The sequence below is a fragment of the Hemitrygon akajei genome, chromosome 12, assembly GCF_048418815.1.
Source record: "Hemitrygon akajei chromosome 12, sHemAka1.3, whole genome shotgun sequence".
Classification (NCBI taxonomy): domain Eukaryota; kingdom Metazoa; phylum Chordata; class Chondrichthyes; order Myliobatiformes; family Dasyatidae; genus Hemitrygon; species Hemitrygon akajei.
In genome coordinates, this window is record NC_133135.1 from 105350567 (window position 1) to 105493882 (window position 143316).

At 48.2% G+C, this 143316-nt stretch overlaps 1 protein-coding gene across 1 annotated transcript; it reads right to left on the minus strand.

The window, feature by feature from the left end:
• Positions 1 to 4244: 4244 nt before the first annotated feature.
• ppp1r14ab (protein phosphatase 1, regulatory (inhibitor) subunit 14Ab) lies at positions 4245 to 106619 on the minus strand. Its single transcript, XM_073063780.1, has 4 exons — positions 106383 to 106619; positions 30708 to 30788; positions 30559 to 30591; positions 4245 to 5685 (listed from the first exon to the last, which is right to left on the minus strand). The coding sequence occupies exons 1-4, from the start codon at positions 106551 to 106553 to the stop codon at positions 5596 to 5598; spliced, it is 375 nt and encodes a 124-aa protein (XP_072919881.1). The 5' UTR covers positions 106554 to 106619; the 3' UTR covers positions 4245 to 5595.
• Positions 106620 to 143316: the final 36697 nt, after the last annotated feature.

Sequence of the window (143316 nt, forward strand, 5' to 3'; positions counted from 1 at the left end):
TTTGTTTTTGGAATACATCAATCCTGCACCTTCCTCATTTCCTCCCAGAAACTCACTCCACTACTGCTCTGCTGTATCCCTGCCAGCATTCCTTTCAATTACTTCGGCCAACTTCTCTCTCATGCCAGAGTAATTTCCTCCACTCCACTGAAAGACCTCTACATCAGGCTTACTTTCTCCCTATCAAATTTCAAGTTGAACTCAAGTCATATTCTGACCACCGGCACCTAAGGGTTCTCTCACCTTAAGCTCCCCAATCACCTCCGTTTCATATACCCAATCCAGTATAGCTGATCCCCTAGTAGGCTCAACGACAAACTGCTCTAAAAAGCCATCTTGTAGGCATTCAACAAACTCACTCCCTTGAGATCTGTTTCCAACCTTACTTTCCCAATCAACCTGCATGTTGAAACTCCCATGACTATCGTAAAATTGCCCTTTTGCCACGCCTTTTCTATTTCCTGTTGTAATCTGTGGTCCACATCCCAACTACCATTGGGAGGCCTGTATATAACTGCCATCAGGATCCTTTTACCCTTTTACCCTGACGAAGGGTCTCGGCCCGAAACGTCGACAGTGCTTCTCCCTATAGATGCTGCCTGGCCTACTGTGTTCCACCAGCATTTTGTGTGTGTTGCTTGAGTTTCCAGCATCTGCAGATTTCCCCGTGTTTGCTCCTTTTACCCTTGTAGTGCCTTAACTCAACCCACAAGGATTCGACACCTTTCGATTTTACATCGCATCTTTCTGATTTGATGCCATTCTTTGCCAGCTGAGCCACATCACCCCCTCTGCCTACTTTCCCATCCCTCTGATACAAAATGTAAGCTTGGACATTCAGCTTCCAGCCATAACTATCCTTTAGCCGCGATTCAGTGATGGGCACAACATCATACCTGACAATCTGTAATAGTGCAACAAGATTATCCACCTTATTTCTTACACTCCGTGCATTGAGATCTAACACTTTGAGTGCTGGATTTGCTACTTTTTTTTTGATTCTGCACCCCTAATGCACTGCCACTCACCGTGCTGGCTTCAATTACGTCCTATCACCTGCCTGGCCTTCCTGGCAGTCCGACTGCACGCTATCTTTGCTTTTTCACCATCTGTCCTTCCTTATAAGTACCGTCCTTCCCTGAGTTAGCCGGACAGGGCGAGAGCCTGCTTCAAGCAGCTGGTTTATTTGCACTGCCGGCTGTGTATGTAATGCTGTTAGTTTCTTCAGCCAATAGGCGAGGATCATGTCAGGCCCTGGTGATGTCCAGTTCTCTATACCCGCTGCCCGTTGCTGGACATCTACGGCTGTGATGGTGACTGGCTCTTCCTCTGGGAGATTGCAGAGGCTTGCTTGGGGGTCTTTCAGCCACTGGTGTTACGTGATGCTTCTTTCTGCCCTATACTCTTCCAGTACTCCTCAGTTGCTGTTTTGGTTGGTCCAGGCACTGGAGCTGTGCAAATACTTTTCCTGGTCCTTAGGAGAAGAGTGCACCTATTAGCTTAGCCTCTGCGTCCTCAGTGTATCGCTGTGGTCTGGTAGCCGGAGCTGTTAACCGTTGCTTGGCCGTTTCCAAGGCTTCTGCTATTTCTGCTACGCACATACCTCCGTACTTCCTTAGTAGCCGAGATGAGTCCTTGGTCTTCCCGCCTGCCTGCAGCTCAGTTAGAGCTCCACCCTTGGCTTCCAATTGTCGTCTCGGTGGGGTGGGGGTAGAACAGTACTCTCCACTGGAGCTCATTCTGTAGCCCAGCATTTCTAAACGCTGCTGCCGATGCCTATGTCGGGTAATTGGTCTCAGTTATGTTGGAGCACAGCTTCAATGGCTGCTTCCGGCATGCGGTCTGATGGAATCTTATCACCCAGTCTGGGGAGCCTAGTTCGTCGATTGCCAGTTCGGCTGCGATCTTCTCACTGATAGCAGGAGCCGGCGTCGATATGCCCCGAGGTGAGGTTTGAACTTCCGTTTCCGGTGTACAACACGATGCTGTTTCCTTTGCACTGTCTGTGAGTTGTGGGGGTGGGGTTTGAGCTCGTGTTTCCTGACCAGCTGGGTTCTGAGCTGCTGTTGCTGTGGTGCATCGCGATTGCCCGAATTCCAGTTCAATATATGGTAGTGATGCACCATCAATAACTCACTCTGAGGTAGCAATCCTCTGCTGGCAACGTTTGATGGCTGGGTAACCAGTTGTTTATCCGTGAATGTGAATGACAGTGTTCACTGTTGTCAGAGCCCCCGCATACACTTGATTTCTCCTCGGGCTGTTGTTAAAGCAGCATTCCATTAATCCCACGTCATCCAGCCTTGCCATTTATTGCTTGTTCCGAAAGCCAGTTTCTCGCCAGATGGTCCCAGTTCCCCAATCGTTGGCCCGGACCTTGTTAATCCGGGAGATGTCCAAGCCGGCGTGACTCTCCTTGTTGTGGTCACTCTCATCCGGATGTTTTTGTGGCAGATGCAGTGTAAGCATGAGGGGTCCAGCCCAAGACTCCTACCAGTCCACCACTGGGACCTAAACCCCAGACCCCTGCACCGCGGAGACTGAATGTTTCCCAGCATCAGCCTCCGACGTTTCTGGTTTTGCACTACTTCAGTTAACGACTAAGAAGAACAATACAGCACAGTACAGGCCATTCGGCCCACAATGTTGTGCCAACCCTTAAACCCTGCTTCCCATATAACCCTCCACCTTAAATTCCTCCATATACCTGTCTAGTAGTCTCTTAAACTTCACTAGTGTATCTGCCTCCACCACTGACTCAGGCAGTGCATTCCACGCACCAACTACTCACTGAGTGAAAAACCTTCCTCTAATATCCCCCTTGAACTTCCCTCCCCTTACCTTAAAGCCATGTCCTCTTGTACTGAGCAGTGGTGCCCTGGGGAAGAGGCGCTGGCTGTCCACTCTGTCTATTCCTCTTAATATCTTGTACACCTCTAACATGTCTCCCCTCATCCTCCTTCTCTCCAAAGAGTAAAGCCCTAGCTCCCTTAATCTCTGATCATAATGCATACTCTCTAAACCGGGCAGCATCCTGGTAAATCTCCTCTGTACCCTTTCCAATGCTTCCACATCATAATATATATAGATTGTAATTCAGTTTTTTCCCCCCCTTTTATTATGTACTGCATTGTACTGACACCCTAAAGACAACAAATTCCACGACATATGCTGGTGATTCAGATTCCAAAACTTTATTTCAGTCATTGAAGCAGAATTAGGCCATTCAGCCCATTGAGTCTGTTGTGCTATTCCATCATGGCTGATTTATTATCCGTCTCAACCTCAATCTGCTGCCTTCTCCCCGTAACCTTTCACGCCCTGACCAATCAAGAACCTGTCAACCTCTAACTTAATTACAGCCCAATGAATCGGCCTCCACAGCTGCCTGTGACAATGAATTCCACAGATTCTCCACTCTCTGGCTAAAGAAATTCCTCCTCATCTCCGTTCTGACTGTACAGAACTCTAATTAGGCCACATCTGGAGTATTGCACACAGTTCTGGTCACCCCACTGTAGGAAGGATGTTGAGGCTTTGGAGAGGGTGCAGAAGAGGTTCACCAGGGTGCTGCCTGGTTCAGAGGGTAAGTGCTGTCATGAGAGGCCGGATAAACTTGGGTTGTTTTCTCTGGAGCGGCAGAGGCTGAGGGGAGATCTGAGATTATGAAAGGCACAGATAGAGAGTATCTTTTCTCCCAGGGTTGAAATGTCTAATACCAGAGGGCATACATTGAAGGTGGGGGGGGGGAGGTTCAAGGGGGATGTGAGGGGTAAGTTTTTTACTCAGAGGGTGCAATGCACTGCCTGCTATGGTTGTAGAGGCTTTTAAGAGACTCTTGGATAGGCACATGGATGTGAGGAAGGTGGAGGGATGTGGACATGATGTAGGTAGAAGGAATTAGGGATGTTTTTGATGGTTTGGTACAACATAGTGAGCTGAATGGCCTGTTCCGGCCGTGTACTGTCTATGTTCTATGTCACTGGACATCCCTCTATTCTGAGGCTGTGCCCTCTGGTCTTAGACTCTCCCACAATAGGCAACAACCTCTTCACATCCACTCGATCTAGGTCTTTCAATATTCGACAGGTTCCGATGAGATTCCCTCTAATCTCCTGCGAGTGCTGGTCCGAATGGTCTGAACACTCCAGACAGTCACAACCGACCTGGGAGTCACACAGAGCCCAGACTGGATGAGGTCCGCAGATTTACTGCCCCAAAGAATGCCAGTAAACAAAAGCAGATGTGTTTAGGCAGTTTATTCATTACTGTTAAGACTTCAAAATTCTAGATTTATTTAATTACAGGAGTTTACATTTTACAGCTGGCATGGGCGGGATTTGAACTCTTGCCTCGGATTGGTGGCCCAGGGCCTTAACTGCTTCACCGCCATTGGCTCCTTGGTGACTGATGAATGGAACCCACCACCGCTGGCGGCAGTGCGTGAACCGCACAGAGCAGGAACGAGGCCGATTCATGCTTTGTAGCCCTCCGACCTCCCCGCCCACCGGCCACGTAACAGAGTTAGTGAATGGCCCCCCCAGACACAAATTGGCTATTAGTCCTGAATCAGGGAGGGGTGATTTTTTCGTCTGTTCCCGTTTCAATTCGTCCGACAGGTTCGGACAAACATCTGCTCTGATTGTCGCTGAAATGTGTGTTTTCATTCGAGAACTGCAGGGCGACGGGCACGGGAGCAAAGGGACAAACTGGACGCAAGGTTTAGTGGAAGGCTGGGAACTGAAATGCTTTCAAGCTCCTGGGTGTCAGTATCTGTGAGGATCTAACCTGGGCCCAGTATATTGATGCAGCTGCAGAGAAGGCACATCAGCAGCTACATTTATTAGGAGTTTGAGCAGATTTGGTGTGTCACCAAATGCACTTGCAAATTTCTCCAGATGTACCGTGGAGAGCATTCTAATGGGCTGCATCACCCTCTGGTATGGGGGAGCCGGGAGGGGTGGTGCCACTCTAAACTTAGCCCCATCATGGGCACTAGCCTCCCTAGCGTCCCGGGCATCTTCAAGGAGCCATGGCTCTTAAGGGACTAAGAACCCCCGTCACCCAGGCCATGCCCTCTTCTCATTGTTACCATCAGGGAGGAGGTACAGGACCCTGAAGACAAACACTCAGCGATTCAGGAACATTCAATTTCTGAACAGACACTGAATCCAAGAACACTACCTCACTACTTTTGTTCCCCTCTTTTTTGCACTACTTATTTAATTTAACTTTTTTAATATATATACTTACTGTAATTTACAACTATTATTACTACATATCGCAATGTACTGCTGATGCATAACAAGAAACTTCACGTCACATGCCGACAACACTAAACTCAGTTCTGATTCTGAACCTGTCTGGCTGAATCAGCAGTACATTGTACAAACACAAGCTGGGACCATGTAAAACATAGTCACAGAGTTATCGTAAACTTTAATCCGAATATTAAAACAGCATCAAACAAAACGTGATATATTTGGCAAGGTAATTTCCTTTAAAAGCTTATTCTGCACCGGTGGGAGTTGTCGGGATCCGAGGGCAGTCTTGGGGTGACTGACTCGGGGAGAAGTCCGGACGTGGGTGGACGTCTCAATGGTGTTTGCCTTCCTCTTGCCCCCCTCGCTGCACCTGCACCTTGTGGAGTCCCTGGAGTTTCGCCACGAGCTCCCTGATGAATTCCTGGAAGGGAACAACAGAACACAGCCGTCAGTCAGCAGACGAGGTGCTTTACTCCCTGAAACTTGGAAGATTGAGAGGAGGTTTGATAGAGGTGTACAGAATTACAAGGGGGTACAGACGGGCTTTCACCAGAGGGTGAAAGGAGAGAAGTTTAAGGGGAACATGATTCTACCATGTGTATGTTCACAAGGAAAAGACTCCTCAGGCTTGTACATGGTTACATATACAGATGTACTTTGAATATAAAATTTACTTTGAATGTTGAACATCCTTTAAAAGTCAAACTGCGCAGAATGAAATGTGTGTACACTGAGCAAACTGCTCAGATGAGGGATAACACAAGTTCCAGATAAAAATTAACCGATGAGATCACCAGATCTCAGCGGCATGGCACCTGCTACTGAAAACTAAGAGGCTTCCAGAAAAAAATCCGTAATTACTGGAAAAATACAAGCACTGTGGGGCGGGGGGAAGAGTACTGTTTAGAGCTGGGGAGCTGAAGACACAGCACTGTGGGACGGGGGGAAGAGTACTGTTTAGAGCTGGGGAGCCAAAGACACAGCACTGTGGGGCGGGGGGAAGAGTACTGTTTAGAGCTGGGGAGCCGAAGACACAGCACTGTGGGGCGGGGGGAAGAATACTGTTTAGAGCTGGGGAGCTGAAGACACAGCACTGTGGTAATTTCATGTATCGCACTGTACTGCTGCCACAAAGAAAACTGTTTCATGACGTATGTGAGGGATGATAAACCTGATTCTGATATGGGTCTCTATGGTGGACTGAGAGAGGGGAATCATGGTTGGGGCAAAGAAGGGAGCCGGAAGCACCAGAGAGACATTCTGTGATGATCAATAAACCAATTGTTTGGAATGAAATGGCCTCGCCTGGTGTCTCAGGGCTGGGTGTCTGTAGCCACCCCCCCCACCCCCACCCCCCAGCATCCTTTGCTCCCACTCGCTTTCTGCTCCACATTGACACATACAGCACTGTGAGAAAATCTCAGGCACCCTAGCTACATGTATGTGCCTGAGTCTTTTGGACAGTACTGTAGGTGTATATATATGTCTGTTTGTTTATTTATTGCTTGATTGATTGATTAAGATACAGTGTGGAACAGCCCCTGCTGGTCCTTTGAGCCGTGCCACCCAGTACCCCCCCCACCGCCCCCAGATTTAACCCTATCCTAATTACAGAACAATTTACAACGTCCAATTAACTTACCAACTGCTAAGCCTTTGGACTGTGGGAGGAAACCGAGCAGTCGGACACAGGAAGGAAGTACAATCTCCTTGCAAGCAGCTGTGTGAATTGAACCCGGGTCGCTTGTACTGCAAAGTGTTGTGCTAGCTACTACACCACCACCACGCATATGACTATTGCACAGGATCGTAGGCGATTAGCCCACTGCCGGATCCCGATGAAGCGCGATCCCAAGGTTACTTGGGAGCCAGGATTGAGGCGTCAAACTTATTGCCAAGCAATTTTATTAAGTGTTACAAGAACGAAGAGAGAGGAGCTGAGAGAATATAAAAGCGAGAGTAGCTGTGCTTGGAGATAACACAAATTCCAGTGATAACAATGAACATATCAGGTGGACAGATTTCAGCGGGTTGGCAGGCACCTGCTACACAATACCAGGAAGCTTCCAGAGAAAATACAGAAGCAGCTGTACTGTAATTACTGGAAAATTAATTGAACAATTAATATATACGGTTAGGCTACACCTGCAGTATTGCTTACAGATCTGGTCGCCCCACTATAGGAAGGATGTTGAGGCTTTGGAGAGGGTGCAGAAGAGGTTGACCAGGATGAGGGCTTAGAGGGTATGTGCTGTCCCGAGAGGCTGGATAAACTTGGGCTGTTTTCTCTGGAGCGGCAGAGGCTGAGGGAAAATCTGACAGAGGTTTATAAGATTATGAGAGGCATAGATAGAGTGGACAGGGAGTATCTGTTTCCCAGGGTGAAATGTCTAATACCAGAGGGCACCCTTTGAAGGTGAGAGGGGGTAGGTTCTAGGGGGATGTGAGGGGTAAGTTTTTTACTCGGAGAGTGGTGGATGCCTGGAATGGTGGTAGAGGCAAATATATTAGAGGCTTTTAAGAGACATTTGGATAGGCACACAGATGTGAGGAAGATGGAAGGATATGGACATGGTGTAGGGAGGAGGGATTAACGTTGGGGTGTTTTTGATTTGCTCTTTACCTGGTTCAGCACAACATTGTGGGCTGAATGGAGTTGTCCCATTAAATCTCCCCAGATTCTTTCCCTCACTGATATACCAGCGGTAATTTACAGTGAACAATTAAGTCAAGTTTATTGTCACTTAACTATATACATGGATATGGTCAAACGAGACAACATTTCTCTGGATCAGGGTGTAAAGCACAGTGGCAATTATAACACACAATAACTTAGGAAAGGAAGGATGAAATCTACAGTTAGATAAACACAGCAAAGTGCATAAACTAAATATTGTCAGGTACAGTTTAACCGGTGACACTTAGTGATGCAGCAGGCAGTTCAGAAGCCAAACTATTTCCCACCCTGGCCACCAGCCTGCACGTCTTTGAGACGCCCACACAGAATCGTGTCACAGTTCAACCTGACCAGCTGCAGGGCAGAGGCTACGGGCTGTCCCCGACGTCAGCTCAGTGAAACACATCAAGATGTCCATGGAAGAATGCGACCCTGGGCGCAGCTCAGCACATCACAGGATCCGGCCGCCCCTCGATAGGCTCTGTCTACACCTCTCACTGCCTCAGTAAAGCAGCCGGTGCAATCGAAGCCCCCGCCCATCCTGGACGTTCTCCCTTCTGGCAGAAGATACAAAAGCCTGAAAGCACGTCCCACCAGGCTCGAGGACAGGTCCCATTAAATCCCCCCACTGTTTAGACTTGGGTCGTTTTCACTGGAGCAGAGGAGACTGATGGGGAGATCTGAAAGAGGTTCAGAAGATTACAAATGGGTCGTTAAGAAAGCTTATGGAATGCTTGCTTTTATTTGTTGAGGCAGTGAGTTCAAAAGCCAAGAAGTTACGCTGGAACTTCATAAAACTCTGGTTAGGTCACATCTGGAGAACTGTGTAAACAAGGGAAAATCTGCAGATGCTGTAGGTCTAAAGCAACACACACGAAATGCCGGAGGAACTCAGCAGGCCAGACAGTGTCCATGGTGAACAGTCAACATCTTGGGCCTGGATCCTTCATCAGGACTGGAAATAAAAGATGAGAAGTCAGAGCAAGAAGGAGGGGGGAGGGAGGAAGAGGTACAAGGTGGCAGGTGAAATCCAGACAGGGCAAGGGTGAGAGCTGGGAAGTTGGCTGGTGGCTGGAGAAGGGGGAATCTGATAGGAGAGGGTAGAGGACCATGGAGGAAAGGGAAGGGGGAGGAGCACCAGAGGGAGGAGATAGTGAGAGAGGGAAAGGGGAAGGGGTGGGGGTAATTACCGGAAGTTCAAGAAGTCAATGTCCATGCCATCAAGATCGAGCTGCCTAGACGGAATATAAGGTGTTGCTCCTCCAACCAGAGTGTGGCCTCATCGTGGCAGCAGAATGGGAATGGGAATGGGAATGGGAATGGGAATGGGAATGGGAAGGGGAACTAAAATGGGAGGCCATTGGGAGATCCTGCTTTTTGTACCGGACAGAGTGTAGGTGTTCGGTGAAACGGTCTCCCAATCTACGTCAAGTCTCACTGATCTACAGGAGGTCACACCGGGAGCACAGGACACAGTAGGTGACCCCAACAGACTCACAGGTGAAGATCGCCTCACCTGGAAGGACTGTTTGAGGCCCTGAACGGTAGTGAGGGAGGAGGTGTAGCACTTGTTCCACTTGCAAGGATAACTATCAGGAGGGAGATCAATGGGGAGGGATGAAAGGACAAGGGAGTCGCGTAGGGAGCGATCCCTTCGGAAAACAGAAATGGGGAGAGGCGTCCAATGGAATCCCACTGCCAAGCTCACCAATCAGCTGACTGGCCGTCATCACGGAAACTCAGTTGTGACGTAGGGAGGGGGTCTTGTTGCTGATGGGTTGAGTGGCAAACTTTGTACGTGGTCAGGAATTTTGCCTGCATTGGCCTACAAATGGGATTGAAGCTTACACGTCTCTTTAGAGAACTGCTAGCGGAAAACCGCACTTCTCTTGCGTGCTGCGGTTTGCCTGTGCCGCGACTTTCACTGACGCCCGGTCGAATCCGTGCCCCTCTCGATCTTCGTGGCGTTCGGAGGACACACCACAAGTGAACAGCGCACCGATGATGTCTCCTCGTATGGTGATGAAACGCTTGCAAATGGATTGCCAAGGTCAGAGGACAACTCAACCCAACCATTCTGATGTACGTGTGACAGATAAAGGTAATCTTGATCGTATCCCGTTGGTGAACGGTTCCGTGATGTGGCCTGGGGCACTCTCCATGGAGGTAGCTCCCTCCCTGCCTCTGTGCTTTAGCTCTCTCAGCATCTTGGCGAGTGTGCCAGCCTTCTCTGAAGAACAGGAGCGCGGCTTTGACGTCGGCCCTGCCTTGCGGTCGCAGCCTCCTCGCCATCTGTTCTCTCCACATTCCAGTCCCTCGCTGTTTACAAGCCAAGCATCAATCAGCCTCAGGCATAAACACACTCAGACTACACGAGTTCTGGTCACCTCAATACAGGAAGGATGAGTACGTTTCAGAGAGGAGATTTACTAGAGGGCATGCCTTATGAGGACAGGTTGAGTGAGCAAGGACTTTTCTCTCTGGAGCGAAGGAGGATGAGAGGTGACTTGATAGAGCGTACAAAATGATAAGAGACATAGATGGAGTGGACAGCCAGAGGCATTATTCCCTGGGCTAATATGAGGGGGCATAATTCACTGGAATTTAGAAGGATGAGAGGGGATCTGATTGAAACATGTAAGATTATTAAGGGATTGGACACGCTGGAGGCAGGAAGCATGTTCCTGCTGATGGGCGAGTCCAGAACTAGAGGCCACAGTTTAAGAATAAGGGGTAGGCCATTTAAAACAGAGATGCGGAAAAACGTTTTCACCCAGAGAGTGGTGGATATGTGGAATGCTCTGCCCCAGAAGGCAGTGGAGGCCAAGTCTCTGGATGCATTCAAGAGAGAGTTAGATAGAGCTCTTATAGATAGCGGGGTCAAGGGATATAGGGAGAGGGCAGGAAGGGGGTACTGATTGTGGATGATCAGCCATGATCACAGTGAGTGGTGGTGCTGGCTAGAAGGGCCGAATGGCCTACTCCTGCACCTACTGTCTATTGTCTTTAATTTAAAGGTGATGGAGGGGAAAGTAAAGGTGGGGGGAATGTAGGATAGTTTTTTTTACACAGAGTGTGGTCGATGTGTGGAACATGTTGCCAGAAGCAGATACACCAGCGGCAGATAAGAGATTGGCTCCCGGATGACAGGAAAATGGAGGGTTACATAGATGGGAAGGGATGGGTTGATTTTAGATTAGGTTGAGAGGTCAGCACGACATTGTGGGCTGAAGGGCCTGTATTGTCCTGCAGTGTTCTATGTTCTGCACACCGTTAGCCAACCATTCCCTGCCCACTGTGAAGATTTCCAAAGACTGGTGAACAAAGATGAAGTTTCCCATCCTATCCCACCTGGCGGTGACCTTGCCCCAAGGCCGTGCCCCCCTCACTTCCAAACGCCCCGGTGCAGGGAGACAGTCAGTCCCCCTCACAACCGTATCTGCCCCTGCTCTCCTCTGTGGCACCGTCTTCGTCAAAGAGACCAGCCCAGTGATTCCACGCAGTATCAACACCAAGCCTAACCTACAGGAGGTGCTGCAGCAAGGGTAGCGTAGTGATCAGCGCGGCACTATTACAGCTCAGGGGTGCCGGATTCCGGAGTTCAGTTCCGGCGTCCTCTGTTAGGAAGTTTGAATGTTTCTCCCCGTGACCGCGTTGGTTTCCTCCCACAGCGCAAAGGCGTACCGTTAGAAGGTTAATTGGTCATTGTCAATTGTCCCATGATTTGGCTGGGGTGAGAGAATGGGCCACTACTTTCTGTAGGATTTTCCATTCAAGGGCATTGGTGTTTCCATACCAGGCTGTGGCCAGGCAGCCAGTCAGTATACTCTCCACCACACATCTAGAATTGAAATGAACTGGCTTTATTTCTTCACATACATGAGGAGTAAACATCTTTACGTTACGTCTCCATCTAAATGTGCAATCATAGTGGTGGTGGCATCCGTCGGTCTCGAGAGACCGTGGATCTGCGCCTGGAGTTTCCAGGGCGCAGGCCTGGGCAGGGTTGTATGGGTTGTATGTGTAGTTGCCCAAGCTGCAGGCCTTCCCCTCTCCACGCCACCGATGTTGTCCAAGGGAAGGGCACTAGGACCCATACAGCTTGGCACCGGTGTCGTCGCAGAGCAATGTGTTGTTAAGTGCCTTGCTCAAGGACACAAACACGCTGCCTCAGCTGAGGCTCGAACCAGTGACCTTCAGGTTACTAGTCTGATGCCTTGCCCACTAGGCCACGCGCCAACACAATCATAGTAATTTATGATAATTTATAATAAATAGAACAGTCAATGTAATATGGAGTACACTCAAGTCAGCGTGAGTTCATCAGTCTGATGGCCTGGTGGAAGAAGCTGTCCCGGAGCCTGTTGTTTCTGCCTTTTATGCTGCGGTACCACTTCCCGGATGGTAACAGCTGGAATACTTTGTGGATGGGGGACTCGGGTCCCCAGTGATCCTTCAGACCCTTTTTTCACACCTGTCTTTGTAAATGTCCTGGATCATGGGAAGTTCACGACAGATGCATTGGGCTGTCCGCACCACTCTCTGCAGAGTCCTGCGATTGAGGGAGGTACTTCCCAAACCAGGCAGTGATGCAGCCAGTCAGGATGCTCTCAATTGTGCCCCTGTAGAAAGTCTTTAGGATTTGGGGGCCCACACCAAACTTCCTCAACCGTCTGAGGTGAAAGAGGCGTTGTTATGCCTTTTTCACCACACAGCCGGTGTGTATAGATCACTTGAGGTCCTCGGTGATGTGAATCCCGAGGAACTTAAAGCTGTTTACCCTTTAAACCACAGATCCATTGATATCAATTGGGGTTAGCCCGTCTCCATTCCTCCTGTAATCCACAACCAGCTCCTTTGTTTTTGTGACATTGAGGTTGTTTTCTTGACACCACTGTGTCAGAGAGATGACTTTGTTATTGTTCGAGATTAGGCCAATCAATATAGTGTCGTTGGCAAATTTAATTAGCAGATTAGAGCTGAGGGTGGTGATACAGGGAGTAACGGAGGGACTAAGTACACAGTCCTGAGGAGCTCCCACATTGAGAGTCAGAGGGGTGGAGGTGAGGGAACCCACTCTCACCCCCTGCCGGTGATCTGACAGGAAGTCCGGGATCCAGCTGCACAAGGCAGGGTGAAGGCCGAGGTCTCTGAGCTTCCTGTCAGGCCTGGATGGAATTATGATGTTGAATGCTGAACTGTAATCTAAGAACAGCATTCTCACATGAGCATCCTTCTTGTGTAAAGATGGTATGCAGAACAGTGGTTATTGTGTCATCTGTCGATCGGTTGTGTTGGGTAGGCGAACTGTATTGGGTCCGGTGTGGGTGGTAGCAAGCTACAGATGTAATCCTTGACCAGCCTCTCAAAGCATTTGCTTATTATTGAGGTGAGTGCGACAGGACGTCAGTCATTCAGACATGTTACCTTGGTCTTTTTGGTACAGGGACAATGGTGGATGTTTTGAAGCGAGGGCACTCTACACTGGGAGAGGGAGAGATTAAAAATGTCCGTAAACACACCTGCCAGTTGTGCTGTGCACATCCTGAGTACCCGCCCTGGGAAGCCGTCCGGTCCCGCGGCCTTGCGACTGTCCACTTGCGGCGGCTTTCCTCGGAGGCTCAGAGTCAGCGACATCGAACCGAGCGTAAAAGCGATTGAGCTCGTCTGGGAGAGAGGCCGTGATGTTGGCAGCACCACTGTGTTTGACTTTGAAGTCTGCGATGGTATGCAGCCCTCGCTGTGCTATTCGTTGTGAATCTTGATTTAATCTTGTCCCTGTATTGTTGTTTCGTAGCCTCGATAGCTTTGCGTAGATCATAGCAGCCTTTCTTGAGCTCCTGCTGATTGCCGGCAGTGTAAGCTCGATGTCGTGCTGTAAGTGCTGCTCGCACAGAGCTATTGATCCAGGGTTTCTGGTTTGGGGAGACCCCGACCGACTTCTGGGGGACAACATCGTCGATGCACTTCGGGCCGAAGCACGTGACTGCATCAGTGAACTCGGAGACATCCTCATCGTGGAAGATGTCATCGAGTCAGTCCTGCATCATGGAGGCTGACTGGTCGGACGGTTTTAACTATGGCCGCCCCTTGCTGCAGCTTCTGCCTGTACGTTGGCAAAAGCAGGATGGAAGAGTGATCTGATTCTCCAAAAGCTGGGCGAAGGAGAGCTTTGTAAGTGTTGCGGAGGGGGTGTAGCAGTGGGCAACTGCGTTACCTCCATGAGGGCTCACAAACTTTGGAGAGACTTCCGTCAGCAACGCTCGATTAAAGTCACCGGTGAAGATGAAGACAGCCTCTGGGCTGTGCAGTCTCCAGTGTGTTGATCCACAGAAGTCTGTCAAAGTTTCAGATCCATGCCGAATTTCGACAAACTCCTAAGGACGTAGAGGCGGTGCTGTGCTTTACGTGCTGGGCCCGGGACAGGTCTTCTGAAATAACTGAAGTTGCCGATTGCCTCCACCTCTAATTCTCGGACGAGGACCGCCTCATGGTTCTCTGGGTTCTTCCTCCCAAAGCGAGACCAAGACCCAAGCTTCACTTACACAAGGTCCCTTCAAGAGTCTGACAAGAGAGGGACAGAAGCTGCTCTATGTAAGCTTTTCATTGTATCTACATGCATTTGTGCATGACTTGACTTTGACCATAATACCGTAAGAGGTAGGAACAGAATTAGGCCATTCAGCCCATCGAGTCTGCTCTGCCATTCCGTCATGGCTGATTTATTATCCCTCTCCTGCTTTACAGTCATAGAGTCATAGAAAGGTACAGCACAGAAACAGGCCCTTCGGCCCTTCTGGTCCATGTCAAGCCATTTAAACTACCTGTTCCCATTGACCTCCACGGGGACCATTCCCACAGGCTGCATCACTGTCTGATATGGGGGGGGGGGGGAAGGCTACTGTATAGGCCCTAAAGAAGCTGCAGGGGGTTGTAAATTTATTCGGCTCCATCTTGGGCACTAGCCTACAAAGTACCCAGGACATCTTCAGAGAGCGGTGTCTCAGAAAGGCAGCGTCCATTATTAAGGACCCCCAGCACCCAGGGCATGCCCTTTTCTCACTGTTACCATCAGGTAGGAGATACAGAAGCCTGAAGGCACACACTCAGCGATTCAGGAACAGCTTCTTCCCCTCTGCTGTCCAATTCCTAAATGGACATTGAACCCTTGAACACAACCTCACTTTTTAAATATATATTATTTCTGTTTTTCTGCATGATATTAATCTATTCAATATATATATATTGGAATTGATTTACTTATTTATTCATTATTGTTATTATTATTATTATTTTTTCTTCTTCTATATTATGTGTTGCATTGAACTGCTGCTGCTAAGTTAACAAATTTCACGACACAGGCCGGTGATAATAAACCTGATTCTGATTCTGAAGTGTTTGTGCTCCAACCTTCCTGCAATAAAATGCTCCTTCAGAGTACGGCAGTCACCAGACACAGTCCCGAGTGGGAAGGGTGAAAGACTTCCCCGTTTCCATGGGTAACCATCTGAGCTGGTCAAAATGCCCCTTGTGTTGCGTCCAAGCATACAGAATGGTATCCAGGCAAAGATACAAATCCAGTCCAAATCTCCATATAAAGGAATGTGTCACTATGAAAGGTCATATGTGAAACAGTTCAATTGGAATATTCCTCAAGCATTCATATCATCATTCTTGGCTGGACGAGTACCAACATGACAGTTCCAGAGATGGGCAACATTTTAGACAATAGACAAAATACAGTAGGTGCAGGAGTAGGCCATTTGGCCCTTCTAGCCAGCACCACCATTCACCGTGATCATCAGTACCCCGTTCCTGCCCTCTCTCCATATCCCTTGACCCCGCTATCTATAAGAGCTCTATCTAACTCTCTCTTGAATGCATCCAGAGACTTGGCCTCCACTGCCTTCTGGGGCAGAGCATTCCACATATCCACCACTCTCTGGGTGAAAAAGTTTTTCCGCATCTCTGTTCTAAATGGCCTACCCCTTATTGTTAAACTGTGGCCTCTAGTTCTGGACTCACCCATCAGCGGGAACATGCTTCCTGCCTCCAGCGTGTCCAATCCCTTAATAATCTTATATGTCTCAATCAGATCCCCTCTCATCCTTCTAAATTCCAGTGTATACAAGCCCAGTCGCTCCAATCTTTCAACATATGACAGTCCCGCCATTCCGGGAATTAACCTTGTGAACCTACGCTGCACTCCCTCAATAGCAAGAATGTCCTTCCTCAAATTTGGAGACCAAAACTGCACACAATACTCCAGGTGGGGTCTCACCAGGGCCCTGTACAGCTGCAGAAGGACCTCTTTACTCCTATTCTCAATTCCCCTTGTTATGAAGAACATGCCATTAGCTTTCTTCACTGCCTGCTGTACCTGCATGCTTGCTTTCATTGACTGACGTACAAGAACACCTAGATCTCGTTGTACTTCCCCTTTTCCTAACTTGACACCATTCAGATAGTAATCTGCCTTCCTATTCTTGCCACCAAAGTGGATAACCTCACATTTATCCACATTAAACTGCATCTGCCATACATTTGCCCACTCACCCAACCTGTCCAAGTCACCCTGCATTCTCATAACATCCTCCTGACATTTCACACTGCCACCCAGCTTTGTGTCATCAGCAAATTTGCTAATGTTACTTTTAATCCCTTCATCTAAATCATTAATGTATATTTTAAACAGCTGCGGTCCCAGCACCGAACCTTGCGGTACCCCACTGGTCACAGCCTGCCATTCCGAAAGGGACCCGTTAATCGCTACTCTTTGTTTCCTGTCAGCCAGCCAATTTTCAATCCATGTCAGTACTCTGCCCCCAATACCATGTGCCCTAATTTTGCCCACTAATCTCCTATGTGGGACTTTATCAAAAGCTTTCTGGAAGTCCAGGTACACTACATCCACTGGCTCTCCCTTGTCCATTTTCATAGTTACACCATTTTGCACCTATCTCTCAAGGGAATAAAATATTCCCGTCCTTATTGCTTAAGGGTACTGAAACGTCAACAGAAGCTCCAAAGTTCAACGTACATTTGTTCTCAAAATATGTATAAATTATCCAAATTTGAGATTTGCCTCCTTACAGGCAGCCGCAAAACAAGAAACCTGAAATAACCGGTTAAAAAAAAAGACCAATAGGCAGAGGAAAAAAAGACACAGGTTGAGCAAGCAACCGCACTCAGAACGGAAGTGAGTCCGCGGGCAGGAAGCCAGGTCAGCTGGCGCAGGCCCACAGCCCCAGCCTCAGTTCATCACACGGGGGGCAAATCATCGGGGAGCTCGGACCAGCCTCGGCCTTGGTGCAGCGTAGAGCGGAGTAAGTGCTGCGGGAGCAGTGAGCGGAACTGGCCCTCGACCCTGGGAGGGGAAGGAAGACTGGCCCAGGACAGAGGACAGAGAGCTACTGTCAGCAGCCTATGCCCCAGTAGGGGCGGCGGACTTGAGGGTGAGCTCTGTGGGCACGATTGCAGTAACGAATGATGCTTTGAGCTATTTAGTGATCTCAGTTCCGGCAGAACAGAGACTCCAGAGCAGAGTCTGGCACCTCCAAGCATCACAGAGGCCTCCATCTTGGCAGGGAATGCGGCCGCTGGTCGAACGTGAGTTGGGGTTGAGATCCCTCCTGCTAGTGGACGCATAATTGTTGCAAAACAAGACTCATCTATGCTTCAGGAAAGCAGCCAATGTAATTCCTGCCGCTGTCAGGAAGGAGTTTGCACATTCTCCCTGTGACTGCGTGTGTTTCCTCTGAGTGCTTCGGGTCCAAAGACTGGTAGGTTGATTGGTCATTTTAAATTGTCCTGTGATTCAGCCAGGGTTAAATCGGGGGGTTGCTGGGCAGCACGGCTCGAAGGTCCGATTCTGTGCTGTATCCCAATCAATCAACAAATAATGAAAGACCTGGCTGATCCTGGACATTCCCTCTTCTCCTCTCTTCCGTCGGGCAGAAGACACAAAGGCCTGAGAGCACGTAACACCAGACTTGAAGACAGCTTCTATCGCACTGCTGTCAGACTCTTGAATGGACATCTCAGACAGTAAGGATGAACTCATTTTCCCAATCTACCTCATTGTGGCCGTTTCATTTCCCTTGTCCACCTGCACTGCAACCATAATCGAACACTTTCCATTCCGTGTTCCTTTTGTACCACCGCAGTGTACAGATATTGAGAGAAAAAGGCTTCTCAATTCAAGTCAAGTCGCTTTTTATTGTCATTTCAAGCATAACTGCTGGTACAGTACACAGTAAAAATGAGACAACGTTCCTCCAGGACCCTGGTGCTACGTGAAACAACACAAAACTACACTAGACTATGCGAGACAGCACAAAAGTACATTAGACTTCAGACCTACACGGGACTACATAAAGTGCACAAAACAGTGCAAGACAGTATAATAATTAATAAACAAGACGATAGGCACAGTAAAGGGCAAATTACGATATAATAAAAAATGATGTAAATGTTTTAGCAGGAATTGAGAAAGAAATGAGCAAAAATTGCAAAGGGAGTGGGGGCAGGGAGGAGAGAGAGAGAGAGAGAGAGATTTTGTGTGTGTGTGTGTGTGTGTGTGTGTGTGTGTGTGTGTGTGTGTGTGTGTGTGTGTGTGTGTGTGTGTGTGTGTGTGTGTGTGTGTGTGTGTGTGTGTGTGTGTGATTTTGTGTGTGTGTGTGTGTGTGTGTGAGTGTGTGTGTGTATAAAAGTCAGTGTCAGACTAGACTCTGGGAATTGAGGAGTCTAATTGCTTGGGGAAAGAAACTGTTACACTTTGGCCGTGAGAGCCCGAATGCTTCGGTGCCTTTTGCCAGATGGCAGGAGGGAGAAGAGTTTGTGTGAGGGGTGCGAAGGGTCCTTCCTAATGCTGTTTGCTTTGCGGATGCAGAGTGTGACTGTGTCTCTCAGTCTATGTGACAATATTAAAACAATACCTCCCCAGCTAGTCTGACACAACCTTCCCTTAATAATACCTGCTCTTTCCCTCACAGCCTGCTATGGAAACAGCAATGTCCATGAACAGAAAAGCATACAAAAGGTAGTGGATATGACCCAGTCCATCACATGTAAAGCCCTCCCCACCACTGAGCACATCTACATGAAACACTGTCACAGGAAAGCAGCTTCCATCATCAGGGACCCCCACCACCCAGGCCACGCTCTCTTCTCACTACTGCCATCAGGATTGAGTTACAGCAGCCTCAGGACTCGCACCACCAGGTTCAAGAACAGTTATTACCCCTGAACCATCAGGCTCCTGAACCAGTGTGGATAACTTCACTCACCACAATGAGCCTCAGGTCCCACACCACCAGGTTCAGGAACAGTTATTACCCCTCAACCATCAGGCTCCTGAACCGGTGTGGATAACTTCATTCATCACAATGAGCCTCAGGTCCCACACCACCAGGTTCAGGAACAGTTATTACCCCACAACCATCAGGCTCCTGAACCAGTGTGGATAACTTCACTCACCACAATGAGCCTCAGGTCCCACACCACCAGGTTCAGGAACAGTTATTACCCCACAACCATCAGGCTCCTGAACCACTGGGGATAACTTCAGTCACCACAATGAGCCTCAGGTCCCACACCACCAGGTTCAGGAACAGTTATTACCCCTCAACCATCAGGCTCCTGAACCAGTGTGGATAACTTCACTCACCACAATGAGCCTCAGGTCCCACACCACCAGGTTCAGGAACAGTTATTACCCCTCAACCATCAGGCTCCTGAACCAGTGTGGATAACCTCACTCACCACAATGAGCCTCTGGTCCCACACCACCAGGTTCAGGAACAGTTATTACCCCACAACCATCAGGCTCCTGAACCAGTGTGGATAACTTCACTCACCACAATGAGCCTCAGGTCCCACACCACCAGGTTCAGGAACAGTTATTACCGCACAACCATCAGGCTCCTGAACCAGTGTGGATAACTTCACTCACCACAATGAGCCTCAGGTCCCACACCACCAGGTTCAGGAACAGTTATTACCCCACAACCATCAGGCTCCTGAACCAGTGTGGATAACTTCACTCAGCACAATGAGCCTCAGGTCCCACACCACCAGGTTCAGGAACAGTTATTACCCCACAACCATCAGGCTCCTGAACCAGTGTGGATAACTTCACTCACCACAATGAGCCTCAGGTCCCACACCACCAGGTTCAGGAACAGTTATTACCCCACAACCATCAGGCTCCTGAACCAGTGTGGATAACTTCACTCACCACAATGAGCCTCAGGACCCACACCTACTGTGAATGCCTGCAAGAAAATGAATCTCTGGTGCTGACGTATATCTAGTTTGACAATAAATTTACTTTGAACTCTGACTAATCCTTACCTTCCCAATGGATGTCTATTCTGGCCCTCAGATTTAATTCTGATCATTCGAGATTCAAGGTTGTGTACAACATACTGTGGAACGTGTCGTCTTCATAAACAACCAACACAACCTAACGATGTGCTGGGGGCAGCCCACAAGTGATGCCACACATTCCGGTGCCAACAGAGCACGGCCACGCTGCCCGGCAGAGCGACACAGGACGCAACAACGACAGCAACACAAGCCCTGTCCCTCCCTCCCGCCAACGCGCATAATCCCACTGTCATCTGTTTAAATAATTCATTACCGGTTATACATATAAATACGTCAATTGCCTACTTCATCGGGCTACCGGGTGATATGCGCACGCTTCGCCTAAACCGGCTTTCCCGGATTCTCGCGTTTCCCTTGAATTAATTTAATGTTTTGAAGTTACAAAACTCAACACCCCAGGACAGGCCTCGTGCCTCCAGCAGACAGGGGCGGCCTCACGGAGAATCGCAGGCTTAGCCGTGGCCAACAACTTGGCCATCAAGTATTAAATCAACTCGCCCTTAATCATGAGGAAGTCTGCAGATACTGGAACTCCAAGCACCACACACACAAATTGCTGGGGGAGCTCGGCAAGTCAGGCAGCAGCTATGGAAAAGAGCGAACGGTCGACGTTTCGGGCCAAGACCCGTCAGCAGGACTGGAAAATAAAAGGTTAAGTCAGAGCCAGAAGGTGGGAGGAGAGGAGGAAGAAGTGCAAAGTGATGGGTGATTGGTGAAACCAGGAGGGGGGGGCGGGGTGAAGTGGGAGCTGGGAAGGTGATTGGTGAAAGAGGTAAAGGGCTGGAGGAAGGAATCTGATTGGACAGGAGAGAAGACCGTGGAAGGGGAGGAGCACCAGAGGAAGGTGATGGGCAGGGAAGGAGAGAAGGTGAGAGAGGGAATGGGAAATGGAGAAGGATAGGGTTCGAGATAACAATGTTCGTGCCATCAGGTTGGAGGCTACTGAGATGGAATGTGCTCCTCCAACACCTTTAGATGCTCCTTAATGTTGTCAAAACTGGGGGGGGGGGGGTGGCGGGCGTGGTGGTAATGGGGACAAACTCCCATTACCTATTAAATGTTCCCAATGGTGTGCACCTCAAATAGCCTCTGATGACCAATTCCAACCCCTGGCCTTCACGTGTGGCTCAGCTACCAAGCCCGGCGGAACCGTTTCTACTGACAGGAGAAGGGGCAAAGGCGGGTTACTGGAACCTTAAAACCAGTCGCTTCGGGCAGATGGGGCTCATCAGCCGTGGTTGTCACCTCATCTAGGAGAAGGAAATCTCTGATCTTAAACCTCCGCTGCCTTGAGTCTAGGACCCGAGGGCACAGAACAGAGGGACGGCCACTTAGAACAGAGATGGGGAGGGATTTCTTCAGTCAGAGAGTGGTAAATCTGTGGAATTCATTGCCATAGGTAGTTGTAGAGGCCAAGTCATTGGGTGTATTTAAAGTGAAGGTTGATTAATCAGTGTGTCATAGATTATGGGGAGAAGGCAGGAGAATGGGGTTGAAAAGGACAATTAATCAGCCACGATGGGATGGTGGAACAGACTCGATGGGCTGAATGGTCTAATTCTGCTCCAGATTCCTATGGTCAATATTAAATCAAACAATATTCCAAGCCTACAGCAGTCATCAATCAGCCAGGACCACAAACGTTACAAACTGGGGGAACTTTTCTCATATGTCCATTTCTTCATTTCCTCTTTCAATTCCTCCAACAGGTTCGGACAAACATCTGCTCTGATTGTCGCTGAAATGTGTGTTTTCATTCGAGAACTGCAGGGCGACGGGCACGGGAGCAAAGGGACAAACTGGACGCAAAGTTTAGTGAACGGTTGGGGAACGCGATTGCTTTTAAAATCCTGGGTGTCAGTATCTGTGAGGATCTAACCTGGACCTAACGTATCGACGCACGACAGTGGCTATATTTCATTGGGAGTTTGAGGAGATTTGGTGTGACTTCAAAAACACTCAAAAATATATACAATATACTGTGAAGAGCATTCTAACTGGCTGCATCACCGTACGGTATGGGGGGACGGGGGGACGGCACAGGATCGAAATAAGCTACAGAGTTGTAAACTCAGTCAGCTCCATCATGGGCACCATCCTCCATAGTACGCAGGACACCCTCAAGGAGTGATGCCTCAAAAAAGCAGTGTCCATATTAAGGGACCCTCATCACCCAGGTCGTGCCTTGTTCTCATTGCTTCCATCAGGGAGGGGGTACAGGAGCCCGAAGACACACACTCAACGATTCAGGAACAGCTTCTTCCCCTCTGCCATCAGGGAGGAGGTACAGGAGCCTGAAGGCACACACTCAGCGATTCAGGAACGGCTTCTTCCCCTCTGCCATCAGGGAGGAGGTACAGGAGCCTGAAGACACACACTCAGTGATTCAGGAACGGCTTCTTCCCCTCTGCCATCAGGGAGGAGGTACAGGAGCCTGAAGACACACACTCAGCAATTCAGGAACAGCTTCTTCCCCTCTGCCATCAGGGAGGAGGTACAGGAGTCTGAAGACACACACTCAACGATTCAGGAACAGCTTCTTCCCCTCTGCCATCCGATTCCTGAATGGACATTGAACCCATGAACTACCTCACTATGTTTTATTTCTATTTTTGCACTTCTTATTTAATTTAACTATTGTGTGTGTGTATATATATGTATTTCTATATACACTGGCTGTAATTCAAATTTGGTTTATTATTATGCATTGCAATGTACTGCGGTTGCAAAGACAACAGATTTCACAAGAGATGCCCCCGGTTCTGATTCTCCGTCAGGGAGAGTAATGGAACCAGTTGTGGGCGGCACAGTAGCGTAGCAGTTAGTGAAATTGATCACCGATTGGGGTTCGATTCCTGCTGCTGACCGAAAGGAGTTTGTACGTTCTCTCCGAGACCGTGCGGGTTTCTTGCTGGTGCATGAGAGTGATTCCGTGAATGGAAGGGTTAACGTACGAGGAGTGTTTGATGGCTGTGGGCCTGTACTCACTGGAGTTTGGAAGAATGAGAGGGAGGTTCTCTTTGAAACCTATCGAATATGGAAAGATCTAGATAGAGTGGATGTGCAGAGGATGTTTCCTATTGCGGGCCCTATATTTCAAAAGGGTCAGCATGGACTAGATGGGCCAAAAGGCTTTCCTGCATGTACCTTTCTATCATTCTATTCCAACAACATGGGAGCACAAGAATTCAGGTGTAGATGATGATAAGGGGTACAGATCGAGCATGGATAGCCACTTACTTCCAGGGCTGAAATGGCTAAGACTGGGGGCATAATTTTAAGGTGATTGGAGGAAAGTATAGGGGGGGGGGGATGTGTCAGAGGTAGATATTTTACACAGAGAATGATGGGGGTTATGGAACACACTGCCAGGTGTGGTGGTCCACTTGGTGTGATTAGCTTATTATTTAATTATTTATGGTTTTATATTGCTATATTTCTACACTATTCTTGGTTGGTGCGGCTGTAACAAAACCCAATTTCCCTCGGGATCAATAAAGTACGTCTGTCTGTCTGTACAAGCAGATACATTGGGGGACACTGAAGAAACCACTAGATACGTAGACACATGGATGTGGGAGGGAAGGATAAGATCAATCTTAGAGAAGGTTAACAGGTTGATGCGCCATTATAGACTGAATGGCCTGCAGTAGGGTTAGGGAGGGTTAAATAGGTCAGTTGCACTGTTCTGTGGTCTAAGATGTACAGGTTCGGGTTAGTCAATTGCGAACGAGCTCTGTTGGAACTGCACGCTCGGACTGCGTTGGTCGATGACACATCTCACCGTGTGTGTCAATGCCGGTTGCAGTGTTTGCGATGGAGCTGGAGTGAAGGGATCTGTGAGAATGTGGTGTTGGCTCTCACGCCCAGCCCGATATAGAGCTGTCGCTCTGCTGTGCTGTGATTAGTGTGTGTGATCACGGTTGGAGCAGGAGTCAAGGATGGAGTCATTTCTGCTTGGCCCTGTCATCCTGATGAGACACAGCCGTAAACACAGTCATCGCTGACTGTCCAATTCAGACTTTTAATCACAAGCTGAACAAGGCCTACAACGAGTGGCAGGACAACTCAGATAAGCTGTCAGTCCGTGGTTCCCGGGTGACACGGCTCAGCGGGGCAAAGCTATATCTCTAAATAAGTAGGAACTGCAGCCCAAGACTTGCAGCTCCTTTCCAGAGGTAGATCAAGAACGCTGTACAGGGCCGTACGGGCTGTAGTCGTATGGGCTCTCTTCTGCACCGCTGAGACCCGCCATAAGTTGGGGGACTGCTTCATCACACTCCCCCCCCGCACCATCCGCTACAAGCAGGATTTCTCGGTCGCCAGGCATTTTCTGATTCCCATTCCGAGGTCGATCCATGGCCAAGTTGAGGCCATGGTCAGGGTTGAGGAGCAACGCCTTATATCCCATCCAACATCAATTTCTCCTTCCGGTAAACGAATCTCCACGCTCCCCCTCCTCTATTGCCCACTCTGACCTTTCACTGCTTCTCACCTGTCTATTACTTCCCCCTGGGTCCCCTCCACTTCCCGTGCTTCTCTCCCATCCACTCTCATCTCCTATCTTGCTTCTTCCCCCCCCCCTTGACCTTCCCCCACCCCACATCTGGCTTCACCTATCGCCTTCCAACTAACCTCTTCCCCCTCCTCCTCCTTCTCCTAATTCTTGCCCGTTGATCATGAAAACCACCATGACGTACAACTATGCAACCTTGAGATCTGTCTGCTTACAGGCCACAAAGCAAGAAACCCAAAAGAAACCCAATTAAAAATAAAGACCGGCACCCAATCTACAAGAGAAAGGATAAACAAACACAAATCATGCAAGTACCAGAAGACAGCAACAACGTTCTGAACCGAATTCAGTCCTTAGGTCCGCACCCCAGAGTAGGCCAAAAGTCTCACTTATCTGCTCATCATAGTAGCGGGCAGCGTGGGAGAGTGAGCGAAGTCGGCTCTCGCCTCAGATACTGACGCCCTGTCTTTTCCGGGTTGTAAGTCGTCTACACATAGTCCTACGTGATACAATTAGTCTGAGATTATATTTGTGCTCAGCTTCTAGCAGTCTATCATAAACAAAAAGAAAATTTGGAGGAAGCAATGCTTACGGGAAAAAAAACAGTTGTCCAGTGTATCCTGCCCTGCCCCTAATCGCCTCATTTCTTCTCCTCATTCCTCTACCCTCCAAAGAGTAGACATCTATTTTTTTTGAGTCATTTGTTAACGGAGAACAAGCCTTTCTAGGAATTATCCCTTAATCCCTTCTGGACGGCTTCCAATTTTATTGTAAAATAGGGAATCTACATTATACGTGGCTAAATAAGGAGACCAGAACACTTAAGTCTCTGAGGGCACCAATAACAATGTTCATCACCATACTTCCTCTAAGGTGGCAAAAGTGCTGTCACAGGAAAGCGGCGTCCATCATCAGAGATCCCCACCACCCAGGCCGCGCTCTCTTCTCACTGCCGACATCAGGTAGAAGGTACAAGAACCTCAGGACCCACACCACCAGGTTCAAGAGCAGTTACTACCCCTCAACCATCAGGCTCTTGAACAAAATAGTTCAGTGGTTCCAGTTAATATCAGGGAACGTATACAATATACAACCTGAAATTCTTACTCTCTGCAGCAGAATCAGAAGAAACCCCAAAGAATGAATGACAGAAAAAATGTAAGAGCCCCAATAACCTGGCCCCCTCCCATGCACAAACAGCATCAACCCTGCCCCACCCCCCTCCCCCAACTTATCCCAGTATAAACCGTCAGCATTCCCACTTCCCGCCCTGCGAACCACAGCAAAGCCCCCAAAGAGAGACCATGGTCTACAGCCCATCAAAAACTAACTGTTCACTCCACCGTTTCAACGTCAGCGACAAGGGAGAGACAGGTATCGCTCCTTCCACAGCGACAGGGGAGAGACAGGTATCGCTCCTTCCACAGCGACAGGGGAGACGGCGATCATTCTGGAGCGTCGAGTCGGCACCAAACTCTCACTCACCATCGAGAGAGACAGCGATGGATCACTGAGTGCAGACCCTTCTGCCAGCCACTCTCGCTGTCTTCCATGTTCCGGCTCCCGCCACGCTTCAGTTCGCGACACTGGCAAGAATCCACGTCCACAGGACCACGCAAGGTCCCGAAGGCACCAAGAGGGGATAACTACACTCACTCGCCCCATCACTGAAATGTTCCCACAACCAGTGATCTCACTTTAATGATTCTTTATCTCATTATCTTACGTTCCCGTTATTTACATTTGAACTTGCACAGTTTGCTGTCTTCTGCACTCTGGTTGATCTTTCACTGATCCTGTTATTGTCACTATTTTATAAATTTGCTACGTATGCCCAGAGGTAAATGGATCTCAGGGTTGTATGTGGGGACATATATATATAAAGGTACCCTGAAAATAAAATTTACTGACAAACTTTGCTCTTGAACTTTTTTTGATATCTCCAGGGCGTCATCACATCAAGCCCAGCTCCAGTCACCAAAGAGATCAAGTCATGCTCAACTGATACAGGGCATGATTGGGTGGTTAAGAAGGCGTGTGGTGTGTTGTCCTTCATTAGTTGGGGAATTGAGCCGCAAGGTAACGTTACCAGTCTATGAAACCCCGGTTAGGCCACACTTGGAGTATTGTGCACAGTTCTGGTCACCTCACTATAGGAAGGATGCTGGGGCTTTGGAGAGAGTGCACAGAAGATTTACCAGGATGCTGCCTGGATTACAGAGCGTGTCTTATGACAATGGGTTGAGCAAACTAAGGCAACACAACATCATGGTCTGGAAGGCTCGTCCTTCGTCATACGCCACATCGTATTGACTTGGGCGATCGTGCTCTTTCCAGGACCAGGACTGTTCTTGGCAAATTTTTCCACAGAAATGGTTTGCCGTTGCCTTCTTCTGGGCAGTGTCATTGTCAATACTTTGCAGATCTCACAAATCCTGGTTATACGCACCAGCTGACCCTGACTGTGGGGCTAAGCAGGTGCTACATATTATCCAGGGGTGACCTGCAGGCTAGTGGAGGGAAGGAGTGCCTTACACCTCATTTGGTAGAGACGTATCTCCACTCCGCCACCCTGTAAGGGCTGTACTGTGCTGTAACGTTCTAATATTCTGAGTCTCTGACAGGAGGAGAGAGAGAATAGGGGTGGTTTGAGGTGGGAAGTCCAGAACTTGGGACCCAGGCACTGGAGAGATTAAATTCAGGGAAAGTCAAGAGGTTGGAACTGGAACTGCACAGAGATTTCGGGAGATTCCTTAAGCAATAGGACCAGCAGTAAGCCTGGCCTCAAACTGCCTCACCAGTGAATCCATCGTAAAGGTCAAAGCTCAAAACAGTCCTGTGCATATAACAGTCTTAGGTGCATATATAGAGCTGGGGGGGGGAGTGAGCTTGTAAATTTGGCGGGAGCAAAGGATGTTGGGAATGGCAAGAATAGTGCGTTGTGGGAGGGGCGTGGGACAGGTGACAAGAAGGAGTGTTAGGGGTGGGGAGGGGGGGTGGCGTGGGTGCAGACACACCCAGCCCTGAGACACCAGGCAAAATCATTTGAATCCAAACAACAGGTTTATTGATCATTACAGAATGTCTCTCTGGTGCTTCCCGCTCCCTCTCCTCCCCCTTCCCACTCTCAGTCCACAATAGAGGCTTCCTCACTAAATATATTTAAGAAACATTTAGATAGGTTTTTACATAGTGAGGGAATTAAGGGTTATGGGGAAAAGGCAGGCAGATGGAGCTGAGTTTATGGACAGATCAGCCATGATCTTATTGAATGGCGGGGCAGGCTCGATGGGCCGGATGGCCTACTCCTGCTCCTATTTCTTATGTTTATGTTCTTATCACTCATATCATGAAATTTGCTTTTCCTTTATGGCAGCAGTACAGTGCAATACACAAAATTACTACAGTACTGTGCAAAAGTCTTTGGCGCCCCAGGTGTGTGTGTGTGTGTGTGTGTGTGTGTGTGTGTGTGTGTGTGTGTGTGTGTGTGTGTGTGTGTGTGTGTGTGACAGAGTGTGTGTGTGTGTGTGTGTGAGTGTGTGTGTGTGTGTGTGACAGAGTGTGTGTGTGTGTGTGTGAGTGTGTGAGAGTGTGTGTGTGTGTGTGTGTGTGTGTGACAGAGTGTTTGTGTGTGTGTGTGTGAGTGTGTGAGTGTGTGTGTGTGTGTGTGTGTGTGTGTGTGTGTGTGACAGAGTGTGTGTGTGTGTGTGTGAGTGTGTGTGTGTGTGTGTGTGTGTGTAAGACCTTTGCACAAGAGGTCACTGAATGTTACCATACACTACCTCGAGGTTCATGTTCTTGCAGCCATTTACCGGAGAAAAGAAATACAATTCAAATTTACAAAAGCAGACAAAAACTGTCAAACAACCAATGTGCAAAAAAAAGAGAAACTGCACAAATAAAAAATAAATAATACTGAGAACATGAGTTATTAGGAGCTCTTGAAAGCGAGTCTGTGGGTCACAGAATCAGTTCAGAGTTGAGGTGAGTGAGGTTATCTATGCTGTTTTGAGAGCCTGGTGGTCAAAGTTGGAGTAAAATGTATTACCCAAGTACATATTTGTTATCACATACTGCCTTGAGATTCACGTTCTTGAAGGCAGTTACAGGAAGATAAAGAAATTTAATAGAGTTTATGAAAATCTACAAATAAGGCCCATGATTGACTCCATTTCTTGCCGATGTCATTGACTAAAGCGCAGAGGAAGATTGACATCACTGAGGCGAGTGTGGAAGGCAAGCGAGTGTTCAACACCGTCTACCAGCTCCGCGGAGACGGTGCTGCTGCTGCCAGAGGACGGTGTCTACATGTGACAGTCTCTCTCTCGCTCACTGCTCCCAAAGGAAGGTCCCAGCGTTCGAATGGCCTCTCTCTCCCTTGACGGTGCTGGAGCAGGGTTTACTGCTGCGGTTTGTGGATTGGACTGTAGTTCACATTATGGTGTGTCAATTCTTTATCTTTTGCTATTTTTTGTGCAACGTCTGGATTGGGGCGGCCTGCAGATAACGAACAATTGAGCTGAGCTGATAACGGGTTCTTTCAACTTGGCGTTTTTATATTCGCCGCTTTCGCTCCTCATTTTGTTGCCATTTTGCACGATTCGTTTCTTTGCGAGGGTGGGGGTGGATGTTTTTCTTTCAACGTATTCCGTGGCTTTGCTTGTTTTGCAGCTGTCTGTGGGGACGACAACTCCCAGGGAAGTATACTGCGTAGGTACTGTGAATCCTTGAAGAGTGACAAGCGACAAATGTGAAAAAGACAAACCGTGCAAATAAAAAGAACAAAAGGAACTGATGGTAGACTTCTGGAGAGGGAAGTCGGAGGTCCACAAGCCAGTAATCATTCCAGGATCAGAGATGGAGAGGGCCAGCAACTTTAAGTTCCTGGGTGTAACTATTCAGAGGACCTGTCCTGGACCTCTCTACTTCCTTAGGAGTTCGAGAAGATTTGGTACATTGACTAGCTGCATCACAGCTTGGTATGGAAACATCAATACCCTTCAATGGAAAATCCTAAAAAAGTAGCAGATTCAACCCAGTACATTCACGGGTAAAGGCCTCCCCACCATCTACCTGAAACACTGTCGTAGGAAAGCAGCATCCATTGTCAGAGATCCCCACCACCCAGGCTGTTCCCTTTTCTTACTGCTGCCATCAGGTAAAAGGTACAAGTGCCTCAGGACTTGTAACACAGGTTCAAGAACAGCTACTACCCCTCACCACCAGGATCTTGAGCAAAAGGGGATAAGTTCACTCACTTGTCCCTCTATTGAGATGTTCCCACAACCAATGATCTCACTTTAAGGACTCTTCATCTCATGCTCTCATTATTTATTGCTATTTATTTATATTTGCACTTGCAGAGTTTGTTGCTTTCTGCACTCTGGTTGATCTTTCATTGATCCTGTTGTAGTTACTGTTCTATAGATTTGCTGAGCATTCCCGCAGGAAAATGAATCTCGGGGTTGCTTGTGGGGACATATAAGGACTTCGATAATAAATTAGCTTTGAACTTTAAGTACTGAGAATACAGAATTGTAAAGAGGTCAGAGCTGATGCAGTTTCACCAGAGCTGCCTCAAAACTTTGCCAATTTTAAACTTCATGCCCTTTACACCAGAGAACAATGTTCCAGGGTTGTAGTGCTGACAGAAGTGACAGTAGAGGGATTGCAGCGTTGCTAAGAAACAGGTTTATTGTCGGAATACTTACATCTGTGTTTTGGCCGCAGGAGGTAAACATAATCTGTAAAATAAAGTGTGATACTTAGAAATTCAATTACTGAGTGGTCAGTCCTCGGAACTAAACCAGCCCCCAACCCACCACCCTGCCTGCCGAGAGTGACGGACTGAGTGCCTGACCTGCAGATAATTTCCTCGCTCCTCATCACTCTGTAGTTCCAACAGATCATCGATGTTCACCTCCTCTGGCATCTTGTCTGCCTGCAGAGAGAAAAATTCAACTTAGCCTTGTTCTGTTTGCCCCCCCCCACCCCCCAGCTTCCCACAATCCCTGAGAATTCACCTCAGGGTCACCCAGACCAGAACCCCCAAAGATTTTGCAACAAATCACATTGGACAACAAAGATTTTGCTTCCTGAATACTTTTGCGTGTATCTTATGGATTTTGAACTGCTGATCATGAAAACCACAATGAAATTTCCTGATCACACACTATTTTTTTAATCACCAATAATTGCTATTTCAATTCGTAATTCAAGGCAGAATAACTGATGCCAGGATTAAGGAAGGAATTTTAGTTGGTCCACAGATCAAACAGGTCATCAGTGACAGGCAATTTGAAGGACTTCTGGTGGGACCAGAGAAAATCACATGGAAGGCATTCAAGATGTTGTTCTGGCAACTACGGAGCATCAAACTACGTGCAGATGGTTGGCAACATGCTTCAGGCATACAAAACCATGAAACACAACATGTCACTGAAGATTTATTTTCTGCATTCCCATTTAGACTTCTTCCCTGCCAATCTTGGTGCTGTCAGTGACGAGCACGGTGAAAGGTTTCACTAGGACATTGCCGTCATGGAGAAACAGTATCAGGGCAACTGGAATCCATCAATACTGGCCGACTATTGTTGGACACTTAAGCGAGAAGCTTCAGACACTAACTACAAATGAAAATCATCAACAAAACATCTTTAGCTCAGTTAAAATATTGCAAAGCTTCAGCACTGTTATGCAATTAAATGCATTATCTATATACTACTAAAACTCTCACACTCTGCCTGTCTGTGACCTCCAATTAGCGCAAACGGTGCATTACAGTGGCATTTTTTTTGGCTACATCGACTTAAAATGCGCTAACTTACAGAATGCAGGAAAAGTTCAGGGTTATATACTTGTATAAAATTGCTCACTCGCCAAAATCAACAGCCTCGCTTTCACCCAAGAGCCGATGTCTGCCATGATGGAAACGGCGATGCCACGCCACGACGCACGCACACGGCCCGCCTCACCAGCGCCTCACGATGCTCACAGAGCCGATTCTACCTTCCATGGAAACCGTGACGCCACACCACGACGCACACACACGGCCAGTCTCAGCAGCGCCTCACAATGCTCACAGCAGCAACACCAACCGCAGCAAAAGGACAGGGCTATCACGTCCATTTAGGAGAGCGCCAACCACATCACCAAGAATAATCAGAATCCTGGAGGCTTTGGTGTTACTGCTTCGTATCTTCTATCCAGCATCAGGGTGAAAAAAATATGGACAGCCTAATTATGCCGCGTGGAAAGAGAAGGGGGACATTATGGTCAAGAGATGACACCAAACGTTGTCGGGAAGCGGCAAAGAGAGGGAGAGAACAGGAATCGGATGAGGCCAGGGCTGCACGACTCCAGGATCAAAGAGTCAGGACAAAAAAGATGAGAAAAAGAAGAGACAGAGGAGAAGAAGCATGCATGTCTCCAGAATGACAAAAACAGACAGAGGAAGGGGAGAGAGGAAGAGACAGAGGAGAAAAGATCAACTTGAGAATATGCACCAAAGAGTAATTATTGTGAGAGTTGCTGAAGATGACAGTGGCCGCTTTCAATGACAATACATCCACAGAGAAAGGGCAAGGCAAAGTGCATGATTCATGGAGAGGAGAACTATCAATCATCCTAATATCATGATTGATGACAGGCATCTGTATTTCCAAGAGAAACTTCAGAACTTGGGCAAAACACTTGAAGAATATAACCTGCCAACACCAAAAAACGGTACAATTACTCAAAGTGCTGGCAATCTGTAATTATTGCAGGAACTACAATACAACAGAGATGAACAGCAGGAATTTGTTTCACAGGAGCAGTCCCTATTCAATTATGATCAAAGAGAAGTATATGAATATGTGTGCAACTGCTTGGAAAGGAATCTCTCTTCAATGATTTTCATTGATGATCCTCGCCAAAGTTAGGGGAGATGGAGGTGTTGCTATTGTTGTAGCATCGTCAGGTATTGCAGCAACATTGATGCCTTGTGGTAGGACAGCGCATTCAGGATTCAAAATACCCCTCAAAGTCAATGAAGATGCCCTTTGTAACATCAATTAAAAAAACCAATAATGCAAATTTACTCCAAAGTAAGGCTTTTTGTCTGGGATGTCTGGGCTTATTGTCTGGGATGAGTGCCCCATGATTAGGAAGGAGAGCTCTGAAGGCCGTGGACTGGACTCTTGTGATGTATGTGGCAAGAATGAGGCCTTCAGGGGTACTTTAACCATTTGCTGTGGCGATTTCCATCAGCTTCTAGCAGTTGTGAAATGTGCAAATGATGCTGATGTGGAGAATTCATGCATAAAAAATCCTACTTATGGAGAAGCTTCATCAAGTTTCAATTGAAGAGAAACATGCAATTGAGTGAGGGAGAAGGGCGATATTCTGTGTTCTTATTGGATGTTGGAGAAGACAAGATTGAGAAAAATGAAAACGATGAAATCGAATTACCTGAAGATATGATTCTGCCAGCAAAAACTATGGAAGAATGCATTGATTTCATCTACCCGACATTCGACAATCCTGCAGAACTGTTCTCGAGGAACTCTATCTTAGTTCCTCTCAATGAAATGATGCGAAAAATAAACTTCACATGCATTAGACACTTCCCTGGAATCATGAAAGAATACTGTTCTTTCAATGCCGTAAGTGAAGGAGCTAACACCACTCATTTTCCAACAGAATTCCTTGATTCAGTCGAACTCTCTGGATTGCTTCCACATAAACTGGAATTGAAGACGGGATCTCCCATCATTTCAATGAGGAACTTGGATCCACCAAGGCTTTGCAAAGGAACGCGAATGATGGTGGAAGAACTGCATGACAATCTCATCGTAGCAAAGATAAACATTGGTGCATTCAAAAATGACATTGTCATGATCCCAATAATTACTCTCAATTTATCAGAAGGGGAAGATGTCCCTCTTCAGCAGAGCCAGTTCCCGATACAGTCATGCTTTGCTATGACTATACATAAGGCGCAAGGACAAACCATTGAAGATGTGTTGAGCAAACACGAGGAAATCTGCAGATGCTGGAAATTCAAACAACACCACACACAAGATGCTGGTGGAACACAGCAGTCCAGGCAGCATCTATAGGGAGAAGCGCTGTCGACGTTTCGGGCCGAAACCCTTCGTCAGGACTAACCGAAAGGAAAGAGACTTTCAAATTTATTTAGCGCTTCTCCCTATAGATGCTGCCTGGCCTGCTGTGTTCCACCAGCATCTTGTGTGTGAGGATGTGTTGATTTATCTGGAGAAACTGGAATTCCAGCACGGTCAGCTGTATGTGGCTTTAAGCCAGGGAAAAAGAAATGAAAACATTAGAATATTCTTGAAGGGTTACAGATCAACCAGAAATGTTGTCATCAAAAGTGTCCTTTGTTAAACGAGGAGGAGCTATATTTCTCTTGCTACGAGTCTTTCTTCTTTAATAAACAGTTTTTCTTCTTTATATTCAATAGAAGTTAATTGCTTGTTTCTCCAAATTCCGACATGATTCAAGTGGTCTGAAAGTATATTTGTTTTCAGCTTCAAGCAGTCTACCAGAAACAGAAAAATCTGAGAAAGCAACACCTGAGAAAAAATTGTTGTCTAGTGCTATCTGGAGTCTTTAAGCTTCTAGCGGGTTACCCAGACCCACATCACTCTCCCTCTGCACAAATACAATGTTACACATCTGTGTGCAAAGTAATTTTTATTATCAAAGTACATACACGTCACCATTTACAACCCTGTCATTCATTTTCCTGTGGGCAAACTCAACAAATCTACAGAATAGTGACTCTAACTGGATCAATGAAAGGCCAACCAGAGGGCAGAAGACAACAAACTGTGCAAATGCAAATATAAATAAATAGCAATAAATAACGAGAACATGAGATAATGGGATAAAGAGTCTTTAAAGTGAGATCATTGGTTGTGGGAACATCTCAATGGATTGGCAAATGAATATAGTTGTTCCCTTTTATTCAAGAGCCTGATGGTAAAATGCAGCCACACTCTGGTTAAACCAGGGGAGGGTAACCAGTGGCCTCAGAGCCCGGTGAGATAGGGACATGCCTGTCCCAGCATGCAAAGTCAGCTCCGGCAGACTGGGTGGATGAGATCTACGGTGAGATCCAACGGCCAGGAAGGCCGTCCTGCAACGCTCCGCGGAGAGCGAAGGGCCTGACGAGGCTCAGAAGATGTCACGGCCGTCCACAGAAACCAGGGAAGACCCCAGTTTGTGACGCTTTCGTACCACTGGACCTGATTCCGAGGTCGAGAGAGTGGAACCGTCCCAAGCCCGGCTGGAGGAGGAGGAGGAGGAGGTTTGGGCATGGGGCTAGCAACCCCACCCCGTAAAAACCCAGTGCTACAGACTGGCAAAGAATACAGCACAATACAGATCAGTTTCAGGATATGGGCTGAGAAATGGCAGATGGAGCTTAACCCAGATAAATGTGAGATGCTGCTCCTCGGTAGGGAAAATGCAAGGGAACAGTACACTGTCGCTGGGCAGACAGACCTTGGGGTCCAAGTTCATGGCCCCTTGAGATTGGCTGCACAGGTTTGATGAGGTGGTTAAGAAGGCTTATGGAATGCTTGCTTTTGTTTGTTGAGTGAGTTCAAAAGTCGCACGATTATGTTGCAACTTTATGAAACTCTGGTTTGGCTCCATCTGGAGTATTGTGCACAGTTCTGGTCGCCCCACTATAGGAAGGATGCTGAGGCTTTGGAGAGGGTGCAGAAGAGGTTTACCAGGATGCTGCCTGGTTTAGAGGGCATGAGAGGCCGGATAAACTTGGGTTGTTTGGTCTGAAGGCTGAGGGGAGATCTGATAGAGGTTTACAACATTATGAGAGGCATGGATAGAGTGGACAGAGAGTATGTTCCCCAGGGTAGAAATGTCTAATACTAGAAGGCGTACATTGAACGTGAGGGGGGGTACCAGGGGGATGTGAGGGGTGAGTTTTTTACTCAGAGAGTGGTGGATGTCTGGAATGTGCTGCCTGGTATGGTGGTAGAGGCAAATACATTAGAGGCTTCTAAAAGACACTTGGATAGGCGCATGGATGTGAGGAAGATGGAGTGATATGGACATGGTGTAGGGAGGAGAGATTAGTGTTTGGGTGTTTTTGATTTGCTTTTTAGCTTCTGTGTTCCACAGAGAAACTAATAGAAGCTGCAAAGACTTCATTCCCTGGGAGAGAACTTTCGATGGGCTACACCTGGAGACAACGTGAAAGGCTGGCCCAAGGTTGAGGACTCTGACGAGCTGCCATCGGTAGCCGATGCCGCAGTAGAAGCGATGGGGCTTCACTAAGTAAGGAATTCACTTCTGACACAAACAATCAAACACGAAGCAGGCATGAGAACTTTTAGAGGCATGGTTCTGACAACTCACTAAACAAGCATATCGAAATATGAACCCCTAAGAGCCAAAGAAATGCGAGCCAATAGAATTCAAAGGTCAACTGAAGGGGTAGCCAATCAGGACAGGCTGTGAGGAGGTCAACTGAAGGGGTGGCCAATCAGGACAGGCTGTGAGGAGGTCAACTGAAGGGGTGGCCAATCAGGACAGGCTGTGAGGAGGTCAACTGAAGGGGTGGCCAATCAGGACAGGCTGTGAGGAGGTCAACTGAAGGGGTGGCCAATCAGGACAGGCTGTGAGGAGGTCATGGCTCTATTTGCTGCACCATTGTGATGTTTTGTATTATTTTACAACACTGAACAGAACAGGACAGGACGTTGTGCTGACCTATTAACTCATTAATATCAATCTAACTCTTCTCTCCTACATAGCCCTTTATCTTTCTTTCTAAGATTCTCCCTAACGTACCTGCCACCACCAGCACCGGGCAGCGTGTTCCAAGCACTCAACACTCTGTGTGGAGAAAAACTTAACTCTGACACCCCCATATACTTTCCACCAATCACCTTAAAATTATGCTCCCTGGTATTGGCCATTTCTACCCTGGGAAAAAGTCTCTGGCTATCCTCTCGATCTGTGGCTCGTATCATCTTGGACACCTCTAATAAGTCACCTCTCATCCTCCTTTTCTCCAAAGAGGAAAGCCCGAACTCACTCAGGCTATCCTCTCCAGATAGGCTCTGCAGTCCGGGTGGTGTCCAGAATCAGGGTTACACTCATCGGCAGAGGCTGAGAAATTTGTTGTCTTGCAGCAGCAGTACGATGCAATACATAAAAATATATTATAGATTACAATAAGAAAAAAATATATACAAAATAAATTGCATGGTGCAAAAAGAGTCTAAATATAGTGAGTTAACGCTCGTGGGTTCATTGTCCATTCAGAAATCTGACGGCAGAGGGGAAGAAGCTGTTGCTAAAATGTTGAATGTGTCTCTTCAGGCTCCTGTTCCTCTTCTCTGATGATCGCAATGAGAAGAGGGCATGTGCTAGGTGACGGGAGTCCTTAATGATGGATTCTGAAGAGTCACCTTTTGAAGTTGCCCGCGATACTGCGGAGCCCGCGATGGAGCTGGCTGAGATGACAACTCCCTGCAGCTTTGCCTGATCCTGTGCAGACCAGATAGTGATGTAGCAGTCGGAAAGCTCACCGCAGTACATCTGGAGAAATGTGCCAGAGCCAAGCGGAGTGAATTCTGCACGTAGAGCCCCAGGACTCGCACCACCAAGTTCAGTGACAGTTATCACCCCTCAGCCGTCCGGCTTTTAAACCAAGGAGTGTAACTTCACTCATCCACACTTTCAAAGACTTTTCATCCCATGTTTTCAATATTTATTGCTTATTTATTTACTATTATTATTTTTTCTTTTCATGTTCTATTTGCACAGTTTGTCGTCTTTTGCACACTAGCTGTTTATCTGTCTCTGTCACGTGGGGTCTTTCATTGATTCTATTATGGTTAGTATTCTATCATGGATTTGTTGAGAATGCCCACAAGAAGATCAAACTCCAGGTTGTACAATGCTGTGCAAAAGTCTTAGGTATATATATGTGTGTTTCTTTGTATTTACCGTGAATGCCTGCAAGAGAGTGAATCTCTCTGGTGACACATCTGTACTTTGATAATAAATTTACTTTGAACTTTGAATTCTCCTCTGCACATCCCCCCGCCCCAAGCATTTTAATGGATAACTCCCATGGTTAACTGTCTCTTTCTTAACCAGGTTCATTGGCCGCGTGGGTGATGATTTCGATGATGGAAACTATTAAACATCTCCCTCACCCCCCCACCACCCGCCACCCCGCCAAGCAGACTGTGTTGTGACACCAGCAGTAGAGTTTAATAGAGAACAGATGGGATTTCTGGCTTAACTCACTTCTAGTTTGAGTACACACTTCCAGCCTAACAACAATTAAATCAAGATGTTTTAAACAAATGAAGTAAATCGCCATTAATCAAAAGAAACACTGTGTCTCATTGTGTAATTCAAGACAATGGTAATATTCATAAAACGCTCGGACACCCTGTACGGGTATTTGTGCGTGTGATTACCAGAGGTTTCATCCTGAGCCTCATGCAGGTGGGTGCCCACGTTCAACTTGTTCAAATCGTTCAATTTAATATCAGAGAATGTGATAAGGTATACAATCTGAAATTCTTACTCTGCACAGACATCCACGAAACAAGAAACTCCATACAGTGAATGGTAGAAACATCAGTAACCCAAAACACCCCCTCCAACCCCTCCTTCCCCACCACGCAAACAACAGCAAAGCCCCAAAGAGACGCTGAGCTGGAGGTCATCAAAAATTACAGTCCATCCCAACACTTCAGTATCTCAAACAGGCTCTCTCTCTCTCTCTCTCTCTCCAGCGGGGGAGAGAGGTGTCGCTCCCGCGAGAGCTTGCTGTTCCGACGTTACAATCTTCTGTGCCACTTGTCCGAGCCCACAGCTTGAGGCGTGACGGGTTCTCACTCTCCGTCAAGGAGAGAGAGCGAGACAATGCTGGAGTACAGCGGCCTTCTTCCCACAGCAGCACACACCGCTCGCTGGTCTGATGTCTCCATGGCACTTCAGTCGGTGAAATTGGCGAGGAATCGGGCCATCTATGGGGTTGCTAATGGACATATCAACTTGGAGCAGGAGTCGGCCATCGGAATCACCGACCCACATGCCTTATAGACTGAATGACATAGGAACCGAATTAGGCCACTCGCCCCATCGAGTCTGCTCTGTCATTTTATCATGGCTGATTTATTAGTCCTCTCAACCCTATTCTCCTGCCTTCTCCCTGTAACATTTGACACTCTTACCAATCTATCAACCTCCTCTTTAAATGTACCCAATAACTTGGCCTTCAAGTTATCCAGTCTGCTCCGCCATTTCATCATGGCTGATCCATTTTCCTTCTCAGCCCCAATCTCCTTCCTTCTCCCTGTATGCTTTCATACCTTGACTAATCAAGAATCTGTCAAACTCTGCTTTCAATATACCCTATGACTTGGCCTCACCACAGCTGCCTCTGGCAATGAATTTCACAGATTCACCACCCTCTGGCTAAAGAAAGTCCTCCTCATGTCAGTTCTAAAAGGATGTCCCTCTATTCTGAGGCTGTGCCCTCTGGTCCTAGAGTCACCCACTGTAGGAAACATCCTCTCCATATCCCCTTTATCTAGGACTTCCAATGTTTGATAGGTTTCAATGATATCCCTCCTTAATCTTCTAAACTCTAGCGAGGACCAGGTGAGAGCCATCAAATGCTCCTCATACATTAACCCGGAACCATTCTTATCATCCTCCTCTGGACCCTCTCCAATGCTACCACATCACTTCTTACTGCTCACAAGTGTTTTATAAAGCCTCAGAACCCTTAATTCCCCTAACAATGCAAAAATCTGTGTTTTTGATATATTTCATGAGTTAGCCTCTACTTCTTCTGAGCAGAGAGTTCCACAAATTCACTAGTCTCCTCATCACCGTCCTAAGAAAACAGCGCCCAACGTGGGGCCCAAATCCATGACCCTGAGATTGAGTCTCATGCTTTAGAGTTGGAACTGACTAAATCCCCACTCCTGATTAAAGAGAATTACTGAACTGGTAAAACTTTACGGCTTGTATTTATTACTGGCACATATGCCAGGATGTGTTTCTGGCTTCCGGTCGCTCCCTGTTGCTGCTATTTTGTGAGATTTTTGATCGTGATGGCCTAGCTGGGCAGCCAGAAGGTCATGAACGACACAGTGCTAGATTGAACCGAAACAAATACGCCTGGTCTGTTACAATGACTTTGTGGTTTGATGTTTTATATTCTGTGTTCATTGCTCATTTTTTTTCTGCCGTTTGTGCGATTTGTTCCATTTTTGTGCATTGGGGGTTTGATGTTTTTCCTTGAACGGGTTCCATGGTGTTTCTTTGTTTTGTGGCTGATGATGAATCTCAGGGTTGTATACTGCATACATACTTTGATAAGAAATATACTTTGAATAAAATGAAAAGCTTGTCCATACAGATCAGATCATTACACACAGTGCATTGAGGTAGTACATTATCATCATTATGTGCCATGTCTTATGACATCATCATTATGCACCGTGTTGTATGACATCATCACTATGTATCATGGTCGTAAGACGTGGGCGATCATGGTCTTATGACCATGATTATTCTTGGTAACATTTTTCTACAGGAGTGGTTTGCCATTGCCTTCTTCTGGGCAGTGTCTTTACAAGACGGGTGACCCCAGTCATTATCAATACTCTTCAGAGATTGTCTGTCTGGTGTCAATGTTCAATGTTCAATAGACAATAGACAATAGGTGCAGAAGTAGACCATTCGGCCCTTCGAGCCTGCACCGCCCTTTTGAGATCATGGCTGATCATCTACTATCAATACCCGGTTCCTGCCTTGTCCCCATATCCCTTGATTCCTCGATCCATAAGATACCTATCTAGCTCCTTCCTGAAAGCATCCAGAGAATTGGCCTCCACTACCTTCCGAAGCAGTGCATTCCAGACCCCCACAACTCTCTGGGAGAAGAAGTTTTTCCTTAACTCTGTCCTAAATGACCTACCCCTTATTCTCAAACCATGCCCTCTGGTACTGGACTCTCCCAGCATCTGGAACATATTTCCTGCCTCTATCTTGTCCAATCCCTTAATAATCTTATATGTTTCAATCAGATCCCCTTTTAATCTCCTTAATTCCAGCGTGTACAAGCCCAGTCTCTCTAACCTCTCTGCGTAAGACAGTCCAGACATCCCAGGAATTAACCTCGTGAATCTACGCTGCACTTCCTCTATAGCCAGGATGTCCTTCCTTAACCCTGGAGACCAAAACTGTACACAATACTCCAGGTGTGGTCTCACCAGGGCTCTGTACAAATGCAAGAGGATTTCCTTGCTCTTGTACTCAATTCCCTTTGTAATAAAGGCCAACATTCCATTAGCCTTCTTCACTGCCTGCTGCACTTGCTCATTCACCTTCAGTGACTGATGAACAAGCACTCCGAGATCTCTTTGTATTTCTCCCTTACCTAACTCTACACCGCTCAGATAATAATGTGCCTTCCTGTTCTTACTCCCAAAGTGGATAACCTCACACTTATTCACATTAAACGTCATCTGCCAAGTATCTGTCCACTCACCCAGCCTATCCAAGTCACCCTGAATTCTCCTAACATCCTCATCACATGTCACACTGCCACCCAGCTTGGTATCATCAGCAAATTTGCTGATGTTATTCTCAATGCCTTCATCTAAATCGTTGACGTAAATTGTAAACAGCTGTGGTCCCAAAACCAAGCCCTGTGGCACCCCACTAGTCACCACCTGCCATTCTGAGAAACACCCATTCACCACTACCGTTTGCTTTCTATCTGCCAACCAGTTTTCTATCCATGTCAATGTCTTCCCCCCGATGCCCTGAGCTTTGATTTTACCCACCAATCTCCTATGTGGGACCTTATCAAATGCCTTCTGAAAATCGAGGTACACTACATCCACTGGATCTCCCTTGTCTAACTTCCTAGTTACATCCTCGAAAAACTCCAACAGATTAGTCAAGCACGATTTACCCTTGGTAAATCCATGCTGGCTTGGCCCAATCTTATCACTGCTATCTAGATATGCCACTATTTCATCCTTAATAATGGACTCTAGCATCTTCCCCACCACCGATGTCAGGCTGACAGGTCGATAGTTCTCTGTTTTCTCCCTCCCTCCTTTCTTAAAAAGTGGGATAACATTAGCCATTCTCCAATCCTCAGGAACTGATCCTGAATCTAAGGAACATTGGAAAATGATTGCCAATGCATCCGCAATTTCCAGGGCCACCTCCTTTAGTACCCTAGGATGCAGACCATCTGGACCTGGGGATTTGTCAGCCTTCAGTCCCATCAGTCTACTCATCACCGTTTCCTTCCTAATGTCAATCTGTTTCATTTCCTCTGTTACCCTATGTCCTTGGCCCATCCATACATCTGGGAGATTGCTTGTGTCTTCCTTAGTGAAAACAGATCTAAAGTACTCATTAAATTCCTCTGTCATTTCTCTGTTTCCCATAACAATTTCACCCAATTCATTCTTCAAGGGCCCAACATTGTTCTTAACTATCTTCTTTCTCTTCACATACCTAAAAAAGCTTTTGCTATCTTCCTTTATATTCCTGGCTAGCTTGCGTTCGTACCTCATTTTTTCTCCCCATATTGCCTTTTTAGTTAAGTTCTGTTGTTCCTGAAAAACTTCCCAATCATCTGTCCTCCCACTCACCTTAGCTCTGTCATACTTCCTTTTTTAATGCTATGCAATCTCTGACTTCCTTTGTCAATCACTGTGGCCCCTTTCCCCCCTTTGAATCCTTCCTTCTCCGGGGGATGAACTGATTTTGCACCTTGTGCATTATTCCCAAGAATACCTGCCATTGCTGTTCCACTGTCTTTTCTGCTAGGATATCCATCCAGTTAACTTTGGCCAGCTCCTCCCTCATGGCTCCATAGTTTCCCCTGTTCAACTGCAACACTGACACCTCCGAGCTGCCCTTATCCTTCTCAAATTGCAGATAAAAACTTATCATATTAAGATCACTACCTCCTAATGGCTCCTTTACTGCAAGATCACTTATCAAATCCTGTTCATTACATAACACTAAATCCAGAATAGCCTTGTCCCTGGTCAGCTCTCGTACAAGCTGTTCCAAGAATGCATCCCGAAGACACTCTACAAACTCCCTATCCTGTGGTCCAGCACCAACCTGATTCTCCCAGTTCACCTGCATGTTGAAATCCCCCATAACTACTGCCATAGCCAGGACTTGTGATATGCACCGGCTGCTCGTACAACCATCCACCACCTGCTCCCCTGGCTTCATGGGACCCTGACTGGGGGGTGGATAGGGGCTAAGCAGGTGCTACACCTTGCTCAAGGGTGACCTGCAGGATAGCAGAGGGAAGGAGTGTCATACACCTCCTTCAGTAGAGACGCATCTCCACCCCACCACCCAGAATTAGTACAAGGACGCAGAATAAAGTATTACAGTTGGAGAGAAAGTACAGTGTTGGTCGACAATAAGGTCAGTCTAGTGTCACAAACAACAGAGATGTGGCAGATGTTGCAAATCTTGAGCGACACACACAAAACACCGGAGGATCTCAGCAGGTCAGGCAGCATTGATGGAAATGATAAGCAGGCTGAGTGCAGAGCAGGTGAACGATAAAAGTGCAAGATCATAATGAGGCAGATTGTGAGGCCAAGAGTCAGTATTATTGTACAAAAGGTCCATTCAGGAGTCTGATACCAGCAGGATAGAAACTGTTCCTGAGCCTGGAGACAATCAAGGCCATTTGAGCAAGACCCTTAACAGTGTTGCTGAGCAGAGAGATCTTGGGGTCCAAGCTCACAGCTCCCTGAATATGGCTGCATGGCTCGAAATGGTTAAGGCGGCTCACGGAATGCTTGCTCTTATTAGTCAAGACATTGAGTTCAAAAGTCAGGAGGTTATGTTGCAACTTTATAAAGCTCTGCTCAGGCCACATCTGGAGTACTGTGTACAGTTCTGGTCGCCCCACTAGAGGAAGGATGTTGAGGCTTTGGAGAGGGAGCAGAAGAGGTTCACCAGGATGCTGCCTGGTTCAGAGGGAATGTACTATCATGAGAGGCTGGACAAACTGTGGGGAGCTTTCTTTGGAGCGGCTGGGCTGACAGAAGATCTGATAGAGATTTATAAGATTATGAGGGGCATAGAGTGGACAGGGAGTATCTGTTTTCCAGGGTTGAAATGTCTAATACCAGAGGGCGTACATTGAAGGTGAGAGGGGTAGGTTCAAGGGGGATGTGAGGGGTACGTTTTTACTCAGAGATAATGGATGCCTGGAATGCACTGCCTGATATGGTGGTAGAGGTAAATATATCAGAGGCTTTCAAGAGATGTTTGGATTGGTACATGGATGTGAGGAAGATGGAGTGATATGGACATGGTGTAGGGAGGAGGGATTAGTGTTTGGGGATTTTTGATTTGCTTTTTAGCTGCTTCAGCACAACACTGTGGGGTTAATGGCCTTTTCCTGTGCTGTAATGTTCTATATTCTGTGTGGGGGCAATGGATTTGCCCAGCCCAATCACCCCCTACCAGCACTAGGTCCTTGGCCCTGCACCTCACGGCCCTTCCAGTTCCATCCAAAGTCAAAGTCAATCAATTATTAACGTACATGGGCGCTAGCATGTACCACCCGGAGATTCAATTCTTTCTGCAGGCATCTACAGAAAAATAAAGCACAGCAGTTAGCTCAATGCTACGACAGCTCCAGTGACCCGGGTTCAATTCCCGCCGCAGCTGCCAAAGGATTCTTTACATTCTCCCCGTGGGTTTCCTCCCACAGTCCAGAGACATACGGGTTAGTTGGTGAATTGGTCACGAGTATAATTGGGCAGCCACTGTGCTGTATTTTGAAGTAAAGTGAGAGTATTTATGAATATTGTGCAAATAAAATATAAATAATACTGAGAACAAGAGTTGTAGAGTCCTTGATAGTGAGCCAGGATGCTGTGGAATCAGTTCAGAGTTGTGTTGAGTGAAGTTATCCACACGGGTTCAGGAGTCTGATGGTTGTGGGGTAATAACTGTTCCTGAACCTGGTGGTGTGGGACCTGAGGCTCATTGTGGTGAGTGAAGTTATCCACACGGGTTCAGGAGTCTGATGGTTGTGGGGTAATAACTGTTCCTGAACCTGGTGGTGTGGGACCTGAGGCTCATTGTGGTGAGTGAAGTTATCCACACTGGTTCAGGAGCCTGATGGTTGTGGGGTAATAACTGTTCCTGAACCTGGTGGTGTGGGACCTGAGGCTCATTGTGGTGAGTGAAGTTATCCACACCGGTTCAGGAGCCTGATGGTTGTGGGGTAATAACTGTTCCTGAACCTGGTGGTGTGGGACCTGAGGCTCATTGTGGTGAGTGAAGTTATCCACACTGGTTCAGGAGCCTGATGGTTGTGGGGTAATAACTGTTCCTGAACCTGGTGATGTGGGACCTGAGGCTCATTGTGGTGAGTGAAGTTACCCATACCGGTTCAGGAGCCTGATGGTTGAGGGGTAATAACTGTACCTGGAGTTGTGGGACCTGAGGCTCATTGTGGTGAGTGAAGTTATCCCCTCTGGTTCAGGAGCCTGATGGTTGCGGGGTAATAACTGTTCCTGAACCTGGTGGTGTGGGACCGGAGGCTCATTGTGGTGAGTGAAGTTATCCACACTGGTTCAGGAGTCTGATGGTTGTGGGGTAATAACTGTTCCTGAACCTGGTGGTGTGGGACCTGAGGCTCATTGTGGTGAGTGAAGTTACCCACACTGGTTCAGGAGCCTGATGGTTGTGGGGTAATAACTGTTCCTGAACCTGGTGGTGTGGGACCTGAGGCTCATTGTGGTGAGTGAAGTTACCCACACTGGTTCAGGAGCCTGATGGTTGTGGGGTAATAACTGTTCCTGAACCTGGTGGTGTGGGACCCACGCCTGATGGCAGCAGTGAGAAGAGAGCATGGCCTGTATGGTGGGGCCTCTGATGATGGATGCTGCTTTCTTATAGATATGTTCAATAGTTATCGCTTTTGCCACGGTTTCAGACAAATCCTGCACCTTCTAACCAACTGTGGGACAAAACATTGTCACCTCCTCCTCTTGACTGCACCAATTACTTTAAACCTGGGTGGCACCTAATGGGGTTTCACGACTGGCCGTTATTCGGCACGCCAAGGGCATGGCCTAAGAGCCTCGCTCGACTTTGGAGGCCAGAGATTTCATGACTCTGTAGACGGAGGTGTCAAAGGTCAGTGTCTGGCAGTGACTGGGCAGGAGATCGGTGTGTTGTGGGAGGGGGAAGATTTAAGGCTGTGTGCCTGGAGACCTGAGATCTTTGGGCACATAGCTCGGAATTAGCGACATAATGGACTTTTAACATTGTAAACCAGTGTTGGGTATGTTGTTTGCTTTGTCTCCCCTCTCGTGGTGAAACGGAGACACACCTTTCTCCCTTATTAGGGAAACATAGAGAGCCTGTGGCATGTCGAATACCGGGTGAACGAGTAGTCTTTGGGGTAACTGCAAGTCTGTGTTTTTGTTGGTGGGGGGAGAGGGGATCGTTGCTTTGCTGCCGCTTGTGTGCAGAAGGGAGGGGAGCTGCGGGGGGGGGGACTTTGGGGTTCTAACGGTCATTCATTCTTGTGGGGGCACTCCTCTGTTTCTTGTGGATGGTTGCAAAGAAAAGCATTTCAGGGGGTATATTGTATACATTTCTCTGACGTTAAATGTACCTTTGAAACCTTGAATGATGACCATCTTGAAAGGGGTGTCTTGAGCAGGAGAGGGGTGGGACTGAAGTGGGGCAGAGTGGTGGATCGCAAACTGACGGACGAGACCTTCGACTTGGGTTGAATCACAGTTAGAATGGGGAGAGGGACTCTGTAAAGAATCTTGCCCACTATCTGCGTCCTCAAGCTCACTTATGCCAACACAACAGATCTGGCTGGAGGGCAACTTGGGCCACAGTGCAATCTACACAACGAAAGACATTTCCAGAAAAACATCAGTGCAGAATTAAGCAACTACGTGTGAGGGCTTCATCGATCACTTCTGTCAATCACAGAGACACCTGGCATAGAAACAGGCCTTTTGTGAAGGCCGTGAGTTCGAGCCCCAGCCCAGGCAGCGTGTTGTGTCCTTGAGCAAGGCACTTAACCACACACTGCTCCAGTCCACCCGGGTACCGGCAAAACGCTGGGGGTTAGCCTCGCGATCGACCGGGGGGTTGTCTCGTACTCTCAGTCGCTTCGTGCCACGGAAACCGACACAAGCACTGGCCTGATGAGCCTATAAGACTCGGGACAGACTTTAACCCACATGGTCCCTGCTGATCGAAATTCCCATTTAACTCCATAAGACCTAGGAGCAGGATTAGGCCATTCGGCCCATCGAGTCTGCTCCGCCATTCCATCATGGTTGATTTACTATCCCTCTCAACCCCATTCTCCTGCCTTCTCCCTGTAACCTTTGAAACCCTGATTAATCAAGAACCTGTCAACCTCCGCTTTAAATACACCCAATAACTTGGCCTGTGGCAATGAATTCCACAGATTCGTCAATCTCTGGCTAAAGAAATTCCTCCTCATCTCCGTTCTAAAGGGACGCCCTTCCCCACTTGTGTGTGAAGGATGTCCAGCTTTAGACATTATTAGACAATCTGGCCCATCTGCATGAGAATCCTCCTGTTTTTTTCACAGTTTGCAGAATCACACAGCGCAAAGTCAGGCCCTTTGGCCCACTGAATCTGTGCTGACTATCAGCCAACTCATTTAAACTACATTAATCCCATCTAACTCTGCCCACGTTCCCCTCGACTCCCCAGATCCAACTCCTTACCCACACACTGCCTACCAACTCTCACGTCTTCAGGGCGTGTGGGGAAACGCACGTGCTCATGGAGAAATACGGCACTCCCTCGGTCCTGCCTCTGGAGTGGGATTTGAACCCTCAACTTTCTGTGCAACCCCCACAGAGCTACAGTCAACACTAACAGAAATCTGGTCCAGATCCATTTGCAAATGCAAGAGAGTTTGCCACTGCAACCTAGAGCAACATACACACAAAGTACAAGAGGAACGCAGCGGGCCAGGCAGGTAAGTGGTCAATATTTTGGGCCGATGACTTTCAAGAGGACTGGAATGGAACTGGGATCTGACTCCTCGTGACTCCCTTGTCCACACGTTCCAGCCCCACTTCTCTCCCTCCTGGCACTCATCCCTGCAAGTGGGGCAAGTGTTAAACCTACCCCTACACCTCTTCGCTCACCACCATTCAGGCCTTCAAACAGTCCTTCCAGGTGAGGAGGCACTTCACCTGTGAGTCTGTCTGGGTTGTGTAGATTGGGGGAAATCGCTTTACCAGCACCTTTTCTCTGTCCAACACACCAGGCAGAATTTCCTGATGGTCATTTCATTCCCCATTCCCATTGTGACACATCAGTCCACCAACTTCTCTACTGTCACAATGAGGCCACACTCAGGTTGGAGGAGTAATACCCCATAATCTGAGTGGGCTCCAATTTGATGGCATGAACATCGATTTTTCCAACCTTTCTCCCTTCTCTTCTTTCCCATTCCAGCTCCACTCTCGCCTCTTCTCTTCCCACCTGCCCATCCACCACTCCGTCTGGCGCCACGCCTCCTTCCCTTTCTCCCATGTCGACTGTCCTCTCCTGTCGGCCCTTTACTTTTTCCACTTGCAGCTTCTCACTTCACCCTCCCTCCCTCCCCACTCACCTTGCTTCACCTATCACCTGCTAGCTTGTTCTCCTTCCCTCTCCCTAACAAATTATTCTGGTGTCTTCCCCCTTCCTTTCCAGCCCTGCTGAAGGGACTTGGCCTAAAACGTCTAGAATTTATTCCCCTCCATAGATACTGCCTGAGTTCCTCCAGCATATTGTGTATGTTACTGTGGAATTCCAGCCTCTGCAGAATCTCCTCCAACCTAGCTAGACTTCCATCCCCCTCCCCAGCCATTTTACTCTGGCACCTTCCCCTTTACTTGCCCTGATGGAGAGTCTCGGCCTGAAATGTTGATTGTCTATTCATTTCCATAGATGCTGCCTGGCCTGCTGAGTCTCTCCTGCATGTTGTGCGTGTTCTCTGGTCTGAGATCCCCCTGCATGTTGTGCGTGTTCTCTGGTCTGAGCTCCCCCTGCATCTTGTGCGTGTTCCCTGGTCTGAGATCCCCCTGCATCTAGTGCGTGTTCTCTGGTCTGAGCTCCCCCTGCATGTTGTGCGTGTTCTCTGGTCTGAGATCCCCCTGCATGTTGTGCGTGTTCTCTGGTCTGAGCTCCCCCTGCATCTTGTGCGTGTTCCCTGGTCTGAGATCCCCCTGCATCTAGTGCGTGTTCTCTGGTCTGAGCTCCCCCTGCATGTTGTGCGTGTTCTCTGGTCTGAGCTCCCCCTGCATGTTGTGCGTGTTCTCTGGTCTGAGCTCCCCCTGCATGTTGTGCGTGTTCTCTGGTCTGAGCTCCCCCTGCATGTTGTGCGTGTTCTCTGGTCTGAGATCCCCCTGCATGTTGTGCGTGTTCTCTGGTCTGAGATCCCCCTGCATGTTGTGCGTGTTCTCTGGTCTGAGCTCCCCCTGCATCTTGTGCGTGTTTTGTGGTCTATACATACTTGCTTGCAGCAAAATAATAAATCCTACATCATCTCCTGTAAGCCTGTGATTACAAATCTGATTCCGTAGCAACAGATGAAGAGGTAATGATTCTCACTAAACAACGAGGGCTACTGTGCTCTCGGTGGCAACCGGAGAGCTATACAAATACACAGTGGGCTATTGTCACAGATGGCTGTTACGGTACCCTTTGTTACAGAGCTAGTCAGACCTAAAAAACCAAGAGGTTCCTGGGACCCTCGCTGGACGGTACTGGAGGAGATTTTCTATGCCAGTCGGAAATTTCTACAGATGTAACGTGAACGCATTCTAACGGCTGGTGTGGAGGGGGAGGGGTTTACTGCACAGGATCAAACCAAGCTGCAGGGAGCTGTGAGCAAGCCAGCTCCATCATGGGCACTAGCCTCCGTAGTTTGCAGGGCATCTTCAAGGAGCGACGTTCCTCTATTATGCACTGCTGCCACAAAGACACCAACTTCCACGACATATCCCGGCGACGTTAAACGCAGTTCTGATTATAGTTAGGCAACGCTTTCAAAGGAAAGAGATGAGGCAGATGGGGAGAGAACTCCAGATGCCTTTCCTTATTGGGAGAGGCCACATGATGGTTGCAGTCCTCATACTAGTACATGTGGAGACCATTCAGGCCGTCTGACTTATCCTAAGCCTTAAACACCATTCACCTGCCTTTGACAAAATTAGCCCTAACATTAAGACAGACTCCACCCGTGTCAGGGTCACCCCTTACGCCCGCCTCTCACCTCCCTGTCTCCACACTCTGATGCACTGACTGCTTCCTCCCAGCACCCCTCAATAGCCTTGGTTTGATCTCAAGTTCTTCGCCCTTCAAGATTAGGGTGGTGGAGTGGAGAAACATCACTACCCAAGGAGGTGTGAGGTGCTCCTTCCCTTCGCTAGCCTGCAGGTCACCCTTGGGCGAGGTGTAGCCCCTCCCCACCCCTGATCAGGGTCATGTGAAGCCACAGGAGCAGGTGGTGGATGGTTGTACGAGCAGCCGGTGCAGATCACAAATCCTTCAGGCAGACAATCTCTGAAGAGTATTGATAATGGCTGGGCTCACCCGTCTTGTAACGACACTGCCCAGAAGGTGGCAATGGCAAACCACTTCTGTAGAAAAACTTGCCAAGAACAATCATGCCCATGGGTAAGACTATGTTCGCCCATGTGACACAATGATCAAACTTCAAGATTAGTTTTATTTGTCCCATGTACATTAAAAAAAAAGTGAAATGCATCATTTTGCAACGCTGACCAACACAGTCTGAGAATGTGCCGGGGCAACCCACAAGTGTCGCCACGTTTTCGGTGTCAAAGCAGGCCCACCACTGACTAGGCCTAACCTGCACGTCTTTAGAATGTGGGAGCACACCGGAGCACATGTAGGATATTCAGACTCCTCTCAAACAGTGGCAGGAATGGCAACAGTTGTTACCCTACAACAGGGCGAGCAAATATTGGGATACAACGCTTATCCGGCCCGCAAGCAATTTTTCCTTATTCTGAGTGTTTCACGCGACCACACTGACGGACGTTGTTACACTGGCCCCAGGTCCTGTTTTGTTCCAAACCAAACACTGGTATATACAAATGACGGGAAGGCAGACTACCTTATTGATAGATAGATAGATACTTTATTCATCCCCATGGGGAAATTCAACTTTTTTTCCAATGTCCCATACACTTGTTGTAGCAAAACTAATTACATACAATACTTAACTCAGTAAAAAATATGATATGCATCTAAATCACTATCTCAAAAAGCATTAATAATAGCTTTTAAAAAGTTCTTAAGTCCTGGCGGTAGAATTGTAAAGCCTAATGGCATTGGGGAGTATTGACCTCTTCATCCTGTCTGAGGAGCATTGCATCGATAGTAACCTGTCGCTGAAACTGCTTCTCTGTCTCTGGATGGTGCTATCTATGTATTAAATACTCTCCGTGCACGCGCAGGTTTTCAGATGGGTTCATTCAAGTTTGTAAACAGAAACAGCGTCACTGTGTCTTAGCAAGAAATCCACGCTAAGTATCCAGGTACTTACCTCGTGTTTCAAAATAAAATTGAAGAAAAAAATTCCGATGGCAATGAATGCAAACCGCAGGAAGGTAGACACTGAGAGCAAATATTTCCAAGACACTTGGGCACTAGATTACTTCTTCATCGAGCAAGCTGAGAAACCAGTTTGTCTCATTTGCCTAGAAAATGTTGCTGTGAAGAAGGTGGCAAATATCAGGCGACATTACGAGACCCGCCATAGCGGGAATGTTAACAAGTTTACTGGGCAAGCAAAGGAAAGATGAAGTTGAGCGATGAAGGCTAGTTTCGGAAAACAAACATCATTTTTTGCCAAGAAAAGCAGTGAAAATGAAGGAAATACCCGTGCCTGCTACGAAGTCTCAAAACGTACTGCAGAAAAGATGAAACCTTTTACAGATGGAGGGTTTGTCGAGGAATGTTTACTAGCAGTGGTGGATATTGTTTGTCCTGGAAAGAAATCTTTATTTGCATCTATTAGCCTGTCAGCAAGAACAATCAATCACACAGCGAGTTGAAGAAATGTCAACAGATGTTGAAAATTGTGGGAGTACCAGCTTCAAAAAGGAAATTGTGCACGTTTTCCCATTTTTCAAAAAAAGTAAAGCACAAGATCCAGGCATTTTCGTGAATAGGGTCCAAGAATTGAGAAAAGAGTTTGCATCTCGTTTTGCTGATTTTCGCTTGCACGCAAATGAGTTCAGGCTGTTTGCTGCTCCGTTTGATGTGGAAGTGGACACTGCATCAGGAAGTTTCCAAATGGAATTGATTGAGATGCAGAGTGACGGCACACTGAGATCAAAATTTCATTCTGATGATGCGTCAGTGCGTGACTTCTATGGAAAATATATTCATTCAAGCGGGAAGTATCCTAACTTAGTGGACCATCCAAATGAGATGGCATCATTGTTTGGCGGCACTTACCTGTGTGAGCAATTATTTTCAAAAACGAAGCACACAAAGAACCATTCGAGAACAGGATTGACTGATGCCCATCTGGATAATGTCTTGCTCTTGGCATCAACACGTCTGACACCCAATATTGAGAAGCTTTCAAGCAACAAACAGCATCAAGTTTCACATTGATCTATCGACCATTTGCATTAATATTTTCTTTTTTATTAGATAGATAGATAGATAGATAGATACTTTATTCATCCCCATGGGGAAATTCAACTTTTTTTCCAATGTCCCATACACTTGTTGTAGCAAAACTAATTACATACAATACTTAACTCAGTAAAAAATATGATATGCATCTAAATCACTATCTCAAAAAGCATTAATAATAGCTTTTAAAAAGTTCTTAAGTCCTGGCGGTAGAATTGTAAAGCCTAATGGCATTGGGGAGTATTGACTTCTTCATCCTGTCTGAGGAGCATTGCATCGATAGTAACCTGTCGCTGAAACTGCTTCTCTGTCTCTGGATGGTGCTATGTAGAGGATGTTCAGAGTTATCCATAATTGACCGTAGCCTACTCAGCGCCCTTCGCTCAGCTACCGATGTTAAACTCTCCAGTACTTTGCCCACGACAGAGCCCGCCTTCCTTACCAGCTTATTAAGACGTGAGGCGTCCCTCTTCTTAATGCTTCCTCCCCAACACGCCACCACAAAGAAGAGGGCGCTCTCCACAACTGACCTATAGAACATCTTCAGCATCTCACTACAGACATTGAATGACGCCAACCTTCTTAGGAAGTACAGTCGACTCTGTGCCTTCCTGCACAAGGCATCTGTGTTGGCAGTCCAGTCTAGCTTCTCGTCTAACTGTACTCCCAGATACTTGTAGGTCTTAACCTGCTCCACACATTCTCCATTAATGATCACTGGCTCCATATGAGGCCTAGATCTCCTAAAGTCCACCACCATCTCCTTGGTCTTGGTGATATTGAGACGCAGGTAGTTTGAGTTGCACCATATCACAAAGTCCTGTATCAGTTTCCTATACTCCTCCTCCTGTCCATTCCTGACACACCCCACTATGGCCGTGTCATCAGCGAACTTCTGCACATGGCAGGACTCCGAGTTATATTGGAAGTCTGATGTGTACAGGGTGAACAGGACCGGAGAGAGTACGGTTCCCTGCGGCGCCCCTGTGCTGCTGACCACCGTGTCAGACCTACAGTCTCCCAACCGCACATACTGAGGTCTGTCAAATAGTCCACTATCCAATCCACCATGTGAGAGTCTACTCCCATCTCCGTTAGTTTGTGCCTTAAGATCTTGGGCTGGATGGTGTTAAAGGCACTAGAGAAGTCAAGAAATGTAATCCTCACAGCACAACTGACCCCCTCTATTATACTGATTTACCACCGTTCAATGCATCATGTTCATATGTTTCATGTTTAAAGATTCTTCGTGTCCTTCTAATAGATTCCAGAGATGCCTTGATTGAAATAAATTGCAACTAAACTGAGTTCTTTGATTACTAATTGGCATCCTTGGTTAAGCATGAATGATTTTCTAGCATGCGTTATTCATTAGTTTGAGGCAAAACACAGCTAGATGTATTTAAATGATAATTTCCATATTTCAAATTTTTTTATGGCATTTATCTGGCCCACAGAGGCAAGAAGGTTGCCGACCCCTGCCCATCAGGCTCTGGCGGTACACAGGACATGGATTATGGGGAAACTCAGGCAAATGACCCCTGGCTCATAGAGAGTTACACTCACGCCACTCCATTATGGTACCTCTGTCACTGCTCAGCCCCGGGGAAAGCTTCCTGCCCGTCCGTTTAATCACAGTAATCTTTCAATTGCTTCTGGTAAAATCGCACGAGTGACTGCCCGACATCTTACAGAACTACAGGATACTCTTCTTCCTCGAGGTATATTTCTGAGCTGAGATTGATTACAGCCTGTGATTTCCCTTTGAAGAGCATATTTTTGGCCAACGGAACGATCTGACGCTTCTGTGATCTCCCGGGGGGATTCGGCGGGGAGTGTAGCTCTGGTCTTTGCTGGGGGTGCATGCCGTGTTGATTCCTAATGGCAGAATACGAGCCTGTGGTGGGTCCGTTGTTCCCCGCCAATTAAAGTGTTGAGCAAGGTTAAAACCGACGAGGACGAGAGCAGGAAATGAACGTGTTTGACCGGTCTCCCGCTCGTGGCTGCCGGCGGAAGGTACGGGAGTCTTGGGCCTCACACTGCAAGGTTTGAGCGGCTCACAGGCGATGGACTTGCTTTCATCTCTGGTTTCACGTTTTATGTGCTCAGTGAGGAACGTGCTTTACTATTTGCGCAATTTGACCAAGGCGCTTCAGCTCGAAACTGGACCCACGGCTGCGGTCTGAAGCCATGGACGCAGTGTGAACTGACTGACATTATACCCGCCTCAGCGGCTCACGGCTTTGGACTTATGCTTGGGGAAGTTCGCGGTTTAATGTTTTGTGTCCTATTCATTTGCCTTTGCTGTGCGCGCCATTCGTTCTTTTAAAATCACTCGTCTGATGAACTTGTTAGAACCATAGAACATTACAGCACAGAAACAGGCCTTTTGGCCCTTCTTGGCTGTGCTGAACCATTTTTTCTACCTAGTCCCACTGACCTGCACCTGGGCCATATCCCTCCAAACCCCTCTCATCCATGTACCTGTCCAAGTGTTAAAAGTGAGCCTGCATTTACCACTTCATCTGGCAGCTCATTCCACACTCCCACCACTCTCTGTGTGAAGAAGCCCCCCCCCCAATGTTCCCTTTAAACTTTTCCCCCTTCACCCTTAACCCATGTCCTCTTTTTTTTTCTCCCCTAGCCTCAGTGGAAAAAGCCTGCTTGCATTCAGTCTATCTATACCCATCATAATTTTATATACCTCTATCAAGTCTCCCCTCATTCTTCTACGCTCCAGGGAATAAAGTCCTAACCTATTCAACCTTTCTCTGTAACTCAGTTTCTCAAGTCCCGGTAGCATCCTTGTAAACCTTCTCTGCACTCTTTCAACCTTATTAATATCCTTCCTGTAATTCGGTGACCAAAACTTCACACAATACTCCAAATTCGGCCTCACCAATGCCTCGTACAAGACATACATGTTGTGTGGGGTTTCTTTGTTTTGTGGCTGTCTGCAGGAAGACAAATCTCAAGTCTGTTTATATATTCACACGCACACTTTGATAATAAATGTATTTTTAACTCTATGACGCAATTTGGAATCCTCAATTTGTTTAACAGCCCTGTCGTTATGCCTTACACCATAATAATGAACGGACCGCTGCTTCCTTAGTAGGCTAACAATACTTTTCATGTCCCCGATAATCCATCACGGGTAAAGCCCGTAGCATCTACACGGAGAGCTGTGACAGGAAAGCAGCATCCATTACAATCAGGTTTATTATCACCGGCATGTGTCGTGAAATTTGTTAACTTAGCAGCAGCAGCTCAATGCAATACAAAATAGAGAAGAAAAAAGTAAAATAAAATAATTAAATCAATTACAGCATATGCATATTGAATAGAATAAAAATCGTGCAAAGACAGAAATGATACATATTAAAAAATGTGAGGTAGTGTTCTGGGGATCAATGTCCATTTAGGAATCGGATGGCAGAGGGGAAGAAGCTGTTCCTGAATCGTTTAGGGTGTGCCTTCAGGCTCCTGTACCTCCTCCCTGATGGCAGAGGGGAAGAAGCTGTTCCTGAATCACTGAGTGTGTGTCTTCAGGCTCCTGTACCTCCTCCCTGATGGCGGAGGGGAAGAAGCTGTTCCTGAATCACTGAGTGTGTATCTTCAGGCTCCTGTACCTCTTTCCTGATGGCAGAGGGGAAGAAGCTGTTCCTGAATCACTGAGTGTGTGTCTTCAGGCTCCTGTACCTCCTCCCTGATGGCAGAGGGGAAGAAGCTGTCCCTGAATCACTGAGTGTGTGTCTTCAGGCTCCTGTACCTCCTCCCTGATGGCAGAGGGGAAGAAGCTGTTCCTGAATCACTGAGTGTGTGTCTTCAGGCTCCTGTACCTCCTCCCTGATGGCAGAGGGGAAGAAGCTGTTCCTGAATCGCTGAGTGTGTGCCTTCAGGCTCCTGTACCTCCTCCCTGATGGTAACAGTGAGAAAAGGGCATGCCCTGGGTGCTGGAGGTCCTTAATAATGGACGCTGCCTTTCTGAGACACCACTCCTTGACGGTGTCCTGGGTACTTTGTAGGCTAGTACCCAAAATGGTGCCGAATAAATTTACAACCCTCTGCAGCTTCTTTCAGTCCTGTGCAGTAGCCTCTCCATACCAGACAGTGATGCAGCCTGTCAGAATAATCTCCACTGGACATCTACAGATGCTTCTGAGTGTTTTTGTTGACATGCCAAAGCTCTTCAAACTCCTAATGAAGTATAGTCACTGTCTTGCCTTCTGTATAACTGCATCAATGTGTTGGGACCAGGTTAGGTCCTCAGAGACATTGACACCCAGGAACTTGAAACTGCTCACTCTCTCCTCTTCTGATCCCTCTATGAGGGATCCCACCCCTAGGCCATAATCTCTTCTCGCTGCTGTCATTGAGCAGGAGGTACAGGAGCCTCAGGTCCCACACCACCAGGTTCAGGAACAGTTATTACCCCACAACCATCAGGCTCCTGAACCGGTGTGGGTAACTTCACTCACCACAATGAGCCTCAGGTCCCACACCACCAGGTTCAGGAACAGTTATTACCCCACAACCATCAGGCTCCTGAACCAGTGTGGGTAACTTCACTCACCACAATGAGCCTCAGGTCCCACACCACCAGGTTCAGGAACAGTTATTACCCCACAACCATCAGGCTCCTGAACCAGTGTGGATAACTTCACTCACCACAATGAGCCTCAGGACCCACACCACCAGGTTCAGGAACAGTTATTACCCCACAACCATCAGGCTCCTGAACCGGTGTGGGTAACTTCACTCACCACAATGAGCCTCAGGTCCCACACCACCAGGTTCAGGAACAGTTATTACCCCACAACCATCAGGCTCCTGAACCAGTGTGGATAACTTCACTCACCACAATGAGCCTCAGGTCCCACACCACCAGGTTCAGGAACAGTTATTACCCCACAACCATCAGGCTCTTGAACCAGTGTGGATAACTTCACTCACCACAATGAGCCTCAGGTCCCACACCACCAGGTTCAGGAACAGTTATTACCCCACAACCATCAGGCCCCTGAACCGGTGTGGATAACTTCATTCACTTTAACTCTGAACTGATTCCACAAACTAAGAGGACTCCTTTCTGAGAACTCAAGTCGGATATTTGAAATTTATTACGTATTTATTTATAGTATTTGCACAGTTGGTCGTCTTTTTTTATAGTGGTTGATTGTCTGCCTTTGTTATGGGTGGATTTTCAGATTCAGAATCACCGGTATATGTCGTGAAATTTGTTATTTGGCAGTGGTACAATGCAATACATAACAGTAGTGTTACGCCTGTGCCCCCCCCCCCCTTTTTGAGAATCACAAGATCGCTATTAAGTCAGGGCAGGAGACCCAGGAAATGAGAGAGAGACGTTTGGAATGTCCTGGCCCCGGCGATACAAAGCCACGGAACAGGTCATTGTCTTTTGGAGATGGAATTGTGTATTGAGTACTGTACTTCATGGAAAGCCCTCAGGCAACGTGGGTTGGTTGGGGGGATGGCATCATTCCACCCTGATTGACATCTGAGACCCTGTGAGTCAGGATAAAAGAGGGACTGGGGAACAGCCCTTCACACACACACCAAGAGAAATGCTAGAAGTTCCGTGACAGTGTTTAATAGCAACAGCCGGTGGAGGGCCCACGTGTGTCCTTTCCCGTTGCCCCGGGATTGAGGCCTTACCACGGAAGGCGGCTTAGCTAAGGAAGAGATCACCACTGATGCCATTTCGAAGGATCGGCATCATGAAACGGAAAACGGGCAAGTTCTAAAAACCTCGTCTCTCTCTCCAACCAAAAGCTGCAGCCTGAATGAACTTGAGTGACTTTTATATTTCCATCGGACAATACATTATCCCCTAGACAACGATAGAGCTATTTCTTATTGATTACTATTAGACCCGCGCTTTTAGATTTAGTATTGACGACGTATATTATCTGTATGTTTGCATTGATATTATTTTTGTGTATTTTATCAATAAATACTGTTAAAAATAGTACCATCAGACTTCAACGGACCTCTCTATCTTTGCTGGTAAGTGACCCAGTTACGGGGTACGTAACAGTAGAAAAAACTGAATTACAGTAAATATTTATATATTGAATCGTTAAATTAAATAAATGGTGCAAAAATAGAAATAAAATACCATTGATTCAATTGTGTTCCTTTGTATTTACTGTGAATGCCCACAACAAAGTAAATCTCAGGGTGTATGGTGACATAAATGTACTTTAATAATAAACTTACTTTGTCTTTGACTTCGATCCTGCCACCCGAGCAACCTTTGACGAGCGCGGTGAAGGCACCCCTGACGGTGCAGCATTCCCTCGGGGGCATCAGTGTTAACCTTTCACCTCTGGCGTGGTGAAGCCGTGACCCATGACACACAGAGGTTCAGCTCTCCTGCCACTCTTTGCTCCTTGGTGTGGGAGCCATTTTGCGAATGAAATCGCATTTTGTATTGGGCGTTTATTCTGGGCAGTTAGTCATGTGGGTTGAGGCGGGGTAGATGTGAGGGAGCACAGTTGCACGTTCTCGCTTTGCCTCAGTCAGTTCAGTTTAGCCTAGTTAGAGCCTGGGGCGAGCCGGAGTTAATTAAAGCAAAGATGTATTCTTGAGGCTTTATAAAGCATTAATGAGGCCTAGCTTGGGAGTATCATGAGCAGTTTCGGGCCCTTTTCTAATAATTCCAGGATTAAACTGCTTGTCTTATGAGGAGCATTTGGTGGCTCTGGGCCTGTACTCACTGGAATTCAGAAGAACGAGGGGAGACTTGATTGAAACCTCACTGAATGTTGAAAGGCCTGGTTGAGTGGATGTGGAGAGGATGTTTCCTATGGTGAGGGAATTTAAGGTCAGACGACACAGCCTCAGAATAGAGTGGCATCATTTTAGAATGGAGATGAGGAGGAATTTCTTTAAGCAGGGAGCGGTGAATCTGGAATTCGTTGCCACAGGCTGCTGTGGAGGCCAAGTCATTGGGTATATTTAAGGCAGAGGTTGAGAGATTCTTGATTAGTCAGGGCCTGAAGAGATACGGGGAGAAGGCAGGTAATGGGACTTTCAGGGAGGATGCTGTTGTGGACATGGACAAATTGGCCTGTGCGCTATGTTACTCTGGGACTCCTGTCTACATGCATCCATTCCTGACCTGTACACCAAATACCGAACCCCGACAACAGTGCCCTCCCCACACTGGACAGTGTGCTCCTGCACCAGGAGTTACCCATTCACAGTCTGACTCAGCTGACACTAGACATAAACTGTCCCGGCAGGCCAAGAGTTCAGATTGAGCTCACATCACCCCCTCCCTCAGCTGCATCGCCATTGGTCAAGAGTAGCGTCCACTTTCATTTCAACTTTCTGCTGAAAATCATCGCAGTGAATCAGGAGAGAGAATACATGATTAATCAGGGGCGAGGCAAAGACGGAGAGAGACACAGAGACGGACACACAAAGTTCAGTGCAGATTAGCAACCACAGGGGAAGGTACACCTCACTGGCATTGAGGACAGAATAGTCTGAAAGTCTGATTCGGAGGTTACACAGTGGACAGACTGACCGTAATTTCCAGCGCTGGGATCCAGGGGGAGCAGGTGGCCTGACATCTGGTGATTAGTGATTCAGGCTCCACGTTGCGTGTGGGGATTAGACACTAGAATGGCCAAAGGGATCACAGAGCAGGCAGAGATGCCGCCTCACGGACTCAGAGACCCGGTTCAATCCTGACCTCTGCTGTTATCTGTGTGGAGTTTGCAAGATCTCCCGGTCATCAAGTGGGTTTCTTACAGCCCACCAGTTTCCCCCCACACCCCAAAGATGTGGGGGTTCAGCCTCTGTCACTTTACAACAGGGATGAGGAGGAATTTCTTTGGCTAGAGCAGGGGTCCCCAACCTGGGGTGCGAGATGGAATTTCAGGGGGTGCGACAAAGAGTGGCTTGTGTCCTTGAGTGACGAGTCACGAGTCATCACTCAGCCAGCTGCCAGTGTGCCTCGAGAAGTGGTAGTAACGTTTGTCCCAAGCACGCTCCAGTCTCCTGCTGCCCGAGTCGAGAGAGACGTAAACTCACTCCAGTCTCCCGCTGCCCGAGTCGAGAGAGACGTAAACTCACTCCGAGTCAGCGTTGAGGATTCTCATCGGTGTTACCTGAGAGTTACACCTCAGAGTTAAAAATCAACTCATAATGTCAAAATCTTTATACATCCCGAATCAACCATCGAGTAACGACTTCGCATTAAAACCAAACCCGCAGACAGTAGGTAAATTACTCAATTATAAAATTTTTAAAAGCAGCATTTTGATAAAAAGCAGCTGAAGTCAGTCATTCGTATTTGTCTCAATGCATTAAAGAAGTTTTTGAATTTCACAGGTTTTTTTTCTCTTAAAAGGTTTTTCTCTTGAGTCGTTGATAATTTTGAATTGTGTTAGTTGAGGAGGTATCATGGTTAGCACCGAGGACTTTGAATCGAGTGATGGGAGCTCATTTCTCCAGTAATCATGGGAAATAGGTGTGTAAAATCAGTAGAGAGTAGCCTAATAAGTCACGTCGCATTCCTGTAGAATTTCCACCTGACGATTTATCTTGGAGTAACCGCAGATAATATCGTAATATAATATTCGAAAGCGTATTTCTCACGATACTTTGCTATAGGAGTGTCTGGTTGAGTAAAGCGGTCATCCCTGACTTAGTCAGATAGTTTTTCTCATATTAGCTCATATTTTTCTCTTTACCCTTAATCCTTCATCATGTCAAAAAGAAGGAAATGGAATGATGACTATGTGTGCTTTGGTTTCACTTACACAACGGGAAATGATGGCTTGCAAAAACCCCAGTGCATTCTTTGTAGCGTTGTGTTTTCCAACTCAAATCTGAAGCCATCCAAGCTTCAAGAGCACTTCAAGAACAAGTATGGCGGAGCTGATGTTGAAGGACACGATGTTGGGTCATCGAAAATCAAAAGCACTCGTTTTGATTCACAAGGAACTCTTCCAAAATTAGGTTTTGTTTCTGTTGAAAAAGCACTACTTCTTGCTTCATACCAAGTGGCGTATAAAGTGGCCAAATCCAAGAAGCCCCATACAATTGCGGAAGATCTCATCAAGCCATGTGCATTGGAAATGGCAACAATTATCCTGGGCAAAAAAAGCAAGAAAATAATTTGAACAGGTGCCCCTTGTCGTGGTTTTTCATGCCTCACAAATGAGCAAGAGACGCAGAAGATTCTTCAAGAAGGGTTAAACTTTAATTTGCAAATCAAAGCTGAGACAGTCATTGAGCTAGTCGCTGATTGCTGCCCACCTCCGGACACCTAGCTTTTATAGCAATCTCCTGGTCCAGTTGCATTAGCATATGTAATCGATCTATAGTTGCATATTACACGTACTGCACGTACATCATGTCCCTTTTGTTCCTATCAATTGGCTTAATCATGTTCTAATCTACATCTCTTAGCTACCTCTCATTAACACATCATTGTCTTCTACATGTTTAGGATATATGCATAGCAAATAGCAAGCTCTTTCCATTATCATCTTAAGACTTCAGTCTCCTACCAAATTGGGTACATGCATAGCAAATAGGAAGCTCAGAACTGACTTCATAGTTTTGGTAAATTTATACTTTTATACTCCAATACCCTATCAAATAATGTCATTCACAACTGAATCAGTGATTTGAGTGAAGATATTTTGGACCAAGTCATCTCAGATGTCAGAGCTAGTCCTCTTAAAATCTCTATTCAGTTGGATGAGTCAACTGATGTCTCCAGTTGTAGTCAACTCATCACATTAGTGAGGTATGTCAATGACAGTGCTGTGAAGGAAGATTTCCTGGTTTGATAAAGATCTGAAAACAAACACAACTGCAAAGAATGTGATGCAGCTGGTGAAAGACTTCTTTGCCAAACATGATTTAGATATCAAAGTCATTGGTTCTGTGTGCACTGACAGGGCACCTGCAATGCTTGGAAATAAATCTGGCATTGATGAAAAAGGAGATTCCAGACTTGCAAGTTACCCATTGTTTTCTTCATTGGCATCAAAAATATTGCCTCCAAATTTGAAGAAAGTCCTTGATACTTGTGTGAAGATCATCAACTGGATCAGGGGGCGTGCTTTGAACCATCGCATCTTCAAATCATTTTGTGAGGATCTGGGAATTGAGCATTCAATTTTGGTTTTCCACACAGGTTGTCAAGAGGACAAGCTTTAACCCACTTCTTTGAACTGCGGGAAGAAATCAAAGTTTTTCTGGAGGAGCGTGAATGTGATCTGGTTGGGGCAATGGAATCACAGGAATTCGCCCAAATGCTGGCTTACTTAGCTGATATTTTCACTCGTATGAATGACCTGAGTGTTTCTCTTTAAGGAAAAAGGATAAACATATTGAAAGCTTGTGAAATGTTGAATGCCTTCAAAGAAAGGTTACATCTTTGACGTCGAAGGATGGAAAGAGGCAGTCTCTCAAATTTTCCTTCACTAGAAGAGATGGTTGATGATGCTGGATCCATAACTCCTACTGTGCGTGAAGAAATTGTGGCTCATTTGGAAATGTTGTCAGAATCGTTTGATGGATATTTTGCTGCCGGAGACCTGAAGATTTCAGAAGAATGGATCATGAATCCATATTCCTACAATTTGGAGGAAATGTCAGATGATGACGAACTGAAGGAAGATCTTATTGATTTGCGGACAAATCGAGCTCTTGAAATGCAATTTGAAAGCAAGACTTTGGAGGAGTTTTGGTGTGCAGCACTGGATATGTTCCCAAAACTTGGTGGAAAAGCACTCCGTGTCCTCATTCCATTTGCAACAACATACTTGTGTGAATCTATACAGTTCTCTTTTGTCAATCAAGGCAAAATCTAGGAGTCGCCTGAATCAACAGGCAGACCTACGGATCGCAGTCAGCAAGAAAGTTCCACGTTTTGACAAAATCATGAATGAGAAGCAGGAGTAAAGAAGTCACTGAATTTTATGTTCACAATTGGGATTGTTTTACTGTTTACAATTTTTTCTGAATAAATTAGAATCTAATTGCTCAATTTATATTTGCATTTTATGCACTGAGTTAAAAGCTTATTTTTAAGTTCAATTTGTTCACCCGCAGTATTGTATGTGGTTCAAAAATTAGAAATTAGATTTCTTCATCTTCAGATGTGATATTACTTTTGTAGGGGGTGCGAACATTAATCAAACATTTCCTAGGGGTGCGGGGCATAGAAAAGGTTGGGAACCACTGGGCTGAGTGTGTCTGTTCTTGGCACTCCTTCTCTGCCACCTGTCCCACACCCCTCCCACGGCACTCCGCCCTCACCATTCCCATCATCCTTTGCTCCCGGCAGGTATACAAACTCGCGCTCAACGCCACGCTGACAAATACAGTGCTGTGCAGGAGCCTCAGGTACCCTGGCTGTACACAGGACCCTGAAACTTCTGCACAGTACTGTATGCATTGTGGGTCAATCAGTCACTGCTGCCCCGGGTGAGTGGGTGAAGGGGGCGAATTGATGGGAACGTGGGGAGAGCAGAATGGGTTTGTTGGGGGACAGGTGCAAGTGAAACAGGAAATACATTACCCTGTGACACCAAAGTCATTTAAAAAAAAAGCTTTCTACAGATACAGTGGCAGTGGTGCAATCACTCAGGCTGGATCTGACGTCCCCCTGAGGGGTTGGGTGTTGAGGTAACCGTAGGGGCTAATCCAGTGTCTACGTCGTCCGGGATGACGAATCGGTTCCCTGCATGGACAATGCCTGTGCGTGACCGTTTAACGTGCGGAGGCTGATGCACACGGTCCAGTGGCCTGGAGTGCCAGATGACTGAGGACCCTTCGCAGCTGCAGGCTTCCTCTGCCTTCACGGCCATTGTGATGTGTCATCTTCTGCCAGCTCCACCACCGAGGCTTTGGTTGGATTGCTCTTTATCTTGACCCTTCCAGACGGTCAAACTCCAGACGGCTTCACTCTCAGTGCAATAGCAACGCACCAGCCTCTCCAGCGGAGCAAGGTGGTGATCTGCGAAGAACGCTACAATCCGGCTCCTCCCTCCAAGGAGTCCGTACGTGCAAGTTCCCTGCTGCGGTCCAGAGACGTACTGGTCAGCAGGTTGATCGGTCCCCGCGATTAGGCTGGCATTAAATCGGGGAATTACTGGGCGGCGCTGCTCGGGGAGGCTGGAAGGGCCTAATCTATGCTGCATCTCAATAAGTAAACGAGTCGTTGTACGGTGGGAAACCTCCTGACTGCTCCATCACCGTCTGACATGGAGGGACCACTGCACAGGATCAGAAATCGCTTCAGAAAGTTCTAAATTTGGCCAGCTCATCACGGGCACTGGGCTTCTCAGCATCGAGGATATTTTCAAAAGATGATCCTCAAGAAGAGGCATGTCATTAGGGACCCCCATCACCCCGGCCATGCCCTCTTCTCACTGCTACCAGCAGGGAGGAGGTGCAGGAGCCTGAAGACACTGTTACGAACCCCGTAACTGGGTCACTTACCAGCAAAGATAGAGAGGTCCGTTGAAGTCTGATGGTACTATTTTTAACAGTATTTATTGATAAAAATACACAAAAATAATATCAATGCAAACATACAGATAATATACGTCGTCAATACTAAATCTAAAAGCGCGGGTCTAATAGTAATCAATAAGAAATAGCTCTATCGTTGTCTAGGGGATAATGTATTGTCCGATGGAAATATAAAAGTCACTCAGTTCATTCAAGCTGCAGCTTTTGGGTTGGAGAGAAAGACGGGTTAAAACTTGCCCATTCCTTTTATGATGTCAATCCTTCGAGAGTCGTTGGGAGTTGATTTCCCCGTTGTTAGCTAAAAACTGTTCTTCCGTGGTAAAGGGCCCACCGATTCCGGAGCAAATGGAAAAGGACGCACGTGGCCTTCCCACCAGCTTTCGCTAATACGGGATCGCTAGCGTTTCTTCTGGTGCGTCTGAGGGGCTGTTCCCCAGACCCTCTTTTATCCTGACTCACAGGGTCCCAGATGTCAATCAGGGTGGGATGATGCAATCCCTCCACCAACCTCCCCCCCCCCCCCCACCCCCGGTTCATTGCCTGGGGCTTCGAGGCATCGTACAGGATGCAATACACAATTCCATCTCCAAGAGACAATAGCCGTTATCAATGGTTCCGCCTTTCGGAGGCCAGGACACATTCCAAACTCTTTGTGGATTCTGCATGTCTTTCTCTCATTTCCTGGGTCTGCTGACTCAAATCAATAGCGATCCTGCCATTCTCAAAAAGGAGGGGGCCACGGGCGTAACAACACACACTCAGTGACTCAGGAACAGCTTCTTCAGATTCAGTTTATTGTCATTTAGAAACCACAAATGCAATGCAGTTAAAAAATGAGACAACGTTCCTCCAGAATGACATCACAAAAGCATATGACAAAACAGACTACACCAGAAAATCCACATAACGTTTGGCAATCCCCAAATCCAGTGTCCAGAGAGGCTGCTGCGTATTAATATCGCGCTACCATCTGCCATTGGATTTCTGAATGGTCCAGGAACACAAACCTCACTATTTTGCTCTCTCTTTGCACTGCTTATTTTTTTAAGTACTTATTATTGTTCATTGTGTACCATGTCCTATGACATCATCATGTGCAAAGTCATATGACATCATTGTTATGCGCCATGTCCTATGACGTGGGCGATCATGATCTTTCCATGACCGTGATTGTTCTTGGCAAACTTTTCTACAGAAGTAGTTTGCCATTGCCTTCTCTGGGCATTAACTTTACCAGACGGGTGATCCCCAGCCATCATCAGAGATCGTCTCCCCCAAGAGGGCCACAACGTTGTCGTAGGGTGTGGAGGCTTGTGTGCCTCAATGACCCGGAGAGTGATGTTGGCTGGAGTCGGGGCTTTGTGCTTTGGCTCTTGGCAGGGTCACCCATGCCAAACAGGTCAAAGGGCAGAGGCCAGACTGAGAGTGGCCCACTGGACTTCCAAGTTCGGGGGTTCAGCTCAGGGCCAACAACCCTGATGGTAAAACAAAACTGTTATGGAAACAGCAATGGAGAATGTTTCTGCATCTGAGTGCAGCGGTCTCCACCCAGGACTTGCATGGCTGACAGTAGTGAAAACTGAGAGGAAGCTACTGACATAATGAACACCGTCGGAGATGGAGGATGTGGAAGCTATGGAGAGGGTACAGAGGAGATTTACCAGGATGTTGCCTGGTTTGGAGAACAAGTCATATGAAGCAAGGTTAGCAGAGCTGGGACTTTTCTCTTTGGAGCGTAGAAGAATGAGAGCGGACTTGATAGAGGTCTACAAGATTATGAGAGACATAGATAGGGTGGATAGTCAGTACCTGTTTCCCAGGGCACCAATAGCAAACACCAGAAGGCTTATGTACAAAATTAACGGAGGGAAGTTTAGGGGAGACATCGGGGTAAGTTGTTTTTTTAAAAAAAAACAGAGGGTTGTGAGTGCCTGGAATGACTTGCCAGCGATGGTGGAGGCTAAAACATTAGGGGTATTTAAGAGCCTCTTGGACAGGCACATGGATGAAAGAAAAATGGAGGGTTATGGGGTAGTGTGGGTTTAGTACTTTTTTTAAGGATTATATGGGTCAGCACAACATGGAGGGCTGAAGGGCCTGTACTGTGCTGTAGTGTTCTATGGTTCTATAGAATAAACGTTGTTGCCCTAAACGCCAGCGGAGTAACGTACAGCAAGTAATTCACAGATTGTCTGCCTGGTGTCAGTGGTCACGTAGCTGGGACTTGCGATATGCACCACCTGCAGTGCCTTACACCTCCTTTGGTAGAGACGCATCTCCATTCTGACACCTGATAGTAACTTTCTGCCTTGCACTGCAGTGCTGCCACAAAACAACAAATTTCACAACAAGCTGAATGTTTCAGAACAGACTGAGGTCATCAATATCCTGTGCATGTGTCACCCCCACTGGTTAAAGATGCAATCAGTGAAAACCTCCGCCAGCTGGGGCCCAGTCCAGCGGCTCACCCAGGGGAGAAGCTCAACGCTCCACAGTTCTGCAAGCAATGTATAAACTGGATGGCGCTCAAAACTGATGTGTCCAAAGAGCCCTGTTAAAGCAAGCCTTTAACTGCCCTCCCAAAGCTGCCGCAACTTTTCCATCAATGTCCTGTAGTCCGCATTAGGGAGGAGATACAGAAGCTTCACACACGGGGAACATCACGGCCAGAGCAACACACGCAAAACGCTGGAGGAGCTCAGCAGGTCAGGCAGCACCGATGGAAATGCATCAACAGTCAACGTTTCGGGCCGAGACCCTTCATCAGGACTGGAAAAGAAGGGGGGGGGGGGGGAGATACCAGAATAAAAAGGAAGGGTGAGGGGAAAGGAGAGCTAGAAGGTGATTGGGAAAGGTCAACAGCTGTAGAGGAAGGAATGATAGGAGAGGAGTGTGGACCGTAGGAGAAAGGGAAGGGGAGGGGGACCCAGTGGAGGTGATAGGCAGATGAGAAGAGGTAAGAGACTAGAGTGGGGAATAGAAGAGGAGGGGAGGGGGATTTTTTCATGCCATCAAGGATGGAGGCTACTCAGATGGAATTTAATGTGTTGCTCCTCCACTCCAAGGGTGGCTTCATCACGGCACAAGAGGCCATGGACCGACATGAAGAGGGGACGGAGTGTAGCGTAGCAAAATTTGCTGATGACACTAAACTGAGTGGAAAAGCAAATTGTACAGAGGGGATGTGGAGAGTCTGCAGAGGGATATAGATAGGTTAAGTGAGTGGGCCTGATGTTTAGCTGGAGCTAGTGGGGTGGGGGGGGGGGGGAAGAGTTGATGTTTTGTTGTTGTTTGTGAGGGGGAGGGACGGGGGCCTTGTGGTTCTAACGTTTTTCTGTCAGTCATTCTTTGGGGTTTAGCATCTTGTTTCATGGATGTCCATGAAGAGTAAGAATTTCAGGTTGTATACATTCTCTGATAACAAACTGAACCATTGAATTGATATTGGCGAGGCTTAATTTGGAGGAATGTGTACAGGTTCAGCCGCCTTACCCACAGGACGTGTGTAAATGAGGTTGAAAGAGCACAGGGAAAATTTACAAGGATGTTGCCGGGTCTGGAGGTCCTGGGTTAAAGGAAAGATTGACTAGGTTAGGACTCTATTCCTTGTAATGTAGAAAATTGTGGGGAGATATCATACAGATATACAAAATTATGAGGGGTATAGATGGGGTGAATGCAAGCAGGCTTTTTCCACTGAGATTGGGTGGGGCTACAAAGGGTTTAAGGTGAGTGTTGTGAGAGAGTGGAATGAGCTGCCAGCGCAAGTAGTGGATGTGAGCTCGATTTCAATGTGTAAGAGAAGTTTGGATAGGTACACGGATGGTAGGGGTATGGAGGGCTACGGTCCTGGTTCAGGTCCATGCGACTAGGCAGTTTAAATGGTTCAGCATGGACTGGATGGGCCAAAGGGCCTGTTTCTGTGCTGTACTTTCCTATGACTCGTTACAAACAGATGTCACAAGAAAGACTAGCCGCTGGACACTGGATGTTCACACCATCCACCATTCTAAAGCAACACCATGTTCTGAGGTTAGAAGACTCATGTTTTGCTGGATTCACTGAAACAGTCACACAGCATCCCTTCTGCCCCTCGAGCCTCTGCTAGTTATTAAGCTCCACTGACATGAACCCTATAGTAATCGAAGCCTATTCCACTGCTCTGACCCAAATTCAGCACGTTGCTACACACAGGGAAAATCCACAGTGGACAATCATCCTGCAACTCGTTGAGATTTGCGAGCATTTCAAATCAAGTCACTTTTATTGTCATTTCCACCATAACTGCTGGTACAGTACATAGTCAAAATGAGACAATGTTTTTCAGGACCATGGTGTTACATGACACAGTACAAAAAACTAGACTGAACTACGTAACAAAAACAACACAGAGAAAGCTATACTAGACTACAGACCTACACAGGACTGCATAAAGTGCACAAAAACAGTGCAGACATTACAATAAATAATAAACAGGACAATAGGGCAAGGTGTCAGTCCAGGCTTCGGGTATTGAGGAGTCTGATAGCTTGGGGGGAAGAAACTGTTACATAGTCTGGTCATGAGACCATAGTTGTGACCCAGGGTGAACATGCAAACTCCGCACAGATAGCACCCAAGGTTGTGATCGGACCTGGCTCACCAGAAGCAACGGCCACCTCCCCAGCCTACGCTGCAGCCTCACTCCAGGCTAGGGAGACACACTGGGGCAATCTACAGCAGGCATGGAACCTAAATGGTCCTAGGGCAAACTTGCAGACCCCTCATTACCCCTACCCTCTTTCCTCAGTCCCTCTCCCTCCGCCAGTGACTGAGCCTGCAGGTGTTTGAGATCCAAGCTTCTCTGTCACACACCCTGGCCCAAGTATCTTTGTGTTCTTCACCTTGGAGCTAGAGGGGGTGACAGAGCGAGAGGGAGGGGGTGTGGGGAGCCAGAGGGGCATGATGTGGTGGGAAGGGGGACTGGCAGAGTGAGGGAAGGGAGTGGGGGCTGGAGGGGAGGGTGACAGAGAGAGGGAGGGGTGCGGCTGCCAGAGGGGAGCGTGACAGATGAGGAGGGGGCGAGGGCTGGAGGACAGGGTGACAGAGAAAGATGGGTGCTGGGGCCAAAAGGGTGCGGGGTCCAGAGGGAATATTAAACTGGGGGGGGGTGGGATTAGCAGAAAGCGGGAGGGGTGTGGGGCTGGGAGGGGAATGCGGGAAGATCACGAAAGGCTGGAAGGGAGTCAAAGGGGGAGCATTTGCAGGGGCCAGAGGGGAAATATAGAGGGAGAGGGTCACAGAGAGGAGGGGGGGATGCAGGAGTGGGTATCTATGAGGGGTGGGGTCACAGAGAAAAAAGGGGTGGGTGTCAAAGTAGAGGAGAGGGTCTCAGAGAGGAGGGGGGATGCAGGAGTGGGTATCTATGAGGGGTGGGGTCACAGAGAAAGGAGGAGAGGGGATGGGGTCTGAGGCCCAGAGGGGAGGGCGATAAAGAGAGGGAGGACCGAAGACAGAGGGCGGGGATGCTGGAGGGCAGATTTGTCCCGGGGACACAGACCTAGCACACAAAACCTCAAGTTCAAAATTCTCAACGATTCTGTACCTCACTGCCCCATCTCGCTTTGCATTCTGTGTACCGCACCCCCCTGCCCCCTACCTCGCTGTGCATCTCCTCTCCAACGCGAGGCACCCAGAGACAGAATCTGCCCTCCGGTATCACAGGGGTGCGGAGACCATTTACAGATGAGTTACAGCGTTGGGGAGGGGGATTTGGAACTCGAGCTCCACGTGTCTGCGGAACAGATGAGTGATTACTGTGTGAGAGCCGAGCACCCGTCCACGTGGCTGTCGTCCAGCTGCCCTGGAGCCCGAGCGTGCATCGGTCAGCGAGGGGGAGCTGGGCATCGCTGCCGGAGAGATACAGACAGCAGGGTTTCCAGACTGACAGAGAAGGGAATGAAATGCACTGTTGTTTCTAGGCCTGCACTGCTATGTTTGGATATTGTGGACACTAACGGCGTTGTCACAGGCAAAACTATTTAAGGGCAAACTACTGGAAAAGTGGATTTCCCTTCTATGGTGAAGAAAGGATCAGCAGGGACTGGGCTGCAGGAGCCTCGCGCCAAGTGTATATACTGTACATCGCAAGCAGCCCTGAAACTCAGTGAGGGAGCCACCACAAATAAACTTGCTATTCAAGCACAAGGTCAAACAAACTCAAATTAAAGATGGTTTAATATCAGCTCCAGCACACAAAGTGTGAAGGAAAATGAAATAACTGATATTCCAGGTCTGATGCAGCACAAAGGAAAACACAATAATAATGAAAAAAAACTAAATATAAATGCAAAGGATAGCTTATATACATAGATAAGACCGTACGTCCATGAAGTGATGCTAGGCACAGGAGTGTCTGTAAGCAAGGTGACTGACGGGAAATGATAAAACACTGGGGGTGTGGAGGGGTGGGGTAGTAGGCGCAGGTGTCGATCAGCCTTACTGCCTGGGGGAAAAGGAACTGTTTTTGAGCCTGGAGATCCTGACGTAGCCTCCTCCCTGATGGGGGTGCATTATTATTCTAAGGATTATTCACCATCATTCTGCGCCGTGTTGTGTGACGTGGGCCATCATCGTCTTTCCATGACTGTGATTATTCTTGGCAGATTTTTCCACAGAAGTGGTTTGCCATTGCCTGCTTCTGGGCAGTGTCTTTACAAGACGGGTGACCCCCCCAGCCATTATCAATACTCTTCGGAGATTGTCTGCCTGGTGTCACTGGTCACATAACCAGGACTTGAGATCTGCACCGGCTGCTCGTACGACCGTCCGCCACCTGCTCCCCTGGCTTCATGTGACCCTAATTGGGGTGGGGGCAGAGGAGGGGGCTAAGTAGGTGCTACACCTTGTCCAAGGGTGACCTGCAGGCTGGCTTGTTTGTTTCTCACAGAGCCCATTGTATTTGCCCGTTCTACTGTGAATGCCCGCCAGAAAATAAATCTCAGGGTAGTGTGCAATGACACATATGCTCTGTGATGAATTTAGTTTGAATTTTGAACCTTGGCTTCAAGAGGTAGGGCAGACTTACATTTCCAAAGCAAACCTGTTCATCTATTTGTAAGCCTTTTATTGTCCACCCCCCGCCCGCCCCCACCAACCCAAAGTGCTTCGTAACGAATACTCGGCAAGCTGCAATGCAAACTGAAGTATTCACAGCCAGGTGAGACACCTCAGTCAACCGCTGAGCCAGGCAGGGGTAGCTAAGATTCCCCCCCCCCCCCCCCCCCAACCCACCGAGAAGCACTGTCAGTATTCCACTGACAGCAAATAGCTGCTTGGGCTTCTGGTCTGGGACAAAACCCTCTCACCCTGAAGTCCGTGGGATCTGGCCAAGAACAAGTCTATTGCAACACACTCTTGTGTAGTTAAGGGGCTGGAAACACTTCAAGAATGTGGCCCGGCCAGGCCAGGCCAGCCATGTGTTGCAGTTCAAATCTCACTGGGGAAACTGGGAAATCCAAGTAATTCAAAAAAAATCTGGAATAAAGAGATTGTGGAAGTTCCAGAACGTTGTGTACTCGCTCATTAGTGCTGTTCTTCAGAGACGGAACCCATCATAATGGACCCTCACCATTTGGGTCTTGCCTTATTCTCATTGCTGCCCTCAGAGAGGAGGTACGGGAGCCTGAAGGCACACACTCAACGACTCAGGAACAGCTTCTTCCCCTCTGCCCTCAGAGAGGAGGTACAGAGGCCTGAAGGCACACACTCAGCGACTCAGGAACAGCTTCTTCCCCTCTGCCCTCAGAGAGGAGGTACAGAAGCATGAAGGCACACACTCAACGATTCAGGAACAGCTTCTTCCCCTCTGCCATCGGATTTCTGAATTGACAATGAACCCACATACAGGACACTCATCATTACGTGCCGTGTCATATGATCATAGTGACCACGATTGTTCTTGGCAAATTTTTCCACAGAAGTGGTTGGTCATTGCCTTCTTCTGGGCAGTGTCTTTACAAGACGGGTGACCCCAGCCATTATCAATACTCTTCAGAGATTGTCTGCCTGGCGTCAGTGGTCACATAACCAGGCCTTGTGATCTGCACCGGCTGCTCATATGACCACCCACCACCTGGTCCCCTGGCTTCATGTGACCCTGATTAGGAGGGGGGGTGCAGGTGCTACACCTTGCCCAAAGATGACATGTAGGCTAGTGGAGGGAAGGAGTGCCATACACCTGCTTTGGTAGAGACGCGTTTCTTTTCTTTCTTTCTCAATCTTTTTATTAAGTTTCAAATTAATAAATATAGCAATAATGATAATGACACAATGAGATCGGGATTACAGTAACGGTCAACATGTACAAGCACAGATTCCAAGTAACAAATGCAGTTTAGCCTCCCAATCTCTTGGTAACGAATCATGAAAAAGATATTTTATAAAGAGAGAAAAAAAACTCTAAACTAAAAATAAAATAAAGATTGGGCTGCCATATTTCATCGGCTAAAATTATAATTTGTCGTCAACTCCGTTCCTCTATACATGAGCAAAAAATTACTAAAAAAGGATTCAGAAAGAGTCAACTTACATCATATGAAAATATTGAATAAATGGCCTCCAAGTTTCTTCAAATTTAACCTCAGAGTCCATAGTACCGCTCCTAATTTTTTCCGTTTAAACATGCAATCGTTTGGGAAAACCACTGAAATGTGGTAGGGGGATTGGAATCTTTCCATTTAAGTAATATGGATCTTCTGGCTATTAATGTAACAAATGCAATTAGATGACCAGCTGATAAGGATAAATGACAGGAGTCTATTTCTGGTAGTCCAAAAATTGCAGTAATTGGATGAGGTTGTAAATCAACACACAGAACTACTGAAATATCTTTTTTTCCTAAAAGAGGGCAAGACCAGAACATGTGTGTCAAGGAAGCTACTTCAGAATTACATCTGTCACGAACAGGATTTATATGGCAGTAAAAACGAGCCAACTTATCCTTGGACACATGAGCCTACGAACCAGCTTAAATTGAAACAGCAACACACACAAAATGCTGGTGGAACGCAGCAGGCCAGGCAGCATCTACAGGGAGAGGCACTGTCGACGTTTCGGGCCGAGACCCTTCAAAGCGTGTCTGGCACACATTGAAGAAGTATTAACTAGTTGAAGAATTTTCTCCCATTTCTCTGTAGATAAAGACATTTGAAGATCTCTTTCCCACTCATTCTTAATTTCATCAGAAGTACCTAAGCATATTTTCATAATTAAATCATAAATAAATGCTACTAAACTCTTCTGATATGGATTTAAACTTAAAATTTTTTTCAGAAACTTCAATGTGATGCGATACCGGAAAGGTAGGTAAGATAGCATTCAGAAAGTTTGCAATCTGTAAATATCTGGAAAAAAGAAGTGTGATCTAGGCAAATTATATTAGACAACTGTTCGAAAGGCATAAAACAATCATCCATGAATAAATCACGAAAACATGTTATTGTTTTCCATAAAGGAGATGCATTTCCACCCCAACACACCTCACCATCTTGGTTCTTTTATACTACACCTCTCTCGCCCTCTCTCCTTCCATCTTTGCATATTATTATTTACAGTACATTTACCATATACTGTAGTATATTTCTCTCACACATTGAGATGCAGGCAGCTCGTTCCACATTCTCACCTTCCTTTGAGTAAAGGTGCAACGTGTTAACAGGCCCTTCTGGCCTAATGAACCCACGTCACCCGATCACATCCATGTGACCGACTAACCCGCGTGTCTTTGGACTGCGGGAGCAGCCGGAGGAAACGCATGCGGTCACGGGGAGAAGGTTCAAACTCCAGTGGCAGGGATTGAATCTGGGTCCCAGGGGCTGTCAGTTTGCTGTAACCTGCAGTGTACATGTTGGTGGAGGGGTTCCCTGAAGGCACAACAGCAGCTATATTTCATTATGAGTCTGAGATATGGTTTGTCACCAAAGGCACTCTCAAATTTCTACAAATGTAGCTTGGAGAGCATTCTAAATGGCTGCATCACCGTCTGGTAATGGGGGGGGGGGGGGTAGGACTACTGCTCAGGATCAGAAGCGCCTTGTACACTCAGTCAGCCGCCATAGTTTTCCAGGACATCTTCAAAGAGTGATACCTCAAGTCAAGTCTATCGTCATTGAACTATATACACGTACACCGTCAAACGAGAGAACGTTTCTCCGAACCGGGGTAGAAAGCACAGTGGTACACAGAATACACACCACGCAATAACTTAGGAAAGAAAGAATTAAATCTGCAAATTAATTATTCATAAATAAACAAACTAAAGTGCATACATTAAATATTGTCAGGTTAATCAGAACAGGCTAACCAGTGACACTTTGAACCTGATGCGACAGGGAGTTCAGAAGCCTATTGGCCAGAGGGAAAAAGCTGTTTCCCATCCTGACTGTTCTTGTCTTTGTGCATCGGAGTCTCCTGCCTGATGGTAGAAAGTCAGAGGATGCTGGATGGACGGGTGGGATCCTGGATAATACTAAGGGCCCTGTGTTCGCAGCACTCCAGATAAATGTCCCCTGTGGGTAGTAGTGAGACCCAGTGATCCTCTCTGCCATTCTCACAGTCCTTTGTAGGTACATCCGGTCCCTACAATGGCAGCAACCATCATTAAGGGCCCCCATCACCCAGGACATGCCCTATTCTCATTGCTACCATCAGGGAGGAGGTACAGGAGCCTGAAGGCACACACTCAGTGATTCAGGAACAGCTTCTTCCCCTCTGCCATCCGATTTCTGAACGGACATTGAACCCATGAACACTACCCCATCACTTTTTTTTTATTTCTATTTTTGCTCTTCTTATTTAACTAATATATACACATTTACTGTAATTCTCATTTTTTGCCATTACGTATTGCAATGTACTGCTGCCAGAAAGTTAACAGATTTCACAATATATGCCAGTGATATGAAACCCGATTCCCTGTATCGCAACACCGAACACACTCCAGGTATCCACCTCGCTGCAAGTTTAACGGGCACTCACGTCGAACGGGAGCCGGAGCCCACGCTGGCCCAGGCACCAGTTTCCAGCTCATCTCTTTCCCTCTGGAGACTTCTGGAAACAATACTTGACTGTCGGCAGCGCAGCACCAAAATCTCAGCAAGCCCAAATCGCAAAGCAACCTCAAGAGCCAAGACCATTCCAGAGCTCTTGCTCCATCCCTGGAACTCAGCAGCCATTGTGTCTGGCCCCTCCCTCAGCCAACGCAGGTCACAGACACAGGCAGGTCATGGGCTGGTGTTTGTCCGTTTGAGCGACGGGAACTGAGAGGTGGTTTGAAGTGACTCTGAACGTGACGAAGCCAATGGAGGAACTCGGCGGAAGAGGAAAATTGACGATTTGGGTCAGACTGGAACTGCCAGACGAGACAACGGGACACAGCCCGGCTGTCCAGACGGAGGGTCTTGGCCTGAAACGCCGACTGTCCGAGTTCCTGCGGCGGATCGGGCGTCCGACCCGGAGTTCCTGCGGCGGATCGGGCGTCCGACCCGGAGTTCCTGCGGCGGATCGGGCGTCCGACCCGGAGTTCCTGCGGCGGATCGGGCGTCCGACCCGGAGTTCCTGCGGCGGATCGGGCGTCCGACCCGGAGTTCCTGCGGCGGATCGGGCGTCCGACCCGGAGTTCCTGCGGCGGATCGGGCGTCCGACCCGGAGTTCCTGCGGCGGATCGGGCGTCCGACCCGGAGTTCCTGCGGCGGATCGGGCGTCCGACCCGGAGTTCCTGCGGCGGATCGGGCGTCCGACCCGGAGTTCCTGCGGCGGATCGGGCGTCCGACCCGGAGTTCCTGCGGCGGATCGGGCGTCCGACCCGGAGTTCCTGCGGCGGATCGGGCGTCCGACCCGGAGTTTCTGCGGCAGATCGGGTGCTGCTCCAGATTCCAGCATCAGCAACATCTGGCATCTCAGTTCTGAAGGCAAATTTGTCTCTCTGGTTCTGAATTCCTTTATTCTCACAATCTCTGGGCTAGAACATCAAACATAGAACAACACAGCATCACACAGGCCCTTGGGCCCTCGAGCAATTTAACCCTATGCTCTCTCTCTCTCAGATAGCCCTCCATTTTTCTCTTAGACGTGTGCTTACCCAAGAGCCTCTTAAATATCCCTAATGTATCTGCCTGTTCCCACCTTCACCCCTGGGCCTCCACCTTCACCCCTGGGCCTCCACCTTCACCCCTGGTAGGGTGTTCCACACATCCACCACTCTGTTAAAAAAAACTAACATCCACCTGATACTTTCCTCCAATCACCTTAAAAATTAAGTCTCTTATATTAGAAACGTAAACACGAGGAAATCTGCAGATGCTGGAAATTCAAGCAACACACACAAGATGCTGGTGGAACGCAGCAGGCCAGGCAGCATCTATAGGAAGCTTCGTCAGGACTGACGAAGGGTCTCGGCCCGAAACGTCGACAGTGCTTCTTCCTATAGATGCTGCCTGGCCTGCTGCGTTCCACCAGCGTTTTGGGTGTGTCCCTTATATTAAATATTTCTGCCCTGGGAGAAAACGTCTCTGGCTCTCCACTCGATTTAGCCTCTTAGCATCTATCAAGTCGCCTCTCGTCCTTCTTCTTTGCAACAAGCCCTATCTCACTCAACCTATCCTCATGTGCCATTATTGCTCCAACACACAGTCAATTCCAAATACATGTAGATGTACCTTATCTATTTATTTACTGAGATACAGCACACAACAGGCCCTTCGAGCTGTGGCACCCAGCAATCCCCCGATTTAATCCTAGCCTAGTCACAGGACAATTTACACTGACCATTTAACCTAGTAACCGGTATGTCTTTGGACTGTGGGAGGAAACCGGAGCACTCTGAGGAAACCCACCCACGGTCACAGGGCGAACGTACAAACTCCTTAGAGCCAGCAGCAGGAATTGAACCCAGGTCACTGGTACAGTAAAGTGTCGTGCTAACTGCTACGTTATTTTTGCTACGCTACTGCCTAATAAAGTTGATCCGTGATAAGACATGCTCTCTGATCCAGGCAGCATGCTGGTAAATCTCCTCTGCACCCTCTCCAAAGCTTCCACATCCTTCCTGTAATGAGGTGACCAGAACAGAACACATATGGGAGACCAAGATGCTGAGGTTCTTAAGTCTCAGTGTCTAATGTCACCTGCGGGCTCCTTCTCCTCATCTGAGCTCTTGGGGTCATGACAGAACACAAAAACAGGGCCTCCATCCCACAATGTCCAGGATGACCCACCAAGCACCCACCTACCTGCCTCATGGTAATGGTCCTCACTGTGTGTAACCTCACCCCTCCATGATCGGTGCTCTCCCAATTCGCCCCACCCGACACGTCAGCTCTGCCGCTGTTGCCCGTGCCTTCGACTGTCCAGACTCCGAGCCCAGGAGCCCACATCCAGATCTAGTCATCACGTGTACATGGAGCCACACCGTGAAATGTCTCATTTGCGTCAACAACCAGCACAGCCCAAAAGTGCGCTGGGGCAGCCCGCGAGTCTCGTCACCCGTGGGACCTTCACAACGTTCAGCACGACACAGGGAACAGCAGCAGAACATGGCACTTTCCCGTCTCCCCACACACACAGGCAGGCCTCCAACCTCAGGAGCATTTGGGATGGATTGAGGGCATCGTGCCCATGCATCAGCAGCCGCGGGAGTCACGGCAGAGTAGCGGTTGGTGTAACACTATTACGACGGCGGTTCAATTCCGGCCACTGCCCGCAAGAAGTTTGTACGTTCTCCCCGTGACCATGTGGGTTTCCTCCGGGTGCTCCGGTTTCCTCCCACGGTCCAAAAGCATACGGGTGAGGGTTAGTGAGTTGTGGGCATGCTATGCTGGTACCAGAAGCGTGACGACACTGGCGGCTGCCCCCAGCACAATTCTTGCTGATACGACGCCAAGAATGCACATCATTATGTGCCGTGTCGTATGACGTGGGAGATCACGGTCCCGGCTCTTGGCACATCTTTCCCACGGAAGTGATTTACCATTGCCTTAGAGATACAGTGAGAAACCAGTCTTTCCAGCCCAACAAGCTGTCACTTGGCAACCCACCTATTTAACCCTAGCCTAATCACAGGACTATTTACAATGACCAATTCATCTCCTAAGGTAAGGACATGTTTGGCACAGATTTGTGGGCCGAAGGGCCTGTATTGTGCTGTAGGTTGTGTAAGTTTCTATGTTTCATGGGGAGAGTGTACAAGCTCCTTACAGACGGCGCCAGAACTGAACTCCAAATTCCGAAGATCAGCACCCCGGGGCTGTAATGGCATCGCACTGACCGCCAGCTCAGAGCCCAGGGTCCCGCAGAGGAAGCAGGTGGCCCCTCTCCCCGAGCATCTGCCTCAGGAACCAGAACAGGTTTAATATCACCGGTGTACGTCGGAAAATTTGTTGTTACGCAAGGTAATGTTGATGGGTTCAATGTCCATTCAGAAATTGGATGGCAGAGGGGAAGAAGCTGTTCCTGAATGGCTGATTGTGTCTTCAGGCTCCTGAACCTCCCTCCTGATGGTAGTAACGAGAACAAGGCATGACCCGGGCGACGGGGGTCACTGATAATGGACGCTGCCTTCTTGAGGCATCGCTCTTTGAAGATGTCTTGGACCACTACGGAGGCTAGTGCCCATGATGGAGCTAGCTGACAGCATTTAGAACTCTCTGCAGCTCATTTCGATCGTGTGCAGTAGCTTCCCTCACCCATGCCCCCCCAGCAGACGGTTCTGTCGCCAGTTAGACTGCTCTCTACAGTACATCAGCAGGAGGAGATCGGAGGCCATTCCCCTGACGGCTTTCAATTCCAACAGTTCCGAAGGGGACAGACACGGAATCGATACACCAAGTGTTCTGGGGGGTGGGGGGTGGGGGGTCGTCAAAGGTCCGTTCCCTGCAGGCAGCATTCCTATCATTTGCAACTATCCCTCCATCACTTTGCTGAATTCAGCTCACAGCTGTGGCAACATCAATTCCCACACAGACACCAGAAAGCGGAAGGAACATTAATTACAGATAATGGCCAGGGAGTTTCCTTCCGGAATCAATAATGTCTGCGCTGCTCACTGACGCTGTAGATATCCTCCTCTGGCTTCCCATGGGATATTGACGATCGAGGAACATCAGGGAGGGGGATGGACGTCCATATGGCACCTCGGGCACGCACTATTGTTCAATAAAATTCACGACCCCTCTGATCCCGGTCCCTGCTCGCCCTCCACGCCTGTTCCTGTTAACCCCTCGACGCCCAGGCCGTTCAGAACCATCCTGCCTACGCCTTGCTCTCCTTCGCGTGATTCCACGTCTCCGAGTTAATGAGCTCCGACGATTCCATACCGCGGCAGCACGGTAGCGGGGAGGGTTGCGCAATCACTTTACAGCGCCAACAATCACCAATTAGGGTTCGACCCCCGCTGCTGTCTGTAGGGAGACTGTACTTCCTCCCCGCGACTGCGTGGGTTTCCTTTGCTGTCCTTTCACATTCTAAAGACGCATGGGCGAGTGCTAGTGAGCTGTGGGTCTGCTATGTTGGTGGCAAAACGTGGCGGGCTACCCCCAGCACAAATCCTCGCTGACGTGGTCTGACACAAATGGCACATTTCACTGTAGGCTTCCATCTTCATGTGACCAATAAAACTAATTCGCCTTTCATCATCATCGTGTACCGTGTCGGATGACATCATCATTATGTGCCATGTTGTATGATGTGAGCGATCATGGTCTTTCCGTGACCACGATTGCTCTTGGCAAACTCTTCTACAGAACTCTTCTGGGTCGTGTCTTTACACGACGGGTGACCCCCCCCCCCCCACCCCCAGCGGAGGGTAGAAGCGCCTTACACCTCTTTTGGTAGAGACGCATCTCCACGCTGTCACCCAAAAATGCGTCTTCAAAGCTGAAACAAACAGCCTCGTACTCTGAAACTAAACCGCTGTCTGCGAGGAGCTTGCACGGTCTCCCCATGATTGCATGGGTTTCTTCCGGGAGACTCCACTCTCCTCCCACATCCCCACGACGTACGAGCTGGTCGGGCACGGGTTCTTTGGGCTGGAAGGGCCTGTGACCGGGCTGCATCTCTGAATCAAAGGAATAAAATGAACACAAGCACAAAAATGGCAGCATTCATGGCGGGCTACAAAGCACTTTGGGACACCCTTGTGAAAGGCACTACAGAAATACAAATCACAAGAGATGCTGGGAATCCAGAGAAACACCCACAGACACACACACTCACACACAGACTCACACAGTCACACACACACTCACACAGACACACAGACACACTCACACAGACACACACACACTCACAGACACACACTCACAGACACACACTCACAGACACACACTCACACACTCACAGACACACTCACACACTCACAGACACAGACACAGACACAGACAGACACACACTCACAGACACACACACACACACACTCACAGACACACACACACTCACAGACACACACACACTCACAGACACAGACACACACACACTCACAGACACAGACACACACTCACACACACACTCACAGACACAGACACACACTCACACACACACTCACAGCCACAATGCTGCAGGAGCCCAGCAGGTCAGGCAGCTTCCATGAAAATGAATAGACAGTCGACATCTCAGGCCAAGAACCTTCGTCAGGACTGGAAAGGAAGGGGGAAATGCCAGAATAAAAATGGTAGGGGGAGGGGAGGAAGTAGTACAGGGTAGGCAGGTGATAGGTAAAACCAGGAGAGGGGTAAAGAACTGGGGATTTGGTTGATGAAAGAGGTAAAGGGCTGGAGAAGGGGGAATCTGATAGAGGACTGAAGACGATAGAGGAAAGGGGGGGGTGGCGAAGGAGCACCAGAGGGAGGTGATGGGCAGGTACGGAGATAAGGTGAGAGGGGGAAAAACCGGGAATCGGGAATGCTGAAGGGGGGCAATTACTGGTCGTGTGAGAAATCGATGTTCATGCCATAAGTTTGGGGGCTACCCAGGCGGAATATGAAGTGTTGCTCCTCCAACCAGAGTGTGGCCTCATTGTGGCTGTGGAGGTGGCCACTGACTAACATGTCGGCATGGGAATGGGGAGTTGAATTGAAATGGGTGGAAACCGGGAGATACCGTTTTTTTTTGAGCAAAGGTGCTCAGAGAGAGAAATACAAATCCTTCATTCATTGCAGAACATGAAAGACCAGCAAAGTTTGGTTTAAAATTGGTCAAATAAGAGAATCAGAAGCTGAACCGGGTAGAGAGGAAGGTTAAAAAGGCACTTTCATTGCCTTATCTTGCCATCATCGGGCTTTTTTCATTCACACCAAACAGGTTGGGCAGGGTAGCATGGCGCAGGCCCGCTCCCATGCCGTTTCCCTCAATCAGTGAAGTACGGGACCTGTTGAGCAGGTTTCGGACATTTCCTGGTACGAAGGTTAGTCCCTTCAGCACCTAGGTAAAGAGCAGCAACTCTGAGGGCTTCCTGCTCTTGGCGAGATCACTGAACTCACTGTCACAGAGATTCTCACGATTCAGTATCCAGGGCAATCTCCAAAGGGCAATGCCGCAAAAAGGCGGCATCCATCATCACGGACGGACCCCCATCACCCAGGACGTGCCCTCTTCTCATTGCTATCATCCGGGAGGAGGATCAGGAGCCTGAAGACACACTCTCAGTGATTCAGGAACAGCTTCTTCCCCTCTGCCATCAGGAAGGAGGTACAGGAGCCTGAAGACACACACTCAGTGATTCAGGAACAGCTTCTTCCCCTCTGCCATCAGGGAGGAGGTACAGGAGCCTGAAGGCACACACTCAACGATTCAGGAACAGCTTCTTCCCCTCTGCCATCAGGGAGGAGGTACAGGAGCCTGAAGACACACACTCAGTGATTCAGGAACAGCTTCTTCCCCTCTGCCATCAGGGAGGAGGTACAGGAGCCTGAAGACACACACTCAGTGATTCAGGAACAGCTTCTTCCCCTCTGCCATCAGGGAGGAGGTACAGGAGCCTGAAGACACACACTCAGTGATTCAGGAACAGCTTCTTCCCCTCTGCCATTAGGGAGGAGGTACAGGAGCCTGAAGACACACACTCAGTGATTCAGGAACAGCTTCTTCCCTCTCTGCCATCCGATTCCTGAATGGACATTGAACTCATGAACTACCTCACTACCCTTTATAAAAATGTTTTTATTTTTGCACTACTTTTTAAAATTTAGCTATTTATATAGTTAAAAGCATACCTACACACACTTACTGTAATTCAGCCTTTTCTCTGTTATTGCAAATTGCTTTGTACAGCTGCTGCAAAGTTTACTAATTTCACAAAGTATGCCGGTGACATTAAACCCGATTCTGATCATGAAGGTCTCCTGAGCCAATGCGCTCAGTCCCTTAAAGTTCAAAGTAAATTTATTATCGATTCACGTATACATTATACAGTCTTGGAATTCATCTCCTTACAGGCAGCCACAAAACACGGAAACACAAAAGAATCCATTAAAAAACGACGAGTGTCCAATGTACGGAGACAGAGAGAAAAACAAATGGCGCAAACAACACGATGAGCGGACAGCACTTAGACTGAAGGTGAGTCCTCAGACACGGAGCTGGGAGCAGCCGGAGGAGCCCACAGTCTCAGCTCAGCACAAAGCAGAGTAAGGATCACAGAGCCTGTACATGTGGGCCTGGAGGAGCCCACGGCCTCAGCTCAGCACATAGCAGAGTCAGGGTCACAGAGCCCATAGACGTGGTCCCGGAGAAGGCCCACAGCCTCAGCTCAGCACATAGCAGAGTCAGGGTCACAGAGCCCGTAGACGTGGTCCTGGAGAAGGCCCACGGCCTCAGCTCAGCACATAGCAGAGTCAGGGTCACAGAGCCGGTACATGTGGGCCCGGAGGAGCCCACAGTCTCAGCTCAGCACAAAGCAGAGTAAGGGTCACAGAGCCCGTACATGTGGGCCCGGAGGAGCCCACAGCCTCAGCTCAGCACATAGCAGAGTAAGGGTCACAGAGCCTGTACATGTGGGCCCGGAGGAGCCCACGGCCTCAGCTCAGCACATAGCAGAGTCAGGGTCACAGAGCCTGTACATGTGGGCCCGGAGGAGCCCACGGCCTCAGCTCAGCACATAGCAGAGTAAGGGTCACAGAGCCTGTACATGTGGGCCCAGAGGAGCCCACGGCCTCAGCTCAGCACATAGCAGAGTAAGGGTCACAGAGCCTGTACATGTGGGCCCGGAGGAGCCCACGGCCTCAGCTCAGCACATAGCAGAGTAAGGGTCACAGAGCCCGTACATGTGGGCCTGGAGGAGCCCACGGCCTCAGCTCAGCACATAGCAGAGTCAGGGTCACAGAGCCTGTACATGTGGGCCCGGAGCAGCCCACGGCCTCAGCTCAGCACATAGCAGAGTCAGGGTCACAGAGCCCGTACATGTGGGCCTGGAGGAGCCCACGGCCTCAGCACAAAATACTCTGCAGATGCTGGGGTCAAAGCAACACGCACGACACGCTGGAGGAACTCAGCAGGTCGGGCAGCATCTGTGGAAACGAACAGTCAACATTTCCGGCCGAGACCCTTCGTCAGGACTGAAGAGGGAGGGGCAGGGGCCCTATAAAGAAAGTGGGGGGAGGGTGGGAAGGAGAAGGCTGGTAGGTGCCAGGTGAAAAACCAGTAAGGGGAAAGATCAAGGGGTGGGGAAGGGGATAGGCAGGAAAGGTGAAGGAATGTAGGGGGGGAAGCACTATGGGTAGTACTGTAGGAGGAGGTGGAACTATGAAGGAGGTGATAGCTGGAGGAGGAGGCAGAGGGAAAGTGGGATGGGGGAAGGAAGTGGGGGAGGGAATTACCGGAAGTTGGAGAATACGATGTTCATGCCAAGGGACTGGAGACTACCCAGATGGTATATGAGGTGTTGCTCCTCCAACCCGAGTTCGGCCTCATAATTGCAAATTCACACTTAATAACCTCTTATGGCTCTTCCCACTTTCTCCAGACCAAGGGTGTAGCTATGGGCACTCGCATGGGCCCCAGCTGTGCCTGCCTCTTTGTGGGTTATGTGGAACAGTCTATGCTCCAAATCTATACTGGTACTGCTCCCCAACTTTTCCTCCGCTACATTGACGACTACATTGATGCTGCTTCCTGCACCCATGCTGAACTCGTCAATTTCATCAAATTCACCTCTAACTCCTCCCCCCCCAGCCCTCAAATTCACTTGGTCCATCTCAGACACGTCTCTCCCCTTTCTCGATCTCTCAGTCTCCATCTTTGGAGACAGACTGTCCACTGACATCTTTTATAAACCCACTGACTCTCATAACTACCTCGACTATACCTCTTCCCACCCTGCCACATGCAAAAATTCTATTCCCTATTCCCAGTTCCTCTATCTCCGCTGCATCTGCTCCAAGGATGAGGCTTTCCGTTCCAGGACATCCCAAATGTCCTCTTTCTTTAAGAATCGTGGTTTCTCTTCTGCCGTCACCAATGATGCCCTCACCCGCATCTCCTCCATTTCCCGCACTTCAGCCCTCACCCCATGTGGTGAACTACATATACCTGTCTGGACACGCCCCTGATGACTGCTCCTGTGGCTCCTCCCACAGACCCCTGTATAAAGGTGATGGAGGTCTGAGCCCGGCCTCTCAGTCTCCAGGATGTAGTATGGTGGTCAATCACTGCTTGTTCCTTCTTCCAGTCAATAAAAGCCGATACCTCGCCTTTACGTCTCAGAGTGAGTTATTGATGGTGCATCACCCCATCCTCCCGTCACCACAAGGGACCATGTCCCCCTTGTCCTCACCTACCACCCCACCAGCCTCCAGATCCAGCACATTATCCTCCGCAACTTCCGCCACCTTCAACAAGACCCCACCACTAAGCACATCTTTCCCTTTCTACCCCTGTCTGCTTTCCGCAGGGATCGTTCCCTCCGCGACTCCCTGGTCCACATGTGCCTCCCCACAGATCTCCCACCTGGTACTTATCCCTGCAAGCGTAAATGCTACACCTGTCCCTACACCTCCTCTCTTACCACCACTCAGGGCCCGAAACAGTCCTTCCAGGTGAGGCAACACTTCACTTGTGAGTCTGCTGGAGTCGTCTATTGCATCCAGTGCTCCCGGTGCGGCCTCCTCTACATCGGCGAGACCTGACACAGATTGGGGGACCGCTTCATCGAGCACCTCCGCTCCGTCCAACACAACAGACAGGATCTCCTGGTTGCCACCCACTTCAACTCTGCTTCACATTCCCATTCAGGTATGTCCATACGTGGCCTCCTCTACTGCCATGATGAGGCCAAACTCAGGTTGGAGGAGCAACACCTCATCTACCATCTGAGTAGTCTCCAGCCCCTTGGTATGAACATCGAATTCTCCAACTTCCGGTAATTCCCTCCCTCTCCCTTCCCCCATCCCTCTTTCCCTCTGCCTCCTCCTCCAGCTGCCTATCACCTCCCTAATGGTTCTGCCTCCTACTACCCATAGTGCTTTCCCCTTACATTCCTTCTTCACCTCTCCTGCCTATCCCCTCCCTGCTTCCCCTCCCCCACCCTTTGATCTTTCCTCTTACTGGTTTTTCACCTGGCACCTACCACCCTCTCCCACCTTCTTTATAGGGCCCCTCCCTCTTCAGTCCTGACGAAGGGTCTTGGTCCGAAACGTTGACCGTTCGTTTCCACGGATGCTGCCCGACCTGCTGAGTTCCTCCAGCTCACAGCCTCAGCTCAGCACTCAGGGTCACAGAGCCCGTAGATATGGTCCCGGAGGATCCCACGGCCTCAGCTCAGCACTCAGGGTCACAGAGCCCGTAGATATGGTCCCGGAGGAACCCACGGCCTCAGCTCAGCACTCAGGGTCACAGAGCCCGTAGATATGGTCCCGGAGGAGCTCACAGCCTCAGCTCAGCACTCAGGGTCACAGAGCCCGTAGATATGGTCCCGGAGGAGCTCACAGCCTCAGCTCAGCACTCAGGGTCACAGAGCCCGTAGATATGGTCCCGGAGGATCCCACGGTCTCAGCTCAGCACTCAGGGTCACAGAGCCCGTAGATATGGTCCCGGAGGATCCCACGGTCTCAGCTCAGCACTCAGGGTCACAGAGCCCGTAGATATGGTCCCGGAGGAGCCCACGGCCTCAGCTCAGCACTCAGGGTCACAGAGCCCGTAGATATGGTCCCGGAGGAGCCCACGGCCTCAGCTCAGCACTCAGGGTCACAGAGCCCGTAGATATGGTCCCGGGGGATCCCACGGCCTCAGCTCAGCACTCAGAGTCACAGAGCCCGTAGATATGGTCCCGGAGGATCCCACGGCCTCAGCTCAGCACTCAGAGTCACAGAGCCCGTAGATATGGTCCCGGAGGATCCCACGGCCTCAGCTCAGCACTCAGGGTCACAGAGCCCGTAGATATGGTCCCGGGGGATCCCACGGCCTCAGCTCAGCACTCAGAGTCACAGAGCCTGTAGATATGGTCCCGGAGGATCCCACGGCCTCAGCTCAGCAAAGAGTGGAGAAAGTATTGCGAAGCAGCGAAGAGAATGGGCCCAACCCTCAAAGCTGTTCCAGCATTCAGTGGGGATTGGGCTAATTTGAGGACTAACACTGCCCTTTTTCATATTTGCGTGGTTATGCATCTTATGGCTCTGGGCCTGCGGGGGTGTGGGGGGGGGGGGATCTCATTGAAAACTATTGAATATTGAAAGGCCAAAATAAAATACATGTGGAGAAGTGGGGGAGTTTAGGACCAGAGGATACAGCCTCAGAATAGAGGGATGTCCATTTAAAACGGAGATGAGGAGGAATTTATTAGCCAGAGGGTGGTGAGTCTGTGGAACTTGTTGCTGTAAGTTGCCCCAGTGTGTGGGTGAGGGGTAGATGCTGGGGGAGTTAGTGGAACTATGGGGAGTCCTCATGTAGGATTCCCTGAAGGTTAACTTGTAGTCTGAGTCTGCGGTGGGGAAGGCATGCACAACGCTAGCATTCATTTCGAGAGGATTAGAGTATAAGGGCAAGGAGGTAATGTTGAGGCTGTAAAAGGTATTGGTGAGGCCTTACTTGGAGTATTGTGGGCAGTTCTGGGCCCCTCATCTTAGAAAGGACGTGCTGACTTTGGAGAGGGCTCAGAGGAGGTCGATGAGAATGATTTTGGGATTGTAAGGGTTAAAGAGCTGATTGTGGACTTCCTTCACGAAGGAACACATACCAATCCTCACAGAGGGATCAGAAGTGGAGAGAGTGAGCAGCTTCAAGTTCCTGGGTGTCAAGATCTCCGAGGATCTAACCTGGTCCCAGCACATTGATGTAGTCATAAAGAAGGCAAGACAGAGGCTATACTTTATTAGGAGTTTGAAGCGATTTGGTATGTCAACAAATATACACAAAAACTTCTATAGATGTACTGTGGAGAGCATTCTGACAGGCTCCATCACTGTCTGGTATGGAGGGGCTACTGCACAGGACCGAAAGAAGCTGCAGAGGATTGTAAATCTAGTCAGCTCCATCTTGGGCACTAGCCTACAAAGTACCCAGGACATCTTTAGGGAGCAGTGTCTCAGAAAGGCAGCATCCATTATTAAGGACCTCCAGCACCCAGGGCATGCCCTTTTCTCACTGTTACCATCAGGAAGGAGATACAGAAGCCTGAAGACACACACTCAGCGATTCAGGAACAGCTTCTTCCCCTCTGCCATCAGGGAGGAGGTACAGGAGCCTGAAGACACACACTCAGTGATTCAGGAACAGCTTCTTCCCCTCTGCCATCAGGGAGGAGGTACAGGAGCCTGAAGGCACACACTCAGTGATTCAGGAACAGCTTCTTCCCCTCTGCCATCCGATTCCTGAATGGACATTGAAGCTTTGGACACCACCTCACTTTTTTTTTGGAATATTCAGTATTTCTGTTTTTGCACATTTTAAAAAATCTATTCAATATACATAATTAATTTACTTATTTATTATGTTTTATTTTATTTATATTTTTCTCTCTCTCTGCTAGATTATGTACTGCATTGAACTGCAGCTGTTAAGTTAACAAGTTTCATATCACATGCCGGTGATAATAAACCTGATTCTGATGAGTGTTTGATGGATCAATCGATCTCCAAACTCTAAATAACAGGTTGTAACAGGCCCAGAAACACATTTAAGTTGGAAAACAGATAAAGGGAGTAAATCAGACATTTTCATGAGCTATCTAGAAGATGTCAAACAAAGGGAGTGATATATGTGGCTGCCATCTTGACTGGAATATAACGAAAGAGCTCTTTATCATAGGGAGGACATTTAGCACCTAGGTCTGTGTTTTTCTGCATTTCAGACTCAGATTTACTGCGCATACACACAGACACACAGTGAAGGGCGCCATTTGCATCAACAATCAGCACAACCCAAGGATGCGCTGGGGGCAGCCTGCAAGGACGGTCACCACATGTTCCGACGTAGCATGCAAGAAAATGAATCTCGAGGTGGGACAGGATATACGTACTTTGCTAACAAGTTATACTTTGACCATTGAAGAGTCCTGTAACAGTGGGGTTGAATCAGTCCTTCCGCCCGGTGGCACGTGCTCATCTTCTGCCTGAGCGTTACAGGGTGTCACTGTTCCACAGGGTCTGCCCTGGGCCCGGCACACGAGCACCAGTGCAAACAAACCGTGGCAGCACTCCTACTTCCTCAGGAGTCTGCGGAGACTCAGCGGGACATTAAAATGTTGACAAACTGTATAGGTGTAGTGGAGAGGGTACCGACTGGCTGCATCACGCTCTCGTATGGAAACACCAATGCCCTTGAACGGAAAATCCTACAAAAGGTAGTGGATTCGGCCCAGTACATCACTGGTAAAGTCCTCCCAACCATTGAGCACATCTACATGAAACACTGCCGCAGGAAAGCAGCGTCCATCATCAGAGATCCCCACCACCCAGGCCGTGCTCTCTTCTCACTGCTGCCATCAGGTAGAAGGTACAAGAACCTCAGGACTCGCACCATTAGGTTCAGAAACAGTCACTACCCCTCAACCATCAGGCTCCCAAACAAAAGAGGATAACTTCACTCGCCCCATCACTGAAATGTTCCCACGACCAATGATCTCACTTTAAGGACTCTTTACCTCATTATCTCATGTTCTCGTTATTTATTGCTGTTTATTTATATTTGCATTTGCACAGTTTGTTGTCTTCTGCACTCTGGTTGATCTTTCATTGATCCTGTTAGAGTTACTATTCTATAGATTCGCTGAGTGTGCCCGCAGGAAAATGAATCTCAGGGTTGTACATAGTGACGTATATGAACTTTGATAATAACACTTACTTCGATCTATTGGAAGGGGTATAAGTGAGACTGTTTGGGCTGGGTAGGGGTCTTCGGTTGCGCTGGCTGCTCAACTGAGTGTAGACAGAGTGAGGCTGGTGTCTGTGACAAACTAGACTGTGTGCACAGCTCCTGCAGTTTCTCCTGGTCGTGGGCGGCACAGTTGCCACGCCAAACCATAATGCATCTAGACAGGAAGGACACTCTCCATAATGCTTGTGTGAAACTCACATGACAACCGTGTATGGGGTGGCACGGTTAGCGTAATACCCTGCAGCTGTAAAATTGGGGTTCAACTCCCACCACAGCCTGTAAGGAGTTTGTACGTTCGCCCCATGACCGCGTGGGTTCCCCCCGGGTGCTCCGGTTTCCTCCCACATTTCAACGATCCACAGTACATTTATTATCCAAGTATGTGTGCAGTATACAACCCTGAGATTCATCATCCCACAGACAGACATGAAACAAGGAAACACTATGGAACCCGCGGAAAGAAAAACTTCAAACACGTAACGTGCAAAAAGGAAACCAAAAGGTGGAAACGGCAAAAAATGAGCGAATAAGGCACAGAATATTAAACTTCAGACCACTGAGCCCTTAAAAACAGTCTAGGAGTGTTCAGCTCAGCACAGATCAGATCAATCTAGCACTGCGTTGTTTGTAGAGCCAGCCTGTCCTGATCAAAATAGCAATTTTAAACAAAGGGGTAACCAGAAGCACGGGTAACATGAACTACAGAGCCCTCTAAGGAGAAGTCCATTCACAAACCCATTGATCAACCCTTGCCCGAGACCACTGCACCTTCCTCCGGCAGCAGCGAGCGAGCGGGAGAGAAAGACTGGCCAAACACAGGCAGACCGCGCTGAACACCCGCTCGCCTTCCGCTGTCGTTGTCCTCGCTGATTTCAATCTCGCTCGACGCCTTAATCGGCGAGCCGGTCGAGAATTGAAGCCGATCGCGAGTTCGTGCTCTGCCATTAGGCCCCACACTCCGTTCTCAACTGCGCCACATCTCCTCTGAGAGAACGAAAGCGTCAGACCAGATGGCTCAAAAACACGTTATCGAAGTGTGAATGACAGGCTCCAATCACACACGGATCAGTAGCAAACGTGTACTTAAAAGAAGCTGGTCCACAAATCAAACAGGCATCAATCAGAGGAACCTATCATGGGACCAGAGGAGAAAGAGGGAAAAAATCCCTTGGAAGGCTCTCAGGGATGTTGCTGGAAATTTTTTTGGCAGCTACAGAACACCAAACTACACGAAGCTGGTTGACAACACACTTCAAGCATACAAAACCTTCGCATGGCCCCTTCTAGCTCTCCTAACTTCATTCTTGAGCTCATTCCCGGCACCCCTGTAATTTCCTAGAGCTCTTGAACCTTTCTAAAGCTTTTCTTTTGTTCTTTAACTAGGTTTTCTACATCCTTTGTACACCATGGATCTCTTACCCTACCATCCTTTCCCTGCCTCAATGGAACACTGCAAATATTCCCTGAATATTTTCCACTTTTCTGCCATGCATTTCCCAGAGAACATCTACTTCCAATTTATGTTCCCAAGTTCCAGCCTAAAAGCATCACATTCCCCCCCCCCACCCCAATTAAACACTTTCCCAAATTTTCTGCTCCTATCCCTCTCCAGCACTACGGTAAAGGAGATAAGAGTTGTGATCACTACCTCCAAAATGCTCTCCCACCGAGAGATCTGACACCTGACCAGGTTCATTTCCCAATACCAGATCGAGTACAGCCTCTTCTCTAGTTGGCTTATCTACATATTGTGTCAGGAAACCTTCCTGAACACTCCTAACAAACTCCACCCCATCCAAACCCCTTGCTCCAAGAAAATGCCAGTCAATATTAGGAAAGTTGAAATCACCCATCACAACAACCCTATTGTTATTGCACCGCTCAAGAATCTGCCTCCCTATCTGCTCCTCAATGTCTCTGTTTCTATTGGGAGGGGTCTATAAAAAACATCCAGTAAAGTTATTGTATCCTTCCTGTTTCTGACAATCCGTCCATTACTTCCTCCTTTTCTGCAGCCACGATACTGTCCCTGATTAGCAATGCTGCTCCCTCACCTCTTTTGCCTCCCTCCCTGTCCTTTTTGAATCATCTAAATCCCCGGCACACTCAACAGCCATTCCTGCCCGAGTCATCCAAGTCTCTGTAATAGTCACAACATCATAGTTCCACATATTGATCCACACTCTGTTCATCCACTTTGTTTACGATGCTCCTTGTATTTACACTACACGCTGCATCCGCAAAGCAAACAGCATTATGAAGGACCCCACGCATCCCTCACACAATCTCTTCTCCCTCTGCTGTCTGGGAAAAGGCTCCGAAGCATTCGGGCTCTCACGACCAGACTATGTAACAGTTTCTTCCCCCAAGCTATCAGACTCCTCAATACCCGAAGCCTGGACTGACACCTTGCCCTACTGTCCTGATTATTACCGTAGATTCCGGATTTTAAGCCGCTACTTTTTTCCCACATTTTGAACAGCTTTGAACACTGTGGCCTTTAATCCGAAGCGGCTAATACATGATTTTTTTCATGCCGCCTCGTAAACATTTTGCCTCATAACAGTAGACCAATAAAATTGATGAGTAGTTCACAGAGGTCCAATGAAATTGTACGATAAATCAAGCGCACTTTCACAATTAAATTATTGTAAATCAGTCATTTGTACTCACCCTCATCAACATGGAAAACACTCGAAGAAAAGCATTGTGCTGCCTTTATGGCAGTTATTTAGTTTATAATATTTTCGCTTAGTAATTCATTTTCTAGTTAAAGTTAAAAGAGTTTTAACTATATTTGTTTTCTGTACTACATCGCGGGATGCTATGACGTCACACCCGGTTTTGCCGCGTCTTGTGGGAAAAATGCCAGTTTGCGATAAAACGGGACGGAGGGAGGGAGCGCATTACGCGAGCGGCTTTGGATCTGAGCGAACGCTGCTTTTAAGTTAAAGGCGATCAATAACTTTTCCTGGTAGGCTGCAGTATATATATTTTTTACCAGTCGTTAGGAGATATTGGAATGTTGTTCAGTAAAGAAGTATACGCAACGTATATTTAAAAGTAGCCGCGTTACGGGCACGGTTCGAAAAAAAGCATTTGCAATATGTATTTGTTTTTGTTACCATATGGATTTAATTAAAAGTTAAAAAATCCTCACGTGTAATATCTTTCTGTGTAAATATCTCATATTACAACGTGGGACACCTGCGGCCTAAAATCCGGTGCGGCCTAAAATCCGGTGCGGCCTGTACAATTAAAAAATTGATTTTATTTCTAAAATTAGAGCCAGCGGCTTTTAATCAGGTGCGCTCTGTAGTCCGGAATCTACGGTATTTATTGTAATGCCTACACTGTTTTTGTGCACTTTATGCAGTCCTGTGTAGGTCTGTAGTCTAGTGTAGCTTTCTCTGTGTTGTTTTTTTTTATTACGTAGTTCAGTCTAGTGTTTGTACTGTGTCATGTAACACCATGGTCCTGATAAACATTGTCTCATTTTTACTATGTATTGTACCAGCAGTTATGGTCAAAATGACAATAAAAGTGACTTGACTTGACTTAAAATAAACACATCTCAAACCATCTGGCTGAATGCATCTTTGCTCTATCATCTGCCTGTCCTTCCCCACAAACTCCCTTCAAGCTGTCTCTACTTGTGGGTCAACTGCCCCATCCTCTGCCTCTTCACTTTGGGTCCCAAACCCCCTGCAAATCTGGTTTAAACCCTCCCCAGTAGCATTAGCAAACCTCCCTCCCAGGATATTAGTTCCCCTCCAGTTCAGGTGCAACCCGTCCCACTTGTACAGGTCACCCCTTCCCCAGAAAAGGTTCCAATGATCCAAGAGCTTGGAACCCTGCCCCCTGCACCATCTCCTCAGCCACTCATTCATCTGCGCTATCTTCCTGTTCTGACCCTCACTAGCTCATTGCACTGGGAGTAACCTGGAGATTACCACCATGGAGGTCCTGCTCTTCAGCTTCCTTCCTAACTCCCTAAACTTACTGCACAAGACCGCTATCCCTCTCCTTCCTACGTCATTGGTACCAATTTGCGTCACGACCCCTGGCCGCTCACCCTCCCCTTCCAGAATATTCTGCAACCACTCAGAGACATCCTGGACCCCAGTACCCGGGAGGCAACACACTATCCTGATGTTCCTCAGAATCTCCTATCTGACCCCCTAACTATCACGTCCCCCATGACTATTGCTCCACCTGACTTCACCCTACCCTTCCGAGGCTCAGAGCTGACCACAGTGCTATTGGTCTGGCTGCTGCTACCTTGCCCAGATAGGTCACCCTCTCAGCAGTATCCAAAGGGGTATATCTGTCGCTGAGGGGAATGGCCACAGGGGGACCCTGCACTGGCTTCCTTCTCCCTTTACCTCTCTCGGTGTTCACCCATCTACTCTGAAGCCTGAAATTAGATTTGTGCTCAGCTACAAGCGGTCTATCAGAAACACAAAAAAAACTTCTGACGAAGCAACACTTCTGGGGGGAAAAAATGTTCCCTTAGCTTTCTGGGGAAGAGGAGGCTCTGGTAGCCTTGCTTGGCCAGGGCATTTACACGTTTTCTGGTGATTTTCGCACCTCAGAGCTTGTTCTCCACATTCACCTCAGCACCACTGATAGTGTGCAGTGTGACCCACCCCCAGGTAAATGGCCAGTGGTGCTGTCTGGGCACCACGCTACCGCAATTCTCCAAGGATCGTTACCTTGTTGTGGTGGAGGGGCTTGTGATTTCCCGAGAACAATGTTTATAGATCTTAGCCCCTCGTAGGGTTACCCATGGCGGTAAAGTCATGGGCGCGGTTGCAGAGAGTGAATCCCAACGGTGGAGCTGGCAGAAGGCGACGACACATCACAACGGCAGTGAAGGCTGCAGCAGGGAAGGGTCTCTAGTCATCCTGCCTTCCAGGCCACTGGACCTGTACCCTGACCCTGACCCGTCAAGGACTGAGTGGGGTGGGGGGGTTGACAATGCATCAGCCTCCCCACGTCACACAAAGTCACGCACAGGTGCTCTCCATTAAAGGGTTAACCCTCTAGGGGAACATCCCATTAGGCTCTTTATCTCCTTCCTGTATGCCGACTCGTCACTGTTTGAGCTCTGTACACTATAGTAGGTGGTGTGGATGTAGGCAGAGGTACATGTACCCTGGTGAAATAGGCATGTGCCTGTCCCAGCATGTGATGTCAGCTCTGGCGGACTGGGCGGACGAGATCTACAGTGAGATCCAACGGCCAGGAAGGTGGTACCGCAACACTCCCTGGAGAGCGAAGGGCATAACGAGGCACAGAAGACCTCACAGTTACCCACGGCAACCAGGGAAGACCCCAGTTTGTGACGCTTGTTCGTACCACTGGACCCCGACTTCTGAGGTAGAGAGGGTGGAACTGCCCCAGTGCAACAGTTTTTCCACTTTCCTGCACAAGTTTCTGATTGTCAACAGACATGACGGACAACCACTTTGTTTAATCACTGAACGATAGATTAAATCGCTTGATACATCTTCCACAGTTCCCCCTGGCTCTCTGCACATCTTAGGGAAGAGAGGAGAGGTGGAGAAGGCGGTGAGGGGAGGGGGACAGGAAGCAGGAAAAGAGAGGGGAAGGCACAGTGCACTCTCTGTCAAAACAATACAGAGACAGGCCATGAACACAAGAGATTCAGCAAATGTAGGAAGAAGCACAGTCGACATTTCCGGCCGAGACCCTTCGTCAGGACCCAAAGGGTCTCGGCTTGAAACGTTGACAGTGCTTCTCCCTATAGATGCTGCCTGGCCTGCTGCGTTCCACCAGCATTTTGTGTGCGTTGCTCGAATCTCCAGCATGTTTGGAGATTCAGCAAATACTTGAAGGTTCTTGGCTGGAAATGTCAACTGTTTAATTCTCCTCCATAGATGCTGCCTGACGCAGTGAGTTCCTCCAGCATTTGCTAAAAAGATTAAAATTAGCTTTATTTGTCACATGCACATCGAAACATACAGTGAAGTGCGTCATTCGCACCAACAATCAACTCAGTCTGGAGACGTCCTGAGAGTCAGCCTGCCAACTGGCACCGTGCCAATGTAGCATGCCCACAACTTACTAACCCTAACCATATGTCTTTGGAACGTGGGAGAAACCAGAGCATCCAGAGGAGAACCATGCAATCATGGAGACAACGTACAAACACAAAAAAGACAGTGGCAGAATCGGACCCGGGTCGCTGTAAAGAGTTATACTGGCTGCTGTGCTATTGTGATGCCCCAAAGCCTCCTCACACATACAAACTCAGATTCTGGGTGTGGATTATGCATGCATAGAACAATAACTACACTCGTTATGGCTTTAATAAACAAAGTATTTCCCACAGGATTCACAATCTTGTTTACAAATCATGCCTCACCCTTTCCTTCGCCCAGAACCTCTTCCAGGTCTATAACCCACAAGAAAGACCTCTGAAATCTCCTTGTTCTGGTGTCTTGTTCACACCCAGTTTAAACTCTATAACTGGAGAAATTATTTCTGCCTTTTTACCTTTGCACAGCTTGTCGTCTTCTGCACTCTGGTTGAACGTCGAAGTTGGTGTGGTCTTTCAAAGATCAAAGTAAAATTTTATTATCAGAGCACATACATGTCACCACATACAACCCTGAGATTCATTTTCCTGCAGGCATACTCAGCAAATCTGTAGAATAGTAACTGTAAACAGGATCAATGGACAACAAACTGTGCAAATGCAAATATAAATAAATAGCAAATAAATAACAAGAACATGAGATAATGAGATAAAGAGTCCTGAAAGTGAGATTATTGGTTGTGGGAACACCAGAAATAGGATTGAATGTAGTTATCCCCTTTGGTTCAGGAGCCTGATGGTTGAAGGGTAGTAACTGTTCCTGAACCTGGAGTTGTGAGTTCTGAGACTCCTGTACCTTCTACCTGATGGCAGCAGTGAGAAAAGAGCATGGGCCGACTTCATTGATTCTGCTACAGCTATTATTCTATTATGAATTCGAGTATGCCCACAAGAAAATGAATCTCAGGGTTGTATATTGTGACAAATACGTACTTTGATAATAAATTTACTTTCAACTTCCACGCCTTCAGCTGTCGGAACCTGACATCCCTTTACTCCTCCGAGTTGCTCCCTAAAACATGTTTCTCTGATCGGGATTCTCCTCCAAGAGGACCACGACCCCGCTCTAGGGTTTGGAGGCCTGCGTGCCTCAACGTTCCGGACAGCCATGCTGGCTGGAGTCGGGGCTCTATCCTTTGGCTCTTGGTAGGGTCACTCACGCCAGACAGGTCAGAGGGTAGAGGCGGTATTCCCGAGTCTCCACCCGGGACTTGCATGACCGACAGTGGTGGAAACCGAGGGGAAGCTACTGTCACGACGAAGGAAGCCCTGAGCACAGAGGATGGCGAAGACAAATAGAGACAGAGGACCTTCATTGCTGCCCTAACCACCAGCGACATAAAAAAGCTTTTGATGATGACCGGGACTCCAGACCTCACATCACTTTGTGGATTAATTTCACTCGTTGTTTGCTGACCATCCTCGCAGGCCCAGTGATCTGAGTTCGATTCCCACCTCTGGCGCTATCTGTCTAGAGTCTCCATGTTCTCCTTGCGACTGCGTGCGTTCCCCACATCCTCCGCTTTGCTCCAAAATCCCAAAGACATACTAGGGCCCATTAGGGCACTGGAAATTCCCCCAGAGTGGAGCTGCGGGGAGTCCTCGTGCAGGATTCCCTAAAGGTTAATTTGCAGGTCGAATCGGTGTTGAGGAAGGCAAATGCAACATTAGCAGTCATTTCAAGAGGACTAGAATATAAAAACAAGGATGTAACGCTGGGACTTTACAAGACACTGGAGTATTGTGAGCAGTTTTTGCCCGTTATTTAAGAAAGGATGTGGCAGCATTGGAGAGGGTTCAGAGAAGGCTCATGAGAATTATTCCTGGAATGAAAGGGTTAATATACGAGCAGTGTTTGACAGCTCTGGGCCAATCCTTGCTGCAATTTAGAGGAATGGGGGGAGGGGAACCTGTGGTATATTGAAAGGCCTCAATAGGGTGGATGCTGGGGGAGTCTGACCAGAGGGCACAGCCTCAGAATAGAGGGACGTTCATTTAGAATAGACACCAGGAGGAACTTCTTTAGCCAGGGAGAATCTGTGGAATTCGTTGCCACGGGCGGCTGGGGAGGTCAGGTGACTGGGTGCATTTGAAGCAGAGGTTGATAGATTCTTGATTCGTCAGGGCATGAAGGGATACGGCAGGAGGTAGGGGCTGAGAAGGAAATGGATCAGCCACGTTGAAATAGCAAAGCAGACCCGATGCGTCAAATGACCCAATTCTGCTCCCATGTCTTATGGTCTAATAAAACAGGACTAATGTCCAATTAGTGTAAATGGGTTCTCAGTAAAGATAGATTAAAGATTAGCTTGATTTGTCTCAGATACGTTGGAAGTTCAAAGTATATTTATTATCAAAATATGTATATATTATACAACCTTGATGTTTATCTCCTTACCAGGCAGCCACAAACAAAGAAAGCCCAAAATAACCAATTAAAAAAAGACCGTCCAACACCCAATGTGCAGAGAGGGGACAAAAAAAACAAATCACGCAAACAATAAAAGCAAGCAAATAGCGTTCTGAATGAAGTCCACGAAGAGAGTTCGTCCACAGACCTTTAGTTCAGTAAACATCACAGAACCCTCAGGCACAGGGCCTGGAGCAGCCACAGCAGGCCTCAGCCACAGCCTCAGTTCAATGCAGAGCCGAGCAAACATTACAGAACCCTCAGACACGGGGCCTGGAGCAGCCAGAGCAGGCCTCGGCCACAGCCTCAGTTCAATGCAGAGCCGAGCAAACATCACAGAACCCTCAGGCACAGGGCCTGGAGCAGCCAGAGCAGGCCTCAGCCACAGCCTCAGTTCAATGCAGAGCCGAGCAAACATTACAGAACCCTCAGACACAGGGCCTGGAGCAGCCAGAGCAGGCCTCAGCCACAGCCTCAGTTCAATGCAGAGCCGAGCAAACATTACAGAACCCTCAGACACAGGGCCTGGAGCAGCCAGAGCAGGCCTCAGCCACAGCCTCAGTTCAATGCAGAGCCGAGCAAACATTACAGAACCCTCAGACACAGGGCCTGGAGCAGCCAGAGCAGGCCTCAGCCACAGCCTCAGTTCAATGCAGAGCCGAGCAAACATTACAGAACCCTCAGACACAGGGCCTGGAGCAGCCAGAGCAGGCCTCAGCCACAGCCTCAGTTCAATACAGAGCCGAGTAAACGGCGTGGAGTAGTGAGCTGAACTGGCCCGACCCTCACCTTGGGACCTGACACCCTGACCTTGTCAATCCGGCCGGGCAGATTGCCTTCCAAACTTCGGGTTCAGCTGCCTCAGCACGCTCTGGTGCCCGGACCCCGCTGCCCGGATTTGACCGGTCCCTGACCATACTGATTCAGCCTGGCGCTTAAACCGTCACCCAAAAGAAAATTTCATATGTCACCATACACAACCCTGAGATTCATTTTCTTGTGGGCATTCTCAATAAATCTATGGAATAGCAACTATAACAGAATGATCAACCAGAGTGTTGAAAATAACATACTGTTCAAATAGAAAAAGAAAAAAGAAAAATAAAAAATAAATAAGCAATAATTATCGAGAACACGAGATGAAGAGTCACTCAAAGTGAGATAACAGGTTGTGGGAACATTTCAGTGATGGGGCAAGTGAAGTTGTCCTCACTAGTTCAGGAGCCTGTTGGTTGTGGGGTAATAACTGTTCCTGAACCTGGTGGTGTGGGACCTGAGGCTCATTGTGGTGAGTGAAGTTATCCACACTGGTTCAGGAGCCTGATGGTTCTGGGGTAATAACTGTTCCTGAACCTGGTGGTGTGGGACCTGAGGCTCATTGTGGTGAGTGAAGTTATCCACACTGGTTCAGGAGTCTGATGGTTGTGGGGTAATAACTGTTCCTGAACCTGGTGGTGTGGGACCTGAGGCTCATTGTGGTGAGTGAAGTTATCCACACTGGTTCAGGAGCCTGTTGGTTGTGGGGTAATAACTGTTCCTGAACCTGGTGGTGTGGGACCTGCAGCTCCTGTACCTTCTTCCTGATGGCAGCAGTGAGAAGAGAGCGTGTCCTGGGTGCTGAGGGTACCTGATGATGGATGCTGCTTTCCTACAACAGTGTTTCATGTAGATGTGCTCGATGGTCGGGAGAGCTTATGAGTAAACAGCAGTATTTGACCCCAATATTGATGACAGCTCGAGTAGTGCCCTTGACTGCCTGCCACCTGGACATCTGAGTGGCCATCTTGGCCAGGCCCAGGAGCAAGCCCCCCAGAAGATCTCCTGACCAACCCACTGGTTTATCAAGAGAAGCCAATCTGTACAGAACTCCATGCCAAAGGTGCCTTTCACTCCTCACACCTGGGTTCAGGAGCAGATCTTTTCTTTCATTTGCCCAGAGTAGCAGTAGAACATTCCAGATGTAGAACACAGAACCCTGCAGACCCTTCGGTCTTTTACGATCAACCTAACCCAGGGGCTCCCAATCTGGGGTCCATGGACCCCTCAGTTAATGATAAGACTCCATGGCATAGAAACGTTTGGGAAACCATCCTGCATAACCCTCCATTTTACTATCAGCCATGTACCTAACTAAGAGTCTCTTAAATGTCCCTAATGTGTCTGCCTCTACCACCACCCCTCAAGGTGTTTTCCACACACCAGTCACTCTCTGTGTGAAAAACCAATCTCTGATTCTTCATATAGAGTACTATACAAAAGTCTTGGGCGCATATATATCACTAGGTTGCCCAATACTTTTGCACTGTACTGCTGTAAAAATAAAAAACAAATTTCATGACATATGTGAGTGATGATAAACCTGATTCTGATAATGGGTCCCTATTGCGGACTGAGAGTGGGAAGGGGGCAGGGAGAGGGGAGGGAGCAGGAAGCACCCAGAGAGACATTCTGTAATGATCAATAAACCAATTGTTCAGAGTCAAATGACCTTGCCTGGTGTCTCAGGGCTGGTTGTGTCTGCACCTGCGCCACCCCCTGCCCCTGGCACTCCTTCTCTGCCACCTGTCCCACACCCCTCCTGTGGCACTCCACCCTCGCCATTCCCAATATCCTTTGCGCCCACAAGATTTACAAACTCACTGTCCACTCCACTTTGACAAATACACTACTGTACAAAAGTCTTAGATATGTATACAATATTCCAAGTGTGGTCGAACAAGGGTTTTACAGAGCTGCAACATTACCTTGTGGCCCTTGACCTCAGTTCCACGACTAATGAAGGCCAACACACCATACGCCTCCTTAACTACTCGGTCAACTTGCGTGGCAACTTTGAGGGTTCTATGGATGTGAGCCCCGAGATATCTTTGTTCCTCCACACTGCCACGAGTCCTGTCATTAACCCAGCATTTAACCCTTCAGGTTTGACCTTCCAAAGTGAATCACTTCCCGCTCAGTAAAACCTTTAACCCCATGAAGATTATTACCAAGGGAACATTTACACACAAAAATAAAATCAAAAAGCTCAGAGGGGTGGGGAACAAAGAGCTTTGGGAAGCAATCTCCGGAACTCATCCGTGGCCAAGAAGAGCAAGGCCAACCAGGAAGAGTGCTGAGACAAGAGGGAGAGTCCATGGGCAGATACGATGCGCTGTTTCCCGCTAAGATGTGCCGGTACACAGCTGCACAGCAATCGCAATGCTACTGCACACATAGCCTTCGTTGCCACGCAGCTGAAATTGGACGAAGCTAGAATATCTTACAAAACGTGGAAGATTTTCTTTGCCATACCATATTTCAATATAACCTACGCTCTGTCCGTCAGAAGAGGCGGGATCTGCCATTTTAATTCCAGTCTCCATTCCCATTCCAATACGTCAGTCCACGGCCTCCTTTACAGTCATGATGAAGCCACTCTCAGGTTGGAGGAGCAACACCTTATATTCCGTCCGGGTAGCCTCCAACCCGATGGCATGAACATCGATTTCTCGAACTTCCAGTCATGGCCCCCTCACCCCCCACCCTTCACCATTCCCCACCCCCTTTTTCCTGCTCTCACCTTATCTCCTTGCCCGCCGATCTCTGCCTCTGGTGCTCCTCCCCCCTTTTCTTTCTTCCATGGCCTTGTCCTCTCCCATTAGATTCCTCCTTCTCCAGCCCTGTATCTTTCTCATCAATCAAATTCCCAGCTCTTTATCTTCATCCCTCCCTCTCCCAGTTTCACCTATCACCTTGTGTTTCCCCCTCCTTTCAAATCTATTCATCTTTTGTTCTCCAGTCCCGCTGAAGGGTCTCAGCCCAAAACGTCGACTGTACTCTTTCCCATCGATGCTGCCCGGCCTGCTGAGTTCCTCCAGCATTTTGTGTGTGTTACTCTGACCGTAGACACTGTCTGACCTGCTGAGTTCCTCCAGCATTTTGTGTGTGTTACTCTGTCCATAGATGCTGTCTGACCTGTTGAGTTCCTCCAGCATTTTGTGTGTGTTACTCTGTCCATAGACACTGTCCGACCTGCTGAGTTCCTCCAGCATTTTGTGTGTGTTACTCTGACCATAGACACTGTCTGACCTGCTGAGTTCCTCCAGCATTTTGTGTGTGTTACTCTGTCCATAGACACTGTCTGACCTGCTGAGTTCCTCCAGCATTTTGTGTGTGTTACTCTAACCATAGACACTGTCTGACCTGCTGAGTTCCTCCAGCATTTTGTGTGTGTTACTCTGCCCGTAGACACTGTCTGACCTGCTGAGTTCCTCCAGCATTTTGTGTGTGTTGCTTGGATCTCCAGCATCTGCAGATTTTCTCTTGTTTGCTGTATGTTATTAATCTCCGGTTAGGCCACATCTGGCGTACCATTCTGGTTACCCCACTATAGGAAGGATGCCGAGGCTTTGGAGAGGGTGCAGAAGAGGTTTACCAGGATGCTGCCAGGTTCAGAGGGTATGTGCTGTCACGAGAGGCTGGATAAACTTGAGGTTGTTTTCTGCGGAGCGTCGGAGGCTGAGAGACGACTGATGGAGGTTTACAAGATTATGAGGGGCATAGACAGAGTGGACAGAGAGTATCTGTTTCCCAGGGTTGAAATGTCTAATACCAGAGGGCGTACATTGAAGGTGAGAGGAAGTAGGTTAAGGGGGGGATGTGAGGGGTAAGTTTTTTTACTCAGAGAGTGGTGGATGCCTGGTACGGTGGTAGAGGCAAATATATTAGAGGCTTTTAAGAGACGTTTGGATAGGCACAGGGATGTGAGGAAGATGGAGGGATATGGACATGGTGCAGGGAGGAGGGATTAGTGTTTGGGTGTTTTTGATTTGTTTTTTAGCTGGTTCAGCACAACACTGTGGGCCAAATGTCCTGTTTCTGTGCTGTAATGTTCTGATTTAATAAATTTAAAAAGTATGGAATTTTCAGGCTAAATATTCATAGTATGTGAATTTTTCAAAAAAACATTTAAAGTGCATCACAGTTCTCAGGCTGTTTAAAAGTGTCTTGCTCGGAGCAATGGTTAATCTGATGGGCTGTTTGAAATAAAACAGGGAATGTTGAATGAGAGTGAGATGTTAAAATGGAGATTGATTACGCAGAAACAGTGGGTACAGATGATGATAAACAGATTTCGATGAGTTTTGCAGACAGATGCAAGGCAGATTCTGAAGTAACAACTGAAGGAGGGCCATACAAACTGAATGTCAACAAAGCCTCTTGTAAGCTTCTACAGATGTACGGTGGAGAACTTTCCGGTTGGTTACATTACCATCTGGTGTGGTGGGGCCACTGCACAGGACTGGAAAGTTGCAGAGAGTTGTAAACTCAGCCAGATCTATCATGGGCACCAGCGTTCTTGGTAGATTTTTCTACAGAAGTGGTTTGCCATTGCCTTCTTCTGGGCAGTGTCTTTACAAGATGGATGACCCCAGTTATTATCAATACTCTTCAGAGATTGTCTGCCTGGCGTCAGTGGTCACATAACCAGAACTTGTGATCTGCACCGGCTGCTCATACGACCATCCACCACTACTATTTTGCACTACTAATTTAAATTTTTTAAACATGTTAAAGTAATTCAGAGTTTTTCCATGTATTGCAATGTACTGCTGCCGCAAAGCCACAAATTTTACGCCAAATTTCCGCAGCGATGTGAAATCAGCATCTAAGAGGGAGATTGAAAATCTGGCTGAGTGGTGCCATAACGACGACCTCTCACTCAGTGATTATTAACCTTGATTCTCACCCCGAGTTCCTTCACACTTGGTACCACGGGTAAAGAAACAGGTTATTCTCTCTCAAGAGAACTTTGAAGCGTGATGTTCTAAAAAAAAAACACGCAGTCTTTCGGAACGCACATTACAGCCAGCACACCTGATCGTCGCAGTTCCGATTTCTGCAAGGGCTGTGCAGAATGGTGGAGACCTGTGCAATTACAGCCACGTGGTGAAGTGTCCCTAATGTGCTCACACAGAAATAACTCAGTCAGAACGCTGGTTTCCAATCTCCCAGGGCCTGAGCATGGTGAAACTGCTGCCTTAAAGCACTCAGATCTGGGAACAGCTACTCCCACGTGCAGATACACCACAAGCTAATGAGGTGAACCAAAATGTTCCTAACAAGTTCATTTTAATGAGAGAACGTATACAGCATACAACCTGAAATCCGTAATCTTCATAGACATCCACAGAACAAGAACCCCCATAGAACGAATGATAGAAACATCAGAACCCTAACCCCCCCCCCCGCACACGTAGCAGCAAAAGCAATAGCCACCCTCCCCCTACACCAGAAGAACCAACCCCCGCATCTCCACCACGCAAGCAACAGCAGAAGGCCCCAAAGAGACTTTGACACAGAGTTCACAAACCAGGACTTTGGTTTCTCAGACAGTTTAATCCTGGTGTCGTACCACAGAAGATAATCTCATTCCAGCCCAGCGCCCTCTTCTTTCCCACAGCCTAGCCAAAACTTTACAGTCTGAAGTTCTCAATTCAAGTGTGCCCTGCGCTCTCCTCTCTGTGACAGTCCCGCAGGCGCACGCTCCCCAGACGCAAAGACAGCTCCCTCGGGCTGATCTTGCAGGTCTGTCTTAGGGGCACAGGGTCTTGCCCTGAATCCAGGGTTGGCAGTTCCCAAGTCCCACCTGGGACTGGAGGCAATAAAAGGAGACGCCAGGATGAGCAGCTCCTGGAGTTAGCTGGCTTACTCCTGATATTTTGGGCACTGAATGGGGAGTCAGATGGTGTTTAAGGTCCTGTTCAGAGTTTGAACCAATATCAAGTATTTTTTTAACCGTTCCATCACCACAAGGGTAGTTAGTCTGGGACTGGGTCTTTCATGGCTTGGGGATTGTCAGACATCCTTGGTTACTCCCAGACCTGGTCAGCCTGGCCTCAGGGTCAATCACTGACCAGCCCCGGTCAGCCCGGTCCCGGGTCAGCCCGGCCCCGGGGTCAATCACTGACCAGCCCCGGTCAGCCCGGTCCCGGGGTCAGTCACTGACCAGCCCCGGTCAGCCCGGTCCCGGGGTCAGTCACTGACCAGCCCCGGTCAGCCCGGTCCCGGGGTCAGTCACTGACCAGCCCCGGTCAGCCCGGTCCCGGGGTCAGTCACTGACCAGTCTCGGTCAGCCCGGTCCCGGGGTCAGTCACTGACCAGCCCCGGTCAGCCCGGTCCCGGGGTCAGTCACTGACCAGCCCCGGTCAGCCCGGTCCCGGGGTCAGTCACTGACCAGCCCCGGTCAGCCCGGTCCCAGGTCAGTCACTCGCCAGCCCCGGTTACTCTCAGTCCTAGGATCTCTCACTTATTCCGACCTCAGTTACTCCAACTCTGGGCGTCACTCCGTACTGGGGTAACTCACTCCATCCAGCCCCGGGTCCCCTCACCTGCTCGCCGTACAGCTCCCGGACCCGATCCTCCATCCACCGCTCCACGTCCAGCCGCCTCTGCAGCTCGCTGCGATCGTAGCGCGCAGTGACCCGGGCCTGTCGCCGCTGCAGAGCCACGCCGGGCTCCCGGGGGCTGTGTCCCTTCCTGCCGACCCGCTCCGCTGCCATTCTCCGCTTCCTCCTCCGCCACTCCGCTCCGCACTCTAATCAGTGCAACACCGCACCGCACCGGACCGCCCCTCCGGGCCAGCACCGGCTCCGCCCCCCGACAAGTGCCCCACCCAACCCCACACTTAAAGGCATATTCCCCTCACCGTGCCGAGATCCCTCCAAAGATGCGCTGGGATGCAAACGTCAGGAAAAAAAAGTTAATTACAGTAAGTATGAAAAATAGCTAAATTAAATACAAAATGCAAAAATAAAAATTAAAAAGTAGTGAGGTATTGTTCATAGGTTCCGTGTCTATTCAGAAATCTGATGGCAGAGGGGAAGAAGCTGTTCCTGAATCACTGAGTGTGTGTCTTCAGGCTCCTGTACCTCCTACCTGATGGCAGAGAGGAAGAAGCTGTTCCTGAATCATTGAGTGTGTGTCTTCAGGCTCCTGTACCCCCTCCCTGATGGCAGAGGGGAAGAAGCTGTTCCTGAATCACTGAGTGTGGGTCTTCAGGCTCCTGTACCTCCTCCCTGATGGCAGAGGGGAAGCGGCTGTTCCTGAATCATTGAGTGTGTGTCTTCAGGCTCCTGTACCCCCTCCCTGATGGCAGAGGGGAAGAAGCTGTTCCTGAATCACTGAGTGTGTGTCTTCAGGCTCCTGTACCTCCTCCCAGATGGTAGCGATGAGAAGAGGGCATGTCCTGGGTGATGGGGCTCCGTGATGGTGGATGCCGCCTTGAAGATGTCCTGAATACGGGGGCTGGTGCCCGTGATGGAGCTGACTGAGTTTACAACTCTCTGCAGCCTGTTTCCATCCTGTGGATTAGCCCCCTCCCTGGACCGGACGGTGCCGGACAAGTATCAGGACGTATGTCGGTGCGATTAAATTTGATTCTGATGGGGCCGTAAGAACGCTCTCCACCGTACATCTGTAGAAATTTTCGAGTGTTTTTGGTGACATAACAAATCCTCTCAAACTCCCGATGATATATAGCCCCTCTTTGTGCCTTCTTTGTAGCTGCATCTGTATGCTGGGTCCAATGCCGGCTTTCGTGACGACATCCGGGGACCCGTCATCAGTGATGATGTAACCTGGGGTCATTGGGTGTTTCGGGTCTTTCAACACCAGGGACCCTTGCCCAGGTGACCCAGCCGGAGTTGATCAGGCCCCAGCTTGTGTCCCGGCAGCATCGGTCCACCGGTCACGCCTCTTGACCCATAGCCGTCGGGAGGCTTGTTTAACAGCTGGTGTGGTGGTCCCCAGGCTCTTTTCAACCCCTGTAATGCCAAGGAGAGCGTAGGCTCGACAGAGCAAGCAGCCTGCAAAACCTCTACACCCCACCTCTGTAGGCTCACCTCGTGCCCTCCATCCCTGTCTCTGGCACTGCTCTACCAGGTCCTGGGATTTGCCCTTCTTAGGCTCGAATGCCTCCTCAGTCCGATCTTCCCTAGGCACTGTCAGTGCCACCATGACCACCTGCTTGTCCAGCCTCAGGGATGATGAGCGGTGAAGTCAGAGAACTTCAATTGCTTGCAAAGATTGACTTTCAGTTGCCACCCAGACACCGCGGTGAGCAAGCCTGCTGGTGATCTGGACTGAGCCCGTGGCTGGCCTCCAGCTTTGACAAATCTGCTTTCATACAGTGTATGGCTGCCCACAAGTGTCCATGATGTGACCTCCATGTTCAGCAGAACAACACAGAACACAACCAGCAAACTCGAACTCAACAATGAAATCAGGAACAAGAGAAAAACAAACCCAAAGTCTCCACCCATGTCAACTCTTTATTCCTCTCCAGAGACGCTGCCTGACCTGCTGAGTTCCTCCACTATTTTGTGTGTGTTGCTCTGGATTTCCAGCATCTGCAGAATCTCCTGTGTTTAAAACAAACTCCTTTACCAGCCACCAATCCCCTCACAGACACACACAACTCTCCCAGCCCAGGACAGTCCACCTCTGGGCCTCGGACTCTCAGGATCACAGACGTCAGCCTCCAACCCCCAGTCTCTGACCCAGAACTGTCCTCTACCTCCGGACAGGCCGACTTCGGTCTTTGACCTTGCAGGCGATCTATTCCGGACTGGCCAAGCTCTGGATATCAGTCGCAGGACTCACCAATCACAGGGTTGACGTTAGGCCTCAATATTGGCCCGATTTCTCTCTCAGAAGTCAGACCCATCCTGAGACCGTGCCGTGGTGACAAATCTGTATTGAAGAGTTTTGGAAGAACTCTGAGAAATAAAATTTTAAACAGTACCACTACAGGAACAAGATGATCGCGAAGAAGGTGTCTATACTTCATTAGGGGTTTGAAGAGATTTGGGACGTAACAAAGACTCAAGTCAATTTGTACGGTGGAGACCATTCCAACTGGTCGCATCATATGGAGGCTCCAATGCACAGAATCGGAACTAGCTGGGGAGGGTTGCACACTCAACCATCTCCATCATGGGCAGGAGTCTCCCCGACATTGAGGACAGCTTCAAAATGCAACAATTTCTCCTTCCCATAATTGTTTTTCCATCCCCTCCTCTCTATTCCCCACCTTGGCCTTTTACCTCTTCACGCCTCCCTATCACCTTCTCCTGGGTCCCCCCTCCTTTCCTTTCTCCCATGGTCCACTCTCCTCTCCTGTTAGATTCTTTCTTCTCCAGCCCTTGGCCTTTCCCAACCACCTGGCTTCACCTATCGCCTTCCAGCTAGCCTCCTTCCTTTTCAGTCCTGAAGAAGGTTTTTGGCCTAAAACATCGACTGTTTATTCAGTTCCATAGATGCTGCCTGACCTGCTGAGTTCCTCCAGCATTTTATGTGTGTATTTTCAAAAAGTGTTGCTTGAAGAAGGCAGCATCCACCAACATGGACCCCCATCACCCAGGACATGCCCTTTTCTCAATGCTACCATCAGGGAGGAGGTACAGGAGCCTGAAGGCCCACACTCAACGATTCAGGAACAACTTCTTCCCCTCCGCCATCCGATTTCTGAATGGACATTGATCCCATGAACACTACCTCACTTCTTTTTTATTTCTATTTTTGCACTACTCATTTAATTTAACTATTTAATATATATATATATACCTACTGTAATTTACAGTTTTTTCTATTATCATGTATTGCAATGTACTGCTGCCACATAACAAATTTCACAACATATGCCGGTGATATTAAACCTGATTCCAATTCTGATTCCTGGCTGCTGTCTGTGTACCGACTTTGCACGTTGTCCGTGACCATGCAGACCTTCAGTTTCCTAACACAGACGTGCAAGGTTGGAAGGTTAGCTGAGCAATGAAAATTATTGTTAGTGTGTGGATGAGGGGTGGAATCTGGGGGAATAAGGTGGGATGAGTATAGGAGGGGCTGTTTCCATGCAATAGTCTCTCACTTAAAGTGAGGATATTCAGGCCAATCCATGGTCAATGAGGCTTGTATTAAATATTGTTCCAAAGTTTGAGAAGCAGGCTTAGAAGTTCTAAAAGGTTACTTGTGGAGCTTTGGTCCATGATGCTGAAAGCTCGGTCACAGTTAAGATGATAGGACCATAAGAAATAGGAGCAGAATTAGGCCATTTGGCCCATCAAGTCTGCTTCGCCATTTCATCATGGCTGATCCAATTTTCCCTCTCAGCCACAATCTCCGTTCTCCCCTTATCCCCTCATGCCCTGACCAATCAAGAATCTATCAACCTCTGCCTTCAATATGCCTAATGACTTGGCCTCCACAGATTCACCTCTCTCTGGCTAAAGAAATTCCTCCTCATCTCCATTACAAATGGGTGTCCCTTTATTCTGATAGAGTCTAAGTCCCTCTGGTCCTAGACTCACCCACCATACGAAGCATCCTCTCCACATCCAGTCTATCAAGGCCTTTCACCATTCAATAGGTTTCAACAAGATCCCCCCTCATTCTTCTGAATTCCAGTGAGTACAGGCCCAGAACCATCAAATGCTACTCACATGACAAGCCTTTAGATCCTGGAATCAATTTCACGAACCTCCTTTGAACTGTCTCCAATGTCAGCACACTCTTTCTCAAATATGAGGCCCAAAACTGCTCACAATACTCCCAGTGAGGCCTCACCAAAGCTTTATAAAGCCTCACTACGTCCTTGCTTTTATATTCTAGTCCTCTTGAAATGAATGACTACTATCATCGCATTTGCCTTCCTCACCACTGCCTCGACTTGCAAATTAACCTTTAGGGAATCCTGCACAAGAACCCCCAAGTCCTTTGGCACCTCAGATTTTTGAATTTCTCTCCATTTAGAAAATAAATCTGAAGCAGGAAGAATTGGAGGAGCCGAAAGATCTCTGAGAGGGTTTGGATTGGGGTGTAGGCATGTTTTTTCTTGTGGTTTAACTTTCCAATGCCTGCTTGTATTTTTATACAATCACCAAGAGTGCACCAAGAGTGCAGTGCAGAAGTGTTGGACATATATATATATATATACACACATACATACACACACACACACACACACACACACACACACACACACACACACACATATATCTATGAGAGGGAGGGGGAGAGACTTGTATTGGTTTCTTGTATTTGTCAACGTGGAGCAGAGAGCAAGTCTGTAAATCTGGTGGGAGCAAAGGATGCTGGGAAAGGATGTGGGAGGGTGTGGGACAGGAGTACCATGGGGAGGGGTGGTGTGGGTGCAGACATACCCACCCTGAGACACCAGGCAAGGTCATTTGATTCCAAACAATTGGTTTATCGATCATTATGGAATATCTCTCTGGGTGCTTCCTGCTCCCTCCCCTCTCCCTTCCCCTTTTCCCAACCATGACTCCCCTCTCCCCTCTCCCTGCCCACTCTCAGTCCACAATAGAGTCCTAGGTTTATCATCACTCACATACATCATGAAACTTGTTTTTTTTTGTGGCAGCAGTACAGTGCAATACATAAAATCACTACAGTACTGTGCAAAAGTCCTAGGCACCCGAGTTATATAGATGTGCCTAAGGCTTTTGCACAGTACTCTATGTGTGTGGCATCCGTCAGTCTCGCGAGACCATGGATCTGCGCCTGGAATGGTTTCCAGGGCGCAGGCCTGGGCAGGGTTGTATGGGAGACCGGCAGTTGCCCATTCAGCGAGTCTCCCCTCTCCACGCCACCGATGTTGTCCAAGGGAAGGGCAAGGGCTGATACAGCTTGGCACCCGTGTCGTCGCAGGAGTTGCCAGAGCGAGGTTGAAGGCTACGTCGGACTGCCTTAGGGACTCCAGCTCCGGATTTGTCCTCAGGGTTTACTCCCGAAGCCTCTCCCATGAGTGGGTCTGGCCGCAAGGCAGCGGAGGTTTGAAATCAGAGTTTTCCCTCTCTCAGACGGACTGCCTTCCCAGGCTGACGAGCTCCATCTACCCGAAGCACTGGTTTTAAGGCGCCAGGACCCGCCTTCGCCCCTTCTCCTGTCAGTAGAAACAGTTCCGCCGGGCTTAGAGGCTGAGCCACACGAGAAGGCCCGGAGCTGGAGTTGGTTGTCAGAGGCTCAAATAGCCTCTGACAGTACTCTGTATACATGTAATTATTCAGTGAATTTTCCAGCAATTGCGATAAGGTCGCTTTTGTATTTTTCGACAAGCTTCTTAGTTTTCAGTAGCAGGTGGCTGCCAACCCGCTGAAATCTGTCCACCTGATATGTTAATTGTTATCACTGGAATTTGTGTTATCTCCAGCCTGAGTATGAGACGGCCACAGCTGCTTTTTTTCTTTCTCGTTTTGTTATTCTCTTGCCTCCTCTTTCTCGGTCATTTTCTGCTCTTGTAACACTTAATAAAACAATCGTAAGCAGTAAGTTTTATGCCTTATCTTGACTTTTAGATCACAAAAGAATCAGGATCCACTAGAGGTAAAAGGAGGGAAGTTTCTCAGATAGGGAAATCTGACACCATGGAAAACAATGGGAGAATTTTAAAACCATGGCCTTGCTGTCTCTATCAACAATTGGTTGAAAATACTAGCAGACTATTCTCAAGTTTGTGTCAGCAACACACAGTTGATAGTGGTATGGTCACTTAGAAACCATTTACAAGGGAATAGGTGCAATTTTCACAATCTCTAGACAGCAATTTCAAAGTTCAAAGTAAACTTTATTATCACAGTACATATATGTCAACCCTGAGATTCGTTTTCTTGTGGGCATACCTAACCAAATCTATAGAACAGAAACTATAACAGGATCAATGAGAGATCACCCAGAGGGCAGAAGACAACAAACTGTGCAAATGCAAACATAAATGAATAGCAATAAATAACAGGAAGATGAAATAACAATTTCAAGAGTCCTTCAGTGAGATAATTGGTCGTGGGAACATTTCAATGATGGGCAAGTGAGTGTAGTTATCCCCTATTGTTCAAGAGCCTGATGGCTGAGGGATGATTACTGTTGCTGAACCTGGTGGTGTGGGTCCTGAGGCTCCTGTATCTTCTTCCTGATGGCAGCAGTGAGAAGAGAGCATGTCCTGGGTGGTGGGGTTCCCCAATGATGGATGCTGCTTTCCTGCGACAGCATCTCATCTACGTAGATGTGCTTAATGGTTGGGAGGGCGTTACCTATGATGTACTGGGCCAAAATCCACTATTTTTTGTGGGATTTTCTGTTCAAAGCCGTTGCTGTTTCCATAACAAGGCGGTGATGCAGCCAGTCAGTACAATCTCCACTGCAGATCCGTAGAAGTTTATCAAAGTTTCAGATGACACGCCGAATCTCCACAAACTCTTAAGGAATGGGAGGCCCTGATGTGTTTTTTCCGTGCAGGTCCTTTGAAATAATAACACTGAGGAATTTAAAGTTGCTCACCCTCTCCACCTTTGATCCTCCAATGAGGACTGGCTCGTGGGCCTGTGGTTTCCCTCCCCTGAAGTGACACCTAAACCCAATTTTCAGCCAACGGTTTACTGTCATTGTCAACTCATTGGAAAAGAGAACATTAGAATCCCAGCATGGAGACAGGCCTTTCAGCCCATCTCGATGATGCTGACCAAGTTGTCTTCCCGAGCTGGTCCCATTGCCTGCATTTGGCTCGTGTCCCTCCAAACCTTTCCTATCCAAATTTTACTCTCTACACAGATGCTGCTCGGCTTGCTAAGTATTTGCTATGTGTTTTATTTTCTATGTTTTATTTAAAATTTGAGTGCAGCATCCATCATCAAGGACCTCCACCCTGTCCTCTTCATTAACCAACATCCATTATCAAGGATTCAAAGATTCAAAGTACATCTATCATCAAAGTATGTCTGCAGTATACAACCCTGAGATTCGTCATCCCATAGTCACGAGGCAAAGAAAACCCTGGAACCCATTCAAAGAAAACCATAACCCCCCTCCCCCTGCAATGCACAATGAGAAAATTCATGAAGACAACAACAAGAAAGATCAAGTGAAAACACAGAAAATAAAACAAAAATTGAAGAGTTCATATTCAGTTCACCTCCGTGTTCATTAGACCAATCCACAAACTGTAGACCCAGGATTTTAGTACCATCTTCGCACAGCATTGAGGGAGGGAGGGAGAGAGGGAGAGAGGGAGAGAGGGGGAGAGGGAGAGGGAGAGGGAGAGGGAGAGGGAGAGGGAGAGGGAGAGGGAGAGGGAGAGGGAGAGAGAGAGAGAGAGGGAGAGAGAGAGAGAGAGAGAGAGAGAGAGAGAGAGAGAGAGAGAGATCTTTCAAACACCAGGAAGGTCCCTCAGAAGTGGCAAGAGAGAGACCATCACATGAAGACACCCTCCTCTCATAGCAGGAAGGGCTCCCCCCCATGCTCTCTTCTCACTACTACCATTGGGCAGGAGGTACAGGAGCCTTAGGTCCCACTCCACCAGGTTCAGGAACAGTTATTACCCCACAACCATCAGGCTCCTGAACCAGTGTGGATAACTTCACTCACCACAATGAGCCTCAGGTCCCACACCACCAGGTTCAGGAGCAGTTATTACCCCACAACCATCAGGCTCCTGAACAGGTGTGGATAACTTCACTCACCACAATGAGCCTCAGGTCCCACACCACCAGGTTCAGGAACAGTTATTACCCCACAACCATCAGGCTCCTGAACCCGTGTGGATAACTTCACTCACCACAATCAGCCTCAGGTCCCAGACCACCAGGATCAGGAACAGTTATTACCCCACAACCATCAGACTCCTGAACCAGTGTGGATAACTTCACTCACCACAATGAGCCTCAGGTCCCACACCACCAGGTTCAGGAACAGTTATTACCCCACAACCATCAGGCTTTGAGTGAAGATGACTCCCCTTAAACAGTTCACCTTTCACCCTTAACCAATGACCTCCAGTTCATTTTCTGAGTATTAGTTTTGTATTTGCACAGTTTGTATTCTTTTGCAAATTGGTTGTTCGTCAGTCTATTGTATTTGTTTACCTATAAAGTGCTCCAAATGGCATGTGGCTCTAACATCCTCTAACAAACATGTCCAAGTCTTGGCCTTCATGTGTGGCTTAGCTACTAGGCCCAGTGGATACTGACAAGAGAAGGGGCAAAGGCGGACAACTGGATCCTCAAAACCAGTTGCTTCCGGCAGGTGGGGCTCGTCAGCTGTGGACGGCAGCCCACCTAGGAGAAGGAAAGCTCTGATTTTAAACCTCCGCTGCCTTGCGGCCATACCCACCCATGGGGGAGGCTTCGGGAGTAAACCCCGAGGAAGAAATCTGGAGCGCTGCATGGGCACACTGTGGTCCGGAGGAACGTTGTTTTTTTTGGTTGTATATACTGCATGTACAGTCAGATCACAATAAACTTGGATTTGATGAGGTAGAAGTGGGCATATTCTAGATCAGGGCTTCCCAACCTGGTGTCCATGGATCCCTGGGGTAGTTGTAGCAGTCCACGGCATAAAAAGGTTAGCGAAGCCCTGCTCTAGATAAACCAGGCAGAGAAAGGTCTCTACATGTAGACAGGATTGTGATGTTGCAAGTACTATCAGATTGCCCGTGATCTTATTCAATAGCGGGCGAGGTACAGATCAACAGCTGCAGTTTGGAGGCTCCAGTCAGTGCCCGGACAGCCAAGATCACCAGCACTGCCCACTGAACATAACTTTGTCATTAGTGGTGGTGCGATCACTCGAGTTGAGTACCGTGCTCTCCATTGGTGGGCCTTGAGGCTAATCTGGGATTCACTTATTCTGGGGGGCTTCCAGACCTCACAACCCTGCCCCATTTCACCACTTGCTGAGCACCACCCGTCTAAAGTCAGGATGTTAGAGTGGATCCCCTTAACGGAAAATGCCTGTGTGTGACTTCGTTTAACGTGGGGAGGCTGATGCACGGGCGGTCAGGGTCAGGGTCCGGTGACGTGGAATGCAAGACGACTGGGGACCCTTCACTGCTGCAGCCTTCCTCCACCTCCACCGCCTCTGTGACGCGTCTTCATCGTCCACCAGCTCCACCGTTGAGATCTTGGTTGGATTGTTCTTTGTCTGGACTCTCACCCTTGACCTCACAAACCTCTCTACCGTGACGAAGTGATGATCCTCAGAGAAGATCTTAGTCAATACCGTAACAGCAATGAGTGTAATGGTGTCTTTGTTCAGAATGCCAGCTCCTTATTAGCAGAAAAAGAAGATTTTGAAGTTGGATCTGGACAATGCATTGCCTCATCCTGTGAACCCAGAAACCATGGGTTGGCTCAAGGGAGCTCTCTGCTGCTCAGAAATCATCAATATTTTTTTAACTTTTTTTTTAGTATCCCGAAGATTAATTGTCTTGAACTATAAACATCAGTGATGGCTGGCACGGTATTGTATCAGACATCTGTTACAGCTCCACTGAGGCTGGTTCCTTCCCACCGCTGTCTATAAGGAGTTTGTACATTCTCCCCGTGACCATGTGGGTTTGCTCCAGAGGCATACCAGTTAGGGTTAGTGAGTTGTGGGCATGCTACGTTGGCACCGGAGGAGTGGTGACCCTTGCGGGCTGCCCCCAGCCCCAGCACAATCCTCAGAATGAGTTGGTTCTCGGCACAAATGATACATTTCCCTCTATGATTTTTTAAAATTCAGATTATTATTACTATTTATTCTTATTTTACAAAGCAGCACAGAATATCATAGATCAGATACAGTCCTGCATATTTATACAGCCATCCCATAACAAGAAAACATATAAGACTTAGAAACCGAAAAAAGTTCTAATTTAAGTTTAAATTAACGTACAACCAAAATTGATCCCACGCATCTTGAAATCTTAACCATTTCCTCAGTCCATTCCCTCACAGTGGGACATCTGGGTTTTTTCCAGTTTTGCAATATAATTCTTGCAGCTGTGATGAGACCCAACTTTAAAATAGTGAACTTGTCATTGTTTACATTAGGTATAATTGTCCCATCACCCAGGAGACAAAGCCGTGGGCACAAGGGCAGTGTAGGACCCAACCAATTCCCCAACAAATCAAGAACTTTACACCAAAATGGATGGACCATGGAACACTCCCAGATCATGTGAAACTATGTGTCCACCTCATTTTTATATTTCCAGCATAAATTATTATCAACAATCCCCATTTTGTAGAGTCTAGTTGGTGTCCAATATTATCTGTGTACTATCTTATACTGAATAAATTTCCCTCTTGCTTCCCTAATATACTACTAATGCCATGTCTTATTTGTAAATACTTCCAAAAATTCCCTTTATCTACAAAGTAATATTTCCTCTGCAAATCCACATACGACATTAAAAAAATCACATTTTCATAGAGATCACCTACTGTATTTACACCTTTAATCTTCCATTCTTTCCAGTACACCATTCTTTTCCCAATGCATATCTCAGGGTTATTCCAGAGCGAGGCGTATAACTGGTTTAAATGTGACATTCTACAAGCTTTATGAATTGTACTCCACACACTCCTTGAGTGACATAGTACAGGATTTAGATTAGTCTTGTTTTCCACATGTTGTGAGAGAATGTTAAGGGGAGAATGTGGTGCAGCCAGGCTCCGCTCTATAATTACCCAATCTAAATCAACATCAGCCCTGTCCCAATGTTTAGCTAACTTGGTCATTTCAAAGGATAATTTATATGCCCTGACGTCTGGTAGACTGAGCACACCCATGTCCTGGACATACACATCTTACTCATTTTAATTCTGGGCTTCTTCTTATCCCATAGAAAATCACCGACAATTTTGTTGTATTGTTTGTAGATCAAATCTGAAATATTTAAAGCATCTTGAAAGATAGTTAAACTGAGGTGCTATGACCATTTTAACTACATTGACTTTACCCCAGAGTGACAGTCTCAGTGCCCCCCACTTATCCAGATTATTTCTTATCCTACTCAACAAAGGATCATAAAGTAATGATCTCATCCGAATTCTGAGTTTGACCCCTAGATACTTCATTCCAACTGGCACCCATCTGAAATTAAACTGGGATACTAAATTTGAATAACACAATTTTGACATTGGCATAGCCTCAGATTTACTGCAGTTGATTTTATAACCAGACACTGCAGAGTATAATTGAATTGTTTTCATTAGTGGGGGTAAGGAATTAGGAGGGTCACTAATCAGTAATAAAATATCGTCAGCATATAGCATCAACTTATGCTCCTTTCCGCCTCCCTTCACCCCTCTAATATTTGGATCTGCTCTAATCATGACTGCCAACGGTTCCAAAAAAGTCTAACAGTGGGGAGAGGGGGCAGCCTTGGCGTGTGATGCACCATCAATAACTCTCTGAGACGTGAGGCGAGATATCGGCTTTTATTGACTGGAAGAAAGAACAAGCAGCAATTGACCACCATGCTACATCCTGGAGACTGAGAGGCAGGGCTCAGGCCTCAATCGCCTTTATACCGGGGTCTGTGGGAGGAGCCACGGTCAGTGGGAGGAGCCACAGGAACAGTCAGCGGGGGGGGGGTGCTCAGACAGGTATATGTAGTTCATCACATTCACCCCCCCCTTGTTTTAAAAGAGAGTCCCCATGGGGCGAAGTTTCTTACAAGTATATTTATAGGTTAAGTCTATCAGGTGGTGGAATCTGTCGCTGCGATCTACGTAGTACCGGCTGTGATTGCACAGGTGCCGGTGGTGATTGCACCGGAGACGGTGGTTGTGCTGGTTCCGGCCTAACTGGAGGTGTCAGCCCACTAGGCGTCAGTGATCCCTCATGCGTGTGCGAGGCGCCTGGTATATGCGTGTGCAAGGTGCCCAGTATGGGAGTGTCGTGAGGAGTCTGTGTAGGGCTCGGTGTGCGCGGTGTCACCTCGGGTACAGGGTTCGTAGTTACTGTGGAGTGTTTGGGGTAGTGGTCTGCTGCTCCTGCGGGCGCCAGGTCGCGGACGGAGACCGTGTCCTCCCGCCCATCAGGTAAGACCATGTAAGCATACTGGGGGTTCGCATGTAGAAGGTGAACCCTCTCGACCAGCAGGGAGTATTTCTTGCTCCTCACATGTTTCCGGAGCAGCACTGGCCCTGGGGACATCAGCCAAGCCGGTAGGGTGGTCCCAGTGGCAGACTTCCTGGGAAAAGAGAATAGGTGCTTGTGAGGGGTGGCATTGGTGGACGTACATAACAGGGAGCGGATAGAGTGGAGTGCCTCAGGGAGGACCTCCTGCCATCGAGAGACCGGCAACCCTTTTGACTTAAGGGCTAAAAGTGTGGCCTTCCACACTGTGGCATTCTCCCTCTCCACCTGTCCATTTCCCCCGGGGATTATAGCTCGTGGTCCTACTAGTAGCAATGCCCCTAGCCAGCAGGTATTGGCGCAGCTCATCACTCATAAACGAGGACCCTCTATCACTGTGGATATAGCAGGGATATCCGAACAGAGTGAAGAGCTGGCACAGGGCTTTTATGATGGACGTGGCAGTGGTATCGGGGCAGGGGATGGCAAAGGGGAACCGCGAGTACTCGTCGATAATGTTGAGAAAGTAGACATTGCGGTCAGTGGAAGGAAGGGGGCCCTTAAAGTCAACACTCAGTCGCTCAAAGGGGTGGGTGGCCTTGATAAGTTGCGCCTTTTCAGGACAGTAGAAGTGCGGTTTGCACTCAGCGCAGACTTGGCAGTCCCTGGTTATCGTCCTGATGTCCTCCAGGGAGTACGGCAGGTTCCGGGCTTTCACAAAATGGTAAAATCGAGTGACCCCCGGGTGGCAAAGATCTGCATGGAGGGCATATAGCCGGTCGAGCTGCGCGCTGGCACACGCTCCCCGGGATAGGGCATCAGGGGCTCATTGAGCCTTCCAGGCCGGTACAGGATATCATAGTTGTAGGTGGAGAGTTCTATTCTCCACCGCAAAATTTTATCATTTTTGATTTTGCCCCACTGTTGGTTGCTGATCATGAATGCAACCGAGCGCTGGTGAACCTTTTGCCGGTGAGATAGTGCCTCCAGTGCCTAATAGTTTCCACTATGGCCTGAGCTTCTTTCTCCACCGCGGAGTGCCGAATTTCAGAGCCTTGAAGGGTACGAGAAAAGAATGCTACTGGCCTGCCTTCCTGATTGAGGGTAGCGGCAAGCGCGAAATCGGAGGCGTCACTCTCTACTTGGAAGGGAATGGTCTCGTCCACCGCATGCATCGTTGCTTTGGCAATGTCCCCTTTAATGCAGCTGAAGGCCACGCAGGCCTCAGCAGAGAGGGGAAAAGTGGTAGACTTGACCAGGGGGCGGGCCTTGTCTGCGTAATGGGGGACCCATTGGGCGTAATAGGAAAAGAAGCCCAGGCACCGTCTGAGGGCTCTGAGGGTGATGGGAAGAGGGAGTTCTAACAGGGGGCGCATACGGTCGGGATCAGGGCCAATGACCCCGTTCTCCACGACATACCCAAGGATAGTGTGCCGGGTGGTTCCGAACACACGCTTGTCCCTGTTATAAGTAAGGTTCAGGGCTTCGGCCACTTGGAAAAATCGTTGGAGGTTGGCGTTGTGATCCGGCCAGTCGTGACCACAGATGGTGATGTTATCCAGGTAGGGAAATGTGGCCTTCAGTTGGCACTGGTCCACCATCCGGTCCATTTCCCTCTGGAAGACAGAGACACCATTTGTGACACCGAATGGGACGCGCAGGAAGTGATAGAGCCTGCCACCTGCCTCGAAGGTGGTGTAGGGGCAGTCCTCCGGGCGGATAGGGAGCTGGTGTTAAGCAGATTTCAGATCTATTGTCGAGTACACCTTGTACTGAGCTATCTGATTGACCATATCCGCGATGCGGGGTAGGGGGTACGCGTCAAGCTGCGTGAACCTATTGATGGTCTGGCTATAGTCCATGACCATCCTATTTTTCTGCCCGGTCCAAACAACGACCACCTGGGCCCTCCAAGGACTTGTGCTTGGCTCAATGATCCCCTCCCCGAGCAGCCGCTGCACCTCCGACTGAATGAAGGCCCTGTCCCCCGCACTGTACCTCCTGCTTTTAGTTGCCACAGGTTTACAGTCGAGGGTCAGGTTGGCGAACAGCGGTGGGGGAGGGATCTTGAGGGTGGAGAGGCTGCAAGTGGTGTCAGTGGCGCAGCTGTCGGCATGGTGCTGAGTGGGATGTGTGGGTCGGTGTGTGTGTGTGGTCAGTAGCGGGGTATATGGCGAGGTCCCACAAAACTGAGGATTCCTGACAGTGAGTGGTGGGAGGGGCCCGTCATATGCCAAAGTCACACTTTTTAGGTGGCTCTGGAAGTCCAGCCCCAATAGCACAGGCGCGTACAGTTGAGGCATGACCAGTAGCGCAAAGTTCCGATATTCTGTGCCCTGTGCCTGTGCCAATGTCGCTACACAACCCCCCCGGATGTCTGTGGAATGCGATCCAGAAGCCATGGTGACCCTCTGGCTTACCGGCCGTGTCACGAGTCCACAGCGTTGCACTGTGTCCGGGTGAATAAAACTCTCAGTGCTGCCCGTGTCAAACAGGCAGCTAGTCCTGTGCCCCTCCACCAGGATGTCCATCATTGACCTTGCAAGCTGGTGTGGGGCGCTTTGGTGGAGGGTTACGGAGGCCAGAGTTGAACTGCCACCTTGGTGCCCGGTAAGCACTGGCGGGTCGGGGGCGAGGCGTGTTGGCGCCGACAAAGATGGCCGCCCCCATCCGGGCAGGCAAGATGGCGGCCCCCATGCCTCACACACAGCGCTGCCCGACCCCGCTCGTGGTTTAGACTTACAGGCCTTGGCGAAATGGCCCTTCTTCCCGCAGCTGGAGCAGGTCGCTTCTCGGGCCGGGCAGCGTTTTTGGGGGTGCTTTTCGAGTCCGCAGAAGTAACACTGCGCGGGCTTGCGACTGGCAGCAGCTGTGGTCGGGTTCGGGGAGTTCGTGGAATCGCGACTGGCAGCGGCGTTGGTGAATTCGCTCACGGGAACCGGCGGCGGCAGGGTCTGAGGTGTCCACGGAACCGGCGGGGGATCGTGCGGCTGGACAGCGTCAGCGTTGTGCAGAGCAGCCTCCAGCGTGTCGGCCGTCTCGATCGCCGAGCGTAGGGTAAGATCGGCATTTTCCAGCAGCCGCTGGCGCATGTACACTGACCTGATCCCTGTAACAAAGACGTCGCTTACCAGGAGCTCCGAACGCTGCTCCACCGTCAGAGCTTTGCAGTCGCAAGTTCGCATGAGTGTCTGTAGGGCTCGGAGAAACATGGCGCTCGACTCTCCAGCCTGCTGTCACCGCGTCGCTAAGCGATGTCTTGAGTAGACGGTGTTCACCGGCTGCAGGTACTGTCTTTTGAGGGCGTCCAGTGCCCCTTGGTAGGTCGGCAGGTTTCTGATAAGTGAGTAAATTTCAACCGGTGCATGGTCTGATAATGCCATTGGGCCAATTTTACAGTCTATCACCTGTTCAACAATGGAGTTGGATATTAGAAAAAAAATCTATTCTAGAGTAGGATTTATGTTGATGAGAGAAAATGTACATTCTTTTCCAGATGGGTTCACCAATCGCCATATATCCACCAGAGCGATATCCTCAATACGTTGATGTAAGGCTGCCCTGTCCTTAGGTACTGGTGACGTCTGAAATTTGCTTTTATCAATAACAGGGTCCATTACTTGTTTAAAGTCTCCTGCTAAAATTATTTTTCCTTCCTTGGTACCTAAAATTTCGTTCACCTTATTCAGAAGGTCTGGGTCCTCCTTATCAGGTGCATTTATGTTACAAAGTACCACCTTCACCCCATTAATAAGTGCATCTATACAACTTCTCCTGCCTTCCTTGTCTTTAAATTCCCCAAGCAATACAAAACTAAGTTTTTTGTTAACTAAAATCATTGTCCCATTCTGTTTGCTATTAAATGATGAATAGAATACCTGGACCACCCAATCTCTTCTAAATTTCAGTGCTTCAACATCTTTAAAGTGTGTTTCCTGGACAAATGCGACATCAATTTGTTTACCTTTATGGTATGATAAAATCTTTTTCCACTTGGTTGGGTTTCCACACCCATTGATGTTCCATGATATGAAATTAACCATTTTCATGTCCTAAACTTCATGCACACATCTGCAAAAATATACATCTTCCCGGATGTCTGAGTCTGGAATGCAATAAAATGAAAACTGCAAAAAAAAACCCTGCTGTACTCGATCCTCATGCTCAATTATCACCAACAAACACTGCAAATGCTGCGCTCTCAAGCAACAATTAAACAACCAACATAACCCACAAACATAGCGATAATATATTCCTGCCAGATTAACTAATAAATAAAAACAGGCAGGATAAACTCCACAAAGAAACAGAAAAGAAAAAGACACAAGATATGGTCTGCAAAGTACCGTGCCAGCTCGAAAGCCTAGCCCTAATCAGACCACTTTATCCAGCTCCCCCACCCACCCTATTATACCTAAAAAGTGATCTCCACCTATTACTGTGATCATATCCTGTCTCTCAGTCCAGCGCCAGCACTGCACTTTTCCTGAATGAACTTCTCTGCTTCTGCAGCAGTAGTAAAGAACGTGTTCTTTCCTTTCCACGGGAAGCGTAGACCTGCTGGATAAGCGAGTGTATACCTCACATTGACCTTTTGCAGCATTTTCCGAGCCGTAGTAAATGCCCTCCGTTTCTCAGCCAATTTGCTGGGCATATCTGGAAAGAAGGAGACTTTGCATCCCTCCCACTCAACTCCTCTCTTTGCTTTGGCCGCTTGCAGCACTTTCTCTCTGGCCGAAGAGCGCAAGAATCATATTAGGACCAGCCCGGGGGTGCGATCCTCGCCCGGTCTCGGAGCCGGGACCCGGTGCGCCCTCACAGTCTCTAACTCTCCGTTAGGTTCGATGCCAAATCCCTCGGACACGATTCTTTGCACACACTTAATCAGACCCCCCGTTTCCGCACCCTCCTTTAGACCGATCAGCCTGACGTTGTTGTGTCTGCTCCTGTTCTCAAGCTCCTCGACACAACTCCACAGCAGGTCCAAGCGTTTATTACACTGCTCGCTGGCACCCACCGGTTGCACAGAGGCGACCCTCGGCTTCCGCCAGCCTCTCTTGGATGGCATTGACGATATTCTTCAACTCTGTTGCATTTCCTTAATCGTAGATACATCGGTAGCCACCCCGAGCAGAATGGAACTTACAGGACTAACCTCAGCCAGCAAATTCTCCATGTTGGAGCCTTGGTCCGTCTGTGTGGCTTGAACTTCAGATTGTGGGCCCTGTCTTGTAGCCACGTGGCTCACTGTAGCGCTCTTCGAAGGTCCTGGGATCGTACAGAGTTATCTCACAAAGTTGTTATTAGTGAAGAAAACAAACAGTTTCTAACCGCGGGACAGCTTTATCCAGACGAGGTGAGATAAATATGCTCTAATTAATAGAATTTCATGGTGGGTTGTCGGAGCTCTGCTAAAGTGCAGCCATCTTGCCCAGCACCCACGTGACTCCATTCTCCCACTATGATTTGACATCAAGAACAGTTGTGGTCAAGACACACATCACTAGGCAGGGCACATAGTGATGGTATACGGTGGATTCCAGTTGAAACGGGGGCTGGGCAGGTGCTACACCTCGCCCAAGGGTGACCTGCAGGCTAGCGGAGGGAAGGAGCGCCTTACACCTCCTTTCGTAGAGTCGTATCTCCACTCCGCCACCCAATCACTCTAAAAATTGTAAAGTATATATTATTGTATGGTCTTGCTGCTGCAAAACAACAAATTTCATGACAGTGCCAGTGATATTAAGCCTTATTCTGATTTTAATGGTTTCCCACCCTAGGCAGGGATAGAAATTCAGATTCTGGGTTTAATGGTGAGTGGAAAATCCCCAGAGAGTTCCAAACCGAACACAGCAGCAAACAACTTTGAGATTTTCCCCATCAGCAGATCAGGCAGAGGCTGAGATAAAAGTCCCATTTGTGTCGGGAACTCACAGAGTAACGCTCGACAAGGCTGTCTTGAGGATCCAGTCACAACAGCTGGGATCGGTTGGTTCCTAAAGGGAGGATAAGCTTTACTTGTTGCACGTACATTGAATCATCAGGTGGCGGGGTGGAGATACGCTTCTACCAAAGGAGGTGTAAGGCACCCCTTCACTCTGCTAGCCTGCAGGTCACCCTTGGGGAAGGTGCTTACCCCCCCCCACCAGATCATGCGAAACCACAGGTGGATGGGCATGTGAGATGGCAGAAATGGATGTGAGGGAAAATGAAATGATTTCACTACTTCAACAAGTTAGGGACTATGAAGAATTTGAAGGTATTGACAATCATCTTGAATGTTACAATGGAAATGAAGATTTGGTGGCCGCGTTCGCCGAATGCACTGTATGAAGGCAGTCCAGTATCGGCACTGGTTGTCTCTGGTGTGGTGACTTGCTCATGCAGTCATGGTCATCCATCGAGTCTGACAATGACAGGAAAACCTGTGTGGGAGATATTTTCCCATCGTGACGATGGGAAATCCTGAGTGGGTGAGTTTTTCCCATTGTATCTGACGATGGAAAAACCTGTGTGGGAGAGTTTTTGAAGTGGAAAAGCCCTTGCACTGGGGCAGTTCCCCTCCCTTGGCCCTGGACGTCCAGGGACAGTGGTGTGAGCAGTCTCCCTCGGTTTCAGTGGTTGTCTGTCGTGTCCTTGGCTCTCCATGGCACGTTGTTGACCTGCATTCCTGACCATTGGATCTCACTGTAGATATCATCCCTCCCGTCCGCCAGAGCTGACTTCATTTGCAATCCATCGAAAGCGCACGGCGGTATACAGCAGGTGAATTCCTCCGTTGGTAGCTATTAGGAACCAATACACAGTTTTATCGTACTGTAGAGGTATTGGCAGTATTCTAATTTGTCTGCATTACATTTAAATACATAATTTGTTGCTCAGTTGAACTGTAGTTTGTGGAAAGTCATTTACCGCTGCATTCAACAGTAAAGATAATCCTTATACATCTTTTCAGATTCAGATTCAGTTTATTGTCATTTATAACCACAAATACAATGCAGTTAAAACTGAGACACCGGAATGATATCACAAAAAAGCACAAAACAGACCACACAAGAAAAACCACATTATGTTTGGTAATCCCCAATCCAGAGTCTGGAGAGGCTGCTGCGTATTGATATCACGCTACTGTCTTAGCACGTTCCCTGGAAAGGAACTACAAACCCATCAGACAAAACTAAAGCTACAAGACCTACACAAAACCACATAGTTACATATAGTTATAGTTAACATATAGTTTCAACAGTGCAGACAATACCATAATTGATAAAAGACTAACTGACAAAGACCACATAATTATAACACATAGTTTCTTGTTACGAATGTGCCACAGCTCTGAGGGGCCGAAGGGTGCGGGGTAGCCCCCTCCTTTGTGAGAATCGCAAGATCACTATTAAGTCAGTTCAGGAGACCCAGGAAATGAGAGAAAGACATGCAGAATCCACAAAGAGTTGGAATGTGTCCTGGCCTCTGAAAGGCGGACCCATTGATACTGGCTATTGTCTCTTGGAGACGGACTTGTGTATTGCATCCTGGACGATGCATCGAAGCCCCAGGCAATGAACCGAGGGGGAGGTTGGTGGAGGGATTGCATCATCCCAACCTGATTGACACCTGAGACCCTGTGAGTCAGGATAAAAAGAGGGTCTGGGGGAACAGCCCCTCAGACGCACCAGAAGAAACGCTAGCGATCCCGTATTAGCGAAAGCCGGTGGAAGGCCACGTGCGTCCTTTTCCGTTTGTCCCGGAATTGGTGGGCCCTGTACCACGGCAGAACGGTTTTTTGTTAACAACGGGGAAATCAACTCCCAACGATTCTCGAAGGATTGACATCATAAAAGGAATGGGCAAGTTTTAAACCCGTCTTTCTCTCCAACCCAAAAGCTGCAGCTTGAATGAACTGAGTGACTTTTATATTTCCATCGGACAATACATTATCCCCTAGACAACGATAGAGCTATTTCTTATTGATTATTATTATACCCGCGCTTTTAGATATAGTATTGACGACGTATATTATCTGTAAGTTTGCCTTGATATTATTTTGTGTATTTTTATCAATAAATACTGTTAAAAATAGTATCATCAGACTTCAACGGACCTCTCTATCTTTGCTGGTAAGTGACCCAGTTACGGGGTTCGTAACAAAAGCAATACCATAATCTGATAAAGAGCAGTCCATGCACGGTTTAAAAGAAAGTCTCAAAGTCCTGACAGCCCATCATCTCACACAGACGGTAGAAGGAAGAAAAACTCTTCCTGCCATGAACCTCCAGCGCTGCAGCTTGCCGATACAGCACTTTGGGCTCCGACCACAGCCAACTCCGAGTCCCTCCGAAAACTTCGAGCCTCCGACACCGAGCACCATCTCTGCCGAGCGCTTCGACCCCGGCACCGGCCGCCAAGCAACAGGCAAAGCCGAGGATTCGGGGCCTTCCTCCCGGAGATTTCTCCGATCGCACAGTAGCAGTGGCAGCGTAACAGGCATTTCAGAAGTTCCACCAGATGTTCCTCCGTGCTTCACACGTCCGTCTCCATCAAATCAGGACTGTACACGGCATCCTACTTGACAGATTACAGATATTCATTCCAAAGTGGCCACTGCGTGCTGCGTCACACCGCCATCTTGAGGGTTAACTCAAAAGCTTTATGGGAGACATAGAGAAATACAGCACAGATACAGGCCCTTTGGCCCATCTAGTCCATGTCAAACCATTGAAACTGTCTATTCCCATTGAACTGCACTGGGACCATAGCCCTCCATACCTCTACCATCTATGTACCTATCCAAACATCTCTTAAATGTTGAAATCGGACTCATGTGCCCCACCTGTGCTGGCAGCTCGTTCCACACTCTCACCACCCTCTGAGTGAAGAAGTTTCCCCTCGTTTCTACTGAAACTTTTCACCTTTCACCCTTAACCCATGGCCTCTAACTGTAGTCCCACCCAACCTCAGTGGAAAAAGCCTGCTTGCATTTACCCCATCTGTACCCCTCTACGTATCGGTGGCTTTTCCGAGGATCATCACCCTGTGGTGGTGGAGAGGCTGTTGGGTTCCTGAGATCCCAAGAGCAATGCTCCTGGTAGAGTCGCTTGTGATGGTGAGGTCAAGGGGAGATGGCTGAGAAGGAGTGAACCAGCCAAGACCTCAGTGGTGGAGCTGGCATAAGACGCGGACACATCACAACGGCAGTGAAGGGGGAGGAAAGCTGCAGCAGGGAAGGGTCCCCAGGTGTCTTGCACCCCAGGCCCTGGACCCTGACCCTGATCTGTCATGGCTGCCCGTATATTGGAATCACCACGTTAAACCAAGTCTCACACAGGCATTTTCCATTAACCCCTCAGGAGCACATCGTACGTAACTTGAGTGATCGCGCCACTATCATGGGTGGAGCTTAAGGAATCGATGGGCAGCCCTGAATGTCTCCATAGTATGCCAAACATCTTCAAGGAGCGATGCCTCGGAAAGACGGCGTCCATCATTAAGGACCCCCACCACCCAGGACATGCCCTTTTCTCACTGTTACCATCAGGGAGGAGGTACAGGAGCCTGAAGACACACACTCAGTGATTCAGGAACAGCTTCTTCCCCTCTGCCATCAGGGAGGAGGTACAGGAGCCTGAAGACACACACTCAGTGATTCAGGAACAGCTTCTTCCCCTCTGCCATCAGGGAGGAGGTACAGGAGCCTGAAGACACACACTCAGTGATTCAGGAACAGCTTCTTCCCCTCTGCCATCAGGGAGGAGGTACAGGAGCCTGAAGATACACACTCAGTGATTCAGGAACAGCTTCTTCCCCTCTGCCATCAGGGAGGAGGTACAGGAGCCTGAAGATACACACTCAGTGATTCAGGAACAGCTTCTTCCCCTCTGCCATCAGGGAGGAGGTACAGGAGCCTGAAGACACACACTCAGTGATTCAGGAACAGCTTCTTCCCCTCTGCCATCAGGGAGGAGGTACAGGAGCCTGAAGACACACACTCAGTGATTCAGGAACAGCTTCTTCCCCTCTGCCATCAGGGAGGAGGTACAGGAGCCTGAAGACACACACTCAGTGATTCAGGAACAGCTTCTTCCCCTCTGCCATCCGATTCCTGAATGGACACTGAATCCATGAAATACTCCCTCATTTTAAAAAATTATTTCAGTTTTTTCACTATTTTTAATTTAACAATTTAATATGCATATATATACTTACTGTAATCGATTTACTTATTCATTTTTTCTATATTAAGTATGGCATTGAACTGCTGCTGCTAAGTTAACAAATTTCATGACAGATGCCCGATAATAAACCTGATTCTGATTCTGATGTCACATGCCATCAAGATTTTCAGACGTGGGTTCGCCACTGTTGTGTCTTTAATATTTTAGTTATATTTTGTGCGTATACAGTTTTGATTAAGCATTCTTGAATTAGTTTAAAGTTTTGAAGTTACAAAACAGAACAGCCAGCCCTGTTCTAAGCAGTAGTTGGACAGAACTAGTGGAGCTGATATTGAGAGGGACAGACAGGTTGGGCATTTCTCTTGGCTGGCGAGAGCAGGGGACACAGTCTCAGGATGTGTGGGTTGTTCTGTCTCTCCGGGTAATCCCCGACAGCCTCGATGATGTTGAGATCAAGGCTCTGTGGAGGCCACACCATCTGAAACCATTTAAAACCTAGGGTGCCTAAGACTTTAGTACAGTACTATACACACAGTGGCCACTTCATTCGGTACACCTGCTCGTTAATACAAATATCTAATCAGCCAATCATGGGGCAGCAACTCAATGCATAAAAGCATGCAGGCATGGTCAAGAGGTTCAGTTGTTGTTCAGACCAAACATCAGATTGGGGAGGGAATATAATCTCAGTGAGTTTGATTGTTGGTGCCAGATGGGGTGGTTTGAGTATCTCAGAAACTGCTGATCTCCTGGGATTTTACACACACATCAGTCTCCAGAGTTTAGAGAGAATGGTGTGAACATGAAAAAACATTCAGTGAATGGTCCATCATTCCTCCAGGGTCAGGGGTTCAGCCCAGGGCCAACGACCCTGACTGGTCAAACAAAATTGCTATGGAAACAGCAATGAAGAATCCTTCTACATCCGAGTGTGACGGTATTCCTGAGTCTCCACCTGGGGACTTGTATGACTGACCGTGGTGAAAACCGAGAGGAAGCTACTGATATGATGAAGGAAGCCCCGAACACCAGCAGAGACGGAGGATCTTCACTGCTGCCCTGAACACCAGCGGTGTAATGGGCAGTTGGTTAAGCCGATTCTAATTCCTTCTCTCTCACAGTTGCTGCACAGACACTGAGTTCCTCAGCAGATCGTCCCAGATTCCAGCGTCTGCGGCCTCTTGTGTCTCCTAGATACAGTGAAAAGCTTTTGTTGGTGAGCCACTCAGCTCGATCACGCCGTGCATAATAACATCGAGGTACTTAAAAACAAAAAAACAGAAAAGCAGTGCTACAACTACGGGGTAAGAGTGGTACAAAAGGTTCAAATGTATGCAGTGTACGACCTGAAATTCGTACTCTTCACAGGCATCCATGAAACAGAAAAGAAATCCCTCAAGAAGGAACGACAGAAAAATCAGAACCCCAAAGCCCCCTGCCCCTCCCATACACCAGCAACAGTAAAGCACCAACCCTACCCCCAAAGCATCAATCCCCCCCCCCACCCACCACGCAAGCAGCCACCAAAAGTGGTGCCCTCAAAGAGACCTTGATCCAGAGTCATTAAATTGTCATTTTAAAAAAATTGGATAGGTATATGGACAGGAAAGGAATGGAGGGTTATGGCCTGAGTGCGGGTCGGTGGGACTAGGTGAGAGTAAGCGTTCAGCACGGACTAGAAGGGCCGAGATGGCCTGTTTCCGTGCTGTAATTGTTATATGGTTGTAAAAGCTACAGTCCATACCAACACGTTGATATCTCAGACAGGCTCTCCTTCATGAGCGAAGGCGAGAGGTATCGCTCCTGCAATAATGAAAGGGGAGACGAGCAACTCGCTGTTTCGATGTTACAACCTGCCGCGTCTGAGTTCCCGGACTCGGAGATCAACAGGATCTCACTCACCGTCAAGAGAGTCAGAGAGATTGCTTGAGTGTGGGGGCCTTCCGACCGCAGTGCAGGCTGCCTACCGACTTGATAGTTCAACCTCCCGTGATGCTTTATTTGGAAATGTCAGCGAGGTATCGGATCGCCCCCCCCCCCCCCCGTGCTGCACCTTGGAGACGCACGTCTCCCAGGCCACACCTGGAGATAGCGAAACGAGACCGAGAGTGAGAACCCATCGCCCGTGGAGAACCGTAGTGCAAGCTGCAACTGTAGATCGTGGACTCCGACGGGACCCCAGCCACCTTGAAAAGAAAGACATGAGAAACGAAGAAGAAGAAACTGTTCCGTAGAGGGAGCGGAAGAAGTCGCCTGGGTCTGCAAGAATTGCCGGCGCCATCTTTAGCTTCTCCCACTCCAGAGTTTGCAGACTTAGTGTGCATATTCCTAATTAGATGACATATTCCTAATTCTACAACCTTTCCCAAACCAAACGTACTTCCCGGATAACACAGGGCAACAAAGGTCGGTAGCTTAAGGATTTTGGGCTGCTGGTCATGAAAATTTCCCAGTCACACTTTTTTTAAAAATCGCCTATACTTGTTATTTCAATTCATAATTCAAGTCAATTAAAATGTTGCCCACAATGTAAAGAGGAGAAGTCTTCTATCTTGCCCAGGTAGGCCTGGGAATGTTCCGGCAGGGCAGATTCTGCATGACAGGACAGGTTTCAGAAATGCTATAAACTTTCATATTTCGATATTTGAGACACATGTTTCCCCGTAACAGCTGATGCCAAGATCAAGGAAGTCATTTTTGTTGGTCCATAAATCAAACACATAGCCACGTCAGTGACGGGCAATTTGAAAAACCTCTAGCGGGACCAGAGAAAGTCACATGGAAGGCGTTCGAAGAGGTTGTTGTGGTCTGGAATTTTGCCCGCATCAGCTCATTAAGTGGGATTGAGGTCAACGTGTTTGTTTACAGAATTGTTCACAGAAAGCTGTGCTTCTAGGAATTCTCCTGCGTTACAGCATGTTCGATTGCGCCACGACTTTCTCTGATGCCCAGTCGGATGCATGGAGAGTAGGGAGACTACTTATGAACCAATGCGGGCAAAACTCCAGATCACAACACACGAAGTTTGCCACTAGCTAATCAGCGACGAGGTTTCCTTCCTGAGTTTCTGGAACGCTGGCCAGTCTGCTGATTGATGAGTATATAAATGCCGTGCATTCGGGGGTTACACCACAACCAGCAGCGTGCTGACAACGTCTACTCGTGCGGTGATGAAATGTTTGTAAACGGGTTGCCGAGCCTGAAGAACAACCCAACCCAACCGTCAACCACCCAAGTTACACATCTTCCAAATGATTTACAATCTCGTCCTTTCAGCCCTGCTCCCTCTGAGCTGGCCCGGTGCCTGGCTGCACCGTAACTGAAACGCTACTGCACGCATAGCCTTCGCTGCAATGCACCTGGAATTGGAAGCAGCCAGTAAAAGTTTATAAAATGCGAAAGGTGCTTTATGTGATACAGCGTGGAGTAGGCCATTTGGCCCTTTGAGCCGTGCCACCTAGCAATCCCCTGATTTAATGCTAGCCTAAACATCGGACGGTTTACGGTGACCAACTGACCTACCAACTGGTCAGTCTTTGGAGTGTGGGAGGAAGCCCACGTGGCCACAGAGAATACGTACGGGAAGCGGCGGGAACTGAACCTGGGTTGCCGGCACTGGAAAGCGTTGCGCTAACCACTGCGCTACCGTGCCGACACCGGTTTTCTTTGTTGTACCACGTTTCATCATTCCTTTCAAATAATAAATAAAATCAAAAGTATGTGATTTTTCAGTTTTCACTCTAAATATTCATATTTACAATTCATGATCTTTTCATGATGTCGGCAAATTTTCCGACAGAAGGGATTTGCCATCGCCTCCTCGGAGCAGAGTGGGCGACCCCAGCCATCGTCAACACTCCACAGAGAGTGTCTGCCTGGCGTCAGTGGTCACATAACCAGGACTTTCAGGAAGGGCAGGCAGATGATAGGACAAATTTGCAGCTGGCATTAGGGATACAGAATCCAAAAGTGTGGCAAATCCAGCACTCATAGCGTTATATCTCAATGCACGGAGTGTAAGAAATAAGGTGGATGATCTTGTTGCACTATTACAGATTGTCAGGTATGATGTTGTGGCCATCACTGAATCGTGGCTGAAGGATCGTTGTAGTGGGGAGCTGAACGTCCAAGGCTACACACTGTATCAGAGGGATGGGAAGGTAGGCAGAGGGGGTGGTGTGGCTCTGCTGGTAAAGAATGGCATCAAATCAGCAGAAAGATGTGACATAGGATTGGAAGATGTTGGATTCAGAAACTGCAAGGGTAAAAGGACCCTGATGGCAGTTATCTACAGGCCTCACAACAGTAGCTGGGAGGTGGACCACAGATTACAACAGGAAATAGAAAAGGCGTGTCAAAAGGGCAATGTTAAGAAGTCGTGGGAGATTTCAACATGCAGGTTGATTGGGAAAATAAGGTTGGCAATGGATCTCAAGGGAGTGAGTTTGTTGAATGCCTACAAGATGGCTTTTTAGAGCAGTTTGTCGTGGAGCCTACTAGGGGATCAGCTATACTGGATTGGGTGTTATGTAATGAACCTGAGGCGATTGGGGAGCTAACTCTCAGGAAGCCGTGATCACAATATGATTGAGTTCAACTTGAAATTTGATAGGTAGACGGTAAAGTCTGATGTAGCAGTATTTCAGTGGAGTAAAGTAAATTACAGTGGTATGAGAGAGGAACTGGCCAAAGTAAATTGGAAGGAGATGCTGGCAGGGATAACAGCAGAGCAGCAATGGCGTGTGTTTCTGGGGAAAATGAGGAAAGAATTCCAAAAACAAATAAATATTCAAATGGCAAAACAGTACAACCGTGGCAGACAAGGGAAGTCAAAGCTAATGTAAAAGCAAAAGAGAGGCAAAGCAAAAATTAATGGGAAGACAGAGGATTGGGAAGCTTTTAAAACCCGACAGAGAGTAACTGAAGCAATCATCAGGAGGGAAAAGCAAGCCAGCAAACAATATCCAAGTGGATAGTAAAACCTTTTACAAGTATGTAAAAAGTAAAAGAGAGATGAGAGTGGATATGGGACCGCTAGAAAATAAGGCCAGAGAAATAATAAAATGGGGGACAAGGAGATGGCTGATGAACTAAATGAGTATTTTGCGTCAGTCTTCACTGTGGAAAACACTAGCAGAGTGCCAGATGTTGAAGGGTGCGAGGGAAGAGAAGTGAGTGCAGTTACCGTTACAAGGGAGAGGGTGCTCAAAAAGCTGAAAGGCCTAAAGGTACATAAGTCACCCAGACCCAATGAACTACACCCTTGGGTTCTGAAAGAGATTGTGGAGACATTAGTAATGATCTTTCAAAAATCATTGGACTCTGGCATGGTGCCAGAGGAGTGGAAAATTGCAAATGTTACTCCACTTTTTAAGAAAGGAGGAAGGCAGCAGAAAGGAAATTATAGACCAGTTAGCCTGACTTCGGTGGTTGGGAAGATGCTGGAGTCAATAGTTAAGGATGGGATTATGGAGTACTTGGTAACACAGGACAAGATAGGACAAAGTCAACATGGTTTCCTTAAGGGAAAATCTTGCCTGATGAATCTTTGAGGAGATTACAAGTAGGATAGATAAAGGAGATACAGTGGATGTTGTATATTTCGACTTTAAGAAGGCCTTTGACAAGGTGCCACACATGAGGCTGCTTACCAAGCCCATGGTATTACAGAAAAGTTACTAATATGGTTCGAGAATTGGCTGATTGGCAGGAGGCAGCGAGTGGGAATAAAAGGATCCTCGCCTGGTTGGCTGCCAGTGACTAGTGGTGTTCCGCAGGGTTTGGTGTTTAAACCACATCTTTTTATGCTGTATATCAGTGATTTAGATGATGGAGTAGATGGCTTTGTTGCCAAGTTTGCAGATGATACAAAGATTGGTGGAGGGGCAGGTAGTGTTGAGGAAACAGGTAGGCTGCAGAAGGACTCAGATTAGGAGATTGGGCAAGAAAGTGGCAAATGAAATACAATGTAGGAAAATACATGATCATATACTTCGGTAGTAGAAATAAATGTGCAGACTATTTTTTAAATGGGGGGAAAATCCAAAAATCTGAGGTGCAAAGGGACTTGGGAGTCCTTGTGCAGATCACTCTGAAGGTTAACTTGCGGGTAGAGTCGGTGGTGAGGAAGGCAAATGCAATGTTAGCGTTCATTTGAAGAGGTCAAGAATACCAAAGCAGGGATGTGAGGCTGGGGCTTTATAAGACACTCACCTTGAGTACTGGGAACAATTTTGGGCTCCTCATCTAAGAAAAGATGTGCTGGTATTGGAAATGGTTCGGGGGAGGTTCACAAGGATGATTCTGGAAATGAAAGGGTTATACGAGGAACATTTGATAGCTCTGGGTCTGTATTCACTGGAATTTAGAAGGATGAGGGGGAATCTCATTGAAACCTTTGGAATGTTGAAAGGCCTAGAGAGAGTGGATGGGGAAAGGATGATTTCCATAGTGGGGTAGTCTAGCACAAGAGAGCACAGCCTCAGGATAGAGGGGCAGAGATTTGGAAAAATTTCTTTAGCCGGAGGGTGGTGAGTTTGTGAAATTTATTACCACATGCAGCTGTGTAGGCCAGATTGTGGGTGTATTTAAGGCAGAGTTTGATAGATTCTTGTTTGGACATGGTGTCGAAGGTTACGGGGAGAAGGCCAGGAACTGGCCAGGAGGAGAAAAGAGGACTAGCCATGATTGAATGATAGAGCAAACTCGATGGACCAGATTAGCCTAATTCTACTCCTATGTCTTATGGTCTATTTATTTAATATATTGTAGTTCACAGTTTTTTCTCTCCTGTTATAGAACGTAGAACATAGAACATTGAATAGTATAGCACATTACAGGCCCTTCGGCCCACAATGTTGTGCCGACCCTCAAACCCTGCCTCCCATATAACCCCCCACCTTAAATTCCTCCATATACCTGTCTAGTAGTCTCGAAACTTCACTAGTGTATCTGCCTCCACCACTGACGCAGGCAGTGCATTCCACGCACCAACCACTCTCTGAGTGAAAAACCTTCCTCTAATATCCCCCTTTAACTTCCCTCCCCTTACCTTAAAGGCATGTCCTCTTGTACTGAGCAGTGGTGCCCTGGGGAAGATTATTATCTATTATTTATTATCTATTGCATTGTACTGCTGCTGCAAAAGTCAACAACTGTCACAACATATGTCGATGATATTAAACTTAATTCTGATTCTGGTCTCGCTGCCAGGGGTCTTCTCCCAGCTCATCTGCAAAACAGCTTATTCCTCCTTTCTCGCGTCTCTGTTTTCTTTCCAAGGTGGCTGGGGTCGCGTCTGAGTCTGCGACCTACGGTTTGAACTACAGTTCTTCACAAGCGCTGGCTTTTCACTCTGGCCGCGTGGCCTGGCGTTTCGGTATCTCCAGGAGCGCCCCGCCTTCAGGGAGCAGCCCTGTAAACGGCCCGATTCCTCCCCAGTTTCTCCGGCGGAGGCATTGTGGGAGACAGAAACCCTTTGCTGCTGTGGGAAGAAGACCCCTGCACTCGAGTGATCCTCTTCCCCTCCCCCCGACAGTGACTGAGGACCAGTCGGGCCTCAAGCCAGGGGACTCGGAGAAGCAGTGCGGATATAAGATTGGAACAGCGAGCAGCTGGCCTCCCTCTCTCACTGTAGGAGTGATATCTCTCTCCCTCGCTGCTGGGAGAGAGCCAGTCTGAGATACAGAAAAGTTTGTTTGTGCTCTGTGACTTTTGATCGACTCTAGATCAAAGTCCCTTTGGGGGCTTTTGTTATTGCTTGCATGGTGAGGGGGGGTGGTACCTCTGCTGGGGCAAGTGGGGGCTAGGGAGGGTCAATGCTCCTTGTGGGTGGGAGTGGGAGGAGGGGCTCTGGGGTTCTGATATTACTATCATTCATTCTTTGGGGTTTTTGTTTTGTGGGTGTCTGTGGAGAGTAAGGACTTCAGACTGTATACTGTGTACGTTCTGCATTTTCTCCGTAACGACACGTTCTATGTCCTCTGTCCTATGTAATGCTTTTGTAGTTTCAAAACATTAAGCTAATTGCACGGAACCGGGGACGTGAGCCTCTTTGTCCTCTTTCGTGCTAATGGCGACTCGCACTCGTCAGGAAGGTGCATTAGCGCCACCTGCTGTAAAGGAGTATGACAGGAGCCATGATGGAGATCAGATCCTGCCTCCCAAACTTGTTTTAATTAAAAGGTTCACCGGGACCCTACACAACTTAACCGTCCTTGACTCAGGTGCCAGAAGATCCAGCACACTAGGTGACCCAGATCTACCCAACAATTGCCTAGACAGCTTCCCAGGTTCCAGTGAGTATCCGTCATGCACCATGATCACATGTTCCTCTGTCTCTGGGACCTTACAAAAACCACACCACTCAATCCCGTGCTTACCAACCAGTGCCAGAGTGCAAACTCATATATCTAAACCTCAGTCTCGCCTTCCCTCCATTCCTTCCCAAAAGGCAACTCGCCGGGACTGATAGAAACAAGCTGTAAAACCTCCCCCCTGTCCCACTCCTATCCCACAATTTCTCGATCCTTCACTTTATTTTGGTTTCTTCCCCTTTCCTTTCCAGTTCTGATGAAGGGTTCCATCCTGAAATATCGACTGTTTATTCTTTCCCGCAGATGCTGCCTGACCTGCTGAGCTTCCCCAGCATTTTGTGTGTGTGACTTTAAACGAGATTCGGCTTCATACTTCCCGATATTGACTGTAATACCTACCTCTGACTTAGTAAATGTCTGTTTTGCTCTAACAGCTGCCCTGTCTTTACCCAGTACACCCACAGGTGCAGGCACTCAGCAAGACTGAACTGTACTCTCAAGGCAAGGGTCAAGCCGGCTCTGCTGCCTGAGGTTTCCTCTGCTCTCCTCGGTGCTGGGTCTGGGCCTGAGACCGGGAGACTGCTCCGCGCTCCGTGATGAACTGACACCGAGACCGTGGGCCTGCTCCGGCCGGGATCGTGCCTGTGGACTCAGTCCAGTTTTGAATGCTGTTGATCATTTTTACTGTTCACATGGTTTGTTTTTTTATCTTCTTTCTCTGCGCGTTGGGTGTTGGTCTTTTCCTGAACTCGGCTCTTTAGGGCCTCTTGCTTTTGCTGCATGTAAGCGGACAAATCTCAAGGTTCTGTAGCCTACGCATTCGTTGATAAATGTGCTTTGAACTTTAATACACATATAGATTATAATACACATATAGATTATAATACATATATAGATTATAATACATATATAGATTATAATACACTTCCGTTAACAGATCCGGTCTCCTTGAACGCCTCGATTCCATCCGCAGTACCGAGGCAGAGTGTGAGCAGTTCACGAACGAGCCTGTTTGGCTCAACTCGTGCAACCTATTGCAGACTAATAATAGTTTGAAGAGTAAGAACTTCACATCGTATACAGTATACATTCTCTGATTTTAAATGGGACCACTGAACTGTGGAACAACTATATTCTATCTTGCTGTACTTGTGTCTGGAATGGTGTATGTGGGTGGCACATAAACAGGAGTGAAGTATTTCACTGTACTTTGGTATCCATGACAATAATAACCAACACTTGCACTGAGATGGACTCCAGGGCGAGAGAAAAAACATTACTCTGAAAAAACGTGGTTAGGTAACATCGTTTGCAACCCGACTGCAGTTGGAATCTGGGGCCCTGAGGACAGCAGAGGCCCAGACAGTCACCTGTTCCAGGACAGAAGAGCTGTGTCCCAGGATTGACCGGGGCTCTAAAAACTTGCCCCAGAACATTTACAGGACTGACACCGATCTGATCACGTGGAGGTCACGGAAAGATGATGATCGCCCACGTCTTGGGACACGGCTCGTAACGAGCAAACATTAGACGGGGTAATTCAAGAAGGCTTTTCAGTGGAGGTTGGGAGAGACTAGAACGAGATTAAGCAATGAAGGTCACAGGTTAAGGGTGAAAGGAGAAATATTTACGGGGAACCTGAGAGGGAACTTCTTCACTCAGAGGGTGGTGAGAGTGTGGAATGCGATTCCAGTGGGATTGGTGGATGCAGGCTCACTTTAAGAGAAGGCTGGACGAGTACATGGATGGGAGGGGTATGGAGGGCTATGGTCCAGGTGCAGGTCAATGGGACTGGGCAGATTGACAGTCTGGTACAGACTAGATGGGCCGAAGGGTCTGCTTCTGTGCGCTATTGCTCCATGACTCGATTCTGCATTCTGCAGTTGTTCTACCCTGACCCAGCTCAAAGCACCATTGTAAGAATTGTTCTGCGTGTACGATATGCAAGACCCGATTTTCTTCCCCTGATGAAGGGTCTCGGTCTGAAACGTCGACTGTTTACTCCTCTCCGTAGACGCTGCCTGACCTGCTGAGCTCCTCCAGCACTGTGTGTGTGTGTCATTGAACATTTCCAGCGTCTGCAGAGACTCGTGTTTGTTTTTTTTCACTGGCACTCACTACAATTTTACCAATTGATTTACCAGCCAGCTTGTTTCCGATCAATCAGGCAATTGTCCTCGATTGGCATCAGATTGTCCAATCAGCGGGCACTGTGGCGTGAGGAACTTCCCATCCCTGACTAGAGCCGCTCTGCCCTCTGATGGTCACAGTCAGACACTACATCAGTTCACTGGCACTAAATATTAACATGAAAGCACCTGTAATAACCATGACGTATCTAGTTGTTTTACAGCAGAAGTGCGATATATTAAAAACAATTATGTTATAATTAGGGCAGCTTATTGTAGTTCACACAACGTTTTACAGTACAGGTGACTAGTGTAGCCTTGTGCTGTCTCACATGTAGCACCAGGGTCCTGGAGGAACGTTGTTTTGTTTTTACTGTGTTCTGTACCAGCAGTTTATGGTTTGAATGACTCGCTCTGGGTTCAATTCCCTCTGCTGCCTGTAAGGAGTTTCCTTCCACAGTCCAAAGACGTACCGGTTGGCCATTCTCTGCGGGCTACAGGAAATTGTTCCAAAATTCCATACATCTTTTGTAGTGGATTTGGCCCCGAACGTCATGGGCAGAGCCCTCCCAAACATTGAGCACATCTTCTTGAAATGCATCCATCATCAGAGATCCCCACCCCCCAGGACATGCTCTCTTCTCACTGCTGCCATCAAGGAGGAGGTACGGGAGCCTCAGGACTCACCACCAGGTTCAAGAACAGTTATTACCCCCCAACCATCCGGCTCCTGAACAAAAGGGGACAACTACACTCACCTGCCCCATTCGTTGAGATGTTCCCACAACCAATGATTTCACTTTAAGGACTCTTTATCTCATGTTCTCGTTATTTATTGCTGTTTATTTATATTTGCATTTGCACAGTTTGTTGTCTTCTGCACTCTGGTTGATCTTTCATTGATTCTGTTATAGGTTACTATTCTATAGATTTGCTGAGTATGCCCGCAGGAAAATGAATCTCCGGGTTGTATGTGGTGACATACATGTACTTTGGTAATAAAATATACACTGAATTTTTGAACTTTGAAATACTGGAAGAACTCAGCAGGTCAGACAGCATCTATGGAGGGGAATATTTCAACCAGAGCAAAAAAGTGAGGTGGTGATCATGGGATCATTGAGTGTGGGCCTTCAGGCTCCTGTACCTCCTCCCTGATGGTAGCAAAGAGAAGAGGGCATGTCCTGGGTGATGGGGGTCAGAATCAGAATCAGCTTTAATATCACTGTCATGGGCTGTGAAATTTGTTGTTTTGTGGCAACAGTACATTGCATTATTTGATAGTAAAAACTATAAATTACAATAAGATATATATATGTGCAAAAAGAGAGGAAAAGGTAGTGAGGTAATGTTTATGGGTTCAGTGTCCAATCAGAAATCGGATAGCAAAGGGGAAGAAGCTGTTCCTGAATCGTTTAGGGTGTGTCTTCAGGCTCCTGTACCTCCTCCCTGATGGCAGAGGGGAAGAAGCTGTTCCTGAATCGTTGGAGTGTGTGTCTTCAGGCTCCTGTACCTCCTCCCTGATGGCAGAGGGGAAGAAGCTGTTCCTGAATCATTGAGTGTGAGCCTTCAGGCTTCTGTACCTCCCCCTGATGGTAACAGCGAGAAGAGGGCATGTCCTGGGCGATGGGGGTCCTGAATGATATTTGTTGAGTTTTTCAGACAGCACCTTTTGAAGGTGTCCTGGGTGCCCACGATGGAGCTGACTGAGTTTGAAACTCTCTGCAGCTTTCGATCCTGTGCGGTGGCCCCTCCACACCAGACGGTGATGCAGCCAGTTGGAATGCTCTCCACGGTATTTCCACAGAAATATGTGAGTGTTTTTGCTGACACACCATTGGTCCTCAGACTCCTTAATGAAACATAGCCACTGTTGTGCCTACTTTGTGACGGCTCAGTACGTTGGGGCCAGGATAGACCCTCAGATATTGACACCCAGGAACCTGAAACTGGCGGGTGTTGTACGAGGACTGGTGCGTGTTGCCTCGATACCTCCTTCCTGAAGTCCGCAAGCAGTTCCTCAGTACTGGTGTTGAGTGCAACGTTCCTGCTGTGATACCACTCAAACCAGCTGATCTGTCTCACTCCAGTTCTGCCATCGATAGTTGTGTCATTGGCAAGTTTACAGATGGTGCTTGAGGGGTGTAGAGGGAGTAGAGCAGTGGGCTAAGCACACACCCTTGAGGTGCGAGGGGGGTGTTTCTTCTGATCCGCACTGACTGTGGTCTCCTGGTGCGGAAGTCGAGGATCCAGTTGCAGAGGGAGGTACAGAGGCCCATGTTTTGGAGCTTGTTGATTAGAACTGGGGGTCACGATTGTGTTGAAAGCTGAGCTTTAATCGATAAACAGCAGCCTGACGTAGGTATCGCCATTGTTGAGGTGACCCAAGAACAAGTGGCGAGCCAGTGAGGTCGCATCCACTGTAGGCCTGTCATGCCGACAGGCAAATTGCATTTGGGTCCAGGCCCTCGCTGAGGCAGGAGCTGATTCTGGCCACGACCAACCTCTCAAAGCGCTTCATCACCGTAGGTATGGATGCAACTGGAGAGGTTTCCGGAGCCCCGTCAGGGCCTGATGCTTGATGGTTCTTAACGATGGAGGCTGCATCTTGAGGCCTTTTGCAGATGTTCTCGATAGTGGGGAGGCTAGTGCCTGCAATGCAGCTGGCTGAGTCTACAGTCTTCTGCAGCTTGTTCCGATCCTGTACGTTGGAGCCTCCAGACCAGACAGAATTCTACATCTACATTTTTCACCTTTTGCGACAAACCAAATCTCCTCAAAGTCCTCATGAAATACTGCCGACTTCTTTGTAGTTGGTTCAAAACGTTGGGCCCTGGGTAGACCTTCAGAGATGTCGACACCCAGGAAAGACCTGAACGAGAAAGGTCTCAGATACTCTGTCATTCCCAGGTCTAAATCCTGGGGGCCCCTTCTGGTTAAACACAAGAGGTTCTGCGGATGCTGAGATTCCAGAAGAACACACACAGAGGAATTCAGCAGTTCTCTCTGGTAAAGAGAAAGCAGTTGTCGTTCCGGGCAGAGACCCGTCATCGGCCTGGAAAGGAAGGGGGCAGAAGCCAGAATAAGAAGGTGGGGGGGGGGGGGGGCAGGAGTGCAGGCTGGCAGGTGACAGGTGAGACCAGGTGAGGGGGAAGGTGGGTGGGTGGGGGAGGGGGATGAAGTGAGAAGCTGAGAGGTGATTGGTGGGAAAGGTAAAGGGCCGAAGAAGAAGGAATCCGATTGGAGAGGAGAGTGGATCATTAGGAAAAAAGGGAAGGAGGAGGGGAACCCCAGAGGAGGTGATGGGCAGGTGGAGAATGGAGGGGATGAGAGAGGAGCCAGAATGGTGAATGGAAAAAGAGAGAGGAGGAGGGGGAGAAATTGCTGGATGTTAGAGAAATCCGTGGTTCTACATGATTTCTTTGACCACTCGTTACTCCTCTATCGATCTCCCTCCCAGCACTTACCTCTGCAAGCAGGGCAAGTTCCACATCTGCCCCCCACCTCCTCCCTCACCACAACTCAGGGCCCAAGCAGTCCTTTGAGGTGAAGCAGGACTTCGCCTGCTAATCTACCGGGGCCATCAGCCGTATCCAGTGTGGCCTCCTCTGTAGGCCCAATGCCTGAGAGCCTGCCTGTCTGCTGGAGGCCGGAGGCCTGGAGGCGGCCTGTCTGTGTGTGAGAGTGGGGGAGGGAGAAATGCGGCCTGTTTTGCTTGTGTTGTTCTGCTGAATGTGGTGGACGTGCCATTGTGGCGTCGGAGTGTGTGGTGACACTTGTGGGCCG

Excerpts from the sequence above, each read along its gene's own strand:
- ppp1r14ab (XM_073063780.1), bottom strand. The coding sequence starts at position 106,553 with ATGGCAGCGGAGCGGGTCGGCAGGAAGGGACACAGCCCCCGGGAGCCC. Across the intron at positions 30,592-30,707 it reads AGCGAGGAAATTATCTGCAG|ATTATGTTTACCTCCTGCGG; the intron begins GTCAGGCACTCA and ends TTTATTTTACAG. Across the intron at positions 5,686-30,558 it reads CCTGCGGCCAAAACACAGAT|GAATTCATCAGGGAGCTCGT; the intron begins GTAAGTATTCCG and ends GTTCCCTTCCAG.